Genomic DNA, 124956 nt, shown 5'->3' on the forward strand with positions numbered 1-124956 from the left:
TAGTATTTCTTCGGAAGAATATGAGTCTTTTATAAATGTTGAGATACCTCCGCTGGCTCTGATTGCGTTAGTTCTTATTTTGGTATAATTTGTATATCCTTTTAGTGTGTTTTTTTTATAGTTTGTAAAATTTGTTTCTTGTAGACAAATGATTTCAGGGCAGTATTTTTTTATTATAATTTGTAGATTACTGATTCTTTTGTAGAAACCATTTAGGTTCCATTGTAGTATGTTATATTTTGTATTGTTGTGCTGCATTGTAGGTTTTATTTTTATAATGTTAGATTTGCGGTCTTGTGAAGGATTGATATGTGTCATTGATTATGTATTGAAATATGAATTAAGATTCTGATTCGTTAGAATCATAGGGTTCTGCTTTTAACGTTTTTGTGAAGCGGGTTAATCTGTTTTTGATGCTACCATTTTGTAGGGTTGGTTTGATAGACATAATAATGTCCAATAAATCTTCTTTTGATATATTATTGTATTCATTATAAATTGTAGGTGGTTCGAAGTGGCCTTGATTATTTTCAAAAATGTGTTTAAAGGTAATAAAATCGATTTTAAAATTGTTTTGATCGGTGAAGAGTTTTTTTGCCGGTTCTAGATATGCATCGATATTTTCTAAAAATGTTATTAGTGCTGCTGATTTTGATTTTTTGTTCTTTTTCTTTTTTTTTTCGATGATTTCGTTTTGGGGGGTCACTGGGTTTTGTGGAGCAGGCATTGCTTTTGAATTTACATTTGGTTCTAATGGAGATGGAGGTGGAGAGTGAGTTAGAAATGAGTCGGGGAGAGATCTTTTATTGCGTGTTGGTTGATCAATTTCCATTAGAATAACGTCAGAGTTTGGAATCGCATCTAAATTTTGAAGTGTTGGTTTTGATGTGATCGATGATGTTGGTGGAAGATTTGATGGTGGTGTAGGCTCAGAAGTGATATTGGGTGTTTCAAGGGGTGATGTGTTGGTGTTCGATGTGGAAGTAGGTACTATAGGGGTATTATATGTGTTTGACGAGGCGTCTAATTTAGACGGTGTGTTTGCAATGGGTTGATCGTTATTTACCTGTGACATTATGTTGTGTGAATTAATCTGGTTTGAGCAATGAGACGCAATGTGACCTTGGGCCTTACACAAGTAGCAGGTTAGAGAGTCATCTGATAAAAAGATCCTGTAGTTGGTGTCTTCGTAATTTATAAGTATGGAAGGTGGGAGTTTGATAAGATCGTCATGTTGGATAAAAGTTTGTCGACGAAAACTTAAAATATGCGTGAAGTCTTCAACTTGAATTCCGGCCCTTAGCGGTGTTATAGTGCTATAAAGAGGTATATTTAATTTGATAAATTCGTTTGCGATTATGTCAGGCGGTATATTAGGATATACGTTAGATAATATTATTCTTTTATTCAGATTGAAAAATTTTCGTAATTTGAATTGTTGGTGTAGTATTGTGATAAATGGGTTATTATCAATTAGATTATTTACTAATGAGCTGCTTGATAGGAATATGCATAAGCGACCTTTAGATATACGGGACGCAAATAGAATATTAGATTTGCCGATTGCAATGATTTAATCTTTGTGTGGGATGTTGTCGTCTATATCGATTAATAAAGCTTGGTCTTTTTTGGGTATTAAGCTGTTTGCTACAGTTGAGGCGAATGATTGTTTGTTGATATCCGTGTTGATAGAACTGGTTGAAGTATTGATGTTGGGTGAATTTTTTGGTGACATTTTATGTAGTGGTTTAGGATTTGATGTGCTTTTTAATGAATTTGATATGGGTAAGCTTTTGGGTGTGGTTGGTGACGTTTCATTTTTTTGATTTTGTGCATCTTTTGGATAAGGTGGTTGACGAATGGAGGGGCTTTTTAAAGCTGGTAGTTTTGTAAACATTTTATAGTGTTGTGGGCTTGCGCCCGCTGGGTGTATTGTATCTTAGCTATTAGTATTAATAACGAGCATATTACCTGCGATATGGTGCGTGTATAGTATACTGCTATCGGAAGCTATTAAAATCGGTACTGGTGAAACGCGATAAGCAACGTGTTGACTGTATGGAGTCTAACGACGAACTGATAAATTACTTTATTCACAATAATATCATCAAATATACTTAGTAAAATCATAGGCTGACTGACCGTTTTCGCTCAGAATCGTTTTTCTTATACAATGATATTATATCATTGAATTCAAATTTAACACCATCCATTACAGTGACCCACTTGTAACCTACTGTACAGCAGAGCGAAATTCACTTACCCACCTTTTTTTTATTTTTTATTACAGATGGCATAGGTACGTAATCAGTTTTTTCGTTAATCATGTTTGTCTTATAGTGGTGTATATTAATCCAAATGTGTCCATTATGAGAAGCATAGGTGAAAATACATTAACATTTTAGGAAGGGCTATTATTTTTAACAACAATGTGTCAACATTTTAAATATTTAAAACTAATAATATTATGTATTTTATTCCAGATTTTATGAGTACGTAATCACTAATCAGTTTTACTTTGTAAAATATATTTGTCTGATACATTCGTACAAAGTTTTCTATTATAAGAAGCATTTGTGGAAATCAATTACAATTTTAGGGAGGACTTGACATTTTAAATATCAATTTTTGTAGAAGGAGTGTTGGTACGATATCAGACAAATTCCCGGAAATATTCCCGAGTCCAGGAAATATTCGGGAAGATTATAATTTTGTAAATATTTTCCATATGTTTTGATGTTTAATTAAACTTTAAGTTGTAAATGATCCAAATCACAAATTATATTCTGAAATGTCAGTGCAAAGATAGAATTTCCAATAATTTCTTTTTTATAATAATCGTTTAAGCTGCCTAGTGTACATTTTAGTTTTACTCGTACTTGAATATAACAATATTTTTCTTGTGAGAATCAATAGGTAGAGAAATATACCGGGAATATTCCTTGTTCTCGAGAATATTCTTTGGTGACTATTCCTAGGAACACATCATTAATTGGGAATAACCTCATAGTTTTTCCAGCTCAAATTAATTACGACAAATGGCCGTAATAATTATTATACCCGGGGACATTATGCGTATCTTGGTATCAAAATATTGTGTTTTTTTATCATATATTTTTATTTATTTTTCGATTTTTAAATTTATTTTGTTAAAAATGTACTGTCTTGGAAAAAAATATTGGTTCGTTATAAAAATAATTAAGATCGCTTTGTGTTTAATAATGTGTTGCCTGGTTCGTGGCAAAAATTTATCTTTATAATATATGTTAATAATCGACCTCTACGAGTTTGTGGTAGCCCAATCTAATGCACACAATCATAAACTAATCGCTAATACCAATTTATTTTCCAGATGACGTACAAGAATTTCCAGTTACTGACTTCTGTGTTGCTGCTATTCATGAAAATAATTACCGTTCTTTTTTTACAAGATTAATAGTTCCAAGCTGAATTACATTTATTAATAATCATTTTCACTTGATTCAAATTATATTGTTAGGTTTTTGTTAACTCTCATCATATTATGTATTGACAATTTCGTGTTAGGTAAGATTAAATGAATTTACTATTTTACGGGTCCAATAATATTTTGAATGTTTTAATGATATATCATAAATAAAACTATGGATTTTTTTTTTTTGTTCACAATGATTCACAAAAATAAAAAATGCATTTAGGATGGGGGCAAATAAAAAAATATTTGTTTTTCATTTTTTAACCTGAAAATTATCATTTGTGTACTGCCGTACTGGTATTAAGCTATGTTTATATTAGGCTGTGTAATATTTTCAACAGTCTCCACCGTCTGCAGTATTATAAAATAACAATAAATAGGTACCTATAATAAATAAAATTATTTTAATACATTTATTAATGGGTACATGACCAAACCTGCGTATAGGTACAAAAATAAATATTATTACATAATACATTTATAGCATTAAGTAATAATAAAAATATCTTGATAATAATATAAAATTTAAAAAAAAAAACGTTGTAGAAATAAATTTTACTTGTACCTACGACAATTTTCTTTGTTTACAACTTTACACACTATGATAACATAATAGGTACCTTATGAAAATCATGCAATTTTTTAATAAACTCAAGAATGGTTCTGTTGTACAATTTTTTTCAATATAATACCTTCTCTATATACTTAATATATTAATAAATATATACAAAAAATTACTTTAATATTCTTTTAAAAATGTAAATAATTGTGAAATAATTTATTTTAAAGAAATATTCATCCTTAAAACCGGTGAAAACTTATTTCTCTAATTACGAAGCACCAATATTAAACAATACTTTTAAGTACAAAATTTAACCATATAAGGATAGTCAATGTAGGGTAATCGATGATTGCGATGGACCATTCGATAGATTGAAATTTTTGTGATTGTATCTACCGAAAAGATTGAAGGAGTCACGGATAGTCAACCAAAATTGCATGCACGATTAACGTTTCAGAAGCGACAGTATGACAACGTCTGCTTCCAATATATAGGCAATTCAACACACAGCCCAATTATGTGATGGAGGGTAGCAATGACGCGACGATGAACAACAAGAAATCAAAATACACCGAAACGCGAGGGTGTGAAGGATACAAATTATATAATGGGAAAGAGAATTATGCAGTTTAAATTTATGGAAGGGGATCTCTCTGTGATTGATTTTTATGGTGCAATGACCACAGAGCTCACAACAATTGGATTAAACCTTACAACTAACTTATGCTACGGAAGTATGTCCAGTTGTCACGATATCCATTGAACGATCCAGAGTGTCCACGCAACAGTGACTGAGGTGGAGGTATAATATATGGTTGGCCGATCCACAGCGTATTTCACTTGAACGACTTGGGCGGCCACTCACACAACGCACAATGGCTGCTGGTGGACTTACGCTAATAAAGAATGATACCAATAATGACGCAGATGATATTGCAATGATCACCGTACGTTCAATTCTTATTGACTATAGTCAGTCCGGACTATCTAACAGAGATGATAGGTATTATAAATGGAACCAAATACATAAATACTCATCGAATTGTAAACAATATATGATTTATTGGTAGTCGTTGTATAATTAATGATCTGCAGATTAAGTATCCACGAAACCAGAGAAAATTACAATAATTGTTGGGTCATCTTACTGATGACGACAATGATAAAAAAAAATGTAACGTGTATATAAAAATGAATACGAACGAAACTTGGAAGCTGCCTTAATAGCGAGCGTCTCCCGTACACACACCACAACAACACGTAGTAGTATAATACGAACTCTTATTGATTATGTTGACACAACGTAAAAGGAATCAAAATAAAAAATATATTAACTATGGCGGTGTTTACATTGATTTAGCAAATACATTAGAAATACGTTTGTATAGAGTGGTTCATGTGTGTAATTCGTTGGAAGAGACGGTGAAGAGCGGGGAGAAAAGAGTTGTCCATTGTGCGTGCTGTACGTTGTCACCTTTACAGATGTAGTGACGGAAATGCTGACGACACAGCAGCATGGACAGTCAATATAATTAACTTATCATTAACATCGTTGATTTCATCTTTCATAAATGTTTCTTGTGCCTATCACGAATACATTTCAGTCCGATATATTACAATATTTTTACAATAAGGTATTATGACGTATTAATACCACACGGCGTAATAGATAGACTATATTTAGCTACGCCAGTGGTTTGGGTTATTTTATCAGTATATCTCATTTTATTTATTAATACTTAACTAAATGTTGCACTGCCAACTATATACTCAAACGCTATAACTTTAAAATATAATTTTATATTACTTATAATTACAACCTAAATTGATTTATTATAATAAATCCATTCATATTGTATTATCTAATGCAGTGGTTCCCAACTGGTGGTCCGTGGACTCATATCAATCTATAAATAAATAACCTTACATAATACTATATTATACTGGATGTTAATATTTGAAACAGCCAATCAGCGATCGCGCCGACGAAAACCATCGGCTATCCACGTCTAACCACTCCTATACTGCTTATTGATCGACAATATCCAATACACGCCATCGATCGTCGACAACTCTACAGTCGTCGGCTAGGACAATTATTCACCGAACACGTTTACCACGACGATACCGACCAGAGTAACAGAACAAAACCCGTCAAGATTACTGGTGTACACCAAAACCTTGGTGGTTCAACGAAAACCGTCCTTTACTGGGAAATCGCCTTTTTGCCACTTCTTAGTCTAACCGTCCCAAACGCTGTTCATCGCCTAGTAGCTGCTTACATAATTTATGTGCTAGCGATTGTTCGCTCCATTCAAAATGAATATACCAAATCATTAAATAATCACTGCTGTATTAAATTAGGATCACGCACCTGCCTAAGCACCATATCCTAAACCGACCCACTTATATAAGCTGTGCCGGCACTGTGCCAACTTTTTACTCAGTCTCCTAAATCTTATAATATACATGTACATTGTACATATAAAACACTCAATACAGAACATACGTGATACTGAAAACATCAAGTGTTTTATTTATTAAAGTAGACAGTCTGCAAAACACATGGCATGCCATTTCAAACATTGCTCAATGGAAAATCGCTCGCGAGAATATCCAAAGTAATAATAACATAAACCAATTAAAAATTAAGACAATTTTCCTTTTCCCTGACAAACCCTAAAACCATAAGGATATGCCTTGTGATATCCAATATCACAATTCTCAATAACAGTAGCGTAACGATTAATTAATGTCCCGTGAAATAATATTTCATTAGAACCTTCTTTAGAATATATTATAACTCCTTCAGCAGTTGTTAAAACGCATGAATTCACTGTGACCTGTAAAAAACTGAAATGTTAAAAATATATATATTATTTCTAAGATTTTATTAGTTTTGAAGCAGAAGTTGTCATTAAAAAAACTTAGCTAAGACAATTAATTGACAATTTAAATTGATACCTATAAAGAAAGATACGTAAATGTTTGTTTAAAATTCAACGTATCTATGGTACCTGGTATTTTATGTTTGTATAAACTATGGTTTCGACAACATTTTTATCGGTTTGAGTCCAGACAGTCAATACCCCGGTTAAAAAATAAGTAGAAGAGTATAAAATACCTAAGCCTGACCTTCTTAAAGTTTGTTCGGAAACAAGAGATATTTTATACATAAGACAATTAATCATTAAATTGTATTCTGGTAGTGGTGAGGACTGATTGGGATAACATTTCTGAGCGGAGATATGAATGTATTGGTTATACAATGATGTGTTTATTTTGTTTTGTCAGTCACTACCTTTTGAGACAGTAAAAATGCATCGACATTCTTCAACAATATAGGAAAAAGCTCGTTCATAAGATCTTAGTTCTTATTTGGCAACAAAAAACACATCAACGGTTTAAAAACATTATTAGACAGTCCATGAATGCAAAAAACTTGTAGAAAAGGGTTAGGACAACTGTAAAATGTTTCATCAGCTGTGACTTTTGAGCATTCACTCAATTTTTTTATATTTGTATCGGTTGAAAAACAGACAATATTATTATCGACATCGTTATGAAGTAAAAACGTCTCATTTTGGTTTGTCTGTAATGTCATATCGTTCAGTGCATTATGAAATTCTGAAAAAAATTGTCGGTAGTTTTGGTAAATGAGCAAGTCTAGCGTATCAAACGTGTTTTCTTATCAATGTAACATCTTGAATTGTGAGGTTAAGAGAATCGAGTTCTCTTAACCTTAGTCTGGAGAAGTTTTGAAGGCTGGACAGAGGGACCATCAACTGCTTTACGTTTTATTGAATCACTTACTTTTTGTCTATCTAATTTCTGGATATTATATTTTTCATGGTTATGGATCAATAAAGAATCGCTCAAGCACGTGCCATTTTCGTCAATTTTTAAAAAAACACTTACATGTTTTATGAGTACTGCATACCCACCTAACCACATTATTTTCTAACGGTTTCTGTCGATGGAATTTCACGCCTTCAACGATTATTATAGGTTTTCCTTTTTTACCAACCACTGTTTCATAATATGCAATACCGGTCACACTGCAATAAATAAAAGAATGGACGAATAAAATACGAATAAATAAAAATAAAACTGCTGAAGAACAACCGATGCACTCTCGTGAATTACTGAAGAATAACTGCCGTATCATATATCGTATCGATATTAAAATGAGTTGACGATTAATACGATTTACCACACTCCTTCTTGATTACATCGAAAATTGATTTAGATATATTGTATATTGTATGGTTATTGTACGGCCGTACGGTTCCATGGAATATCTACTATTAAGCTATTATTAGAATGCCGATTAGGCGATAAAGCCATGAGCCCATGAAGCCTTAAAGGTATATTGAATATTGTCATATACTTATATTGATCATTATTCACTATCATTTCTTCATAGACCGTTGCACGATATTTATTTTTTACTAATATGATTTACACTCATTATTAAACTGTCCTGTTTAATACTTGACCGGGACGGAATTCGGGTCTAGCCGCTCCACCCACGGGACGGAATTCAGACATTCTCAGTAGCCCGGGACGGAATTCAGCAATTGTAATTTTAACACGATCCCACTATAATGCTGAAATCATCTTCTATATAAAAAAAATATTTCTATATATTATATTACTATTATAATTAAAAAACTACGCCGTTACATTTTTTTACACATTTTTTTATTTAATTTTTAATCAGATAATTTCATGTAAGGCAGCTAGTATTGTAAACATTTAAATACTTTTTATTTATCAGTAAGGTCTTAATATGTCGATTTGTGTAACGATTATTTTTCGAATTTTTTGTATGAAACTTGTGAAGGGAATTGTAATAAATGCTCATTATTTTTAACTCATAAAAAAAAAAACGACAACTAAGAAAAATCGATCACCTGAGTAAATAGTTAGTATGTAAATTATTCACGCCTAGCCATTTTAAACAGATGTACCTGTAAACAACATTTATATATAATAACAACAAATACGTGGCCTAGAAGAATATGGCATAGACATAACCTGTTTTCGACAAAATCGTTTTTGTTTTTCTTATGGAATTAAAAAGCGAATAACCCGGAGATAATTGAAATGTTCTCCTAATGTTTATATTAGGTAGTATTTCTATAGGTAGGTACATACATGATAAATACTTTTTAAAATATTATTTTCCTTTTTGAGATAAATGAAAGTTCCTCCTATGTTGCTTAAATTGGTACGAATTAACGACACAATAAAAGATATCCTTCCGGAATTTAATGGTAATGCTCCATACAGTTTTTCGAGAAACTCACACTACTATCTAACTACTAACCTAACTAACCAACACGATTCATATCTTTCGATTTTACACTGTGGATAAGTTAATTCACGAAACCAGTTGTTATGAGTATACACCGAACACGTCAAATAATTATCAAAATAATCATAATGTTGATAATTTACTTTAATATAATGATAACTCAAACTATAACTTTTGATAATATTAATGTTGAAATTTAAATTATACTTATCAATGTGACAACCATAATTATATTAAAAATATCCATTGGTGTTTTCATTATCAAAACTCAAATCACAAAGAGAACGTAATAACTGTAATGCCGCTCTTGGGATTTAACCAGATCTGCAAAGTTTTTCAAGGTTGTTTACTTGTTTATAATATATTATTTGACAATTTCTTTTTTTCATTTCACTTCTTATTGATAACTAGGGCCCGGATTTTTATGCGAAAATTATTGTTAAATATGCACATATTTATGCGCTCAAAAATTTAAAAATATGCAAAAAAAATTCTTTATTGTGTGTTAAAAACAAATAACATCTTAAAACAATTAAAAAATATATTATGTGAAAAAAATAGAATTTAAATATCAATTATTGTTCTTACAAATATGTACAAACCACACATTTATACCTATATTGCTCAATTAAATAAATGCAAAATAAATAAAATAATAACAAAAAATCTAATATTAAATTTGTAACGAGTACCAACAGGAGGTTACGAAATGTCTTTTTATATTTTCAAATTCGAAATTTCTACGGTTGTCACGTAACATAGATTTGTATTTTTAAAAACTTCTTTCTACGTCGCAAGACACGATAGGTGCATACTAGGGTGATGCTTATATGGGCAAATAAATTTTTTTCTTCAGTTTGTTTGAGGGCAACTCGTAATTATTTTATACCTACCTCGGAGATACTATTACATGTAAAATTTTTTTTTTTAAATTCTTTTTAAAGGTCGTTACCAGGAATTGAAAATTGATATATTTCGAAAAAAATTAATTGTTTGTATATTTTGTTATCTAGTATAATTTTTACATATAAGGTAGGTATTATTATTTTGATTAGCTATGTTATAATTACATTCTACAAGTATTTACATTATTATAATATTATAGTTGATTTTTTTCTGTCCGGATATTTTTGCCTAAACTGTTTTATTAGTAACAAAAGGAACTGTTTTTGTTCTTCATTTGTGGTGTGTAATTTGTTATATTCCTCCATCAAAGCCACTCCTCTCTCTGCAATATCGTTGACAACTCTCATTGACTGAACGATTGCTTTACTTTTTTTATAATCTTCGTCTTCATCCCAATGGTCGAGATCTTTATTAAAAAACTGAGAAGAAATTCCTAATATGTCAAAGAATTTGCCAGTGTTGTCGGTTACAAAATCTTCTAAGTTTTTTCTTAAAACAATATCGGGCACTGTATACTTAAAACAAGAAATGTCTTCAGGTGTCAACTCTTCAATGCCTTCATAGTCATTTCTTATTTCTCCTCTTAATATTCCACAAATTTATTTTTGATTCTTCGATAATACTTGCATTAGTTTAAGTTTAGCGAGTTCTATGCCTATTCCTCCTTCACTTAACCTAATTTCAACATTTTTACCCAACAAGATAGTTTTTCGTAGGTTAGCGCCCGATTTTTCTATTTTGTAAGATGGTTTCTGTGATGCATTGAAAATTGGCTAATATAACTGCAAGTTCATTTTTTATTGAATTGTCTTTAAATACATCTTGAACTTTTTGAATAGACATTGCGTCGTTGTCATTAAATGTATTGATAACTTCTTTTACCTTATCAAAGTTCTTACCATAGTAAAAAGCTGCATTAAGCCACGTACCTCAACGTGTAATAACAGGCTGTGGTGGTAAACTTAAATTTGGGCACATTTCTTTAAAAGTATTTAAAGGGGTTTTTAAAAATAGTTTTTTTGTGTAAGAAATTAACACGTTAACTTTTGGGAACTTATCTCTAATGGCTTCCGATACCCTATGACGGCCATGGGTCATACATGTAATGTGAGTTAGTTTAGGATAAAACACTTTTAACGCTTTTCCAGATTTTATCATGTATGGTGCAGCGTCTGTGACATAAAGTAATACTTTATTATGTAATACTTTTTCAGGCCACAGCTAGTATACTGATGGAGTCATTGAACAATTTTGAAATCGTTTGAAAGTTAGCCTTTTCTAAGTTTTAAATTAAGTAACAATGAACTTTCTTTACTTTTGGCATTTTCTTACAGAAAAATAAAAATATTATTTTATACGAACACAAAAACTGTGTGGTTACACAAACAATAATTACCGTCACTAACTAATTGAAATACACAAGCCGTGCATATTGCGTGTGCGTATACCTAATAGGTGCAGATAAGTTATCTGAGATAAATACACAAACACGCAGACTGTCGATAAAAATCGGCGACGGCAATTTCTCAATTACTTAAAATAACTTGTATGTCGGCAGCAAACTCGCCTTGCTTTGCAAAAAATCAAAAAAATCATCAACTATTAATAAAAATGCAACTTTTATGCAATTATATAGAAATATGCAATTAATATGCATTTTCATTCAAATATGCAAAAATATGAAAAATTAATATTGATAGCAAAATCTACGTATTACGAAACGTCAATATATTTAATCAGAATTTTTATAAGTCAAATGTAGAAGAACATGCATTTGCATAAAAATCCGGACCCTATTGATAACAGTTGCATTTGTGTCCTTCAGTTATTGCCATTTATTGCACTATAAGTTTTTTTTATGGTTTTTCTGGCTTTTCTTTTGAGGTCATATTTGGACCCAACCAAATATAACATTAACTTGAGATAGAAAACAGATGATGAATTTCTAGTTAGGTACACCAAACGATACTTTATTCTGCAAAATTAGCATAAAATATAAAAACCGGTTTAGGTGATCTATAAAGTACTTACTTTTTTTAAGTATTTCTGATAATTGTACTTGAATACATTTTTTACTGAGTATTCAGAAATATGTATTTAATATGTATATTTTTCAAAATATATTTTTCTGTACCCACTTGAATAATTTTAATAAGTAACTTTTAGGCCACTGTAATAAATTTGAATTTAAGATAAATTATTGCAAACATAAAAGCGTATTACACTGGACTTGACTTGTTCTTGTTCTTAATTAAAGGTTTGTTTGCCATTGGTCTGCTGTCGACGTGGTCATGAATGATGCTGATGGGAAGAGGGCCCAGTTATAGGCTATTTTAAATATATCCATTCTTAAATCCACCTATTAAAAAAATTATGCGTGTCTGTATTGATTTTATAAACTAATCCCCCCCCCCCCCCCAAATAAGTTGTCCAAATTGAGTCTATGGGTACAGTGAAGACGTTGTGTGGAAGCTTGTACCTAGATTAATGTACCTAGTGTATTGCAATAGTTACACACTGCGGTTTCTACGACTCCGATATCTCGATAACTATAAACATGTGTATTGATGATTATACTAAATGTAGAATAATTGTTTTTAGTGAAAAGCGAATGTAATAAGAGTTTAACATTGTTATGGGCTTAAGATCTATAGTGACGTTACATACGGTATCTCATTTTTAGAGGAAAATGGTCTCTCCCAATAACCCGTATTGGAAAAAACAGTTCAAACAAGGTTTCCATACCACTAAGGAGATACAAAATAAATTCGAGATACTAAACGGGAAAATCAATAGCAGTCAGACAGTTTTTACCCAAACAAACATTAATTATCTGACCATAAGAGTGACATCACGCGGAACCAGAACCACAATGGCGATGACGAGATATTCCAACCACCCTACAACGCAGGGAATATAATATGGTAATCCGAAATTATGTAATTTTGAAGAATAAGTTATGCATTACAATATTATATTTTAGACAGTATTTTACAACCGATAAAGGCTGATTTTCACTGTTAGCCGTAGTGAGATTAATAAATAAATCTATGCATAAGACGCATGTGCATTCATATTATTGAAGCGTAACCTTTTCCTGTCTACCACAAACTATTGTGGCACGCATTGAATTTTATGTGAAATACGCGTTATTTATACAGTCATTAAAAAAAAATTAATAAATATGGCGTTCACCAACAAATATAGAATAATATCATTATTTTGTATAGTAAATAAATAAACAACTTGTTGTGAACATTATTTATTTTGTGATGAGGGGGTATGGAACAGGTAAAGCTTATAAAAAGAATCGAGAAACATTATTTTATTTCATTTATTGTCCAACGTTCACATTATTATTATTCTCTTATATTACATCAAAATGATTTTTATGAAGGATAGTTTAATAACAATTTCAATTCTAGTTATTGCAATTTTAGTTATGCCAACTACTTCAGAGACTGAAGTGGAATACGGACGACGTATGGGTTAATTTATATAAAAAATAAAACAGACATTTCTTTTATTTTAGAGAAAACATTAAATATTATTTTATACATCACATTTCTATTGACTAATTTCAGTACCTATACTCCACAGGTTTAGAAGAAAATGTATATAGTTGTTTTTTAAAATAAAATAACGTGTACAAAATAACCGCACATACGGTTGAATTTTAGGGTCTAATATTATGTGACGATTATTATATCGTGTTTTTTTGTAAATAAACAAGATGAACTAATACTATTAATGTAATGTTTTATTTTTAGGTTATTGTAATGGTAAGCTTTTTACTTAATAATTAATAATGGTGTTGGGATATTTTGTTCCGTGGGATAATTTGTTCTCTTTTGAGACATTTTGTTCCATTTTTGGATTTTTTGTTATTCTATGGAGACATTTTAATCCTTTTTAATATTTTAACAAAAATAAAGTAGGATTTTTTGTTCCTTTATTTAAAAAACAAAAACGAAACTAAAAATCCTAAAACGGAACAAAATGTTCTAGTGTGACATTTTGTTCCTCGGGGATATTCTGTTCCCCTCGTACGACTTTTTATTCAGTTTTGTGAATAATTTAATCCTTTTATATAATTTAATAATAGAAAAAATATCCTATATTACAGTGGAGGTCAGAGGCATACTCAGGAATATTCAATAGAAGAAAGAGGGTTGAAAAAAAAATATTTCATGTCGTGCTCAATTATTGGTTTATATATTTTATTTTGATAAATATATAGTAGGACTAAGTACGTACATAAGCGTAACTAGTGTTACAATTCTGTGGGGGATACAGCCTACCTAGAAAAACTATATATTTAAAATAACCCATAGGCTCATATGATATTATCTAAATCAATAAAAGACATTGTTTTTTTTTTTGGTGGGGTAGGGGGGGGGGGGGTTACTAAATCATAGTCGGAGGGCTAAGCATCCCATTGTTACACCACTGACTAAGGACTTGATATTTTTGCCAGATAAATGTGGTACTATTAAGACAGACATAAACCTTATTTTAACAAAACATAATATATTGTTATACAAGGACGACACAATGTCTGGAGTTGTAAGTGAATAATAATTAAATAAACCAAAATAAATGTTGTATTAATATATTAATGTTTGTGTTTAAGCTTCTATACTACTATAATAGTAAGCTAAAAATCTAAAATATGTTGTTTATTTGTATTGAAATACAAAATCGGTAAAATGTAATATATTGAAGAGCTGCTAATAAACAAACAACTCTACCTAAACATATGGTTTTTTTAAATTGGACTAAAGGCAACTAGTACCTATGCGGACGCAATAGCTGAAGGTTTCTAATGAAGTGCAGAAATACATAGTCTTAAATTTAATTCATTTCTTGAAAATATGTTTTTAAATTGTACATTAAATAAACACATAAAAAGAACAACAGTCAATAATACTAGAACTATAAATATTAAATACCTATATTACTGGTATGCATATAGGTACAAACATAGACGCAACCAGGAACATTTTTTAGCGGTGTTGAAATTGTATCAGCAGCATAACACCTAATAATTAATATTTTAAACCCATAATCACTATTTATTTTAGGTTCTCGACGCACCAATCAAATCATTCGTGATGCGCGAAAAGTGATTATTCACTCAGCTGTCAATTGTCATGTGTTCTAAATCGGTTCTCATTACTCCACACCGCGTGCATGAGTAAAGTACATCACAATTGTCGAAACTGGTTATTTTTCGCAATGGTGTGGCGCACGGTTTATAAATATACAACATTTCCGTACGAAAATAATAATATTGACATTTTATGTCTTTGCTTTGGCACATAGAATCAAAATCGAAAAACGTTAAGTTACAAAACAACGTTAATTTACGAAAAAATTGCAAAATATCATTTTTATCATACGAGATTCGAACTTCGTAACTACCGTTACCATAGCAACTAATGTTGCCATAGAAACCCCAGTTACCATAGCAACAGAAGTTACTATAGCAACCAAAGTTGGTGATCGTTGCCGGCTGGCTTACTAATTGTATACCAATAGCAGTCGAGTCTTTTTTTTTATCAATTACCATATGAATATTACCTAGGTATGTGCTACTTATGATAGCAAGGACAACAAAGACATAAAATGTTGTACTAATTGTTTGTATATGATTGGTATAGTATTCGAATTTAAAATTATTTAGTTTTTTGAATACTTTCATAGTATATTATGACTTTCATATAACATATTTTTTTCAACCCCCTTCTCTCCATTATATATTCATGAGAATGCCTCTGACCTCCACTGTTATATTTTGTTTCGCTATTAAATTTTATAAAATGATTAAATTATTCACAAAACGGGAGAAAAAGTACACTGAGAGGAACAAAATATCCCCGCAGAACAAAATGTCACACTAGGACATTTTGTTCCGTTTTTAATTTTTTTGAATGGATCAAATTTCTCACAAAACGGAACAAAAAAATGTCCACCGAGAGGAACAAAATGTCCGCGGAAGAAAATATCACCTTACCATTAATAACAGCTTGCATGATATTCCGCATGATTAAAACAATTATTAAAAGTTTGATATATTATACAGTGTATTCTTTATATTCATAATATTCTTAATATTTTCAATTACGGTTTAATACTGGATCGTATAAATAATATAAACAATCACTATAAAATATAATATAAAGTGTGTTCAACGATAAAGGTAACACGGAATATTTTGAACGCATGACCTTGTATGCAATTCGGGTTTTTTGTAATGCGTAAAGGACATAAAATTACATTTATTTTTGATAAATCCTAATTTTTTTTTGCGCAACAAAATAATTTTTTTTTAATTGGCACCTCCCATTTTTTAGTTCAGATTTAAACTATGTGCATTTTTCAAGCAACTTTGACCTTTAAAGTTTTGCTCTATCTTCAAAATTGACTGATTGAGAATGAGTAACCAAAATTATACCATTTACAAGAAATTTGAGTTAAAATTTCTGTAGAAGTAATGTAAATTACTTGTCCTTATGACAGTACACTGATTTTTTAAGAAAAATGTATACGAAGTCACTTATAAATCTAAGTAAACTATTGAAAAATACGATAAATACAAATGTTATAAATCAACTCATTTTCAATCAGTCAATTTTGAAGATAGAGCAAAACTTTAAAGTTAAAAGTTGCTTGAAAAAAAGCACATAATTAAAATGTGAATTCAAAAATGGGAGGTGCCATTTAAAAAAAAAAATATGTTGCGCATGCGCAGAATTTTTTTTAAAAAATTAATATTTATCAAAAATAAATGTAATTCTATGTCCTTTACGCATTACAAAAAACCCGAATTGCATACAAGGTCATGCATTCAAAATATTCCGTGTTACCTTTATCGTTGAACACACTGTATAATAAATATATTTAATATGTTTTAATAAGTCAATTGTAATTTAGTCTTGTACTTCAAACAAGATTTAGTGGCTCATGTGGTTAGTTCATTAGAGATTAGTGAATCATTAAATGAATTAATTGTATGTGTTATACAAGCATAGCTTTATAATAATATATAACTAAATGGATAATATTATATTAAAATGTTATAGATATTCTTCTACGTTATTGTGGATTTACAGGTTAGTTAATCGTAATTAACAGATAAGTAATTTTATTTATATTACATTCATTTTTGAAGCCTTTTAGACATAATAATAATCATTATCCATTGGTTTTATGATCTTGGAGATAAATTATTTAATTTTTCAAAAAATTTGGAAATTTATTTATTATTAGAATTTTAACAACAAAATATATAAAAATCACGAACATTAGCAAACTATTTTGAGTTAGAACTTCATTGAACCTTCAAATTTTACAACTTTGGATTGAAAATTTAAAACAAGGATCCTCATAAATATTTTATATTGTATAAAAAAATAAAAAAATCATATATATAAACAATTTTATCGCTATTTCGACCACGCGTTGGTGTTAAAACTTGAAATGTAAACCTAACATAGGAAATACCTATTTAATTTATTATTGTATTTTATATAAAATAAAGATGTTTTTTTATCTAATAAATTATTTTTTATTTTTATTCAATAAAAAAATTGATTTAAAAAATAATTATTTAAAATAAATGAAAAGTTTAAAAAAATATTTAATTTTAAAAAGGAAAAAAATTAATTAATATTTTATTATTATTTATTTTTAAGTCCTTTACTATTTATATTGATATAAATACTATTTATTTATTTATGTGATAAAAATCATAATAAATAAAGATAAGATCTTTATTTTTTTTCAAACCATGGAAAATTTTTTCTCCAAAAATAATTTCTTTCCAATAGTTTATGTAGTGGTGCCTTAACGTAACTCACTAATCAAGTGCTACTAAAGAATATTTTATTTTAATGAAACAAGTTAAGTTAGTTCTAATTTTCACAATTTAATAAAATACATTATTTTATCTTAATTTATTTTTTACTTAAACAAAAGGTAAAAACTCATTTTTTATTGTTATTTATATTTTAACAGTGGCACAGTGTAGACTTATTATGATTTTTTATTTCATATAGATAACTTACAAATAAAGGTATTTATTATATGGCTTGGTTAATACTTGATTTTAGAACAAAAGTTTTCCTATAGTAATTACTATAAGATCTTATAAAAATAACAACTAGGTATCTAAGTAAAACAAAAACTATATTAACAAATATATTTTAAATTTAAAGCAAAGCAACGAATGATTTTGTTTTTAATACGAAATAGATAATTTTGTTATTTATTTGATACATTTTTAGTTGATAGTACAAAAAGTGTATAGGACTATTATGTCTTTTTAAAAAAATCGTTAAAAAGTAAAAAGTAAATAGAAAAATCAAAAAATTATTAGCATACTACATTACTTAAGTATATTTTTGACACACATAAACTTGTATTGTACTAAAACAAATAACTTGTTTCATTAAAATAAAATATTCTTTAACAGCACTAATCAAGTGCGTTACGCTAAGGCACCACCACATAAACTATTGGAAAAGGAATTTAATTTCCGTGGTTTGAAACAAAATAAAGATCTTATCTTTATTTATTATAATTTTTAATACTTAACAACATTTATTTATATATTTTTGTTTTATATTCAGTAAGAAAATTAAAATATAAAAAAAAAATATATATATATATAAATATACTAATTTAAAATTATGAAAAAAATAGAGCTAAAAAATAAAAAAATATTTTATATTTTCATGTTAAAAAAACTATCCAAAATACTTTTGATCAAGAATATGCTTTGTATATACTTTATAAAAATATATTCAAAGAGTATATTAAGGATTATAATATCAGCACCCGGTTGGGAAAAACGGTTTTCCTGGTACTTGGTTTAGGTTACGAATTCCAAATTTTCGGTTTCGAATGGTTACTAATCGGTTACTAAAGTATGGAACCAAATTCGAAGAAAATAGTTTAGGTTGTGGTGCTAGTGTATTGTACTTGAGTCGGGAGACTGTATGTGTTTTACATTTTGCATATATTTTGCTTAAAGTGAAGTGTATTTGAATGTATTTGATAATATTAGTAGAAATCGTACTTACCAACGTATACAGTTAGCTATAAAAGCGTATAAAGTTTCAATACCAAAATTCATTTATTATAAAAAGTAAAATAACCAATATAAAACTATATCTATACATCCCTAATTGGAAGGTACAAATTGTTTCCTCCAGAGCGCGTTTTGTTAATCTGTTTCTCCAATAATTAATGATTTGTATGATAGCAAGTCTTGTACAATTGTTATCTTATGGAAATGTTTTACGAAATATTGGATACGAATAAAACCAATCCTTATTATGCCATTGTTATGTTTCATTGTATAATGCATATTAAGTACCTCTTTTACTAGTGCATTGGATAATGCTGTCTATATAGTAGGTATTATACTAATAAATAAAATACTAGAATAATACAATTTCAGATTCCAAGTATGATTACTTAACAGTTCGTTATAATGGTATGTATCAGAAACTAAATATTTAATATAATTTTAAATATGATATATCGTGGCTGTATACATTTATATAGGTAGTCAATGTGTACCAACATATTTATCATAAATTGTATACTGTTTTAAACTTTTCTAATAAAAGAGCAACTATAAATGTCTACGACTCTTAAGTTTAATTTAAACATTTAAATTGAAAACTTAGATTGGTATGCAATAAAACGTGAAAAGATGTGAAGTTTCCTTGGCATCATCAACTTTTACTTTCTTGTTTTGTTTTAAATAGTTTTTTTGTAATTTATTTTACAATATTTTCATTTGGAAATACGCAATAGTACCTATATTAATTGTATTCCGAAGAATGTACAGTAAAAATATTTAATGTTGTGGATCACAATATTTGGACGGGAAATTAACATTAAACTCACGGTTACCTTGATAGTTGTACCTTTGGAATAGACTAGACGTGTATTGATCGTCAATTGGATACTGGATCAATAATGTCTGTGAAAATTAATCGGGCGTCGCCCGAGTGCGTCCCGAAATGACCCTTTTTTAATGTTCCTAGTGCGTCCAGAATAAGGTATCATCCGAGTGCGTCCCGAGAAAAAAGGTCATATTTTTCACATAGCCCGAATGCGTCCCAGTTCATTTAGAGTTACCCAGGGTGCACCACGAGGAGGTGAACTGGCTTACACCCCAAAAATATTTGGTTATTTGGTTATTTATTTATTATATTATATTATTATTATAAAATTAAAAGTTTATTATTATATAAATGTATTTAATTATTTAGGCTTACATACAATTTTAAAATGCTGGGTTAATATTTAAACTATTTTTTTGGTTGACTTTTTAATGCCATGATTTTCACATAATCATATCTAGAGATATCTAGAGTTTTGTATTTTTGTATATTTTCTTCAATGAATTTAATATTTTTTTCGTTGACTGATCTATTTTTTTTAGGTATTTGATTAGAAGTTTGTAATACAATTTTTGTGTCTATTTGAATTTTTTTAATATTTCTAAGAAGGAATATATGTCCGGATGTGGGGTGTAAAAGCATGAATTAAATTTAGAATGAAAGCTTTCACACGCATTTGTTGTTCGTTCACTGCTACTGCTCATTTCTGCCCATGTGTGAGGAGGGAAATCTGACTGTGGATCAATATAGTTTTCTACGAGATAATCCATAAACTGATTTAGTTTTTCATCATCAGGCTTGATAGACATAAAATCTTCAGTAAAACTTATTTCAATATCGTGTTCATTCAGCATGGATAATCCAAATATATTCTTTAAAAATTGTCCTATTTCTGATGAAATAATGTTAGCAATAATATCGCGGACGCACACGGGGATATACCAATATAATTTGTGATAATATCGCGGACGCACACGGGATATACCAATATAATTTGTGATATTATCGCGGACGCAGTTGGGCTATTAAAAAGGTACGATATGATAAACGGGACGCACTCGGGAGTTGCCCAATTAATCACAGTCGCATTCAATATGATAGTCACCAGCCAAGTAGCCAACATAGCGCAGTGATGCAGCCAGTTTAGCATAAATATATAGCATGCATATTTAGTTATACTTTTTACCGTATCAGAGTAACTCACTACCTGAAAAGCGCCACCTATCGTGACTAGGTGGAAGCATGAAGTGGGCCGGTCTATAATATTAGTAAAAGGTTTTGGCGAGAGGCACAAAAGTTTTGACTACCGGCGTCTATGAGGACATTCACTCTGGTGTTAGGGTCTTGTTATATATACCACGGTGATATGAGGTTGTCGAGACTGGGTAGACTGTAGCGGTGCATTTCGCGGTTTAGTCGTTGGTACCCGGAGCCAGTTGAGGTGAACAACCAGACTACCAGAGTGTACTCGTGCGTGGGTGCTTTATGTGCGTCGCTACAAGGTGTATGATAATAATATTTATTATTCCCAAAGATATTCCAAAATGAATTATTTTCGTCAGTAATGGTAAATTATGTAACGAATTTTTTTTTGCTCGTCCTGAACGATTATTGATAAAAATAGAGTTGCCTGGTTCTTGCACGGATTCCTTCAATTTTAATCGGTGTGTTTTCTAATTCTTTACTTCCTGATATTTTTAATAATGTTTACGATTGTTTAACGCAAGAATAATATAATACGAATATCACGATATATCACAAAAATATATTATTGTATTTGAAAATGTAATTAAATTGTGTTGGGTGGTGGACAGACATCAATACGACGACGCGGTGCGCGCGATACAAACCTACTAAATTAGTGTCCGATATTTGCGTGATAAGCCATGATGATGTGGAAACTAGGCACACGATTACACGACCCCGCTAGACGAATAGCGTTGTGCATTGTCCAGTTACAAAAATTATAATATTCGTCAAAAATCTGTTTTCAGTGAAAATCATTTTATTATTATAAAAACTAGTTAACTTTTTTATTATTGTATTAAATTGGTTTAATTTATTTATTAGTGGATCGATGTAAGTATTTTTATTGTTTTTTGTTGGTTAAGTTATATCAAACCAATTGTAGAATTCTATAGTTCTGTAACAGCTTACAGATAACTGTATTGTAATTTGTCTATAAGATGTGTTAAGTAACCTAGTATAATAAACGATAGTAAATTGCATTAAAATTATTATTATATTGTGTTGTTGTGTGTTATGTCGACCTTATGTCTAAGAGTGAACTAAATGTCAATAAAAAAATATTTAAGAATCTAGGTAGAATTTAAATCGGTAAAAATGTCTGAAGGAAAATGTTCCAGCCAAAATTTTCCAAAATCAAAAATGGCCAGTTTAAAATATTCCAAAATTTAAAATATATTCGTGGTGAAATTTTTTATGATCAAAAATCATTTAATTTAATATAATAAAACATAGCGTCTTAAATAAAGAACACAACAACTATTTTTTTTAAGTAATGCAAAATGAACTTGCTGTGAAACAGTAATGTAAGAAGACATCAATTACATTACAGCATAAGATTGTCCTAAAAAAGTTAACGCACCAGACTATCGACTCGATACACAATGGTGGTCAATGACATTCGGCGTAACGCCAAACATAACATACATATTATATGAATTCATATTACAATTGACTATATCAGTATGTCACACAACAGTTTAGCCAACCTGAAAGTTATCACAATAATGTAATCGTAATAAAATATAATATCGTTAATTGTATACTGCACACAGACCTAAAAATGTAATAGTAAGAGCTTAGGTACATGTTTCTTTTCTTGCTTTCTGTCACTAATTCCTTTTTGTAATAGGTAGTCGAGATTTCTATTCGAATAATCGCATTAATACAAACTGTTATATATTTATACTAGATGCTTCCATGCACTTCGTTGCCCGTTAAAATCGCTAACTCTATACATATACTTTTATAAATTTATTTTAAAACAATTAATTATAATAATATTGTAATCTGTAACCAATAACAACCATTTATTAACAAAAATTTCAATCGTAAATCTCAAAATCTTTTCTTAAATGTTCAATAAAAAAAATAAAGGGCAACTTATCTAGGTAACAACTATATTCTATATTTTAAGTTGGACCAAATCACACAAATAGAGCATAATCTTATCAAAATCGATTGAGCAGTTTTAGAGAGCTTTGCACGTAAACTCGTTGTATGTGAGATTTTTATATAAAATAGATGGATAGACAGATGGATAGATTATATAATATATACAATAATATAATATAAATTAAAAGTATCTAAAATATTCGTGTTTAGTGTTATTAAGTAGATATAAGTCTAGTAGGTATATAGGAATGAAATGTTGATAGTATTGTAGTACCGACCTATAATAAAATATATCCCTAAAAAATAACTCTGAACTTTATGTTACTAACAATTTAATTGTAGAACGTGAACATAGTTACAAAGATGTAGATGTATCTAAATAAAATCATAATCCAATATAAGTACCTACTTGTAGTTATGAATTGTAAAAGGTTATTAATTATTAATATTATGTTGTCAACTAAATATTATTTCTAACTTTTTATAGACGCGAAGGTTAATAATACTATACTAAGTACGTAATTGTTGTTATTTTTTTATTGTATTACGTATTTGTGTGCTAGGTATGGATTTTTTTTTTTATTTTTATAATTTTTGAAAAAAATATTGTTATTATTATTCATTTTAAAATAAAAGTCCACTGTTGAAATTGTTGAATACAGTTTTCTATAGTTATTTGTTTTTATTATATTTTTTTTCCAGCTCAGCTTAGTACGTACATTATTGATTCTTTTTTAGTATTATTAAAATGTAATATTTTATTCTGTGTAAGATTTCAAGATTGTATTAGAGTATATATTATTTCACTCATTGGCTTCAATGTCAATTTATAGATAAAAAAATTGAATAACAAAAGGTATCAGGTCAATTTATCGCATTAATAGCAGCTTTTTAACAATAGTTTTTGACATTTGCATATAAATTTAAATTTGGTTTTAATGATTTTAAAGCATCAGTTATTAGACGATAGGTTTCTTCTTTTTTATCTGATAGTAATACACAAACACTGGGAACCACATTTGAATATCATATAATATCTATTGTTCTTCATAAAGTTTTTTTTTTAAGTCTGGGGAGTTATTTTCCAAAAATATCACGTCAACCTCCAAAAGTACAAACCTACCCAAAATGTGAAGCATATGAAATATTAACGGTATTTTAACAATACTCTCAAATATGCATATATTATAGCAATATAATATAATATATTATACCTGTTATTAAGAATATTCACACATCAGAATTAATATTTCATACATTTACATTAGCAGTAAAGAAAACTAAAGGGGTCCATCGCATTGAACATTACTATAAATTTGAAATTGTATAATATAATTGTACACATTATTAATGACTATCGTATATTATATATTTTTGTTGCAGAAAACATTTGTAAGTATTTTATGTTTATTGTCATAGTTTTACTTTCTCCTCTTCTGGAGTGATGGTAAAACAAATCCAAAATTAGTTATAACGTAGGCACACTGTTTGTAATTGGTTCATGTTCTTATTTATTCCAATCACTGCAGTTCAGATGATTAAATGTCAAATCTTATTCAATAAAAATGCAAACATATTATGATTAAACTAAACATGGACTAAATGTATATCATAGTTAAGTATTTACTAACGCTTTTATTGATTACAGACATTCTATTCTATTCATTATTTTTAGTTACCCACCCAACATTATACTTCAAAATAAGATATTTGATCAATGTACATGGTATATTTTTGAATAGTTTGGTGTTATAAATAGGTACCGTCTTAAATCAATTAATATCATTAATATCTTAAAATTTTAGGATAACCATTCAATTGATGATTTTTTAATTACGCATGTTAATACCTACTGGTTACTTCAATAGCTTAGTGTAATTATATAAAAAGCATAATATATCAATATAATTACTATTTTATATTGACTTGTTTTGTTAACTCTCTATCAGGCCATGTACCTATTGTGAAATTCAAAATTCAAAATCCAATGTTTAGAAAAAGCAAATGGTTATTTAGTGCTTATGATCTTTTTTCATCTGAGAGTTGTACCAACAACTGTTTCTATCATATGAGTCTCAATTCTTTGAACACTCCGCATTGGTACTTTTGTAATCTGATTGGACTATTAGAACATTAATCTCAGATATGCTTAAAATTAATTTTTAATTTTTAAAACTCGTAAAATAAAAAAATATTCACTCATCACCACCTCGACAAAGCAAGAAATGAATGACACGTTCACAGCCTCATGTTTTTAGTATAATATTAAATATAGATCCATAACATATTATAATGTGTGAATGTCTTTCTTAAAAAAATATATTTTCATTATTGTGTTTAACGATTTGGTATTTATAGTTTACTAGCTAACCTAACCAAACCTACATACTTCTAAACAATATTATCAATATTATATCTTGTCTTAACAAGAGTGGAGGCATAATATAGTTTAGGTATTATTCGCGATTTTGTCCACAATTGTCAATTACTGTTATACGTGTCCACATATCGTTGTGACTTTTTCAGAAAGCTAGTTTTTATTTATTTGATTTAACTGTAACATAATATTTAATATGATAAATTAATTGATAAAGATTAGACAACATTTTATAACAATCTGAAAAACATTTACCCAAAATCTAGAATTCTTATTTTAATCCTAATGTAAACATAATATGCCTCTAATCTATTTATGGAAAATATGATGTAGGTACCTACTTAGTTATAAATGAATTTAACATTATCGTTTACAGACAAACACCGTACGTATTATTATAATTTTTTTTTAAGTTTATATAACAGGGAGATTGTAATTTTTTTGCGTAAAACGTATCTTTCAAAATGTTAGATTCTAACAGGAGTGAGGAAAGTGGACAAATGTAAACCGGGCCCGCGGTTACCTTTTTTGTTGTAAACTCGGTCCGGAAGTTTTAAATAATAAAAAAGGACAGTTGTCAACTCGGCCCGATAATTATTTTGTTCAATAAAATTTAATAAGCACGATTTAATTTAATATGCAAATAATAAGTAACGTATCTATATTCTATATCTTATCGGAACAATTTGTTGTCAACGAATGTTATACATCAGTGTGTATATCGATGAGTGAATACATCAAACACATGGCTTTTTACTTAAAAAAATAGATTAATATTATAACCTTACATTATTAATTATTATTTATTACACTACAGTTTTACTAATATTTTTACACTTTAATAGTTTTATATACACTTATAATTTTACATGGATACATTTTACTTGTATTTTTTATTACTGAAATATATTACTTAAATATTTACACAATTTTAGTGAATTTTACATTTATATAAGAAAATTCATACTATGAATAAAAATATGGAAATGAAGATAATTTTTGGAGGATAATGATAATCGCCTCCTCATGGTGTCCTCTGGGTAATGCTAAATGGTTCTCAAAAATATTATACATACATTTTTATTCTTTACTGACAACTGGGAAATATAACTCTCAAAATGTTCGATGACATGTTATAAGCATATCTTTTTGATGGAATGGTACGTTTCGGCGCGTGACCGTTTCGGCGATATGGCGATTTACTTATCTGTAACATTGTCTCGCCGTATGGCGTGTGGTATAGAAATGTTATCTTTATTACTATAAGTTATTGTTATTATTACTACATGATAAGGTGGTCACGATTATCGATATGGATGATCAGATAATTTAAAAAAAAACCTTCATTGCGAATCTCAAAAAAATTCATGCCGTGCGTGACACGTACTATGAAAATCTTGTGTCGGGAAAAAGTCCTCCAAGGAAGTTGAAAAAATTTCAAGACACAGTAAACAATATTTTGTGTTTTTATGACTTATACTCTTATTATAGTTATTATGACGAAATAACTATTAAATAATTATTTCGTCATGGTTATTATTATTCATTGTTAGGCGTGTTAAGAGTAGCTATTTTTATTACTATCAGCTTAGTAGTGAACGGTGGTATATATTATTATACTAGTGTTTGTCCAGAAATAATTTAGATTTGACCGATTTGGGACTATTATGTGTGTAGTACAGAAATTTGGATATTTTAGGGACTGCTAAGAGGTATGGCAAATAATATTCCTTTAAAATAAAATTGTAAATAATTTTGTTTTATATATTCGCTAAATAATAATGTTCTATTTATATGTTTAACTGTATTAACTGGGTATAAATAATTATAATTATTTTGTTTTATTTATTTACGATTTAAAGGGACTGTGGTATACATATTTATATTATATACATTTTACTATATTCAATTATATATAACTATAAAGATTTGTATTTATTTATTTATTTATTTATGATTTTAAGTGACTGTGGTATTAATACATTTTTAACTGTATTACATATAAATAATTATTATTATTTTGACTTATTTATGATTTAAAATTACTTTATTTAAAATTACTTATTATATTATATAATACGTTTTGTACATTATATTACATTTTTTTTTACTATTAATTTTCGCCGAAATGGTCACTCGCTGAAACGGACATCGTCGAATTGACATATCGCCGAAACGTCTGCGCCGAATCGCCCGTGCCGAAACCTCCTAGATCACTTTTTGATACCAGTTATTGTATATTATTATGTATCCATTATTATTCAAAAGCAATGATTTTCCAAATAATAAAAACAATCTCCTAATACCTACTAAATATTTTTAAATCATGCAATCTATAATATTCATAATATACCATAACTTATAATATTTTATAAATTATTTTTAACAACACCATAAAAATAATTTGTTTACAGTAAAAGAATGTAAGTAATTCTTATGTTATTTAACTGAATTAGTAGTATCATATTTATATTTGTGTGGAATTTAAAATTTACATTAATACTTAATAACGTTATACAGTTTAATGTTTAATGTAATTGTAGGTACGTCCATAAGTTATTTGTGTCATGTGTGTGTCACCATTTCCGAATGTTAAGTACCTAATTATTAGGTCAGCTACATTATGTGTATATATTCCTGACATGATTATTTCTTGCAATCCCAGTAAAAATTTGAATGTGTTTTCTAGTGCAAACATTTTATGTACTCTACTACCTATATTCAAAATGCTTTTTTTTTAGAAGGTCATAGTCGACTATAATATATTTCTTAGATTGTAAATTATAATGTATACTATAATATTTATTAAATAGTATGTTTATTATTTTATTTCTAGTGGATGATGCAAGTAAGTGAATATTGTATTTTCGTTTATGTGTTTAGTTTTGCAATTCAGTTTATGTGATTTGTAATAGAATACAGAGTTTAACCAGAGACAAATTAAAGTCTAAAGATCGGTACCTTTACAGAATTGGATATAGTGGGTGGTGTTCCTAAAAATCAATATTAGCTAATCCTATATATAGCTAATGAGAAAAACTAGAAGTTAATAAACTACCTGTTGGTATTTACCAGTTTTAAAATGAATATAACAAATGCACGTCATATTGCTTAATTCCTTCTCAATTATATCGGTTTTTTTTTTTACTGATTTAAATCATGTCCTATGCTAACCTAACATTTTTCATCTTAAATAAAAAAAAAAAAAACGTTTTAGATATTTCACTTTCAGAAATCAATAAAATGACAATGACTTGTCTACGAAATGATTGTTAATGGATTGAATAGTTTAATTGTTTACACACAAGTATAAAGAAATACTTGAAAGATGTATGAAAAATGCATATTATTTGAACAAGTATAAATATGTAATCGTACAAGCTTTAAAATCTAGAGATGGTCATAGTTCGAAATAATGCATAATTAAAAAAAAAAACGCTTGCCAAGTCAGGGATCGTAATGTAAACTTTCTAGATTTTTAATTTTTAGAAGTTTATGAACTGATATCACACCCAAGCAGTATAACAATTTGAATACAAAAAAATGTTGGTGTGTACAGCCCCACAAAAATCATTTTCATTTTGTGAGACAGATCTCCGAAACCAGAGAGTGGATTTCTTTGTTTGGGGTCTTGTTAGATTCAAATTAGTTAGGAGAAGTGCAGTGAAAGTTTTCAGAACTTTATCTTATGTTATAGTTAATTCACTACAGAACATTAAAAAAAATTAAACCAAGGCATTTTATAAGGCATTTTTTGATGTTTTTCAGTTTTACAGCTTTGTAGTGAATTAACGATTGGAGATAAAGTTCTGAAAATTTTACAGCTAATGTGAATCTAACAAGACCCCAAACAACAAAATCCGTTCTCCAGTTTCGGAAATCTACCTTGCTAAATGAAAATCAAGCGAAAAATAACTGTTTTTTTATCTGTGAAAAATTAAATATTTTTTTAAAAAAAATTTTAGTTCCATATTTAGTATATTTTACTTAATAATCCCTTTTAAATGAGTTATCAACCAACTTTCTAGCTATCATAGTTTAGGAGAAAAGTTAAAAAAATATAATTTTCGGGACAGTTCACGCCGAAGTTTTTATGGATTCATATGGTTATACCACTTGGGTGTGATATTAAATCTCTTTCATTAACATTTTATATTAAAGCTAGCTAAATTACCCGCCTACTCATCATTACTGAGTTACATTTTTATTATTTTCCTATTTAACACACATTTTTGAAGTTCTCAAAATTCAGACTTTTTTCATTTCAATTGCCATACTTACTTGATTAAAAATCAAGAAAGTAAAACGCCAAAAAATCTCTAAACTATGCAGTTAAAGTAGCAACCTTCACGTACGCAGCACAGGATGTGGTTGTTTAATCGTGATCAATTTTTTTTTGCTGGTGGCCGTACGAGTTTGCTATTCTTATTTCAGTCCCTATGGGTAAAGCCAATAAGTTCTATCGTCGTTGTAAAAAAAATTAGAGATTTGACTTTAATTAAAATCACAGTTTACGAAAATATATAAATATATAATACAGATTTATACAAGTTTTAAATTGTTTCTGGAAGAATTTTATATTTTTAGATAGCATATCTTTTGACTTTTGTTCCATGACCACAACATTTTAAATACTCTGATTACATTAAATACCTACTATCCTTATTATAATATAAAATTGTTGACTATTTTAGTCGATACTATTATTGTTTCATTAGTTTATTATTAAACTATATGATGATTACGTATTACGTATTAACTTTACAATAAGTCTATTATAACAATTCTGTTAATATTTGACAGTCCTTTATTTTTCTTGGACCTTTGATTAAACACTTTTGGAAAAATAATAAGAATATAATAATTTTTTTTTAATTTTTTTCAGAAAAAGGTATGCAACATTTTTTTTTTTATTTCATCGATCTTTATAATTAATTTTTTGAAGTAAAACTCTTAACAGAGAGTGCGAAAATAACTGTCAAAGCCTGGCGTCACGACACGACTGATAGCGTAATGGTTAATACCATGAGCTATCTACCACGTCGTTGCAGGTTCGATTCCATTCAGAGAAAACAACTTTTTTACTTGTAAAATGATTTTTTTTATAACTTTTATTTAATTTTTAATATAAAACAAACCATAGAAACGTGTGTGTCGAATCGTTTTTTTCTCGTACTCTATGTAAAGAAGGTTCACATCATCTTCGGTTACTCGCAACCATGAACTAAGAAGTTATTATCATTAGTTATCTTCTTAGTTCATGCTCGCAACATTTAAAGTTTCGTAATACAATTACATAGACAATTTTTTTTTATCTTGTTTTTTTATCAATTTAAAATCATAAAAATAAACTTTCCAAAAGCAATAAATTCTGGATGAGTGGGACCTTGTCCAAATGTTTAATAATTAATAATAAGTTCAGCTACATTGCTGTGTATGTATTATAATATATTCCTGACTTGGTTATTCCTTACAATTACGGTAATGTTTTCAATGTGATTAAGTGCAAACATTTGAGTATGTAATTATTAAAAATGCTTTTATTTTAAATATGTTCCTTAAAAATGTTTTGATTCTTCATATTTTTGACACATTTGGTCATAGTTGTTATATATGTTACTTTTAAGTAGGGAAGGGTGTCAGCACTGTATTAAGGAATGGTGGGCTAGGGTAGTCTACACCAGTCAAAGTGACAGTGAGTGTGAGTTCACCCATGATGAGTGCGACGTGTTGTGTTGACCGATGTCTTTTATGTTAACTAAGAAGTAATAACTATGTGAAATGTGTTTAATAAACTGTATCAACTAAATGCGAATGATTTAAATGTGTAACGTTATTCTATAATAACCCTATGGGTATTAGTTTATATTACATAGTGGACGGGGACTAAAATTATTATAACTTTTATCTTTATAAATATTGCGAAGTGAAACAAGTTGTATATTACAAAAAGTACAAATAAACTATAAATAATTTAATTATAAACTAAAAAAAAATATCTATGCTAATTAACATCAAATTTAAAATTGTTCTTTATTTTCACTAAAGCCTATTATAATTAAAAATTGATCTTCTACTGAAAAACTATAAATTAATTGAACACTATTCAAATAAATCACTGGTTTTTCCTCTTTAATTATAACAATATACGAATATTTTATAATTATAACTACAATTTCTTATTTATTACAGCTACAGATGGTATGTAATCAATTTCATTTTTTTTTCATTTTTTTATTATGGTCTTTATTCTTACAACGTTTTCCATTACAATAAGTACAGTTGGAAATCTATTAAAATTTCAGGGGGAGGGGCTGACGGTTTTGATATCAATGAGTTAGCTCCCTCCCTGATATTTTTATTTATTTAGTATGGCCCAGCAACAAACACATATTGTATACCAGTAGTCAATATCACAATTACAATTACCTTAATAAGTGTCACAATAATAGTTTAAATTAAAAGTAAAATTTATTGGTAGATCATAAGTCAATGTCTAATAATTTGAACCATTCTATAGCATCATTAAATGCATCTGCTTCACATCCAGTTCCAGGTAGTCTTCTTATTATAATATTTACTTGTGATTTCACTTAATTTATTTCTTAGATTGTGAATCATAAGGTATATTATAATTTATTAAATAGTATGTTTATTATTATATTTCTAGAGAATGATGCAAGTACGTGCATAATCTATTTTTTCTTATGTATTTAATTTTGCAATTAAGGTTAGGTATGTGATTTGTGTCTTTTGTAATTATCACTGTCCTAAAATCATTAATTAATCATCGAGTACCGTTGTAGGTATCAATCCGTTAAGGTAGGGCTCGTCATCCCAATAGGTATCAAGTTTAACTATTATTACATATTCCCCTTCCATAACAATATTTTAGTCAAGACACAAAAATTATAAAAAAAAAAATGTAACAAACCATCATTTTTAAATTTATTATTCATCAATATTTTGATTGATTTCAAATTATTCTTTTTGACCAAATATCTCTAAAGCGTTTGTATTTTTTATTTTTATGTACCTTAGATTTGATGGTAGGTCCATATCATATAAAGAACTAATTATGATTATTTTATTTTTTTTAGAGATTATAATCTTCAGTACGTATAATATATTCATTTTAGTTCTATGTTTAATTTATTTATAGAGATTAAGATGAATTTATTATCCACCATACAAATCATTAAAACATGCTTTTAAAAATCTATATAGTACCTATAATTTATTTAAACATTTAAAATTTTTGAAAACTAATAAAAAATATATAATAAAATTAAAATTAAAATAAATCAACTTTTTAATATTTTGATTCATGTAAGGAACACAAAATACAAGCAATATTGCTTAAATTATAAAAATAAATAAATAATTGCATGTAAATAATAATGCATAATATATGTAGGTATAATAACATTTAATGTTATTCCCTGCTATAGTAAATCTAGTCCCTATACTTGCATGGCTTACTATTTTTCTTATATTTTCCCTTTTGTCTTGGATTTTGCAACGATAAAAAGACAAAATCAGATTTAATGAATTAAAGAATATTGTTGAAATCCATGCGAATGATGGCCTAAATATTGAGAATGCTAAATTTATAATGGATTTGGTGACAGACAAATGAATACTAATCGATTCAAAAACGATTTACCCGACAATGTTAAAAATCAAAAGTAATTAGTTTATTGATGAAATAATTTTTTTTAAATTAAAATATTATCTATAAGGAAGAACACGTATATAGCCACATAAAGAAATTAAGCTCTGTAAGATTCGAATAGATGTGAAGATTGAAAGATTCTAATTTATTATGAGTAATAGTGGAAAAATTGTATTATGAACTAGGTATTTTATTTTTTTATTGCTGTAATAATATAATAACTTTTGAATAACCTCATATTAAATTGTTTATATCTATAATTATTATTATATCTTCAACATATATTTAAATCATGCATACGCTAGACACCTTTCGGTAGATTGTTGTAATAGCTAAATGTTTTGTAGAAGGGTATAGTAGGTCATCCTCATCCATATTATAGTTATATAGTTTATAGCTTAGACTATGAATCATTTGATACGTTATAATTTATTTAATACCTAGTATGTTTATTGTTTTTTTTTTTCTAGAGAATAATTCACGTACGTGAATATTGTATTTTTTTGTTATGTAATTAATTTTTCAATTCAGTGTAGGTGATTTGTTATAGAATACAGGTTCAACCACAGCCCAATATATGTCTAAAGATTGGTACATTTACAGAATTGGATTTAGCTGGTAGTTTTCCTAAAAACCAACATTAGCTAAAATACTATACATAGCTAATGAACAAAACTATAAGTTAATATACTGTAGGTATTTACTATTTACCAGTCCAAAAATAGATTGAACAAATGCATTAATTTTTTTTTTATTATTATTATTATGATTTATTATGTCATGCGCTATGTTATCATTTTTCATCTTAAATAAAAACAAACGTTATAACTATTACACTTTCGGAAACTGATAAAATGACAATGACTTGTCTACGAAATTAATCACACGATTAAACAGCCACAGCTACAGCACACGCTAGGTAGGGTGGCTACTTTAACCCACGAAAATATAGGGATTATCAACGTTTTTGTGTGTTTTGGAAAATATATATGCATTATCTTGAACTATGACCTTCTTTAGATTTTATAGCTTATACAATTACGCATTCATACGTCTTCATGCGTGTAGGTAAGTATCATAAACAATCAACTTGCTTAAGAAACAACTTTCAGTGTAACGATACATATCGGTATAAAACGATCGTTCATTAAAACATATTATGTGTATGGTGTATCGTACAGTATCGGCCTGAGTCATATAGGTATAAATTAGCTAGATTTAAGTAGTGTATATAGATTGAATAATTTAATAATTTACACAAAATATAATATAATATATTTATGGCAGATGCATATATGCACATATATAAATGCGTAATCGTACAAACTTTTCAATCTAAAGAGAGTCATAGTTCGAAAGAAGGCATATATTTTCCAAAAAACACATGAATACTATACCTATACTATGGGGGTTATAATAGCAACCTTAGAGCAGCCTGTGGCCGTTTTTTCATGCGAGGGTTACGAGTTTGGTACTTTGGTCTCCTTATTCCAGTTCTCATGGGTAAAAGTAATCAGTTCTATACTTCTATCTACGTTGAAAAAAAAAATAAGATTTGACTACCATAAAAAATCATAATTTACGAAAAAATATAATACAGATATCATACATTTTTTAAATTGTTCCTAGAAGAATTTGGTATTTTTACATAGTATATCTTTTGATTTGCCATGTTTTATGGCTTGGGTCATTCTATAATTTGACGGCATCTGCCCGATTACACGTTACATTTTTTATGACAACCAAACGATATCAAAGATTAAATTAATGTTATAACGTCTCTAGATTACCCCTAGAAACCGATGATTAATATATATTTAGGTTACCATAGCAACCTAACCATACGTTTTTAGATTCCAAGCGTAGCTATGAATGTATTACATTGCAAAACAAAGATTAAATTAATGTTATAACGTTTCTATGTTACTCCTAGCAAACGATGATTAATATATTTAGGTTACCATAGCAGTGTAAATACTCGTTTTTTGTTCCAAGACCACGACATTTTAAATACTCTGATGACTTTAAATCTTTATTATATTATAAAATTGTTTATTATTTTAGTAGATACTATTTTTGTTTTATTAGTTTATTATCATACTATGATGATTACATATTATTTATAATTAACTTTACAATAAGTCTATTATAACAATATTCTGATAATATTTGACAGTCCTTTTTCTTCCTGGGCCTTTGGTTAAACATTTTTAGAAAAATAATAAGAAAATTATGATTAATTTTTTTAAAAATATTTTTCAGAAAAAGGTATGCAACATTTTTTTTTTATTTTATCTATCTTTATAATTAATTTTTTGAAGTGAAACTTCTTTACAGAGGGTTCGAAAATAACTATTAAAGCTGAGCGTCACAACACTACAAATAACGTAATTGTCAATACCACGTAATTGCGGGTTTGATTCCAGTCGGGGAAACCAATTTTTTTCTCTTATATATTAATGTTTTATAACTTTTATTTTATTTTTAATATACATCAAACTATAGAAATGTGTGTGACATGACGGCTGAAAGTTTTTTTTTCGTACTCTCTGTAATACAATTACATAGACAATTTTTTTCTTATCTTGTTTTTTTATCAAATTAAAATCATAAAAAATAAACTTTCCAAAAGCAATAAATTATGGATGAGTGGGACCTTTCCCGAATATTTAATAATTAATAATAAGTTCTGCTACATTGCTGTGTAGGTATTATAAGATATTCCTGACTTGGTTATTCCTTACAATTACGGTAATGTTTTCAATGTGATTGATAAGTGCAAACATTTGAGTATGTACTTAACAACTAAAAATGCTCTTTTTAACTATGATCCTTAAACATGTTTTGATTTTTCAAATTTTTGACACATTCGGTAATAGTGGGTGGGGACTAAAATTATTATAACTTTTATTTTTATAAATATTGCGAAATGAAACAATAGTTGTATATTACAAAAAGTTAAAATAAACTATAAATAATTTAATTATAAACTAAGAAATTACTATGCTAATTAAGATCAAATTTAAAATTGTTCTTTATTTCTACCAAAATCTATTATATATCAAAATTGGTATTCTTATGCAAAAAATGTAAAGTCATTGAACAACCTATTCAAATAAATCACTTGATTTTCTTCATTAAATATAACAATATATTATGAATATTATATACTTATACTAATAAATTATTACCGGGTATTTTCTTTCTAGATGCTCGTAAGTTGATTTTATTTTAGTAATCATTTTATTTTATACGATAATATATTAGATGAACCACAAATGTGTACACAGTTTAATAAAGTGTTTTTTTTTTTTTTTTATTGATCTTCAAAAAACAACTTGGCAGCATAGGCCATTAGTTCACGAGTCTTAATTACTAATTAAAATATATACAATAAGATCTTATATTAACAATAAAGTTACATTTTGTGGATTAAATTAGTTATATTTAGATATTTTATAATTTTTTTGTTCTGATCTGGGTTTGGACCGAGGATTGAGTCGAGGGTATCAGTCATTTTGAGGTCCGTTCGCTCCTGGTTGTAGATGTGGCATTCTGTCAGGATATGTTTGACAGTGAGGCGTTGGCCACAGGCTTCGCAGTTGGGAGGTTCATCTTTTGATATGAGATAACCATGGTTAATCTAGTGTGACCGATTCATAAACAATTTAGAGTGGTTTCTTTTCGATTGAGGTTGGGATTATCCCATCTGAAGGTTGTTGACTTGATCTGGTTAAGTTTTGTGGTCTGGCTATTCCAAGATATGTGCTATTTTTTTCTTATGTATGTTTAGAATGAGTTTTTAAATTCATCGTATGTAAGGGAGACTAGTATTGCTGTGTCCTTGTTGCAGATGGCCATTTTTGCATATGTGTCCGCAGTTTAATGCCGGTATGCCCTGGAATCCATATCAGTATAATTTGTTTTTTTTTTTGCTTCGTCGAGTTTATTTTGGTTGAGGATGGTAATGTCACTAGGGTTGGTTTTGTTTTTAATACTATTTATGGCGCTGAGAAAGTCGCTAAGAATTAAAAACTTGGTGTGCACTAAGTTGTTTATTATTTCTATAGCTTTTAAAATTGCCAGAGCTTCAGCAGAAAATATTGAACAATCGTTTGGGAGTTTGAATGTTAAGTTTTGGTTTTCGAATATGATTGCGATTCCAACCCCATTATATGACTTTGAGGCATCGGTATATATTTTTTGAAAGTTTTTGAAGTCATCGAGGATTTCATGCACGTGTCTTTTAAATATCTCAGGGGCAGTATTCTGTTTGGGTAGGGCGTTTAGCTCAGTGTTAATTTGATAATTGTTTTCCCAAGGGAGAGTTGAGTTGAATTCACGAGGGATAATTCTGACTGAGGGGAATTCGTTTTCGTTGGTCAGCTTAGCAATTACGTTGTTTATGTTACTGTATTTTGCTCCGTTGCGGCTGGCAAGTCTTGCGATGTTTTTAATGGATAGCTCTTATCTTCTCATTGAAGGAGGGGGTATGCCGGCTATGTTATAGATACTGAGTGTTGGGCTGCTTCGGAAGGCTCCTAATGCTAGTCTTAATCCGCTATTGTTTACTGTATCTATCAGTTTTAGGGTTGATTTGGCTGCTGTTCTATATAGTATTGATCCGTAGTTGATTTTGGATTGCATGGTTGCGTTGAATATTTTTATTAAAGAATTGGAATCACCGCCCCATGAGGTATGAGATAATATTTTGATTATTTTTAGTGAGCTGCTTGTGGGTTTTTTTAGGTGTTTAATGTAGGGAAACCAAGTTTGAGGTTTGTCAAATAATACACCTAACATTTTAACCGTTTTTTTGTTGGCAATTGGGGTATAATTTAGTTTGATATCTAGCTCATTGGCTCTTTTTTTGTAAAAGTTGAACAAAAGGACTTCCCAGAGGAGAAGTTGAATCCGGTATTGTTTGCCCATTTTTCTAGGTTATTGGTGGTTATTTATAAAAAAATTTGAACAGTTTTGACGTTGTAACTCCTGCACCAGTAGTTGAAGTCGTCGGCAAATAAGTTGCATTTTACCGGGGGGTTACAGTTCAGGGTGATGTCATTAATTGCAATAAAGAAAAGTGTTACTGAAAGAGCTGAACCATGAGGTACTCCATTTTCTTGCGTGAATTTCCGAGATAAATGATTATTGGCTTTTACTTGGAATTTTCGGTTTGCAGTAAAATTGGTTATAATGTTAAGCAGTCTACCTTGGCATAATATTGAGTTTAATTTAATTATAATATTATGTCTCCAAGTTGTGTCATAAGCTTTGGCTATATCTAAGTTAATTACGCCCATGAGTTGCTTGTTTTCTAATGTTTGTTTGATTTCTTCATTAATTTCGTTTAGGCTATCCATTGTGCATCTATTTTTCCTGAACCCATTTTGTTTTGGGGAAAAAAAGGATATTTTTTCTAAATACCATGAAAGTCAGTAATTTATTATTTTTTCAAATAGCTTGCACATAGTGTTGAGAAGAGTTATTGGTCTGTATCCATCAGTTTTAAATTGGTTTTTTTTTGTTTGAGAATGGGTATTATGGTCCTGATTTCCATTTTTTGGCCAGTATCCCTCATTCCATATTCGATTATATATATCGAGGAGAAATTCGAGAGTTTTAATGCTGAAGTTTTGGATAAACGAGTAAGGAATAGAATCAGGTCCTGGACTGTAGCTTTTAAATTTTTTGAGCATGAGCGTTATTTCGTGTAGGTTCATTGCTTTGTTGATGTGAGTTTTGTCTGCGTGGTTTTGATTGGCAGTGTTAATTATATCTTCTTTCTCGCATTTATTTTTGTGTGCTAGAAAATGAGGTTTATAGTTGTAATTGTAGAAATAATTGCCTAGGTTGTTAGATATTTGGTCGGTGTTGTTAACTAGTTGATTTGTATTCATGTCAATTAGATTAATCGTTCGGTGTCGTCAGAGTCCTTTTAGTGATTGGATTTTGTTCCAAACTAAATTGGTGTCAGTTTTTTCATTGATGCTACTAGTGAACTTTTCCATTACCAATTTTTTGCTTGATCAGGTATTCTGATTTAGCTCTTAAATGTTTTAGTTGTATGAAGTCATCCTGGTGGGTTTTTTTGAAAATTTTGAGTGCATCATTTTTGTCCTTAATTGCTTTTTTATGTTTTGATTCCACCAAGGAACTTTTGGTTTTGGAGTTTTGGAATTTGTTTTTCCTATAATTAAATTAGCAGCTGAGATTATTGTTTCTGTGAATTCATCAACCAACTTTTCGGTGTTTTTGAACTCAGATAAATTTATTTTATTTACTTTGTCTTCGAGCCATTCGGAGAATAGTTGCCAATTTGATTTTCAAGTTCCATCTCTCGAGTTTGGGGATGCTATCATTGAGGCGGGTAACGAGTTGTATGACTATAGGGAAGTGATCACTGCTAGTAGTATTGTTTGAGACCGACCAGTCAAGTCTTTGTGCGAGGGATGCATTTGAAAATGACAGGTCAATATTTGAAAGGTTACTATTAGTTGGATTTATGCGCGGTGGTTCCATATTGTTGAGTAGTACCAAGTTGTCGCTTTCTAGGATTTTCTCGATTTCTTTTCCTCTATTATCAGTATTTTGAGAGCCCATCTGACATTGTGACTGTTGAAGTCGCCTGTTATAATGAAGGGCTTGGGTAATTGCTTTATTATATTTTTGAGGTCTTTTTCCGAAAAGGTGTGTTGGTTGGGTAGATATATATTGCATAAACTAACTTCGATATTGTTGAGTTTTACTGATGCTGCTATTACTTCGAGATGTGTTGATATAAAGAACTGTTTAGATGGGTATAGGGAACTAATGTATATTGTTACTCCACCGCTGGCCCTGAGTCCGGTGGTTCTGAATTTGCTAAAACCATTGAAGTTGGGAAGTTTTGCGGCATTCAAATTTGTGAAGTTGGTTTATTGAAGACAAATTATATCTGGTAGGATTTCAGATATTAGAATCTTGAGTTCATCTAGCTTTTTGTAGAAGCTATTCATGTTTCATTGCATTATTTCATTACTTTTTTAGTTTTATTGTATTAAGATTATGTTTAAATTTTGATTGTTCATTATGATGTTTTGAGTGGGTATATTGAGTAAGAGTTGCTTTGTGATAATTTAGTTTATTTAGTAAGGAGGGAGGGATTTAAACAATAAGTTGGATAATATTGTTAGTTTGGACTTCATTGCACGATCTATGATTAGTAGGCGTATTTTTTCCGTTAATTCAAACATGTCTGAAATGTTGGAATTAATTTCATCGCATCATGTGTGGATATTGACATTAAGGTTTCTAATATTTTCCAAAAAGTATTTAAACTGGTCCAGGGTGATTGAGGTATTCTCACTATCACTAGAGATGGCGACTGGGGGCTGAGGCGAGGAGTTGATTTTGTTGTCGTCGGTGGAAGCGCAAGAGCTGGATCTAGAACGGCTGGTTTTGGCTTTTTTTTGTCAGGTTGAAAGAAAAGCGTAGGACTGAATGGTGCTGTTGGGGAGGAGGGAGATGTCAGTGTGTTTGTGTCCGATAAAGGTCTTTTGGCTTGTGTAGTGTTCGGTGTTTCCGTTGTTGCATGGGTTGTTTTAGTGTTTGGTATGGGTTGGGATAAAATTTTTTCGTGGTTTTCCTGACTCCAGTCCATGGTGTTTTGTGGTTTGGGTGTCTATTGGAGGTAATTCAGGAATCTGAATATCTTCTAATTGTTCTGTGGTATGATAATCATTGGTTGCAATTGGGCTGAGTGTAGTTTGAGGATTGTTAGGGATCTGTGTATTTGACATGCTGCTATGAAGAGTTTGTTTTATACATGACGCAGACGTGTGACCCACTGCTTTACATAGGAAACACGTAATTCTGTCATCAGTAAAAAAAATTCTGAACGAGATTTGATTAAAGTTGATAACTAACGACCCGAGTAATTTAATGATGTCTTCTTGGTTTATAAACATTTGACAGCGGAAGCTTAGGATATGTTCGTATCCCTCAATGTTGATACCAGCTTTTATGTAGTTTAGATGTGAGACTGGGGTTATATTGATGTTTTTTAATGCGTTAAGAATTGTTATATTAGGTATGGATGGACATACATTTGATATCGTGATTTTTTTGGCTGAATTAATCAATCTGTGAATAGGAATAATGTGTTCGTTTATTAATATAGTTTTGGAGTTTTCGAGACGTGTGTCGAGAACTTCTTTGCTTGAAAGAAAAATACAGAAACGATTGTTAGATATCCATGACGTGAATATTATGTCCCTTGGGGAGATTAGTTTTCCTATTGCGAGTATATATTCTAATTGTCTGATACCATATATAGAGTTGAAACCAATTGCTTGTTCCCTTGATGGAGTTTTTTCGTTTGTCGTAATCGTAGCGAAACTGTTAGGTTGTTTTGAGCTGCTTATTGAGTGTGGTTGGATGTTGTCGTCGTTGGAAGCGATTACGTTCAGAAATGAAGAGGTTATTGTGTAGAATAGCTACGGCGGTAATCTGGAGAGCATCGGTGGAGGCATAGGTAGCAGTATATAGTGGACGGGACGGTAATGTATCATTCTTATCTACGGAGACATTTGAGATTGACTTATTAACGCTTGGATTTGCGTTTGAATTGCTTGATTTGGTGTAAGTGGGAATTTGTTTGATAGTGCTTGTGGGTATGTTCTTTTACAGTAGGTGTCCTTGGTGAAGTGTAAGTGTTATTTCTGTTTGAGGTTTTTGTAATAGGCGGTTTGCCTATTTTATTTTTGTCGCCCATTACGTCGTATTTTCCACGTCAGATAATAAAAATAATGGTCATATTACCTGTACGCTGGTCACCGGCATAATTAACGGAGTGCTATCGGAAGCTATAGAAGCACACAGTCGCGAAAGATATACACGTGTTGTTCGGTCGGAGGTCGAACACGTACTAATCAAGTGTTTATATTATATTAAATACAATGTAGATGAGTGATGTGAATTATTTTTTTTATATGCATTCAGTTTTCAGGACTCTAAAAAATCTTTTAGAAATTACTCATTAAAATTAAATATTATTTTTAATCCCTGTAATTATTATGTTTAAATCAACCCATGATCTTATATCAGAACAATATTATGAATATTTTATTATTATAATTACAATTTCTAATTTATTACAGCTGAAGATGGTACGTAATCAATCAAATTCTTTTTTTAATTTTCCCTTAATGGTCTTTATTCTAACAACGTCTTTTATTAGAATAAGTACAGTTGGAAATCTATTAAAATTTCATGGAGAGGCGGTGATAGTCTTAACTTGATAACCCACCCCCCTCCCCCCCCCCCCCGATTCCAACCTATGATGAGAAGTAATATGAATGCATGTATTTTCTAACGTTATTTGTTTGTTTATACTATGATTATTATCATATCATCAACAAACCTGTAAATCATGCATAGGATGCCCGAATCCCATCGGTAGATCGTTGTGATATTATACGTTATTTTATAGTTTAACGTAAAATATTTACGTAATTTGTAGAAGGGCATAGTAGATTATCTTCAATCTTCATCCATAAAATTTATTTCTTAGATTTATTATAATTTATTAAATAGTATGTTTATTATTTTATATATAGTGAATGACGCAAGTACGTGAATATTGTATTTTTCTTGTGTATTTAATACCTCAATTTATTAAGGTTATGTATGTGATTTGTGTCCCTTAACTTTTGTAGTGATCACCGGTCCTGAAATCATTAATTATTCATCGAGTACAGTTGTAGGTTTGAATCCCTTCAGTTAGGGCTTGTTATCCCAATATTAGGTATAACTTTTTTATCTATTCACCTTCTATAACAATATTTCGAATCTAGATATATAAACGATAAAAAAAAAATTAACAAACCATAATTTTCAAATTTATTATTCATAAATATTTCGATCGATTTCAAATAATTCTATTTTACTGAAAATATTAAAAGAGTGTGAATATTTTTATTATTCTGTATCTATTATATTATTATAGTAGGCCAATCAATTGTATTAGATAAATAATAAATTATGATTATTATTATTCTATTTTTTTTAGAGAACATAATATCCAGTACGTATAATATATTCAATTTAGTTCTATGTATAATTTATTTATAGAGATTAAGATGAATTTTATAATCTAATATTCTACAAAGTGAATATTTCTAATTTTATATTTATATGATACTGATAAATATAAAATAACACTTTTCGTCCATTCATACCGAGCAGAATATATGTATATATGTTCGGCCGTATTTCACTAATTTTTCTTTTACATTCCTAAAGTACCAACTAAATTACATTTGCTACCAAAATCTAAAATGTTTAAGTTGTTGAAATCGAAGCTAATGATGGGTTATTTATTAAGATTGCTGAATAATGGATAGTTACACAAAAATAAATACTACTAAATTCAAAAACGAATTGTCTGACAACGTCAAAAAACAAAAACTTTTAGTTTATTGATGTAATACTGAAACACCTATTTTTTAAAATTAAAATTTTATTTATAAGTTGTTACAACTAAAGAATAACACGTACAACTACATAAGTAAATTAAGCTTTTTAGGATTCGAATAAATGTGAAGGTTGAAAGATTTAATTAAAATTGATGAACACTTGATGAATTGATTGTTGGATCTTTTAAATATTTAACCTAAAGAGTTACTAAATTATGTGATGTAGGATGCAGATGCATCAAAAACAATTGGAATATGGAAATTGTCACAATGTCGTTTATTCTTACAGATCTAGCAGTTGTTTTCTTAACAAGTATAATAGGTGAGTGTGTATTAAAAATTATTATAAAATAAACCGTAATATTAACTATGCAGTGTGCTATTATATTCAATGTCGAACAGAGAACGTAACTAAGAACATGGTTTTAGAATGCTGTTTCAATTTTTGCTATCTATATGCGATAGTTAAATACAAAACAATAGTTTGGATAATGTAATTATTTGGATGTTAGTTCATGCTTAAGTTATCGACAGAGTAAGTCAGCGATCCAGTAAAATTGTTCTGTGGTCGGCCATACCTACCGTTGATTGAGCATCAAAGTTTCTACATAAAAAACAATGCAATGAATGAGATTGTGAGGAATCTTAATAGTTTTTCAAATTTAATAAAATAGCGTAAAAAAAACAAGGTTATCCCATGATATAAATACAAGGTTCCATGGACTTAGTCCAAATCTGAACTTTTGCGATGATACCATGTTGTTTATACCATGGATTATCTCATGGGACACAAGTATTGATTGACAAATTCAAAGTGTCGTACTAAGTTGTACATTATTATGTATGTTTGTATGTTTATATTTTATTTTTAAAAATTCTTTTCGATAACATTTTTTTGTCTTGGTAAAAAGTATTGGTAATATTTATAAATTCGGGAAATTTAAAAATATTTTATAAATAATAACTAAATTTTTTTTTCAGATGATCTTAGTAAGTTTACATTTTTATTTTTTATTTTGTAAAATATATTTCTCTTACGATCATTAGGAGTTTTTCATTATGAGAAGTATAGGCGTAATTATCTATTAAAATGACCAAGGAGCTAATATTATTAACATCAATGTGAGGGGGGGGGGGGGTTTGATCCCGTACAACTAAAAAGGTGTTTCTATTTTCTTTTTGGTGGGTGGGGGGACTTATGGAATATTTTGAGAAATTTCTGGGCCAATTGCAGGGAATACTCCCAAGTCCAGGAATTCAACGGGATTATTAAAATTTTATTAAATATTATTCATATTTTTTAATGTTTAATTATTCCAGAAGTTGGAAAATCTCTAAAATGTAATTAATTAATTGTATTTTATTTGTTTTGATCTAATTTAAACAGCATACTTAAATATCAGTTGTCGGCGTAAAGATGGGATATCAAATTATTTATTTATTACAATGATAATTTAAACTGCCTAATATAAAATGTCCTTCTTCTCAAACTTGTATGATTAACTTTTTTTCGAGGAATTTCCGTGAAAAATATTAGAATATTTTGGGGATTTTGATTGTTCTCGAAAACTTTTTGTGGAGAATATCTTAGTACATATTCCATTTGGTGCATCATTAGGTGAGAATAACCTCATAGTTTTTCCAGCTCAAGTACCTAAACAGGTTATCCCAGGGGACATATTATATTAATTGGCGAGACAAGTGTGTCATGTGTTGGACATCATACATTTTAGTATGTTATGTGGTTTATTTTTAACTTGATTCTATCTCGGTAAAAATAATTAGTTAGATTTATCAAATCACAAATTTTAAATATATTGTGTTACCAATAAATTTTTTTATTTTTTCCAGTTAGAAATACAAGTAAGTACGTAATCAGTTTTATTTTGTTAAAGGTGTTTTTCTTGTGGTATCTATTCTTACACAGTTTTCCATTTTGAGAAGTAGAGGTAAAAATCCTTTAAAATTTCAGGAAGGGACAACATTTTTAAAATCTATGTGTGGGGGTTACGATCTACCACAACTAAGATGGTGTCTGTTTTCGGGAGGCAAAAAGAAAGTTTTCTTAATAAATTCTCGAGAATATTCATAAGTCAAGACGTTTATCAGATATATTAAAAATGTTTGAAAACGTTTGAAAATGTTTCTGCGCGGGCCGGGAGCGTACAATAATAATACGCGCGCCCAGACACCAACTTAGGGTCTTTACACCACTAACATCTAAATAATAGCAGTACAAAATATATAATCAAACTCATCGTAACACAAATGTATAAAAAATATAATAATAATAAATGACCGGCCCTTATGGCCAACCGAAATAAATTAGGTATAATATATTGACGCAGCTATTTGAGCTGAAGCTCGTATAAAATAATATGCTGCCCTTCTGGCCCAACAAAATAACAATAATAAATAATATAGAAAAGCTATTTGAGCTGCTGCCGCGTATAAAAAATGTAACACTTCTGGTCCAACAATATGTAATAATAAAGATAATAATTAAAATATATTATATAAATGTCCGACCCTTACGGTCGAACAGAATAAAATATATATTGACAGAGCTGTTTAAGCTGTTAGCTCGTATTTATAAAATATAAAGATGCTAATAATGTACGGCCCTTCTGGCACGACAAATAATAATTATAAAATATCTACAACCCTATTGGCCCAATAATTGAATAAGTATAATAAATCTTACTGCACACCACACGTTGGTGTTCGCACAACACAAAATATAATATAAAAGGGTGTTCGTGCCCACAATTTTACTTAATAATGAATATAATATCGATATGCCCTTTAGGCGCTCACAATTATAAAAAACAATAATACATTTTACTGATTGAATAAATAAACACTTAATAAATTATAATGACATCGATACGGCCGCTACAACATACAGTGCGAGACAGAAATCACGGAGGCCGTGTTAAAATATTATCCGGCAGCCGACGAGGCGGCGTACGATCATGCTCTGGCTTTATCTACATAATATTATATAACTCACAAGACACATTCAACGATAATAATAAAACAATACAAATAGTGATATGTGAGTGTGTGTGTGTCCAGGTGTTCCCCGTGACCGATGTCCTATATTCTATACTTTTTTTTATGTTGCGGCGGCAACAGTTTCATACATTTTAATATTTAATTAAAACGTGTAGTTATTAATGATCCGAATCACAAATATATTATTCACTAATATAATAAAATAATATTAATATGTAAAAGTTTGTGTGTATAAATGCCAATAATAATGCCCAACATTATTTTGATTTTTTTAATTTTTTTTTTAATCTTTTTGATAAATTGTCTCTCTTTCTAAAACATATTGGTAAAATTCATCATAATCGGGAAATTTAAAAATATTTTATCATTAATATCAAAATATTTTAATTTTATTCCAGATAACGGTACGTAACACATTTATTTTTTTTAATATGTTTGTCTCACAGTAACCAGTGGTCTTTATTCTTACAAAGTTTTCGGTTATAAGAAGCATAAGCGGAAATCCATTAAAATTTTAGAGGAGCTAAAAAAATATCACATGATATCTACCTAATTAATAAATAGATCAGTAGTCGAAAATTGATTTATACAAATCCACAATTTTCGAAAGATTTTTATAAAATATTCGTGAATAGATTCAGTTAAATCCGTAGTATCATAGGCTACTTTTCATTAATTACTTTTTTTAATTTTAAACACATAGTATGTGTAAATATAATGGATTCGTGGAAAATCTATCTCATCGAAATTATCAATTTGAAAAAGAAGAAAATGTTAAATGTTTTAAGTGTTTTTACCAACAATAAATAATCAACTTTAGATTTTTAAACGTTTATGGGTAATAGGTTTGTAACTACTTAGTTGGTCTTATTTAAAAAGAATTTTTTAACCTATAAAGTGGTTGACATAATATAATATGATGTAGAATGCATATAATATACTACAAATAAATTGTAAATTGTCACAATGTTATTTATTTTTATAGTCAAAAAAGATATATACAATAAAACATTGCCAAGTATGTATAGTTTAATACTAATTAGTGTGTATTAAAAATTAAAATTAATTTAAAATACTTTAACAGTACCGATTCATAGTTCCATAGCTAAAAAGGTATTCAATGAGCGATGATAAACAGAACATAAAATGATTGAATCAAAAATTGATCAAATATATGAATATGGTGTTAGAATTCTGTTGAGATTTTTGTTTTTTTTTTTATATTGAATACATCATAATTAATTATAAAAGAATAATTTGGGTAAGCGGTGTTGTCACGCTTAAGTTATCGTGGGATTAAAGCAGCATTCAGTAAATGGTGTGCTGCAGGGATCGGCCGTAACGTTGATGAAATACCAATGGATGGAATTCCTACATAAAAAACAATGTGTTGGGTGAGAGTGTGGGATTATAAAAAAACTTAAAAGTTTTTTTAGCCGAGTAAATGGCATTAAAAAAATAGTTTATCCCAGGGAACATAATATTATATTAATTAACAATTTCGAATAGTGTCATGTGTTGGGCATTATATATTTTGCATTTTTTTTTAAATTCCTTATGATAAAATTGTTCTGTCTCAATAAAAATTATTGATACGATTTATCAAAATCGGGAAATTTCAAAATATTTTGAGATTTTATATCTTTGCTTTGGCACATAGAATCGAAATCGAAAAACGTTACGTTACGAAAAAAAATTCAAAATATCGAGATATACGCGCTTATCACATGATAGTTAGATGCGACTGCACCGACGATGGATGTGTTTGATACTTCGACCATTTGAACATATAGCGAATGTCGCGAAAATGTCGTATGTGCTACATTTGATAGCAAGGACAACAAAGACATAAAATGTGGTACTTAATTGCAGACTCGTATGCAATATGTTTATAATAACCACTAAACACTATTTTTACAACATTTGCAAAGAAGTTATTTAGTTCATTACCAATATCAACATTTTTAAATTAATATACACCTCATATTTTATTTCAGATGATAAAGGTACGTTACTAGTTTAATTTTTTGAAATATGGTTATCTAACAGTTTTTTTTTTTTTAATGCCCTTGGGCTTTGTATTATTTATACGACCCAAAGGTCTTTATAAATATGTTTGACAATTATACATATTTTACACACTAGGTATAAATTATATATATATGTTACACGTTGATGGAGTCACTTCCAATGAAGACCTCCTGCCCTAATCTAAAATTTTAATTTAAGTCGTATGGTTTCAGACGCTTAAGACGTCTGATATCCTTGGAGTTATCTAATAGTTGGATGGCCAATAGATTGACATGGTGATCTAGCCTCGTTTTGTGTTTACGAGCAAAGTTTTGGATTTCGTCTGCTATTGTAGGGAGCATTATATCACGGTGAATTGCGTTGTTTCTTTCGAACCGATAGGCTGCAGTGATGTTTTCACAGATTTGTATTACATCGATGTTAGACTTACTTGCACAACCCCACAATTGAATGCCATATATACAGATCGGTTTTATAATTGCTACCTACTGTAAACGTTTGTTTTCGATGGTTAACACGGAGTAATGTCCGACTAACCAATAAAGTATTCACATTTTTTCTTTAATCTGAATTTTTTTCTGACGGACGTGGATTTCCAGTTTAGACGAGAGTCAAGGTGCATTCCAAAATATTTTTCTGAATCTTTTTGTGGGATTAGTGATTGATTCAGTACTATTTGGATGTTTTCGGTTTTGCGTAACGTATAGTTAACGTGCACCGATTTATCGTCATTGATCTTAATTTTCCAACGTCTTGTCCAGGCAAAGATATTGTCAATTGACCTCTGTAAGTTATCAGTTGCAGTGAGCTGACTATTACGTGTTGAAAAAATTGCCGTATCATCGTCAAACATAGGTAATGTTATGTTATCATCGTTCGGTATATCAGCCGAATAGAGTAAGTACAGGATGGGTCCTAAAACACTACCTTCGGTACTCCAGATGATATATCTTTCCATTCGGTTATCGCATCTTCGTGTATGACTCGAAATTGACGGTCGGTCAAGTATGATTCAAGAAGCTCACACCAGGTATGTAGCAGCTGATCACGCAGTTTGATGAGGAATCCTTTGTGCCAGACTTTGTCAAAATACTGGGCTATATCAAGGAATACTTCACAGCAGTACTTTTTTTTCAAGAGCTTTCCTAACCACATTAATAAATCGATGTACTTGATCGGTTGTTGAATGTTTGTTGCGAAATCCAAACTAATGTTCTGGTATAAGATTTTTTTCTCTATAATCAGTTTTAGGTGTTTAAGCAGAAGTTTCTCTAAAAGTTTGGATAAACTTGGAAGGAGTGATATCGGTCTGTATGATGTGACATTTTCAGGTGGTTTTTAGAAATTTTTTTTTGTTTCATTAACACATCAAAGCTTAGTGAGAGAAGCACAGGAATGTGACGTAAGTTTTAATAGTCTTTCAACTTCCGTATAATTTGATGAAATTCCTTTCATTACGTAGAAGTCGATAAGATCAGGTAATTTATTTGGGTCAATATGTTGGGTTTCTAGTTGAAATGAATTGTGCTTTAATTGTATTTGCTGATTTGAACAATTCCCGCCCTTTGGTGGTAATCAATCTCGATCCCCTAAAGGTGTGTTTGGAATTATAATCTCCTCCAGCAATGAATCTGCTACCGAGTGTCTGGAAGAATTTAATAAACTTTTTGTCATCTACTTTATGTCTTGGTGGACAATAAATAGCAAAGATAGTTAGACCGTTGTTGCCGTCATTAATATGAACATTAGTTGCCTGTAAATGTTCTTGAGGATGTTTATCAAGTTCATAATGTTTAATTGTTTATTTTATTATTACTGCAGTTCCTCCATGAGCGCGATTGCTTGGATCTTCTGTTGTATATATTCGATAGCCACATAATTTTAGAGTGGTCCACGTTGTGAAATGGGTTTATGAAATTAAAGCTATGTCAATTTTTTCGCTATTCATTAGATGTTCAAGTTCTTATTTTCGTTGTACAAACCCGTTAGCGTTCCATTTTACGATTCAAAGCGTTCTACTTATTTCTTTTTCTTTTGTGCTTTGGTTTTCGGCTGGCTATTTTCAAGCCTGTCCAATCTCTCATTTAATTTTGTCAATGCTGCCATAACGTTAGATATCGAAGGTACATTTTTTTATGTTGTATATGGATTTGATTCATTGGGCCCTTTTGATTTTCATTGGAAGAACTAGCCAAAAGAAACTTCTTGAGTGACTGGTTTCACAGGCTTTTGTTGTATTCTTTGTACTTATGTAGTTTTTTTAGGGTGAGCTTTTTCTAATGGATTTTGATAAGTGATACATCCTTTCCAATTTCCAGTATGTCCTTCACCACAGTTTGCGCATTTCGCTTTTGATTTCTTAGACTTATGGCAATTTAGTGAAGTATGTCCTTCACCACATTTTACACAATTTGGTGTTTTGAAACAGTAGTTTTGAGTGTGACCAAATATTTGGCAATTTTTTGCATTGTGGAACTTCTATTTTTTTTCTTGGAGGTTCCAATTTTATTGTATGATAGCACAAGTTTTTAATATCTAAATGTCTTTGTTGTTATTGCTTATGGCTCCAAATCCACGAAAAATAATGGAAGCCTACAATAGTTTGATCACTAAGTTTGTGGTTAGGGTCGAGTTTTTTTTTTAATTCGAATGTTCGTAACATTATGTACAAAATGTCCTAGCTCGAATAATTCGATTTTAATGTCACAGGGGTCAGTTTCATAGTGTAATCCATGAATTACCACCAGAAACTTTTTTTCTGTTTTAAGTTGGTATCTGTGTTACTCAACTTTTTGGTCTTCTAATGTTTTTATAGTTCGTCGAAACTGCTGTTCGTCGCCTGTTAGTATCTTATTTTGACCATTAGCCAAAAATTTTTTTGTTGCTTGTGTCCTTCAGTTTCTTCGAGTTTTAAATTAATTATTATTGTTTAAAATCATTTACACCACATACTGTTATTGGAGGCGGTTTATGGATTTTTACAGAAGTTTTTTTACTTTGATTGGTTTTTCGGCGAGCTCAAAATGTCTTTGGAGCTCCCATCGTTCATTTCAGAAATCTGAAGTTGTAATTTCTCATTGTTTAATAACAATTCCGTTACCATATGTTTCAAGGTTGAATTGTCGTTTTGTATTTGTGTCCAAATACTAGCATCAACCGTTACATTATGCGGCGGATTTGAACCGACGTCCATATTTGCATGCATTGTGTAATTCAGTCAGTTTGAGCGTGACCCACTAAAAATATATTTGTTTATAGAAAACTTACCATCCGTCTGACAGGCCGTGGTTTGCATTGTAAACATTAACAAAAAAATTGTAATAACTTAGTAAGCACTATTTCACGAACTGCGAAAGCGAAACATACGTGTTGCTTGTTTGGTGTGCAAAACGCAACTAATCTAACAGTGATGTTTATTTTAAACGCCAATGTCTATATGTATAAAAGCAATCCACAGCTAAAGCACTCATGGACCATGGTTCTAAAATAATGTATAAAGATACCTTTAATACCAAAGGATTTGCGCATTAAAGAAAAATTTTTAAATTTTGAATTTTAAATAGGGTCTTCAGAAAATAAATACTTTTTGATTGTATCAGGTTGCCATATTGGTTACAGAAATACAATTGTATTACTGTGTAGTCTACATTTAATGGAGTTTGCATCATGTTAAATCTTTGGGTATCTAATTTGTCAGGGAAAAGCCGTACATGATAATCTATACCTTTTTTTATAGTTAGAATTTTATTTGTACGTGATTACTAAGCAAACATTCGTACAGTAACATATGTAAGATACACTTTGTAGTTTAATAATAAATGAGGAGATTCAATTACAATGATTCACCGGATGAATGAAGTAAAAAATCTATAGAATATTTATCCTAAAGTGTTACTGACTTATATAAAGTAGAACAATGTTGATGTACTGGAAACATTTTGAAATTGTCACAATGTTGATTATTTTTACAGATGTAGCAAAACGGTTCTCAATAACTGCATATAGTATGTATAATATATTATATACTAAATATGTTATTAGCAACTATGTTGTGTCTATATATAATATATATTAATTGTCAAACAGAAAATAAGCTGATTGTAAAATAATAATATGGTGTTAAAATGCTGTTACAGTTTTCGTTCTTTATACTGAATACATATTAATACAAAATAAATACAAAATATAAAATACAAAATACAAAACAAAGACAAAAAAATAATATGAGTAAGTGGTGTTGAAACAGGCTTAGATTAACGACACATTAGGGTAGTTATCCAGTTAATGCTGTGTCGGGATTAGTGTTGGGGATGGATTACGAAACTTATGATACATTTAATATTTTATAAATTTATCTAGATATTCTAGAACATTCTATTCCATTTAAGAATGAACCACTTTCACGCACGGATACTGAACAGCCGATCACTGTCTGACCCCCAAGGTGAAGGCTATGCGTCTTGTTATTGACCAATAGTCATCGACGGCCGTCGTTGGTCTTCGGCGACGGTCCTGCCGCCGTCCATACAGAATATAATTAACAACATCCCATCCCATTAAGATAAAAACAGACGAACCATTTTGATAAAAATTAGTCTCTATCGTCAAATTCACTGTTTAATATTATGATAATTTTTGACATTGATTTACGAAAAACATTCACTGAAGTGCTTTATTTTCGATAAGCCATCAAAATATAAATTATATAATATTAAATATGCATTTAAAACTTAAAATATGCTCTTATAATCAAAAATATGCACTAAAAACGTTGAGTTTTTGATGACAAACGTTGTGAAATGTATTGTGTACTTGATAAGAATACGTTAAAGTTAACCAAAAAAAAAAATATGCAAATACATAAAAGTTGTAGCCTAATAATAATCTTTTAAGCTGCTAAGTATAAATTGTCCTTCTCTTTGTATTTGTGTGATAAATATTTATTTGAAGGAATTTCTGCGATTGCTATAGGACTATTTTTCTGTTCATTGTTCGCGGGAACGTTCTTTAGAGTGTTATAAACTAGCAATTGGGTTAACTGCTTAGCTTATAGTTTGCAGGTAGCAAGACCGTTGGTAAAGGATTTCTTAGGTAATTTGACTAAATAGACTTCGTTGAAAAGTTAAGTTGTATATTAAAATTCTTCTTCATAAAATACTCTAAGACCAAATTGACAAAAATTGTTATGTTGTCTCTCGTGAAAGTGCTCGTATGTACTATGGTGAAACACGTCTAATCTACAGGCCGTTTCGGGTCTGGTTTTATAGGGTCTCCTGCTCTCCTACTTCCCCCTAGTCTATCGATATATCCGTGGACTTCACAGGATGTTGTTTAATTTATTATCGATACATTCTCACGCCTGGTTATTCCAAGAATTGTATCCCATTATCATATTTTCAATATATGCTATACGCCACCCGTTACTATTTAGATACTGTGCATAATTTATGTATATAATATGTTATAAGTAATAACCATATATCTTATCATATTCATATAATTACGATTATATTTCTTCTGTAGGCTTTTTCTAATGATTGTTCCGAAAGTCAGAAATAAGTACTACGTTTTGATTTCTGTATTTAAATATTAATTCTGAGTATTTGGCCCTCTGATTACTATTTCCTTATCCTGTTCAGGAGAGATTGCAGGACCTATTGGAATGTGGTTTCTAAGATCCCAATGCCCTCTCGTTATTTTCCCACAGCGTATTATAATAGAATGTATGACATTGATTTATATATCTAAATTACTATATGCTATCCCTTAAGGTGAAACGATCACAATAATATGGTATGTATATTATTGGGTTCGTTACAAGAGAATAATCGTAATGTCGCATCATGAATAACCACATAGCTTTTAAAGCTAGAACAGCAAGAACAGAATATCCACCAGGGGACATAATAATATATTAATTGTCGAAGTCAGAGTGTCACGTGTTGGACATTATTTATTTTAGTATTTTTTAAATTTATTTTTGATGACGTCTCAGCTGTCGGTAAAAATTACATACGTAAATTTTACAATTTATTTATATTACAATAACAATTTTTATTTTTATTCCAGAATATTTAGGTACGTTATTCAATTTATACTTATTGTAAAAGATTTTATCTTACTGTGGTATATATTCATAGAATGTTTTCCATTTTGAGAAGCATAATGGAAAACTATAACTAACATAACTAAAATTTTTATTTTATTCCAGCTAAAGACCGTACGTAATCAGTTTCATTTTGTAAAATATTTTTGTCTTATAGTGGTGCATATTCTTCTTATGAAGTTTTGCATTATGAGAATCATAAGTAGAAATTCATTAAAATTTCAGGAAAGGCCATTAATATTAAAATCAGTGTGTTCAAGGGGGGGAAGGGGGGAGGGGGCAAATGATATCATGAAACTAAAAATCTGTCTGTTTTTTGGGAGCCTAATAGAATACATAGGGATATGTTTCTTAAGAAATTCCTGACAATTAATTTATAGGTAGTAAATAATAAAGGTTTTTGAATATTGTTCATATGTCTTAATGTTTTTTCTGTTTTTATGTTCTTACTTGTTGTTGTACATTATCAAAATCACAAAAATATTATGTCCCAAAATACTACAAAGCAACAGAATGACTTTTGGATAGTTCCAAAAATGAATTAAATTTGTATAATTTTATATATATGTAGATGAAATTCAAGATATACTATTAAAATTTAAAAGACAGTTGGCAGTCTAATGATTGGATTTTGAATAATTAATCTACTATAATAATTATTTAAGCTGCCTAATATAACTATTGTTCAACTCGTGCTGGAATGATTGAATTTTTTTTGAAGGGATTTCCTTATTAGTTATAGTTTGGAAATGTTCCTTATTCCCGGAAACATTCATGGAGTATGTTCTTAGTGGCACATGTTTCAGAGTAACCTCATAGTTTTTTATAGCACAAGTAAATGCCATAAAAAGAACAGGTCATCCCAGGAGACGTATAATAATATATTAATTGGCGAGGTTAATAGTGCAATTTAAAAATATTTTAATCAATATCAATTTTATTTTTTTCCAGATGATGATTTAGGTAAATGTGTATTGAGTTTTATTTTGTAAAAGGTGCTTGTCTAAGAACATATCGTTAATTTAACATCAGTGGTTACTATTATAACATAAAAAAAAAACAATGCCTCGGGTAAGGTTAAAACCGGAAGGACGCAATATATACTAACTTATTATCAATATTGGCAATTAATATTAGTCTCAAGTAGTATAATGGTAAGAAATCAAAATTAAATATGTAAATATATTCAGTCACTAACTAAAGTAGACGAATTATTAGTTCAGATAATAATAACTAAGAGTATTAGTGCATTATAACTTAATACTACTTATGATCAAGTGCCAATGTAAATGTTGAAATAAAGAATAATTAGGCAACAATAATATTGTATTAATATAAAGGTTAAAGATTATTAAGGAAGTAAAGCCCACCCGGTTTTTATTTGAGCACACTTCTACAATGAAAGTACTATCATATTCACTATACCAGGTAAAAGGACATTATAATTTATTTTCTACTTTTTAGTTCACTTATAAAGTTATAAGTTAAATAAAAATCTTTTTTAGTTTTTTTAAAACTACAATTTATTTAACACTTTTTAGTAAATGAAAACGAAAACCGGCAAGAGGCGTTGAAGCTATACGGTAAATTTATTAAACCCCCCCTCCCCCACCTCCCTAGATAATACGGTTAGGTATGAGGATATGGTATGATAATAGGTTGTGATACGACATCAATAATATTGTGCAGTGGGTAGCTATGTTTACCGTAACGCACTGATAAATGTGCTTCAAGATTTTAAATACCATCTCTCTTCAGTATGTATTATTTAAGCGTTTAATTGGACGTGTGCCGCCGTAGAAGAGAATAATAATAATTTTCTAATTATAGATATATATAATTCAATCTCCGTATAATATTATATTAAGATAATTTTGAAGCCGCGGTCCATTTGCAGGTGGCTCAAAAACGATAGTGAAATAATCGATGGTTACTTTAGATATTATAATATATTTACTGAAATTTTAGAAAAACTTTTTCGTCATGCACAACTAGAGCTCGTTCTGATTCAGATTATACCAAGTTTATCCATGTACATTTAGCCGCTGTTGAGAAATCGTGGGAACAAATATTCTTACAAACAGACAAGATTCGAAGTAAAATTAAAACCTTTAATTAATAATTAATTAAAAACAATGCGTTGGGTGAGGTTATGAGAAAACCTCATATTTTATTCAGCTCAAGTAAATAGCATCGAAATAACAGATTATCCCATAAGCAGGGACTGGAACCAAACCTAAAAGAACCGGTTCTGGAACTGGAACCGTTAAAATATTAAGAACCGGAACTTTCATTTTAATATATTATAAAGTACCGGAACCGAATCGGAATTTTAAATTAAAAATGTACTTTTAGGTTCAAAAACAAAATAATTGTATCATAATTTAAAGGTATTACTGTTTTGTGTATAATCTATGTATGATCATATTATGAGTTTTCTAATATTTCTCATAATACTAATTAGTAATTAAGCCCGCATTCTGGATAGGTATTTAAAATTATTATACTTTTTGGTACCGAAATTATCTGGAACTAGAACCAAAGTTATTTGGAACCAGTACCTTTATTTTTTTTTATCAAAGAACCAGAACCGAACCGGAACCGTTATTTTATTTTTGAAGAATCGGTACCGGAACCGATACCGATACATTCAAAAGGTTCCAGTCCCTGCCCATAAGACATAATAATATAATATAGTAATTGGAAAGTCTAGAGTGACATGTGGCAGGCATTATATATTTTTGTATTATTTTTTCAACTTACCATATTGGTTGCCATTAGTTACAAAAAAAAAATTAATATGTAAAAATGTGTGTAGATACATTTAATGGAGATAAAATCGTGTTTGTAAATAATACGTCGGTGAATTAGTACGGCTGTTCCCCCGCTCGTTGCCGACCGGGCGCATTATTATCCTTAACACCAAATCTTTCGGTTTTTTAGATTTAAAAATATTTACCAGAAGTTATTTTAATAATGTACAGTAGTGATATCAATCACTAGGTTGGATCTTTGGTCTTGTTGAGGTAACTTCAGCGTAGCTGGCTGCCAGTGTTTTATCATGATGTTTGGTTATTGCATTGGTTTGAAGCAGGGACTGGAACCTTTTGAATATATCGGTATCGGTTCCGGTACCAATTCTCCAAAAATAAAATAACGGTTCCGGTTCGGTTCTGTTTCTTTGATAAAAAAAAATAAAGGTACAGGTTCCAAATAATTTCGGTTCCGGTTCCAGATAATTTCGGTACCAAAAAGTATAATAATTTTAAATACCTATCCAGAATGCGGCTTAATTAGTAGTATGAGAAATATTAGAAAACTCACGGTTACGTAATATGATCATACATAGATTATACACAAAACAGTTATACCTTTAAATTATGATAAATAAAAATATTTTATTTTTAACCTAAAAGTACCTTTTTAATTTAAAAATTCTGGTTCGGTTCCGGTACTTTATATATTAAAATGAAGGTTCCGGTTCCGGTTCTTAATATTTTAATGGTTCCGGTTCCAGAACCGGTTCTTTTAGGTTCGGTTCCAGTCTCTGGTTTGAAGTGTTGTCACATTTTTGGAAGTGGGTTTTTTAGACGGTTGAGAGGTATCCAGTACATCTTTGTACCACCGCCAGCCTCGCAAATTTACGGTATCAACGTTTAGGTTTGTAGTCCGACTTTTTATCGTAGTATTTAGTGCCAGCACTACCAGCACATTTAATACATCTTGGTGGATTGCCGCCGTTAACGGTACCGTGGGGCGTGGACAAACCTTTGGTATATAAAACAAAGCATTGCAACCAAAAACTAGTCATATCGGAAAGGGTCTTTCAATGGGACCAACAAATTTGACTGTGATGACGCTGAAACCACGGTTTGTAAAATACTACGGAGAACAAGTTTCAGGGTGCGGTCTTTGGGGAGCCTGCGGATTATAAATATTATGTTCAGATGGAGAAACGAGCGTTGAACTGACCTGAAGTCTTCTGATTTTGTTGTTTGGATGATCATCTTTCCATCAGCATGCATTTGAGCTAATAAGTTGTCAGAATTTAAATATTAGTCTTAGAAGAAAAGTGTAACAGCGTTTCACTAGTCAAGGGAAGGTAGGATAATTGGTGGAGTTTTGTCGTAGCTCCTAGATTCAGTGCTAACGGAAGATATGGTTTAGGAGAAAAAAGACTGGAGTTTGTTTGAGTGGATTTTTGGGCAGTGACTGGTGGATATCTTGATGCAGATTGAACTTGGGTGAAAGTGTAGGGTACGTTTTGTAAATACACTTCAGAAAACGTCATGTCAGAATCAGAAGTCATTGAATCAGAAACTGATGAAGCAATAAATTTATTTATTTTTTATCTGCTCTTTTACTGTAATTTGTAGTGGAGGAGTCAATGATGTTTGATGTTTGGTTGTTACCTACTAGTGGTAAAAAACAAAACATGTTTACATAGTTTGTTGATAAAATTCAGAAATAAATATTTATTTTTTTTTAAATTTAAAATTGTATTTGTGAGTGATAACAAAAAAAATGAACATGTCGTGACATACCTAAGTAAGATAAGCTTTGTAGTTTTCATATAAATGTGTAGATCTTATAGAATATTTATCCTAAAGTGTTCTGACTTATATGAAGTAAAATGCAGATGTACCAAAACCAATTGGAAATTGTGTCAATGTTTTTTATTTTTATAGACATAGTAGAAAGTTACACAACATTTAGAGGAGGTATGTATACAATTACTAGTTAGTGTGTATTAAAAATAAAAATTGATTATAAATACTTTAAGAGTAACTATGTAGTTTCTATAATAGATATTAAATGTCAAATAGAACAATGTCTTACGTAAAATAAAAATATGGTGTTTGAATGCTGTTTTGGTTTTAGATATTTGAAGAATATTTAAATTCCTGTTCGGGTTAGGTTCCGTTTCCCTGCTTATTTTATTGACAGAAGATTTAAGAAAATCTTATAGCTCATCCAACTAAATCAAAAGAACAAGTTGTCCGAGTGGATATAGTATGAGTTATATCCCGACATGTCGTATATTTTAGCTGTAGGTTAGTTGCGTTCCGAGTTATTATTGGTCTGTGACCTTCCCGTCAATGAAGTGGGCGTATTACATACCATAAATTGGGTATAGTGATACCCGCGTAGTCATTTTCTCATTGCGCTGTGCTCGGACAAAAATACGAAAATATCCTTCGACTTTCTATATATCATCTAAAATAGGCATCGGGTTGGAGCTGAGACAGCCACCTTCAAGTGGAAGAAAGTAGCTGATGCGGATATACATATACATTATTATTGTGGGCCGCAAATCGTATCTCTCATAAACCCGGGCCATAATAATTCGTCCGTACTTCTCATAAAACCGGGCCGCAATTCATACGTTCCTCTAAAAAACCAGAAATGAAAGTCTTATAAAAATTCTCTATTTCAATCAAAATTATTGGTAAGATTTATCAAGATCAAGAAATTTCAAAATATTTTATAATTTTATTGATATTATCATTATTTTATTTTATTCCAGATAAGCCAGGTACGTAACTAGTTTTACTATTAAAATATATATTTTTTTTTTCTTTCTTATTGATCTTGAATACGACAACTATGTTCATTAGCCATAGTAGTGATTACGGTTGGTAGATTGGTACGATAAATTTGTTACGGTTGAAACGGTAGGTTAGAGATACGTGTATGCGTGGCAAGGTTTTTGCCACTACAAACTCAATCGAGAATCTGTATAAATGATTCTCAAATAATATACAAAGATAACATTACCAAGGACGTGCGCCTCAAAGACAAATTTTTAAATTTTAAATTTTAAAGAGGGTCTCCTGAGAACGAATATATTTTTGATTGAATAAGGTTGCCATAGGTTGCAGAAAAAAAATAATATTAATATGTCAAAAATGTGTGTCGTGTTACGTACCTATCAACTATGTACAGCGTAACGCACGTTTCTAGTAGTATTTGACGATATAACTAATAAGGCAGTTAGTATATTATAGCATGATAAGGCTATTGTAAAAGCGTGAAGCAGAATACCAAATACGATACCCGAACTCTGCCTCATGACCGAATTAAGCCACTACTACGACCACCCACTCCAAAGGACTCGATCCCATATAGTACCAACCACGTATATACAAGCCCAGGACAAGAGCTCGTCAGACGGTTAGGGACACTTAGAGTCAGGTCGTAACACTACTAACAGTCTTAAATTCTATATTAGAGCCAAAACACCACTCTCTTCTCCACCATAGATTATAATATTGTAATTTTGTACTTTGTTAAATAAACACTCATCATAACCTAGTACATGACGTATTCATTTCTGCGCTGAAGTATATATCGACGTCGGTTGGGGACGTAACAGTAGTTACATTTAATGGAGATAAAATTATTGTAAACCAGTACCTTTTTTTTAATTAAAATTGTATTTGTAAGTTATAACTAAGTACATGCATTGACATAAGTAAGATACGCTTGGCGTTTTTCAAATAAAATAGAATGTAGATAAGGAAAAACAATTAGAAATTGTCACAATGTTATTTATTTTTACAGATTCTGACGATCAAATTGCAGAATTTATGTACCGTATGTATAATAAAATTTCTGTGAATAAAAATTAACATTGTATATAATATATTAATTGTAGCTATAAAGTGTCTAAATAATAATAATATTATAATCAACGTCAAACAGAGCATGGTCGATTGTAAAATAAAAATATAGTGATAGAAGGCCGTTACAAATTTTGTTGTTTATATTGAATTCATGGTACAAAAATAAATACAAAAATAAAAATAAAAAATAACTATGGCAGGTACGCACTTGGTGTGTGACCCAGGATTAAGTTATCGACAGATTTAAGGTAGCGATCCAGTAACTCCTATGCTGGGATTAGCCGTAGCGTTAATTTGAACATCAGTGTGTTATATTCCTACATACAAATCAATGCATTTAGTGAAATTGTGAGATAATTTCTTTAATTAATTTAGATAATTTAGATAATTTCTTTTTAATAATCATTTAAACAGCCTTAGTATACAATGGGCGTTCTACTTGTACTTGTATAATTAACTTTTTTGTTGAAGCGTGAGAGATATAGGAATATTTCTGGAATACTTATCTGCTCACATGAACATTATTTAGATATTATTCCTAGTGGCGCATTATAAAGTGAGAATAACTCAATAACCTCATAGGATTTCCACCTCAAGTAAATGGCGTAACAATAACAGGTTTTCCCAGGGGACATAATAAATGCCAGAGTGTTGGGCATTATATATTTCAGTATTTTATGAATGTGTTGATAACATTCTGTGTCTCAGTAAAATGTATCCGTAAGATTTATTAAAATCGGGAAATTTCAAAGTATTTTAAAATTAATAAAAAATTGTATTTTATTCCAGATAATCCAGGTACGATACCAGTTTTATTTTTAAGTATATTTGTCTAACAGTGGTAATTATTATTACTAAATTGTCCATTATTAGAAGTATAGATGGAAAATCATAAGAATTTCATAGGAGTTTTTAAAACGATGTGTTTTATTGCGGATTTTGTAATTCACGATAGAAATTGTAATTTTTGTTGTTTATAAATAGTTGCCAATGGTTACAGATTATATTTGTAAATTGTAATTGCAGAAATTAGTATTATTTTTTTTTATATAAATGGTTGCTATTGGTTACTTAGGTCGATGTGATAAAATCATCCATCAATTTGTCACGCTTATTGTCTCGACATTATATCTTAAAACAATTATTAGTACCTATGCGAGCTTATTTATAAAAAGATTCTTGAATTTTAAATAGTGATTTAAACTGCCAAGTATAATAAATTAACGTTATACTTGAACTTGAATGATTATGTCTGTTTTGAAGGGATTTTTCTGAGAGGTACATTAATTGTGGAGGCTAGGGGTCATAATATATGTTGGGCATTATAATATTATGTATTTTGGTATTTTAAAATTATTTTTGATGACATATTTTATTGACTTGGTAAAATGTAGGTATTGGTAAGATTTATTAAAATCGGGAAATTAAAAAATATTTAAAACTTATAACAATTTTTATTTTATTCCAGGACCTATAAGTACGTAATCAGCAATCACTAACCAGTTTTAGTTTGTAAAAGATGTTTTTCTTATAGTATTGTATATTCGTATAAAGTTAACCATTATGCGAAGCATAGGTGGAAATCGAATAAGGGCTAACCTTTTTTAACATCAATGTTCCCTGTGAGGGAGTGTGGGAAAGATAGCACACAACCAAATACTTGACTCTGTTTATAGGGGCTAATGGAATGCTTCTGTAAATTTCTTAGGAAATTTCCGGGAATATTCCTAATTCCTTGAACTTTTCAGGAACATAATAATTTTTTCAATAATATTCATATGTTTTAATGTTTAATTAAACTTGCAGTTGCATATGATCTGAATCACAAATATTTTATATCCTAAGCCAGAGAAACAGTAAATGCTGTGCTAGGATCAGATGTAGCGTTTATTGAAGAATAGTGGTATTTATATGTATAGTGCGTGTTGTGTGTGATGAAGTGAAACTTCATTCAACCTTTACAGAAGGTACGAATAAAAAAACCACCAAGGTCGGTCGTCACGATACTCGTGTTTCTATCGTATTCTGAGAAAAAAAATAAAAATTGCAAAAAAGTGCAAAAATTAGTTTTAAAATAGCTTCCTCGATCCGCTCAGAATCTAAAAACTAAAAAATATTATTTAATTTATCTATTTTTATAAATTTTATTTTATTTCAATTTATTTAATTTACATTAATCATAGTCACTCGGTTCCTACGTTTTCCTCGTTATATATTATATATATTATACGATTACCGCAGTTGTCTTTTGAAGCTCAAATTAAAATAATATAATGAATACGACGTGCATTTGCAGGTGGTGCAAAACGATGATGAAATAATCGATAGTTACCATCGATATATATGTTTTATCGATTATTATAACTTATATAGGCTTCGATGAGCGGCTGTCTTTGGAAGGTCAACCGAATACAATTTCAGAAAAAGCTCTTCGTCATTCAAAACTAGAGATAAACCGGATTCAGAATATACCAAGTTTATCCCTGTACGTTTAGCCATTGTCAGGTAATTGCGCCGATGAACAGGATAATACCTCGTGGTCAACCATAACGGTTTATATCGTGTTGTGACGGCCCAAGATATATAAAGAAAAGGTTTGCCATTAGTTATTGAAAAAGAACCGTAAAAGTAAGTAGTCCGGTGTAATTCGGTACATAAAACATATTAGTAACTAGTTAACTCCCAAAATATATGAATTGCCTACCATTATTATCTTAAATAAAAAGGTTAATATACACTAGTTACCTCCGATGAACAGATAGTTTATAATTATATGTATATGAGTTGCCTCCCAAGAATTTTCAAACCTGTCGTATAAACTAAGTAGTGGTTCATAAACTTTAACTATTATAACCGGGGTCTTGAAACGAGCATAAAAGAACCGGTTCTGGAACCGAATTTTTTTAATTAATAAGAACCGGAACCGGAACCAAAACCAAATTTTGAAATTAAATAGGTTCTTTTAATTTTAAAAATAAAATTTTTTTATTTATCATAATTAATTTATTACTAGGTACCTACGCTGTTTTGTATATGAACTATGTATGATCATATTATGAGTTTTCTAATATTTCTCATACTATTAATGAAACCCGAATTCCGGAATCCGGATAGGTATTTAAAATTGTTACACTTGTCGGTACCTAAGTTATCTGGAACCAGTACCAAAATAATTTGGAACTGATACCTTTTTATCAAAAAACCAGAACCGAACCAGAACAGTTATTTTATTTTTGAACAACCTGTACCGAAACCGTCGAACCGATACCGATATATTCAAATAGTTCCAGTCTCTGACAATAATATTATAACACACCATGTATGTACACTGTACAGACATGTCTAATTATATCTAACCAGTTATTAATAATAATCTATATAAATGTATATATATATATTTATATACATAAAAGAGAAAGAATGTCTGTACCTATGTCGTTCATGCCAGTGTTTCCCAAACTTTTTAAAATGGTCGGTGTGTACTAGTTGCGGTCATAATCAAAAATTACATACTAGTTGCGGTCACCCCTCAAAAAGGTTACATACTAGTTGCGGTCACCCATCAAAAAGGTGTCAAAATATAGTATATAATAGTAAACTTGTGTCAAAATATAATATATAATAGTATAATAATAATAATAATTTTAAATTTTAAAATTTTGTAGGTATAAATTTAAAGGAAATTGACTTTAGATATTCAAGCCGATTTATTTTACCTTCTTCATAATATTGTATTTGTTGCGCTAAGAAATGCTCTTTTTCTATTGAAATTTTATTAACACGACTGGTTTTTGTACAATTCATTTTTAAATAGCTATTCGTTTGAATTTCATTTAAAGCGTCAATAAATATAAAAATATTAGGGTGAGAGTGGTAAAACATGCTATTGAGCTTTGAATGAAAACTTTCGCATGCATTGATTGTTCGTGTTATGGAAGACGAACATTCAGCCCATAATAACGGTGGATATCTCGAAACTTCTCTTACATACACTTCTAAAATATAGTCTGTAAATGCAGTCAATTTTGAATTATGGAAGGTGGAAGAAGAGCCATAATGTCTGTGATAAAACAATCGTCAACTTCATCTGGTCGTAGAAACGGAAGTCCGAAAAAAAGTTTCAAATATTCGGACATTTCACCGGGTTTCATATATGGTTTTGCTAGACCTAATGACTGCATTTTGCGAAATCATGCTTGCCCTAGGTGAAAACGGCATGCTTTCAAATTTATCTATTCTAACTATCGGAGTATACAATTTAATCTATTTTATTTATAAACTTTACAGATAAGTAGTGGTGTTCCCACATAAATACGCTGTGTGCATTATATACAGCTATTATAAGCTATGACCGCAACTAAGATATTACCTAAATTGGCGTGACGCAACTGTTATATCTGTTTATCTCAAAAATCGTCATGACCGCAACTAGTATGCAGCCAAAATGGTGACCCGTAATTTTAATCTTTATTGGGTTAGGTACGCGACCCCCTGCTAAAAAAAATCAAGTATGCCATAAATAAATAATATTTTTACTATTATTAATTTTATCATTGGATTTTTATAAAATACAATACTTGATAATAAATACATGATAAATAAATTATAAGAAAATATAAAAATACTGAAATAAGCGTAATCGTAACCACGAGTCACGACCCATAAAAAAAATGTCGCAACCCACTATTGGGTCGCGACCCATGATTTGGGAAACGCTAGTTTATACTTACTAAATGGTTCATCCGATTGTGATGAAATTTGGTACAGAGATAGATTGAACCTCGGTAAAAGAAGATAGGCTACATTTTGTCACGAAAAAAGGTAAATAAGAGGTCCAACCCGATGAGGTTCTCAAACAGAGATTCAAACCAGGGTCTCGAGTTCGAACCACGGTTTTGGTGGACAAATTGTTTGCATTACTCATGGCCTTAGTTGTCGAAAAAGAAATTTATAAATTCATGAACAATAAAAAATATATATAATTTTAATTTAAATAAAAATAATTAGGAATAAGAATTACAAAGGTAAGAACTAAATTATAAGTATTTTATTAGCGATGTCGAATAGTCTTTTCCTATAAAATCACATTTTTATATTTGTATTTTATGAATACCGCTCTATTAAGAAGGTCTAGCGTATACGTCACTCACACACAGCCAATCAAAAAAGTTCATGATCACTGGCTATATAAACTCTTATTTATAGATCTTGGTGACGGCCGACCTTGATACCGACCATGACGGTTTTTTTTCATACCCTTTATAGAGAAGTTACTTGAAAACCTATGCATTGGGTAAGATTGTGAGAAAATCTCATAGTTTTTTAAGCTCGAGTAAATGGCGTCAAGAGAACAGATTATCCCAGGTGCCATAATATGTTAATTAACAAGTCTGGAATGTCATGTGTTGGGCATTAGGTATTCATTATTTTCTAAAATTATTTTTGATGACATTTTTCTGTCTCGACGAATAGTATTGGTAAAGTTTATTAAAATCAAGAAAATTATAAATATTTTAAAATTAATATTAATTTCTTTTGTATTACAGAAGACCTAGGTACGTAATCAGTTTATTTGTGACCATATTTGTCTTACAGTGGTGCATATTCATCCAAATTTATCTATTATGAGAAGCATAGGTGAAAGTCCATTAAAATTTTAGGGAGGGCTAACATCTTTAACAACAATGTGTCAGGGAGAATGTTCCCAAGTCTAGTAATTCATAATAAATATTTAAAATTAATAACAATTTTTATTTTATTCCAGATTTTATACGTACGTAATTACTAATCAGTTTTACTTTGTAAAAGAAATATATATATATATTTGTCTTATACTGTTGTATATTTGTACACATTTTTCCATTATGAGAAGCATAGATGTAAATCCATTAACATTTTAGGGAGGACTAACATTTTTAACATACATTTTCGTAGGGGGTTGGTATGGGTATGTACGGTAGCACAAAAAACACAACTAAATACCTTACTATTTATAAGAGGCCAATGTAATACTTCGAAATGTTTCTTAGGAAATTCCCAGGAATATTCCCAAGTCCGGGACATTTTCTGGATGATTATAATTTTGTAAATATTTTCCATATGTTTTGATGTTTAATATAACTTGTAGTTGTAAATGATCCAAATCACAAAAAATGTATATCCTAAAATATTACAGGAGAATAGAAAGACTTTTGGATAATTTGCAAAATGTAATAATATTATAATTCGAATTCAAGTTATATTCTGAAATTTCAGTGCAAAGATAGAATTTCCAATAATTTCTTTATTATAATAACTGTTTAAGCTGTCTATAGTGTACATTTTGAATATAACAATCTTTTTTTTGAAATCTAATTCTCAATCAATTTTTGTTTTTTTTTGTTGATTTTTAAATTTTTTTTGATAAAAGTATTGATTCAGTATAAAAATAATTAAGATCAATTTGTGTTTAATAATGTATTACCTGATTAGTGACAAACAATCTTTATATACGTTAATAATCGACCTCTACGACTTTCTGGTAGCGCAATGTAATGCACACAATAATAATTTAATCTAATACCAATTTATTTTTCAGGTGAAGTACGAACATTTCCAGTCGCTGACTTTTGTAATGCTGCTATTCATGAAAATACTTTTCGTTCTTTTTTTACAAGCTTAATAGTTCCAAGCTAAATTACATTTTTTAATAAACATTTTAACTTGATTCAAATTATATTGTTAGGTTTTTCTTAACTCTCATCATGAATTTATTGAAAATGTCAGATAAAACGAATTCACTATTTTACTGGTCCAGTAATATTTTGAATGTTTTAATGATATATCATAAATAAAACTATGGATATTTTTGTTCACAACGATTTAGAAAAAAAAATGCATTTGTGATAGAGGGAAATAAAAACTTATTTTTTTTTCCTTTTTTAATCTAATATTTAACATTTATGTACTGGTATTAAGCTATGTTTATATTAATCTATATTATATTTTTAACAGTCTCCTCTGACTGACTGTATCATAAAATAACAATAAATAGCTAACCTATAAAGAATAAAATTGTTTTAGTACATTTATTAATGGGTACATGACCAAGCCTGCGTATTCTAGGTACAAAAATAAATATTATAACATTATAACACATTTATGTCAATAAGTAATAATAAAATATCATGATAATGATATAACATAAAAAAAAACGTTGTAGAAACAAATTTGACTTGTATGACATTAAAGTTTTCTTCGTTGATTACTTTACGCACTATAACAACAATATTATAGAAGTCAAGCAATTCATAAATTAACTCTATGGTTCTGTTGTATAACTTTTTTCAATAATATACCTACGTTTTCTATAAATTAAATATATTATTATATATTATTGGCTTTGCTGATTTCAAGTGTACACAGTATCATAATTTATTAGGTCAATTATGTAACTGATGTGATCAATTGGAATTCAATGATAAATATTCAGCGGAGACACACCATCACCTCTATTTCTAATAACATTTTATGTGTAATAATTTATTTATACTATTATTAGTAATAATATGTAATATTGGTATTACAATAAGACGAATATAGGCCAAATTAGGGTTTATCAGATCATTGCATACTATAATAATATAATAATATAATATACTAAATTAAGTTGTATTGTAAAAGAATACAGAATACATATTCTGTAAAAGTACCACGCATAAATAATTATAATACAAATAGATACTTAATCTATTTCTGTAAAACTACGTGTTTTTTTACTATTTATAACATAACTCCTATCTTTTCTACTGGTTATGGCCTCAAAAAACAAAGAATTTGGGTTATTTTTGATACATAGATATTTCAGATAATGTGTTTTATTGATACTAATGTTAATATCAATATTTTCACCCACTATCTAAAAAAAATGTTAAGTTCATTAGCTATGTCTTGATTTTTAACTACACCATTATTTCAATTGTTAATAAGTACTGAATTACCTATAACATTAATTTATTTATTATTTTCATTCTTATCTAATGATTCATTAATCACCTCCAAATATGTGTCTCTGTGAACTTGTTAAATTTTATTGAAGTAATCCACATTTTTTTAGCTTGTAAAATAAGTTAAATTGATAGGTAGTTGGCAAGATGTTAAGGGTATCATTAAAGTAGGTACAACATTTTTTTGGGGTATATTTCAACACTTTTGAAGCCTCCATGTTTAAATATCCCAAAAAATCTTTGTACCAACTTTAATGATACCAATATAGTCACAGCGGCACCTTAATATTTTTGTCATTATTCATTTGGTATGTATGAAATCATTAAAATATAAAATTAAAAAGCATAGTTTTCCTCTCATAAATGTTATGTCTGAAGCATAAGTTCTCATTCACAAAACCATGTCGTAGTTGATAAAAAATAATAAGAATACGAGAAATTATTTCAAATTAAATCCACAATACCTAGGAATAATTATCAAACAATTAATGTTCAATGCAAAATTGGTATATCCTAAAAACTGTTTGAATTTAATACATGTCAATTACAATATTTATAATGCTTTGGTACTAGGTACATAATATTATGTATTATAAAATACGTACATTATAATTACTTTATAATAGAATGAAATATGAAAAATTGTTACACACAATACTATTTATACAAATATTGATTACAATTGAATTAAATTATTTTAATAACATTATCATAATTATATTGGACTTAGTTATATTTGTTATACACACTACGAATCCATTTAATATGGTGCTTGATTTCTGTAAAAACTGCGACTGAATCATTTGATTCTTGATCCTTGATACTCGCTACTCCGGTTAAATAATAAGAATTAGAGTATAAAAAACTTAAACCTGCACCGCTATCCCCTTGAAGAACTCCTCCTCCTGAAACAAAACATATTTTATTCATAATTGGTACTTACTTAATTAATTTGTATAACTGTTATAGGGTCAGTGGTGTCATTTGGGGTGGGGCAACTTGGGCATGTGCCCCAGCCTAGTATTTACATCAATCATAAGTCGGCACATTTACTACGCCTCCCCCACCCTTAACCACTATGCTATGAGAATCTGAGTGAAAAAAATGTTGAGTCGGAAAAGCCATGAAAAGTTGCCCTAGTCTAATAAAAATTGAAATGACGCCACTGTATAGACTATTATGTACAATATAGATTTACTTAATTAATTACAAATAATATACAAGTACAATATACCGGCGTAATATATATTACATGATATAACACCTATAATATGTGGCAGATGTGTTTCGAAACTATAATATTTAGAGGTGATTTGTACACACATCCACACTGAGCACACTCAATCAATGCAATTCGTGATAAAAGTAACTTTTAGCCGTTAACTCAATGAATTTTATATTATTGGTAGATAGGTAACATAATTTTGAATTAAAATTATATATTGTGATTATAAAATATTCAATGAATCATTAAACAATCTACCTGTTTCAAAAAAAGTTGTACGTTACAACTTCATCAGCCACTCGCTATTGTCGTATACTGTAGAAGACCATTATCATTAAAATATAATAAATACGTAGATAAAGTCTTACAAGCAACGGCACTTAAACGGAAATCTTATGCTGTTATACCTAACCATAATTCAACAGAGCCAGCAAGATTACCTTTTGGATAATATGGGTCTTCAACTTGTAAATTAGGAAGTCACTAGTCAGTAAGTTAAAACTATAATGACGAGTGTCAATTAAAACAATCAATAAGTGGCCAACGTACGCTCTATATGTGTATAGTTTGTTGAATAAATGTATAGAAAAATTTTTTTTTTATTCATATAAAAATAAGTATAATATTACTATCGTATTACCCATTGCAGAACCGGCACAAAACTTATCAACAGTCACAAATCTTTCAAATCCATTCGTATACATTTTCCGGCAAGAACTATGGTCAATGTACAGTAAAGATGCCTCCTGTAAAATAGGACTTTCAATGCCTTTTTCCGTTTTTCCCCAACCAACGATCTGTAAAAGTATTAAACGGTTGTACAATGTGCTTTTATAATATTAAAAGTATCATATTAATCACTTTTTTGCGACTGTTGGGAATGTGTATAATTATGAATACATTTTGACTGATCAAAGTTTTTTAATTTTGGAATTTGATAAAATATGAAATAAGAATAATGTATGTCATAAGCATAATTTTGTTTTATAAACATTTGAAAATTAAAAATTAATAAAATTGGTCAAAATATGTTTGTAACTAAAAATGTATAAAATTTTCTGTTTTTAAATCTTAGGATTGAAAATTTAAAACAAGGTTTTTAAGAAAATCGATTTTGGGTTTTGGTTGAACCTTAAAACAAATGACCCTAAATGCATATCATTTTCTCTGAGTGTTAACATTATCATTTTCTTTACACTATAAAATTTGTTATGAGCTGTTATGGAGATTTTTAGTTTCCAAATTTTTTAATTTTTTTTTATATATGCCATTAAAATTGTATTCTTTGAATCAAAAACTTGAAAATTTAATACAAGGCTTCTAATATATTGTTACAATGGTAATTGTTTTTATTATAAGCATTTAAAGTTCAAATTTTGACAAAATACGTTAAATCATGAAAATTTGAAAATTATTTGAGTTAAAAATTCATAAAAATTTTTTAGTTATAAATTTGTCTATGTTTATAAAAAAAAACTCTATAAAAAAATAAATTAAATTTGTATGAGCTTTTTCCAATTTCTTTTTTTATCATTTTCTATAATTGATAACATTTTCAAAATATTTTGATTTGTTTTGAGCTGTTTACGGACATTTTCAGAATTTAATTTTTTTTTATAAAAAATATCAATAAAATTGTATTTGTTAAGTCAAAAAGCTTGAAATGTATTACAAAGCTCCTAATATATTGTTACAATTGCAGTTGAAAAATATTAAAAATAAATAGGAAAAACTTTTTTTTATAATCATTTAAAGTTGAAATTTGAAAATTTGACAAAATGTATCAAATTTAAAAATTAAAAATGATTTTGTAATCAAAAGTATATAAAATGTTCAACTTTTATAGCTAAGGATAAAAATATTAAAACAAGGTTAAACGTGATGAGTAGGTTATTGTGTGACCAAAAAATCTATAGTATAAAAACCCAGTTTTTTATATTTTTTTTATGTTCAAATTTCAAATTTTTAAATAAAAATCGTACTATTTTAAATATTACTATACAAACAAACCTTTCCTTCATCTCCATTTGTTATAGTATTTATACCACTCCAATTGACACAAACAGGTGTAACGCCAATACTGAAAGAAATTCGGGTTTTTAACATAATAATAGCTATATCATCAGCATAATACCCGGAAGCTCCATAATAATGTTCATTCAGATAAACAATTTCCACCTATACAATAGTTTTAATTCATATTAAATAAGTCATTCCAATTATTTTTAGACTTTGAATTATTAATAACTTACATTCATTATTTTAGTAAATTCATTATCAATAATTGTGAAGTTTCTAGAATATTTTCCAACAGCAATTTTGTACAGACCATCGTTCACTGATATTTTATTAGATGATATACCTTTTTTCCAAAAACAATGAGCCGCTAAAAATTATATTTATTTAATTATAATTTTTTTACATTTAATTACAATTCGTTGTACAAATATTATACCAGAAACGACTAAATTTGGTGAAATAATAGATCCTCCACAAATCAAGTCATAATTGGACTTTCGTATATTAAATCGATAAACTCCAACATTCCAAGGAGCCATTCCATTAAGTGCTGTTTCACCATCGTTAATCATTCCATTGTTTATGTTATACATTTTACCGCAATCTAAAATAATATTTGAATATACATACCTATGAATGATAATAGTTAACAAGTAATAATGCCTATTGAATAAACATACTGTTGATTATGGTATAAAAATGTACAACATTATGGTATAAACATTAACCCAAACCTAACGATTAATTATTCTTCCTTTATTTTACTCATTTTATACAAACAAAAGCATCTGTTTACAGTAATATTATTATATATAAAATAGTAACTTATGTTTATATGAAAAAAAATGCAATTACATTAATTGCATCTATATAGTCGGTTATTCCAAATTCCATTGGACTGACAAACTAATTTTAGTGGAGTCTCTTTTTGTCCGTTTGGTAGAGCATAAGCAGGCTTACATGATGGTGTTGCTATTGTGTCAGGTATCGATAGATTTGAACAAATTTCATACTTACCATTATAACTACATTTAATATTTAAACCATCTGATAGTAGAGGCAATTAGTAAATAAGTTATAATCAAACATAACCATATCTTGGACTTATAATATTATATTATAAATTACTATTCGTTACGACATTTAAATAAATTACCATAAAAAACTTACTGAAACACAGTTTACGAGAAGTTGAAAACCATTTTCCTTTTCCCATACAAATTCTAAAACCAATGGGATGAGCCTTACGGTATCCAACATCACAATTCTCAATAACATAAAGGTGACGATCAATTAATGTCCCATGAGATAATATTTCATTAGAAGCTTCATAAGAATATAAAACTCCTTCACTAGTCGGTAAAACGCAAGAATTTACTGTGACCTGTAAAAAAATCTAAAGTTAAAAATATACATTATTTCTAAAATATTATTAGTTGTAAGCAGAAGTTGTCATTAAAAATACCTAGCTAATACAATTAATTAACAATTTAAATTGATACATATAAAGAAAAGTATTTACGTACATGTTTGTTTAAAATTCCACGTATCCATGGTATATAGTATTGTATGTCTGTAAAAATTATGGTTTCTAAAACCTTTTTATCGGTTTGAGTCCATACAGTCAATACCCCGGTTAAAAAATAAGTAGAAGAGTATAAAATACCTAAGCCTGCTCCTGGTAGTCCATCATTTATACCTAGTTCTGAAACAAGAGATATTTTATACATCAGTTGATTATTCAATTTTATTGCAGTAGAGATTTGTGGGGGGGGAGGTAAAATTTTTGATTTTTGTTTATTTTTTAATAAATTACAAGTACGTAACATAGCAAATTTTACGCTCGGAAGAACACGTGTAGCTCAGTTAATTTAAAAATTAGAGTGAATTGACCTCTTATAAAATCTAAAGGTAAGATTATCATCTTAGGAGGCCCCTTAAGATTTTGATAAAATGTATCAAAATTTGTAAATTAATTTGAGTTTACTAAAAAACACATCTTTTTGAAAAACGCAAAAAATATTCTTTAGCTATCTTTTAGCTTTTATATATTCTTTTTATCTTTGAAAATTGAATAAAAGATTCCTCATAAGTTTTGCTACCATTATCACTAAAAACAAAGAAGAATTTCTATAAAATAATTACATTAATCGGAAACTACATCTGTACACTCTACATACGGTGTAACAGAAAAAACTGACAAAAAAAAAAAAAATTGATGCTACTTAAAATTATATGATTAGTAAATAGGTAGTTTAAGAAATAAACCCATGTTAGCAAATTTCTAAAAATAATATTTTTAAAAAAGTTATTACGTACCAAATAAATTTAATTAAAAAAATATTGATATTTTAAAAAATTCTAAAAAAAAAACTTCTTGACTTAGATAAATATTTTCGTCCAAATCGTTCTGTTATTCAGATTCACAAATTAGCTATTTTGAATTTATTTAAAACAATTTAAATCAAATTTAAAATTTTTTATTTTTAGTATTAAAAAATAAAAATATTTTTTTTTTATTACATGTGTAGCGCATATGGCTAAGGTACATTATGTATATAAAAAAAAAATTAATTAGAACAAAAGTTATTCCAAAAGTCAGTTCTATCTGTTGACTGTTACACTCTGTATTAATACCTATAGTATATATAATACTATTATAACTATTTAATTGTATAGCATTGAAAACCGAAAAAAGCGTATTTCACTACTTATAAGGAACTTTTTAATAAATTAGATCTTTAAAAGCCTTACAAATTCAAAATGACATTTTTAAATACAAAATTATTAGAATACCTACTAATTATCAATGCTATAAATAGGGTTTGTGTAAAATAAAACTAAAAAAGGTGGGTAAGTGGATGTCGCTTTGCTGTACAGTAGGCTACAAATGGGTCACTGTAATGGATGGTGTTAAATTTTAATTCAATGATATAATATCATTGCATAAGAAAAACGATTCTGAGTGAAAACGGTCAGTCAGCCTATGGCATTAGTAATATATTTGATGATATTATCGTGAATAAAGTAATTTATATATAACCTATTTACGTAGAACCTTGTTTTAAATTTTCAATCCTTAGCTATACATTTTGAACATTTTATAAATTTTTAACTACAAAATAATTATTAAATTTTAAATTTGATACATTTTGTCAACATTTTAACTTTAAATGCTTATAAAAAAATTGTGCCTATGTATTTTTAATATTTATCAACTGCTAATGTAAAAATATATCAGGAACCTGGCATTAAGTTTTCACGCTTTTTAACCAAACAAATAAAACGTTATTGATATTTATAAAAAAAAAAACAAAAAAAATTGAAAACTGACCATATTGGTAAACAGCTCAAACAGAGTCAAAATATTTTTAAAATTTTATGGTGTATAGAAAATGAAAATATAAACATTCAGTGAAATTTTCATGTATCTTCAATTATTCGTTTTTGAGTGACAAGAAAATAACAAAACGCTACATGAGAAATCGAGTGAATATTTAATATTGTGAAAATATGAACTTCAAACGCTCGTAAAAATTTAATTTGACTTAGTTATAGATATTATAAAGGTAGATAATCTTATAAGGAATCTTGTATTACATTTTAAAATCTTAGATTTAAAAAGAAAAATTTTTATGAATTCTTAACTCAAAATAATTTTGTAATTTTCGTGATTTTTCCATATTTTGTCTATTTTTGAACTTTAAATGCATATAAAAAAAAACTGTGACAAAGGATTTTTAATATTTTTCAAATGTCATTGAAACAATATAGTAGGAGCCTTTTATTAAATTTTCAAACTTTTTTACCCAACAAATAAAGTTTTATTGACATCCTTAAAAAAAAAGACTAATAAAATTGGAAACTGAAAATGTTCCTAATTAGTTCAAAACAAATCAAAATATTTTGAAAATTGTATCGTGTACAGAATATGCTAATGTAAATGACCAGTGAAAATGTCATGTGTATACGTGTGTATTCACTTTCCCATCGAACAAGATACTGAAGTTAAAAATCCAATAATAATTTCGACTACTTATCGTGTAAACAGATACAAAAATAAAAATAAAAACAACACACATCATTGTAAAATCAATACATTCATCGTTTCACTCAGAATCTAAAATTAAAGTTAATATTTAAAAAGATCAGAGCAATTGTATGGTATATAGAAAATGCGAATATAAGAATTTGGAAAAAATGTCATGTATCTATGGTTATTCGTTTTTAAGTAAGTCTAAAAAAAAACAATTGTGAAATTGTGAAAAACTGGCTTTGCATAATAATTTCCTATCTATCTTCATTTTTTTGACTTTTTAAGCTATTTAGAAAAATACTAGAATATTTGATTCTTAACCCCCAAAGTACCAACCAGATTCAATCTTCTATTAAAAAACTCCAGTAAACATCGAATTTAATTATCAAAATCTAAAATTGTATTACCCTTATCCAATCTGATACAAATCTTATCATAAATCACCATCGTATTTGATAAATGATCAACACTTCCTATACAAGAACTGTTATCAGTGTATGGAAAAAATCCTTGTATCACTATAATTTTCTGGTCTTTTCTACCAATAGTCTGTAAACATATTAACAGTTTTATAATATGCAATGTGTCTGTATTGAGTTAATTTTTATATGTTAAATAAAATACGACTAAACTAAATATAATAATATAATAAAACTACAAACTAGTTAATTATATAGTTAAGCAACTATACCCTCATTTGAGCTTTCTTTCGTAGATCATATTTACTAAACCAATCGATACAAATCGGTGCAAATCCATTAATAAAAGAAACTTTGTTGGCCAACACAAAAACTATTATATTTACATTTTTGAACCCATCACTTTCAGCACTAGGATTAAAATCTCTAGTCAAATAAATCATTGTTACCTGCACACATGTTTTGATATAAAATATAATACATATTATCGTACATATTACTTGTAGACTTTAATTTATTAATAACTTACATTGATTAAATGTGTATGCTCGTCAAAATACTTTATTTTCTTACCAATTTTGTATCGACCATCGTTTATTGGTGTTTGCTTGGATGTTATACCTAGATACCAAAACTTAGAACCCTCTAAACACAATATTTAATTAATTTTCATTCCTCCTTAAATACATTGTGCGAGGATTTTACCAGAAATTACTATATTTGGAGCAATAATAGATCCATCACAAATATGTTCAATCATGGATTCTGTACTCAATCGATGTATAGAAACTGTCCAAGGTGCTAGTGCAATTAATGATTCTTCGGATATGTTTTGACTTTTTATATTTACTCTACCACAATCTAAAACGATATTTTATACATATATTTTTAGATGTCTAATATTAGAAGCCAAATTTATAGATTAATATGCGTAACTCTGACATCTATTAGTAATTACACAAGTATATAAATATTATTGTGTGTCAAGAAGCAATTATTTTTTACCCATGGTCATATTTGTTCCAAACTCGTATATAGCACACAACTCTTTGGTCTCATCTGAACCATCTGAACAATCCTTGTGACCATCACAAACCAACAGCCATTCGATACACCGTCCATTTGAACAATTGAAATTATCATCAGTGTTTCTATAATAATTGTATTAAAATGAGCAACAAATTATTATTTAATACTAATCATACAAATATAATCAAATATGAAAACCTTACGAATATAAATAATTAGTATAAAATATATTCAAGATAATGACAATTAATTCGATTGCAGATTATATAATCAAATGTTATATTTCAAGTCGGAATCTGATATACTATGCGTAGCCAAAAGTCCAACAGTGGAAAAAAATGAGAGGATAGTAGAGAAAATTAATTTTATACATAATACAAATGTAAAAAAGAAGGGGTTTTGATCTTCCTGATCGCATAATGATAATGTAGTCCTAAGAATACTTAATACTAAATATTGATCATTTATTAATTGAAGGTGCTTATTAAGACTTTAGGGATCTAACCCTCCGAGTCCCCAACCACCACTCATAATAACATAACATTTATATTTTATACTACAGTCACCAACTCTGAGCAAGATGATACAGCTGGTCTTCTTTCGAGTTTTCTGTCACACTGAACGCCTGTTCCTGAAATAATGTATTTTAAATTATAAAATATATTATAGTACCGTTTTGCACCAAACAACTTGTGTATCGGGTTACTTTTATAAACATATTTACAAGAAAAATCAGTTTGAAAAATATTGTTAACTGATAACAAAATATCGATTATTGATTTGATTAAATTAGTGATGCATATATTGTAATATTTTATTGAAACCTTTTCACTTTAAATATATATATTTATATAACTTTCTGGGTAGATTTTAAATTTAAATATAATGAATGATATTATACTAACATATAATGTCTTAAAAATATAATTTATCTATTCATTACCATATTGTTTACGTACCGAAAATCAACCATGAATATATTATCCAGGAATACATCACCTCCATTGTCAATGATGATCTTAGACTAAAGCAAATATATTTAGAAGATATAATCAAATAAATGTTTAAAATAAGTTATGTCAAATCCTAGCCTCTATTATACTAAACAATATTTTACTATAAATTGTCTAACATGTATGTATAGCAAAATGTACTATAATAATAAAATGTACTTTTATCAAGCCACTGACAATAACTGTGGAGAACTTAATTTATTTATTACTTAATCATAAATCATGTAACACTATGTATAAGAGACGAGGCCTACCAATACAACTTTACAACACTAGAGTTCTAAACCCATAATGTCGGGTTTTCTACAAATCTTAGCTACTATCACATGATGCTAATATAATATATTATAGTGGGTTTGTTATTATGTACCTTAAACTGTTGCGATCACATGATTGATCAATGATCAAAGTTCGTAGATAGGTGGCAAAGTAAAATTGATGATTAACTACTTATTTTTAAACTTAATTATATGAGCTACAAATATAATTAATGTATTATAATATAATGTTAAAACAAATTGTAAACATCCATTAATTAAGTTACTTAAGACGGTTTTAGATAAATTAAACCCTTACTAATCTATTTCCTAATCATCTAAAATACCATTGTATCAATTTATTTTAAACATTTAATTATATGTCATTACTATCTAATCAGTTCTTTTCACCATCGCTACTTTATTTAGCAGTTCGTTATTTATTTATTTATTTATTTATTTATTTGTTAACGGTTATCTGTTAGACCTTAATATTAAATGTGATTTAAGGCTGTTTTATTATACAACTTGTAATAATTTCCTGTGCATACACATAACTTGATTATATTATAGGCTACACGTCATATAAATAATATATTTTTTTTTGGGGGGTAACCAACATAGGCCATTGGGTATGGGGGAGGGCACTGTAGGCTTTTAAATTGGGTAGGTTGGTACACGTGTGTGTTGTATTTTGGAAGAATTTCTAATGGGGCACCCGTAGGTTTCTGCAGTGCCCCGGATGGGAGGATGGCGGCACTTGTTCTCCGGACACAGTGACTTGCCCGAAGAAAAATGCCGCCCGCGGCCAAGGTATCAAACTCGGGTAGGCTGCGTCGCAGCCGACGCCTTAGTCCACTCGGCCCCTCCATCCCCCAATTAATATATTATAATATAATGTTACAACAAATTGCATATTATTTACCTTTTACCTGTTGTTATTGTAATTACAGTATAACATTTTTTTTTACATAAAAAATAAAAATACTGTAGTCATTAATAATTATTAAATTATATTATGTTGGTAACAAATGCATATTCTAAGTACAAAAATAAATATTATAACATACCTAATACATTCATAGCAATAAGTAATAATAAAAATATCATGATGATGATGTAACATTAAAAAAATTACTGTAGAAACAAATTACACTTTTACGACAATTTTCATCGTCTACGACTTTACGCTCTATGATAACATACTATAGAAATTAAGCAATTTATAAATCAACTCAAGAATGGTTCTGCTGTACAACTTCGTCGTGTGATACAAAAAATGTCTTTAATATTATTTGTAAAAATATATATCAAAATATTATGAAAAAATAAAAATCGGGGAATTAGCTCTGCTGATTTCGAGTGTACACTGTACATAATATTATCATAATTTAGTAGGTCAATGTAACCGATGTGATTGATGTGATTGAATATACTAACAAAATTCTCAGCGAAGACACACCATCACCTCTACTTCTAATAATATTTTATATGTAATAGTTTATTTATACTATTATTAATAATAATGTTTCTATTGGTAATACAATAAGGCATATTATGTTGAATTATTGTCTATCAGATTATCGTGTAATATCTACTAAATTAGGTTGTATTGTAAAAGAATACAGAATATACATTATGTAGAATTACCACGCATAAAATATGTGTCTTTATGAGGCAATTGGAATGCAAAAGAATAAAATGGGCATAATTTACAAAGAGCGCAAATAGTAGCGGTGGAAAAACTGCACCCTAAGGAACATTAGAGGTGGGTGAAAAACTGAGGGAGAGAACAACATAAATGGAGACATAATGATGGTGTTCATCTAGGAAGGAACATAGCCAATAAAAGAGGATCACAAATTCTCAAGAGATCGAGAGTTTTTACCAGACAGACATGATCAACTCGGTCATTAGAGTAATCCGTGTACATCACATTCACTTGAAAATTAAATCGAAACGACTGAAAAATATAAGTGGTGAAAAAATATTGCAAGTAGTAGTTCCGGGCCGGAAGCCGTGTTGCTCTTCAACTAGAATGTGGTTGAGGGTATAACATATCCCAGAAGTGGAGGCGTGGAAACGTAGGAGAGGATTGTGGTGGGACGGTAGTTAAAAACATTGTGAGGATCGCCAGACTTAAGTATGGGCATAATAGCTCCTAGTTTTAGACAAGGTTGAGAAAGAGCCATTGTGGGAAATTTAACTATAAATTGATGGAAGAAATCTGGTGTATCGGCTCTGCAGAGCTCGACCGACTATTTTTCAGCTCTCCTTTCCTCTTTAGACCCTCAGCACTGTTATTCATGCCATACAGTACGTATATGAATAGTCCGATCGTCAACCAAATACTGAAACGGATCCAGGTGATTATGTCAAGTTTCATCATCAAGTAAACGTTCACCAAGATGCTAATGCACGGAATGAGTGGAACTAGTGGGACCTACGAAAAAAAAAACATAAGTTTATTTAAAATGTTGTATTTATAAAACAAAATAAATGCCTACTACCTAGTGAATACTATTGTTTATAGTAGGTGCTATAATATTATATTAAATACATATAGTACAAAATTTTTTTTGCATTCCATTAATGCAATCTTAACAAACCGATTAATGATAAATTTTTTTTTTTTTGGTACCTATCTGTTGTATTTTTTCTTTTGAAGAATTAAAAATGGTTTAAGCTTCAACTTTGTTGGGGACTTCTGTCAATGTTGAGTCCAGATAAATAGTTTTTCATCTAGATAAAGATAAAGACCAAAAAACTATTCAGATAAAGATAAAAATAAATTTATCTAGATAAGTCTCAACACCGCTTTTGGTTAAGGGATGAGATTGAAATACAAAGCTAAAAAAATCTCAGTAATTAAAAAAATAAAACAAAAGGTAGCCAATAAGTGAATACCAATCTGCTGTATAGTAGGTGTCAAGTAGGTTACTGTAGTAATGGATGTGTTAAATTTGAATTCAATGATTAAAAACACTGTATACGAATAAAAACGATTTTGAAAGACAACTGTCTGTCAGCCTATACCTATAATTACTAAGTACATTTTATAATTATATTGATACTAAAATAATTTAATTTATTACTAGTAATATAGTAAGTTGAATTAATTTTTGCCGAAAACGTTGACATTGCATATGGCATTGCGCGTATAAAAGAAATAAAATATACTTATATACTTTTCAAGTTTCAAATACCCACGAATAATATTTTTAAATTACAACAAAATAACTTAAATTGTTGTTATTTGTTTAAACATATATTTTTTCCAAATTTAAACTAAAATATCTATCAAAAAAAAAACTGTGTTTATATTAGATTATTAGATTTTTAGTTTACAGTATGAATTACTTATGAGAGACCTTATTTTAAATTTTCGATCCGTAGCTATAAAAATATATCATTTTATAAATTTTTAACTACAAAATATTTTTTTTTTTTTGTTTATTTGTTTATGAAAATGTCTGGACATTTTTGATTCTGACCTCTCGAAAGTATTAACTAGATCCAATTTTTCACCAGGTACCACCCGTAAAGTTAAAAATCGAAGAATATTTTGGCTAATTTTCGTGTAAGTACAAGAACACGAAAAATCAATAAAAAAAAATCATTTGAATACGACTTATGTTGAAATATCTTTTTTAAGACCTATGATCTATGACATTCTCGGTTAAAATTTAAAACAAAATTTCATTTAATTTATTTAAGTTTCATCACTGTTTGGTATATTAATTTATTATTAACATTATCAACTAACATAATGTGATATTAAATATTTTTACACCAATTATAAATTCTAATCGCGGGCCGCATAAAATTGGTACACGGGCCGTGGGTTGCCAACCCCTGCTCTAAACCATGTCTGTATTTGAACTATCGTATACGTTTTATTATGACATACATCATAGTTATCTATGATGATTCATACCTTAAACGAAAGTTTTTTGTTCGATTGGGGTTGTCTGGTCAGTAACAGCAACAGAAGCAACAGCCCGATGGCCAAAATAGCACTCGCGTACGTCGCGATGCTGTTTTCGATGCACCCATGTTTGAAAAACGTTGTGGCGTTGTTGGTGTTTAAGACGCAACCTGGTTGAAAGGCCGATGAGTTGCTGTCGTTATCGTCGCACCATTGATGGTTGGTCGCCACACACTCGTGTTGTACGGTTACGAAGCTGAACAGCGCCGATGTGCAAACTGCAAAAGACAAAACAACGCATTTAATCGATGTATTTTAAAAATTTAAAAAATTATAAATTATTGCTCTTCGGCGGGTTATTCCGCTTCGACACGTACTGTACAACACAGTGATAGTCGTGGCCACGCGCTCAGTCTCTTTGTTGGCGTTATCGACGTTTGACAGGTTAAAGTACTTGTCCACCACCTTGAAGAAACCACTGCTGGTCTCCGGTTCGTCGATGACCTGATTCTTCACGAACTCATCGCTATCCGGATCGTTTTTGTACCGTAATATCAGCACGCAAATGCACACGATCGTGTACGCCAACAATGTGCCGATCGACATCATATTCATCAGTTGTTCTAGGTTCAAAAGCGCCGTGATAATGCCTGAATGTGGTCATTTATTAATCGCAAAGGGTCAATATATATTATTATTGGCTATTGCACATGCCAATTATAAATCGTCTAATCGCATTAAAATACTTACCCGCCAATAGACCCGACATCAATGTGGCCAACAGCGGTGTCTTAAACTTCGGGTGAATGATCGAAAACATGCTGAACATGAGACCGTCTTCGGCCATGGTCATCAGAATCCTCGGCATCGAGAACATACTCGCTAAAAGACTGTAAAGTTTGTGGTAAGTTCACGATTAAGACGTCATCACTGTGATTCTTGACGAACGTGTTCTTACCTGGCAAACATAGCAAATATAGCGCCCGATGAAACGATCATTTTCAACGTCGTCCAACCAAGTTTATCGTAGACGTACGGGAACGGTGCGTCGATGTCCTATAACGTATGATAAGTGAAAGGATTTATAGCTCAAAGCTAAATATTAGAAATTCGTCGGTAATGTTGTTAGAAATTAGAATTAAAAAGATAAAAATAATATTATGGGCTGTCCTTAAATATGCGGTTTAACAAAATTGTTCTAAAAGTATTTGTACATTTATTCTTATAGGTCACCTCTACTTGATAAATTTCGTATGATAAAATACATACGTTATAAAATATTTTGGAAAACGCTATTTAAATAAAAGCAGAGGTCATTGAGTAGAAATAGAAATCAGTATGGACTTTGGTATTAGAATGACAAAAGACAAAAATATATGTCAGGCGTGATAATGTAAAATCAATGATGAATAAGGAAGTAGGAATATAATTTTATGATAAATAGGTAAATAAATAAAAATCTACAATATCTAATAACTTTGAAAATATTGAGAAAACTATTATATTAATTATTATGTATATATTATAACTGATTGTCATTTATTATACATTCTACCTATCTAATTTACGGTATATAAGGCAATAATATCGATATAATATGGGTATACATTATAGGTACCTATAGTAAACCTGAGTAATATTCAATTTTACCACCTACAAGTAAGTATATAAGTAATACTGATTGTTTTTAAGAGTATTTACATCAAAGAAAAAAAAATGTTTATTACATACCAAAATCCTAATACTTTTTTAGGTAAACTGCATAATATAATATTGTCCCTACTATAAACGAAGGGGGGAGGGAATTTTATTTTGAAATTGATCAAATACCTGATCATAATATGGCCACATCAGAGTTAAAACCGAACTGATACAGCAATATGCAAACGTTATGATGGTCAACGACAGTATGATGGCCAATGGGATGTCACGTTTTGGTTTTTTCGCTTCTTCTCCTGTGCACGGAAAATATAATTTAATTTATGTTATGGGTAAGTATTGCTTGGAGCATAAAATATGCCATTGATTATATTTTGTTCTGTTTGACGGTCACCTGTAGTAGCTACGGAGTCGAAACCGATGAACCCGTAAAAACATTTGGCAGCCCCCGCGGTCACTCCGGCCCACCCGAAAGGCATGAAACCGCCTTCGCCGCCTTTCGCACTCTTCGGAATGTCTTGTTTGGGTATACTCCAATTGTACAAATTAACTATAATAACGATAACCAAATATTATTATTTTTTTTTTTTTATTGTGGGGGAGGGTACCGTAGTTTTTTGGTACACACGAGTGTTTGGTTTTGGCAGAACTTCAAATTGGGCACCTGTAGGTTTCTGTCATGTCCAATCGGGGGATGGCGGCCTCACTCTCTAAACAGTTGCCTACCCAGAGAGAGGAGCCACCCATGGTCGAGATTCGAACCGGCGACGGTACGCGTCGGAACCGTCGCCGTAGTCCGCTCGGCCACTCCGCCCCCCAACCAAATATTATATTTTAATGTTCGGTGTTATTATAATTTATCAACACCGATGACGTGCGGCTTACATCAAAATATATTTATATAATATTTTACCTTTAAATAATCCGGATACAATGACCGTGAACACGGTCAATAAATTAACGACTGTAAACACGTTGTTGATCATTGTAGATTCGCGGACTCCCCATGACAGTATAACTGCAAAGGTTTAATATCAATTTAATAGTAATTTATCGTAAATGCTTAAAGGTATAACGTTTGTTGTGTTTAGTGTTTGGAACAATTGTCTACTCACTCGATAATAGTATCACGAGACTGAACGACAAAACGTCTGGGTAGTCGGCCAAAAAACTGACATTCATGGGGAAAAGATAGGTCATGGTGGTTTTCACGGGGTAGTCCAACAACGCGTCGATGTAATTACTGAAAGCTTTGGCGACACTTGCAGTACCTGAAACGTGCAGTGACAACACTTTAATAATCAATTTTAACACATTTAAATAGGTACTTAAGTTTAAAATTGTTTAACTAAACCTAAACTTTTCATTAAAATAGAAGGATAAAATTTTTTTTTTATTTTTTAATTTCAGACGTACCCGCTTAGTATTTAGAGTACAAAATATATTATGATAAAATAATTTTATTAAACTTTTAAATCGTATTCTTTACTGGAGTCTACAGTTGTCTTAAATGTGGTTCATAGACCAATTTGTGGTCAAATTGGATGGGTCGCGGTATACTTTAAATTATTTGAAAAAGGTGTGTATACATAAATATTTATTGCATTCAGTTGAATGAAGAAAACTTCTTAAAAAATAAAATGAACATATCAATATTATTATATTACAAATTACTAATTAGTCCATTTGCACGCATTCGAGTACCTCTATAAACCAATATCAATGAACAGTCAGCTTTTTTATTTTTATTATGGGTCACAAAAAATAAGAAATAACAAAAATGGGTCTCGAGTTCAACAAGAATGAAGACCACTCTTCTCTATTGTACGAATTTATGGCCGCCGCGTAGGTACGTCTGTAGTCACGCTGTTGGAGTGCAGTGGGCTCCGGACTTTGGCAATAAGAAAGATTCTATTCTGCCAGAGTTGTGCACACCAAAACATAACTTTTTTAACGATAAAATAACCTTCCTGTGTAACCTCGGTGGGCCTTATTAAGTCTTAAATATATCACTCACCAATGACATATTCGAGTATCAGATTCCATCCAATGACGAACGCGACGAATTCACCCACGCCGACGTAACTGTAAACGTAAGCCGACCCGGCTCTTGGCACTCTCGCTGCGAATTCTGCGTAACACAGGCCTGCAAATATAATAATATAAATATTATTATAATCTATTGAGCCGTTAATAATGATTATGGTATTTTATTTCCGGTTCGGCATTATCTATAGGGTGCTCGGTCGTCTCGTAGGCAGTTCTTCGCGAACTGGATTTTTATTTTATTTTCACAGTTCTTTGAGTTCGGTTTTTAGAACAGTGTCAAAGATCCGATGTCTATTTATAGAAAATATACCGATTTAAACGAAGTATAGTGATGGATCAGTGAAATTTTTAATTTGTTTCTAAGGAACCGCACTTAGCCGTATAATAAATGTGTTTCGTTTATATTTTGTGTTTCTTTCATATTCGGGAGGAAGTATGCCTAGACCAGGTATACCGTTTAGTTAGCATTGCACTCGCTTATACTAAAATACACCGTAAGCATTAAGCACCATACATTTGAGTATTTACTGTAAAACGATCGATACGCATGGTGGCGATGTAATTCATTTTTATAAGTTTCCAGTATTTTTGTACTTTTTTTGGAAAACGGACCAATGAGTCTAATTTGAACATGGACCGGAAACAGATGTCCTATATATGAATTAGATTTTCGTTTAACATTTATTTTTATCTTGTTTCACCTGCGAGAGCCGACGCGAACGCAGCCAAAACGAAGGACAGCACGACGGCCGGGCCAGCTTCTATTCTGGCAACGTTTCCGGCAAGCACGTAGACGCCCACGCCCAACGTGGACCCAACGCCAAGTGCGGTCAGGTCCACCAGATTGAGGACCCTGGCCAATTTCTCTTTGTCCGGGTCATCTATGTCATCCTCGTTTTTCCGCCTGAACAGTACCTGGTACAGGGTTTCTCGCTAGAAAAAAATCATCCGTCTCGTTATTTTTATAATATAAATTATTGTCGTTCCAGGTAACCTAATTATTTTGATAACAGATGAAACCGTGGTGAGTCAATAATATTTTGAATCGAGTTGCCGGAATTCACCATATTATTATAATAATTTACTAATCTGCATTAGATATTGACATATTAAATCAATTAAATTATTCACTATATTAATCAGTATTCACGTTATGACGTTATGTATTCTAATACAGTAGAACTTCCATATAGTCCTACAGAGGTAGGATAACACTAGGATAACACTCGACGGGACCAAAAAAATTGAAAGTTACAAAGAGGTGACCGTTAACGGAAGTTTTACACTAATTATATGCATTCTGTCCAACGAGAGAACACACCGATTCTGAGCATCCCCACGTACAGAGCCGTCCTTAGGATTTGCAAGGCTCAGGGCAAAAACCAATTTTACCACTTTTTTCAAACGCGAGGCCTCCAAATGTAGGCAAAGACGTGAGGCCCAGGTCATGCGCCCTGCTCGCCCTCCCCCCCCCCCCCCAAGGACGGCCCTGCCCACGTGACACTCAGTCATCGAGACCAGCTCCATTATGGCAGGTCGGATCGAGTGTAGATGCACAGCAGAACCGTTTCAAACAATCACGTGATTATAGCGCATAACAATCAAACTACAATATCATATGAGTTTACGTGGTTTCTAGTCGTTAAAAACAACATTTTTGAAATATCTAATATACATTTTTGAAATAATGTGTTTATTAAGTTAAATCAATCACCCGGTATATCATCAGCACTAATTATTAACGATACTGACATAGATTTAGATGTAGGTATGGTGAATTTAAACTCTACTTAAAAATGATACAAATTTTACAAATTTTTAACTAAAAAATAGGAAGTTTGGACAACCTAAGCATTCGTGATTCATCTCTTTGCTCAAACTTAATTTTAAAAAAACTATACATTTTTTGAAATGTATTGTCTTGTAAACTATAATTATTATACAATACACGTAAAAATTAGTTTTCGATTTATAGTTTTCATTTTTGATCATATAAAGCACTATATTCAATTCGCTACCAGTAACAACCTTCGATATTGAAAATTGAAGTATTTGTTCGGAAATAAAAATTATAGTGTCTCCGGACACAAAAAAAACATAATTCTTTACCTAATACATTAATTTCACCACCTAGAACAAATATACACAGAAAAATGGTAATATTTAAACAACACACCAGTAGACATAATCGAATTTATTACATAATTCTAACGATAATAATTAATAACCATTGATACTTGAAATTTTCACTTAACAAATAAATATTAAATATTCTTTATAGTTATATTTCATGATATATCAGTTGACAGTTATTCATCATGATATTATTAATTCCAATACTTAAATCTTTAACATTCAGTACATTATTACGCATAAGATTTTTCTTCTGGGATAATAAAACAGTATGGCATAAAACTATATTCATTTATTTATTAGCATTTGAAGTTCAATTTTTAACGAAGTTTGATTTAAAAGTAAAATAAATAATGATATTAAAAATGTTTAATAAAATCGAAAAAAATTTTAATCTATAAGTAATTTGTATTGAAATAACAGTCATTTTTAATTACATTTTGATATACAAATCGATTTAAAATTTAAAATTGGACAATATTCAACTCAGGTCTAGCCTATAATATTATAATTTTCATCGGTAAGTAAATAATAATAAGTAATATATTGATTTCTTAGACCCATTTCGCAATCGTTAGTGACGATGCATATGGAACGCGTGAATGACCATCATGTACGTAGACCTATATACGTAGACCTATATATGCGTATGGCTCATACGTGGAAGTCAAAATTAAAATCTCAAAAAAGTGGGTAAGTGGATTTCGCTCTGCTGTACAGTAGATTACAAGTGGGTCACTGTAATGGATAATGTTAAATTTGAATTCAATGATATAATATCATTGTATAAGAAAAACGATTCTGAGCGAAAATGGTCAGTCAGCCTATGATATTTCCAAGTATATTTGATGATATTATTGTGAATAAAATAATTTATATATTTACCTCTTTACGTAGACCCCTATAAATTTTTAACTACAAAATAATAATTAAATTTTAAATTTGATAAATGTTGTCAAAATTATATAGCTTATAAAGTTTATAAAAAAAAATTATGCCCATATATTTTTAATATTTTTTAACTGCTATTGTAACAATATATCAGGAGCATTGCATTAAATTTTCACGCTTTTTATCCCAACAAATAAAATTGTATTGATATTTATAGAAAAAAAACTAAGAAAATTGAAAATTGACAATGTCCGTAAACAGCTCAAAAAGAGTCAAATTATTTTCAAGATTGTATGATGTATAGAAAATTCCAATATAAATAATTAGTGAAATTTTCAAGTATCTACAGTCATTCGTTTTTTAATTACAATAAAATAAGAAAATTGCTACATGAGAAATTGAGTGAATATCTAATGTTGTAAAAATTTTAATTTCAAACGCTCATAAAAATTTAATTTTACTTTCTTATAGACATTTTTTTTTGATAAAGGTAGATAATCTTATAATGAATCTTGTATTACATTTTAAAATCTTAGATTTAAAAAGAAAAATTTTTATGAATTCAAAATAATTCAAAACTCAAAATTATTTTCTAATTTTCGTGATTTTTCAATATTTTGTCAATTTTTGAACTTTAAATGCTTATCAAAAAACTGCGACTAAGGATTTTTAATATTCTTTAAAAGTCACTATAACAATAAAGTATCCTACTTGTATTAAATGTTGAAGCTTTTTTACCCAAAAAACAAAGTTTTATTGACATTCGTAGAGAAAAATACTAATCAAATTGGAAACTGAAAATGTTCCAAAACAGTTCAAAACAAATCAAAATATTTTGAAAATTTTATCATGTATATAAAATTATAATATAAACGATCAGTGAAAATTTTATGTATATACGTTCATTTGTTTTAGAGTTACACAAAAAACCAAAATCGATTTTGTGGAAAAAACCTATTTTGCGTAAAAATTCTCGTTTTTCCTTAATTTATATGTTTGTTTTCCAGGCGCTTTTGAAAACTATTAGGCATTTTATAATTTGGCCCGAATGCACCAACTAGATTCACTTTCTCATCGAACAAAATACTGTTGAAGAAAATCGAAGCAGTTTTACGGTCCCAAACCGTGATGACAGACACAAAAATTTAAAAATATAAAAAGATTTCATTGTAAAATAATTACATTCATCATTCCACTCAGAATCTAAAATGTTAAAGTGATATTTTTAATCAAAATATAGCCAAAAATATTTAAAATTAAATTACAAAGTATAAAACAATGAAATAACAAATAACAATTGACCAACAAAAAAAAAATCATAAATTTATTACATCGATATTCAATAAATAACATGTTATTGATAATATATCATAATACATTATACCTTCTATTTAAAATTAAAATTAAAAATTAAACTAATTATCGAAAATTAAATAAAAATCAAAAAATTTAATTTCGATTTTCACACCGTCTCCGCTCATAACCGTTTTTCGCTGAATAATCAATGAATTCAAATGGTTCATAACATATTTATTAACCAACTCATTGACGAGATATACCTACTCCAAATGATCAAACGTATAGGTATAATCGTAAACGTATAGGTAAAACTATATGTAAGTACCTACTATACACCAAAGTGACTTCCTCGGGTTTTTTTTTTAAATTTCTATGGTAGTCTGGTAATCTGGTCTAATTGTAAAAACATACGTATATTACGTATTACATATTATTATTATGATAGTTATTCTATACACCTATTTTTGTCCGGTTTGGGTTCAACGACAGTTGTTAGAACAAGGGCAAACAAAAACGTTTCTTAACGCAAACAACGACGTATTATTATTTTTTTAATATATTAATAAAATATAATGTCGACGACGAACAATATTGTTATAAACTTTCATCGAGTTTTCTGATGAATGACAATATGCCGTGCACACAATAATATAGCGACAGTCGATAGTAATATTCGCACTCATCGTTAGGGATAGAATGTTGAGTCCAAAATAAGTCCAAAATATTATATAGCTGCCTACGTGAAATATAAATCAGTTTAACTTACTGGAGATTAAAAAATTGCTATTTTTATTTTGCAAATTTTAGAGATTTTAAGATTACCGCATGTTTTAAAATTTTTTTAAGTCATAATTTATATGTTAGTTTATTTGTAAGATTTCCTAATAGGTAAATCAATTTTTTCGCACAACACAATATATTTTTAAGGGCTTATAAATCCTAACCAGTTTGGTCCTATAACCCTACGAGTGATCAAAACAAATGTGGTCGCGTACAATATATAGGTAATACGTACCAACTTCATAACGACTCCGTCGTCGATCCGGATCGCGATCTATATGTAGGTCGTACCGTTTCTACGATGGATCACGATCTCTCGGGGCCCGGCCGAGCGATTCGCGGCAGACCGGCCGACGCAAAAGTCCAGCAGGTTGTTGCCGGGTGTTCCGCGATTCACTCGACGTGGACACCACGTGGTAAAATTTTTTATTATTATTTTAGTACACGACCGTTCGCGTACGGAGTTTTATGTCTTCTGTCCGTTATCGTCGTCGTCGTCGTTGTCGTTGTCGTCGTCGTCAAGTTCCACCGCGCGTGCGTCCGTCTACGAATAATATTGAGCTGCGTACACGCGGCGCTCGTCGTTTTATTCGCGTCCCTCCCCGCGGTAGTCAGTCCAGCGCTCCTGGTGATCGAAGGGGGTTATTCGCCTAGATTTTTGCCGCCGAATCGCATGCCCATTCCACTATACTATATTGCATACACGTCATGAAATTCCGATATCATTTCAGTATTATTAATTTAAGTGGCGGTGTCATTAAAAAATATTTATAAAGAACGAACCGTTTAGTGAGTATCGAACTCTCGCACGTTGGGTATGTTTTTAAAAATTTTTTTTTTGTACGTAACACGATATTCTCATGTTATATTTCACAAATTGGGCCAACGCTGCAAACATTATTTATTGTCGTTGCACCGATATTACTTTTACAGTGATCCAAATAATATATTATTCATTATACCTCTTTACGATTTTTATTACAAAAAACAAAACAATATTATTATTACATTATTATTATGTATACCTACCATGCCAATATGTCAACTTCATATCAATTTTATTGTTATTTATCTACTGCATGCTGGCAGATTTGAACAAAACTTAATGAGTTGTTACTTGTTAACCAGATTTTCCATACTATGATTCAACAATTGCGCGGTTGGTGTTTAAGTGTTGGTATAATATAATTAATACATTTTTATTTATTTGACAATGAAACATTTTTTTACATGAAAAAATAATTGATTAAATAAATGCCTGGAAACTATATGAAATTAAAGAATGTATAACAAAGATGTTTGAAAAAAAAATTCCTTTACGCATTGATTTCAATAGTACAATGTTTCGTAATATATATAATATACCTATAATATGTCATACACTCATAACCAATATTTAGGAGCAGACACACATAAAGGTTTTTAACTGTCCAATGAACGGTTTACTAAAAACTTCCGAAAAAAATCAAAAGTTATTATTGTAAAATCACTGCGTTTTATAATCCAACAATACATTTCATAAAGTCACAGACAAGTCGCAGAATTTGTATATTATTATATCGTTTTATTTGTTTTTAATAGGTATTATTATAATAAAGTATACAAAAAGTAATTCGTAAAACAACATCATGATTACTATTGTATAATGATTAATATTATGATAATAGTACATTAAGTTATAACTCGTAATTATAAGATAAAATCGATCTTCATAAACTCAGTGAAGTTATCAATTATCTATCATGTCAATTGACTCCCCAAAAATGTATAGACATTTGAATTTTTTATAAATATTTATATAACATTTTAATTTTAAATTGTTTTAAAGAAAAATAATATTAATTTTACAACCACTATCACAATTTGAAAATTTCATTCATATTAATATATTATTTTGAATTATTATGGTGCATTTAAAATAGATTTTATATTACAACTATTTAAGTAGGTATTATCGAATAATATGAAAGGCTTCCGTTTATACCTTGAAAACTATATGTAGTTTACGTTTACCATAGTTAAGAATTTTAAACATAAAAAAAAAATGAATAAATAATTCAAATATCGTAATAATAATATATAGGTCTCTGAGATATATATTGATTTAAATGTTTTCCTCAAAGCTGAACATTAACACATCAAACAAAATAATAATATTTTTAGAACGGTCACTTAGGGCTGTTCTTACCATATCCGGTTAAAGTTAACGGACACTTAACTTTAACCAGTTAGCGACGCTTAACCAAACATTGTAAGGACGGCCCTTAATATAGTATAGATAAACATTAAAAAATATTTATATAATATGCCTACATATCAACATATTTTAAAATAGTATTCACTATTTTTTTTTTTAAATTGCTTTGGCAACCAAAAAAAAAAAATTCAGTTATGAATATTTAATAAATATTAATGTTATAAATAATCATTTTAGGTCAAACATCGGGGGGGAGTTTTTTGGCTTTTTATAACATAAAAAAATCTTTAAAAAATCACAAAACAAGAAAGCACTAAAAATCCTAAAACTGAGTAAAGTACCTATACAATATAGATCACTAAATATAACTAGATAAGTATACATATTTTTCAAAATAGATGAGAAATCAAATCGAATCGATTCCAACCTATGCGTAATTTTACAAATATCCAAATAATTAACTGGATAGCTTCGGTTTGATTTGAATTGTGTTTAGCTGAATTTTTTGCTTGTTGCCTTCCAAACTGTGACCGATGCCGTAGAACAAATATATCAATAACCCTATAAAGAGAATATAACATTTTAAGTAAATATTTAGAATAAAGAAGAATAATATAATAATGCGTTTTTGAAAAATCATAAATCAATTATTATAATCATTATATCGATTATAATATCTAAAACTACGAAACAAATACCGGTTATAAGGTTATCCGTTTTATGCCAATTATATAATTTATAACTATTATTATTATTATAATAACTATGTAATTTACTGTAATTTTATAAATGCAGATATTTCCAATATTTAACGAGTTATAGGCATAGGTTTTTATATATTATTTCTATTTCAGATTTAATACGTGACATGCACATCGATAAAGTGTCCACATGCCATAAACATGTGTATTGATCACTATAATATTATAATAACGTAAACTGTTACGTAAAACCAAATATTTTGGTAGACATTTTTGAGAAAAACTTTAACTCTATTGGTGTAATAATCGTGTATAAAATCATCACTTAACATTTCAAATTTAAAAATTCTTAGGTCACTGAAATGGATTTGTTGAACTTGAATCTTTTCAATGATAAATCATTGCATACGAAAAACGGTTCTAATTGGATATGGTCTGTCTGCCTATATAACTAAGCATATTTTATTATTTATTTAGGAATAACCTTGCTATATCACAGTAGTTCATTTTACTATTATAAAATATAGGGTTTGTTAAATTAATATTTGACAAAAACATTGCATTTATAATAGGTAGTATATATTAATTATTTTATATATTATTGCTATTAACTTTTGAATCAATACTGATTTGCCGTAAAACAGTACCAGTATGTTTATGGTATATGTAAATAAGCAATACTTAAAATTAATCTTAATACATATTTATTTTAAAATTGCATTGTTTATCATAAACATAGATATAAGTAGATATACTTACCACATATGAGCCACACGATGAACCTAATCCAAGTCTTGTACTCGAGTTCCATCATCAGGTAAACATTTAGTACAATGCTCAAGCACGGTATGATGGGAACCAAAGGTACCTAAAAATATAGATCGAATTATATAAATCATTTTTAGTATTTTCTCGCTCAAAAACTTTCAATTGGTTATAGTTTATATTATAATATGTGTTAAGAGCACGATTTTTTGAAAGAAAAGAAATATTTTTAAAACCCACGATGTAGAGTTGTTTATATTTTCTTTATAAAACATACTCATACCTTGAACGATAGATCTTCCACGGCTGTCGGAAGTCTTCCCAGCATGAACAACGTCACCAACAACACCAAAAGTGATATAACATTTATTACCATGAGTATATTCCTCGTGTTTCCATGATGTGATTCCATATTCGCCAAGCTTATTGCAAAGACAAACGTACATACACCTATGTTAAAATACAGTTTTGAATTATAAATTTAGTGTGAACATAATATACCTGTCCTCAAAATAGGAGTATACTTTTTAAAAATGATTAAGAATTACCAATACATAATGACGTATACAATAATTGTATAAGATCTATAATTATTATAGAACGCTATTACTACTTAATTGCTATGCTAATTAATTTTACTTTTGTATAATACTAGTATTTAAATAACATTTTCATATTGCATTTTATAAAAAAAAAAAACAAAATATTTATGTGTTTAAAATATAATTATTATAATTTAAAATTGATGATTGAACACTGAAAGTGGTCAATGTTTTAATTGTGTCAATTTTACAACCACAATCATGGACGATGCTGCTACAAAATTTGCGATTATACAGTTAAAGCTGGTTCTATATTTCCGTAGGAATAATCAATAAACTACTTACTTTAAAGAGGTACAATGTTTCCAGTAAATTTGTTACGTATTTACTTAAATATATTCATAATGTTATTAGACATCCTAAACTATAATAACTAATAAGTAATATGAATGTATATATCGATAACTATTTCTGGTTTTATTTACAATACACATAGGTACCTATAATATCAAACTCTCTATATTATCAGTGTCAGAACTATATTTTCATCTAAAAAATTAATTTGTAGGTACATATATATATAGGTTATTGACTTTTCAAAATAATTTTAGAACTCATACATATTTTAATTACTGATAAATCGGTTTTAACTTTTAAGATATTGTAACTATTATATTCGTAATTTAAGATATATTTTACAATTAAATTATTACAATCGGACATTCTTTCGTAGCATATGCGAGCTGTTAATTGTTAGTAATACGACGTGACATTTTTAGCAGTGATTTAATTACATTGAAAGAGAAGAGAAATATTAAAAATTAAATAACTTTTTAAAAAGGTTCTTAGCTCATATTTTACTTGTAGGTACCTATTGTAAATATACATTAAATACCAGTAGTAAAGAAAAAAACCATTGTAGTTTATATTGCCATAGCCGAACTGGGAAATTATATTGGTAATACAGTACGGGGAACGTACGTAGAATTTCGTCTACACTGCAAATCAAAAAAATAAAACTATAAAAAGTAGAAATCGAAAAAAAAGCATTTTGTTGGAACAAAAATTATCCGTTCTACCGCCACCGTCATCAACGGAAAAAATTGCATCACCCCTCTTCGGTCGGTCGATACGTTTATGAATGAGATGATGCAATCGTAACGGTTCGTATCGTCAGACAAGCAGTACTTAGGGGCGTAGCCATAGTGCGTATCCAACTACATAACTTTTCAACTACCTATAATTATATACCTGTGCACATACAATTTACGATACCTGTACGAAATCGGTGGGGACTATTTTTGACTTGTCATATACGTGGTTAAATATTCGAAAAATATCTTGTTCTTTATGATAGCTAAATAAACACTAGTTTCACTGTTTTGTTGTTAATAATGTAAATAATTGAAGTTTTTTCACTGCAGGGCTTCAAACCGTTATTTTTATAACGTTATAATTTACAACGATATAACGGAAAATAAAATAAACGAAAAACGAAAATAATCTAATATCATTAAAGATTAAACATAATGATAATATTATATCATTAATCATAATTAATGATTAAAAATAAACAATAAACGGAAATAAACGGAACATAAAAAAATTGCAAATTGCAAAAAATATTTTAGTAATTTAAACACTTTGTCAAAGATTATTTAAGTTATATAACTTAGTACCTACCATATAGTTATTTTATATCATGCGTGGGGGGAGTTAATAAAAGCGTGTTGCTATACATTGTTAGTAATAATATCATTGTTTCCAAGACTAGATCTACTTTGCTGCCTAAAACCACCCACATAGTTGAATATTTATAGATTTTTAGTTTTAAAAATAGCTCCTAAAGAATACACCAGTAAAAAAAAAATAATAACAATAAAGCACACTTAATTTAAGACTAACATCGCTCAGATCAAAGTTTTAAAAAAAGTATTTGTTACAGACAAAATTATTAGAATTTATAGGGTTCAATTAGAATTAAATGATAATACATTTAATACGACCATCTTGATCTTTTACTCAGTATTTGTCGCAAGATTATTCAGTTATATTATAATGCTATAAACTACACATAATTATAATTCACAATAAAAATAGCATAAATTAATTTATTATGTTAAACGATGATTAGGTGTCAGTGTGTAACTATACTCTATTGACACAGATAAAATATTATTTTACGATATAAATGAAATAAAAAGTATATTTAAAGAATATATTTGAACGTTAAGTCCCCTCCCCCCCCGACTGAGAAAAAGACAGGCAAAAAAACGTGTAAAATTCACCAAACTTAAAATGTGTCATAGAAACATACATTTTAACATCAACTACTACAGATTAGCGATGTGCCACTAAGAAGAAGGAATGTTCCCGGGAACAATGAATATTCCCTAAATATTTCTCATTGGGAAAATTCCTTAAAAAAATGATTTATACACGTGCGAGTAGAACGACAGTACTAGGTGGTTTAAATAATATTATTATAATAGATTAATTTAATACTATCTCATTTTTACACTGACAGTGCGTTGTCATTTAAGTGTATAACTTGAAAAATGAGATTTATATATTTAGATACAAATTTAAAACGTTTTTGGAACTATCCTGCAAAAGTCTTCCTATTCACTTGTGATACTTTAGGGTATAAAATATTAACTATCATTCAGATTATTTACAGCTCAGAGCTTAATATTAAACAATGAAACATAATATTATCATGAACAATTTTTACAAAAATTATAATACTCCCGATAAATTTCTAGGAATTCGCACATCACTTCTATACAGACGCTTCCGGCATTATTAACACACCCGTCAATCTACATATTATATTTTCTTGTAAATCAAAACATTTTTTGTAAAAAAAAGTGTCAAGGTGGGATCGCCTCCCCCAGTCTCCCATCGAAGATACACCACTGATAGATAATAAATAATGGATAGGTCACTGCGATTCTGTAAACACTATTACGCCTTGTCTAGCCTATATATCTGTACGTATGAAAATAAAGTCTGATGAGGTCAAGCTGCTCGTATTAAATGTATTATAATTTAATTATAATTGAACCCCATAAATTATAATAGTTTGTCTGTAACCAATACTTTTTTTTAAATTGCGTTCCTATCCGTTACATTGTATTATCTACGAGTTTATTACATATACTAATCAATCTACAGTATTCAATACAGCCAATGACAATACACACACGAAAGCTGGTAAATAGTTACGGGAATAGGTTTAATTATTTTGATAAGATTAAATCATAATATCACAATAATATTATTATACATACTAAATATAAATATCAACGCCCTTGAAACGTATTGAGTGTCGGAGTTCGGTACTTTTGCGTTCGACAAGTTCAACCATGTGAAAACTGTGATACCTTTCGACTTCGTTATGTTGTCTTGGATGGATGGACTGTTGTCGGTGTACCTGTTTAACAATAATGCAATAATACATTATTTTCGTTTCACCCTTAAAAAACAGCACTCGGACTAACCGCAATATCAACACGCAAATGCAAACGATCGTGTAGGCCTGGAGTGTGCCGATGGACGCCATATCGATGAGCTGCTCGAGATTAAATACGGCGGACAAAGAACCTGCAGACAACAATACGAATATAGGTGTTTATTGGTTATATAAAAATATAAGTAGGCTAAAAAAAAGTTCACGGAAAAAAAGCCCAGAAATATAAATATAAATATAACTGTGAACAAGTCATATATACCCTACTCCTAATTAGTAGTTACCATGTACCTATAACAAAATAATATAATGATATAGATATTATAATAAAAATAATAATTAATTGTTAGTTGTATAAAATATAGATTGTAAATAAAATAAAAATATAAATATCTAAATACCTATATTATACTACCACCTGTTTGTATTAACTTATTTTAATATTATTTATATAGTTGTGTAATTTTTGTATACAATTAAGTATGTCTGTCCCCATAAGACTTATAACTTAAAGTGGTATGTATATAACTATGTTTTTTGACTTATAACTTATAACACAATATTATATATATACCCGTATACATAATAATATTGTGTTCATATTTATATTTATATTTCTGGGCTTTTATCCGTTAGGTTTTTTTTCTGCGATTCATAAAAATACGATTATTGGCAGGTCAATTGACCACGACGACGACGAGTGTTCGGGACTTGGGTATATTACCGGCAAAAACTCCGCAAATGATCGTGGATATCAGAGGGGTCTTGGTCGTGGCGTTGATATTCGACAAGAACTTGAAAAGCAGACCGTCGCTAGCCATAGCGTACAAGATACGAGGCAGAGGAAATATTGCACCCAAAAGACTGTATAATGATAACGTAATGGTACAAATTAATAAAAAAATATATATATTAGCTAATAGCGACAACGACGTGATAAGTCTTTGCGAGGGTGGACGTACCTCGTGCACAATGCAAATATCGCACCACCCGAGACTATAATTTTTATCGTCGGCATATCCAAATTTTCATAGAGGGCCGGAAGTGGTGCATCCGGATCCTGAAAAACGGTATGCCTATATTAATATAAAACAACAAGGTGTACAACAGTACATACACGTTTTCCCTCACCATCGACTTTTCACAAATATTTTTTATCGATTATATAGATATTTTAGTACGTAATTAATTTGAATTCGTTTGAAATCGGTTCGGCCGGAAATTTGATTTTCTATGTGGGGGCTAAAGAACCGTTTCCTCAGCCACCCTCCACACACACACACACACACACACACACACACACACACACACACACACACACACACACACACACACACACACACACACACACACACACACACACACACATGGCAAATTATAGTAGACTTTTCGCAATTATTTTTTTTTATATTGAACCAATGTCAAACAAATGTTGAGTATAAGGACAAAAAAATTCAAATCAATTACGCACGTACCAAATGTTAGCCAAAAAAATTTGTGAATAGTCGTTGGTGGGGTTGTGGGGAGGGGCGCACAAACCGTTCGTAGACAATACATAATTTACATCGCTAAACGAAAATGTGTCGAAAGTGTACCTGCGAATAGTAAGGCCACATGAGTGTTAAAACGGTGGCCACGCCGCAATAAGCGATGGTGCTCAGGAACAGAGACGCAACAATCGCCATCGGTATGTCTCTTTTGGGATTTTTTGTTTCTTCGCCTGTCGGTAGGAATAAAATAAAAAATTACAACGTATCCGAATTACGTTAGCTGTGATGGAATATAAAATATAATAATATGATACTCACCAGTCGTGGCGATCGAATCAAAACCGATGAATCCGTAGAAACATTTCGCAGCTCCCGCTGCAACGCCGACCCATCCGAATGGTAAGAATCCGCCTTCGCCGCCTTTTGCTTCGGGTGGTATTTCGCTTTTCGGAATAGACCAGTTTGAGTAGTTGGCTGAAATTTTGCGTTTCATCATAATTAGTCGTTATAAAATATTACCGATCCACGATCGTGTCAGCATTTTGATTACAACACTCACCTTTGTAAAACCCTGTGACAATCACGGTGCAAACGGTTATCAGATTTAGTGCGGTAAATATGTTGTTGGTAAACGACGATTCACGAACACCCCAAGCCACCAATACTACGAAAATAACGTAAAACAATATAATTAGCTATAGGTAGGTATTATTCGGATTAATATTTTACTAAAAATAATAATAAATAATAAAACTAATCACTATATATATCAATGGATATTAGAAAAGTATCGACTTTCATTATAAAAACGAATATATTGTGGACATCCCAAACGTACAAAAACAAACAAATATTTTGAAATCATTTTGTCTGTTATGATACAGAGACGAAAACGACCAATGGTTACTAAAACTATGACTTTTCCAACCATAATAATACTATTATCTATTAAAATAACGTTATACTCTGTTGTAAAAATGGGTAACAATGGATTTATGGTAATAAATAATAATATTGGTATATTGACCTGTTGTAATTATAGTGTAATATAAAATATATTATTAAATACTGGTTAGGTAAAAATAATCTCATCGGTAAAAATTATTTTAATTTCGATTTTAAGTGGCTATAATTAATAGAAAACTAAATTGGTTATAGATTATTTATGTTCTACATAATTATTAGTGCACTCGGAATAACAATTTATTGTTTGGATAATCATAGATAAATAGGTAGTATTTAAATGTTTTTATGTAGAAGGTGTATCAGAAAGACCTAACAAATTAAATAACTTTAGTTCTAATCAATATTTTAAAAGAAAAATGTATAAACGCTTGCACTACAAGTACTACTGTAGTACTGTATGATATTTTTATTTTTATTTTTTAATAATAAAAATTAAAAATTTTACTATATTTTTTTAAATAATTCAAATTTGTAAATTTAACTTCAAGACAAACTTTTATGGTAAAAACGTTTATTTCAGTAAATAGTTCATTTTTAAAATACATTTTAAATGTCAATATTTTTTTGAAGTTTATTAATTTGAAACGTAATAACTTTTTTCCAATCATTCTTTTTGGTAATCTACTGACATGAGTATATTTCTCAAATTATTTACTATCTATATAATTTTCATAATTGTTGTCATGCGTTAAGCTAATATACATTTTTTATTTGTACGGTCTTTCTGTTACACTCTATTACAATATTATTTATAATAATATGTAGTTTATCCACTGTATCCTTAAGAGAAAAATGTCATTATTTAAACTTAAAAGCTAAAAGACTTTAATTATTTTAAGACAATACATTTCAGGATTTAACTACAAAATTATATTTTGTTATCTTTGATTTTGAGTGATATATACAATATACATATATAATATTATGTATATTGTCAAGCACACAAATCGAAAATAATTTTAGCGGTTTCTCGACGGTCGATCTGTTATAACAGGCATCAGCTGTGCACATTAAAAAGTTATCCTCATAAATTATTCAAACCATTTCTACTAATCTATCATTACGATAATAGTGCGTACTACTCACGAAACATTTTCACGCTTTAAGTATGTATATTATAATAGAATATCGTGAGTGGTATCTCCCAATTATACGTCAATATTAGACAATTATTATTAACTGCCGTTGAATGTGAACAGATTACATTCGGGCATTTAACTCATCATAATATTACAACCATGCCATTCAATTAAAGACGATTTAATTGTTTTAATAGTTATTATAATATGCGCGATAATAATCCAGACGCATTTCAACAGACGAATAAATTGATAATATTATGTCGTCCCCGTTCGAATGAGACCGTTGCGCTAAATAAAAAAACGCGTCCCCGCCAGCAATGTCTCATTGTCGCAGACCATCGAACCTCTGTAATAACTGATTTTAAGCATTGTTTCCACAATAATATTAAACCTATATTATACCCGGACTGTACGATTCCTCCTCCGATAAACGCACTCGATTAAGGGGCCTCGGCTGTACCATTGATTTGAGGAGCAACATTTAGGCAATTTCTAAGCTCGTCGTCGCCACCCGAGATCTATGTGTTAGTCGTAAATGATTATTAGTGTGTATGGCGTCATTGCGGGTCAATTGTCGCGGTACGGAGGAGGACTCTCGCAAGCACTCGCACGCACATTTCAGCATGTAATACTGTGATCATGAAAACATTTTTACTTTTCATTTAAACAGACAACTTTAATTCCAACAATACGTCGCAACGATTACCTCGATTTGCATTCTGACAAAATATTCTAATTTTTCACAACATGTACGAGATATCGATCGAGGCAATTTTTATAATTATATTTAGTTGATTAAATATTTACAAATTCGTAAGTTCGACATTTTGCAATTTTAAAAAATTTTAACAACATTTATTGCAATCTAAATTATTAAAATCAAAATTGTGGGTCAATCAATCCCTCGTACATATTACGGATAATCAGAATATTTTTTCAGAATTAAAATCGTAATAGAAATTGACACGTGTTATTGGAATTAGAAACAGTGTGTAGTTTTTGAAAAATAAAACGTGCATTCATGAGACCCCTTGAATTATCATTCACCTCACAAGGTTTTACCAAGTACAATGGATATGAGATCTGGAAAAACAGCAACCGGCATACCATCCAATGATACAGTGACCCACTTGTAACCTACTGTACAACGGAAAGACATCCACTTATCTACTTTTTTAATGTTTTTATACAAAATTAATGGGTACCTAACTGAAAAAAATATTTTGATTAATTTTTACCATGTTGAAGTTTACGTGTGTTTACTGTGGTAACTTTTTATTTATTAAAAAAAAAATTTCGATAAAAGTGAAATTGTTCCTAAAAAGTTGGAAAATTCACTTTTTAAGATCGATATATCGATGTCTTGAAGGTGACGATATATTGTTATCGAATTTTGACTGATGAAATATTGATATTTCTACTCGCCCCCGTATAATAATTTTTCATTTACCTAGCGCCCACGCAAACATGGTCGTGGTAAATACATAATATAGTTCGCCCTCGACGCGCCGACCGAATATCTAATCGAACACCATAATATAGCATTATTGCCCAAATAGAAATTGTCACGTCAATCACATTCTCTCAGTGAACAACACAATGTCCTGTGGGCATATCGATTCCACCGAAATGACCTTTTACCAGTAAGAAATTACTATGGATTGTGCCGGCTATACATCGTGTAAAAATGAATTTTAAAATAATTATTAGCGAACGGAAAAATCAGTTAATTGTATATTTTACCAATATACAAACTGTACATTTTATATTAATTCGTATGTGAAATACTTAGACACCTATAAATAGGAATGTGTCAATAGAAAGTATATCACAATAATTGATTGTGACGTCATGACGATAATCGTAAAAGATGAAAGTACAGGTACATGACATACCTACCTAGGTACATACCATATTATTATATTATATTTATGCTTAAAATAATTTCCCGTAGTGGATGAAAATGTTTGACTATTATTTGAATGAAAAATAAAAAAATTAATATAATATGTACCTAGGTAGGTATGTTATGTACCTGTACTTTCATCTTTTACGATTATCGTCATGACGTCACGATCAATTATTGTGATATATTTTCTATTGACACATTCCTATTTATAGGTGTCTAAGTATTTCACATACGAATTAATATAAAATGTACAGTTTGTATATTGGTAAAATATACAATTAATTGATTTTTCCGTTGCGCTTTGACTTATGACTAATGGTTCTTTTGGATATGTATAATATTTTTATAATTTAATCTGACGGAATCAAAATATACAAAATTGAAAATAGTATGTCCGGTGGAATCGATACAAAAACAACGGAATCCATAACAACTACCAATTAACGTTCTTTTTAGTTTCTATAGCAACTCGATCTCGATGGAAAATATACAATTTCATTGTGCGGAGGGTAGGCAAAACGTCATTGTAAAAATGTGTTGTCTCTTTCGTCACCAAGGTAGATTTCGAAACTATATACCAACTATCTAGCAACTAGTTAATTTTACCTACTTTTTTTTCACTTAAAATATACATTTTTCATTTCATTTAATTTTTTTTTTTTGCGTAATATTAATTTTGAACTGTAATAATATCGTACACACTTACAATATCGCTGTAGTTATATAAACACTTACCGATACGTATATACTACAGTAATATTATTATGCAAACACGTTAACACTTACGTGCGATGACGACGATCACGACGAACGATGCAAGGTCGGGATAATCGGCCAAGAAGCCGATATGTATGGGAAAATATTCGGTCATGTATCTCCTCTGCGGGTTTCCCAGCAGAGAATCGCAGTAGTTGCTCATGGCCTTGGCCACGGACGCGGTTCCTGAAAATGACCAATAAAAACCGATAACGAACGAACAGGGACTCGCTCAAAAACCGATATAATAATTATAGTGTTAGTATTAAAACGCCAAAGTTCAATCGCCGAGAGTAATAATAATATTGTTTTAATCGACGACGGATCGTGACGTTATTATAAATATTGTAGTAAGTTGTTGTCTATCGCGAAATTCGGGTGAATCGCGAGACGGTCAGTAATATTATTATAATATTCTTGTGAGCACAGCACGCTCGGGTGTCGTATGAGTTACATAACAGTTACCCCGTGCCAAACGCGCTATGATTATCAACAATATACTATAATAGTAGTATTAGTTATGCACTTAGTTCTGACTATCTACAACCGTGTTGCAAACAGACAATTATTAAGGAGTTCGATATAGGTAGGAATTTTTCTTAATGCGTCCATGCGGGTCTTGTAAATTCGTGTGTAGTAAATTATGATTATTGTGTGTGATTGCACTATTAATAATAATTTTAGAGTAAAAGAATTTATGAAGCACCATGCACGTCATGAACGATAAAGAATATTATAGTAATATGATCGATGTATGTACTTTTTGTCAATTATTCCGATGCACCTAATCGTGCGATAATTATTAGTTATTATCGCACATAATAAGACTTCTGAAAACTGATTTAAATGCGTTAACTAGAATATTTGAGTTAGGTCGAGTAACATTTTAGACTTTTAATTTAAATTTCGAATGATTAGCATTTCAAATGTCATAAATTTAAAATATTCAAATCAAATTTATAGGAGTTATGGAGCAAAATGTAATGAATTGGCCTGATGAATCTAATTAAGACATTGTAAACAACTCAAATCAGTTTTCATAAGTTTAATCGGATTATTAGGTCCATCGGATTGACAACATTGATTGATATAAGACAAAGGACTTATTGAACACATTCACACCTTCCTTTTAATAATTTATAATAGATAAATGTGGTCGCCGTTAATTGTTATTATTTTACTCTCCGTTGATCAGCGGTGCAGTGAGTGCAAGATAATATAAGCTAAAGAAACGATCGATATTATTACCAATGAGATGTTCGATGAGTAGATTCCAACCGATGACGAAGGCGGTGAATTCGCCGACTGCCACGTAACTGTAGATGTACGCAGAGCCAGCTTTGGGTACTCGGCCGGCGAACTCGGCATAACACAGCCCTGCAGGAAATGTTCATGTCAGTATTATAATATTGTTCGTTTATGTGTGTTTTTGAAAAAAAAAAATGTTATTTAGTTTGAAGTCAAAATTATTTTTATAATATATTAACTAGTAACACGGAAATCTGTAAAATAAAAATTAAATGCTATCCGTTGGCAGCAGCACCACTCAAGAATGGCTGGACCGATTTGGCTCGTTAGTTTTAGAAACATTTATCAGAGTTGAAAAGAGAGTGTATGTTTAGCTTATATAAGTAGGTACTCAAAAACTACCTACTTAACCGATTTTATGAAAAATTAAAATATTGTTCTAAAAGATATCAGGAAAATTTGAAAAGATGTTTGAACCCCGTCTGATTTATACAAAGCGCTACAACCAATCCACCACAGGTGCATTATATCGGTCAAATTAATTCACAAACCAAGATAGGTTGGTACATTTAAATATAGCACTATAGTGCTGAAGTTGGGTGGGTTATACAGCTAAAAATGGATGTCAGTCTACCCCAATTTAATAGACTCAAACACTTTTGGCCCGTTTGAAATAAAATTTATATCAATATTCTTTAAAATTTGGAGGGTGTTTATAGTTTATTTTGTGAAACCCTATAGTGATTAAAGGGTAGCTCACACATAGATTTTTTTTCCAACCACAAAAAAAGAAAATTGTTTTGTTTATTTAAATGGTTACTATTGGTTACATAATATTATATTACTATTTAAATTAGTAGAAATATGGCATCTACATTTTTTTCATAATTAATACATTTATAAAAAAAAATCTTTGGCACAGGCAACGCCCGATTATTTTAGATTGGCAAAATAGCTATTCAAATCATGTTTGTTTATTTCTTCTAGCAATTGGTTACTCATAAGAAAAAAAAGTCACTTATTAATATCCACTGATTTAAAATTCAATTTTTTTTAAAGTTTTGATCACCATTGTATCGATTATTAAATAACGAATCAAAGAAAGTTTAAATCATATAAGAGCTGGAATTTTATACGATCAAACGAATAGTACCAGGGTCGACTAATTTTTAATAATATTATATTTGTACCGTTATCATTTTTTTTACTTTTTTACGACAACAATAAAATGCAATTTTGTTTTAATAGTTTGGTAAATGACTTCTTCAAATTATATATTATACTACATACTAAAAGATAAATATTTTCAAAAACATACAATAGGTATATTAAATATACCATTAAATGAAACCAGTATCATTGTGATAATTGATAACTGATAAGATAATCATCTTGTCTAGTGGTGCAACAATTTCACGTGCATCTGACAATTTCAACTTTTAATGTAGAATAAAGTTTAACGCAGTCTCACTTTATTTTTATCAGTGGGATAATGTAGACTTTCACGTAGGTAATATAAGTTGTGCAATAAATATTGCGGCCAATGCAAAACCAAATAAAATTCCTGCATCTATGTAAGGTGTGAAATCTTTGATTGTTAGGATCCCACTGATATTCAGCTTATTACAATATACCAAGTGATCCATTTAATCTAAGATACTCATTATTTCGATTTAACTATAAGCGTTTTTGAAAATAATTTAGAGTCGTTAAAAAATCAAATTGTGCTACAAAAAAAATGGGTTTTTACAATTTTTTATTTATACATTTTATAATTGTATAACAAAACTTGTATGCAATTATCTAGAAGTATGTAGCTCTCATATAGGTGTATATTTTGAATCTATACGCAATACAAAACGTCCACATATTTAATCTGCAAAATTATTATTCTAAGTTAAGACGCATGTAAAATAAATGCATTTAGTATTTACATACACATTCCGACCTTGGTCATTAATAAATCTAAATATTATATGGGTAGCAGATAATATGACTATATGAGTTCCGTCATTCAGGTGTAACGCAATTAATATGCCTAAAAACATACTAGATGGTAACACTCTAACCCGGTATAGTGTGCCTATACTTATATTATACCAGGAGGTGAGTAAATATCCCGGAAGAACCTATCACACTCGGTCTTCAAAATCGTCCGATATCGGAATAATATTTTGACTCTGCGTCGTCGTCGGTTTCAAAATCAATTCCATATTATAGTTATCGGGCACGTCCTTACCGGAAAATGCAGACACCACGGCGGCGATGGCGAAGGACAGGACTACGGCTGGTCCGGCGATCGATTTGGCCACTGCTCCAGCCAACACGTACACACCGCATCCCAATGTGGAGCCGGTGCCCAGTGCGGTCAAGTCGAAGAACGTCAACACCCTGTTGAGTTTTTCTTTGCTCGGTTCATCCGAATCGGTCTTTTTCCTCGTCAACGCCCACGTCAGCGAATCCGTCTGTTGAACACATAGTAAAATATCATCATCAAAACGGTATCGGACACGACATCATAGGTAACGTTCCCTATATCGCTATGATGTGTACATTTTATCAGGTGATTTGATTTTTAAGCGATTAAAACGCGATGATAAATCATCGACATCATTACGCATGTTATTAATTAATACAATAGACTACAAAATGGTGGTTTTGAAGGGGGGGGGGGGGGGGGGTTGTGATGGATCGTCTTTTGAAGTTTAACCTTGGATATGCTGTAATTTATTACTGTAGTAACATTGTCAAATCGACGTTAAATAAAATAAATGAAACATATTACAGTTCAACAAAAACAAAAATTAAAATATTGAATGTGAGAATGATCCAAGAGCAAGTAGTTGTATTATGCAATTTTAATCTCTCTTAATTCAATTCAGTACTTACCTACTTATCCAGTACTTTTGTTTAAGACATCGTTTTATAATTATCACTATTTGAATATTAGGTAGATAATATGTCATACATAATATTATACCTAATATTAATCACAAATCACAATACTTCTTTTAATTTATAATTAACTACTGGTTATATATATTATTTGCGTGTTTTATCGCGTGTACCTATATGTATTTCGCTTGTGAGTTATAATTATTAATACGTACATAAAAACTAGATATTATTTTCAGTAGGAATTCATACATAATATTGCAGTATAATAATGGCTTGTAATTTTTTTACATAACAGAATAGCTGATTTTGAGCTCGATTTCAATTACCTATATAGTAATAATGAAAAAAAATAACACATACAATGGTAGACGCATCGAGGACACAGCGATCATTAAGTACCGGACTGGTTGTAATGATAGAATTGTGAAGTTAAGCGTAAATAATATAATATTATGGTAAAAACTAATGTAAATGTGATTAGGTACTGATTAGTGATTATATACGCATCGTTGATAAGCGTAAGGAAGACGGAATTCTAAAGAAATCACATATGATTATTTTATATTATATTATTGTTATAACAATATTATTATATCTTTAAACTTACAATAGTCGTAGTGAAAACGAGTACATTAATTTATCAAAAATGACTAAAAAGCCACTAAACGTCAATGTCTGTGATTTTTGCAATTAGCAATTTTCCAGTAATTGAAACACACATCAAACATAATATTTAAAATTTATGACATTTTTACCGGCTACGAATTCTTAGAAACTATATTATTAAATAGTGCCAGGGCTATTGCTAAAACAGCAACTTCATAAATCAACCAGATGGGTGTAATAAAGATCGTAAATCTAAATAATAATTCTCTAAAATCCGCTTTAATTGTTAAAGAATAGCTCTTAAAAGTATCACCAGAAACACATAGTTCTTTTGAACTAAGCCGATACTAATTTGTAATTAATAATAATCATAATCGTTAACCTAGCTATTCGAATTTTACGAAAATAACAAATATCCATGACAACACCTACAAGGACATTGGCCAATTTTCGTGGTCTGAGACAGTTATAGTAGTATAGGACGTACTCCATTTATAAGGGAGCCCACAGATTCGATTAGGTTAAAAACAGCGTATTTATATTATGTACCATAGCTGAGTCCTGAGCCATTTCAAGCCACTTACACACACGACTTGTACAACGTATTATTACTTGTGTTTTACTTGATATAAACAACCATTTACTATTACATTTGGTATTACTTTTTGTCTTCAACTAATTATTTAAAAACATCACCGTCTGTATCTCTGGCAGAGCGCACGCAACGACATTTTTAAAACGTTCATCATTAAACATAAATCATGTACCTGGGTATTATTTATGTCCATTTGACATCAAATAAATAAAAAAAAATAGTTTTTACGATTTTTGAGACAGCTGTTATGTTAATAATAAATAATTTTATTACTCTAGTTATTATATTATACGATAATGCTTAATAACATGCGTAAACATTAACAATTTATGTAGAAAATAAAAATTGAAAGGTACGCAGATGGGAATAATATTGTAAGTTTCTTTAAATATGCGTTTAAATACATTGATGTGATACAATTTAAATTTGTCATATTTATTCATGGCTTTTGCACCCATATACTAATGTATAGACTATAAGTGGGACAAATGATAATTTTACAGAAACAACAATATAGGTAGGTAGGTGAAAATTAAACTAATTGTATTTATATTTTATTATTATTGGTTGATTACAAACTTTATATAAATATAGTGGCACGGCTAATTGGATAATATATTTAGTGCTTTACTGCTTTAATTCCCATATTTGTAAATTCCTAAAGCTTATCTAACACCGTAGAGTTGTTTAGTATTATTGCTATTATATAGCGTGTGATCATTTACGATATTTAACAACGTACTGTAACACGTGATATAAGTATTTTTTATTAAATTTATACTACAATCTTACGCGCATATAACACGATTTTCCGGTAATTTTCAATAACATTTAGTAGATAAAAACAATAAATCTAAAAATTATAATCACTTTTTGTCTTAAGTATCGAATTTTAGAGCGAATGTGATAGTTTAACAATATTGCTAACTGAAAAAAGCCCACATCGTAGTAAAACCATGTAAGTACTTTTGAATCTAAAAAACTTACTGAAAAGCATATAAAATTATTTTACCATATAGGAATATAAGTATATATATAACGCTATCAAAATCGATTAAAAAACCAAGCTCGACTTGATATGCTCATTAAAGTGTAACTTATTAACAGAATTATAGTATAGGTTAGGTTATACTACAACTACTTAATTATATTATGTATATAATAAATAGTCTTGACTCTGAGGTGTACCTACCTACAATGTATAATATGTACAGGTTTATGGTTTTATTATTCAAATGTATGTGTCTATCCATCACAGTTCATAATGAAAGTGCTACCTATATATTGCTATAGTAAAAAAAAAATGATATCAATATTATTATTATTCCAATGTAACTCCAAAGTCTATAAAAATATAAATAATATTTCTGTAATATTTTAGGGGCTATAAAAACTGTCTAATACTTTACACGCAAAAATAATTATGGTTAAATTCTAGTTTCACGTGTGACATAAGAGCACAATATAATAATTACACCAAAGAAAAAAAACAATAAATATGGTAATAAATAAATATTTATACGAGTCTATGGTAATATGGGTGTGTTGTCGCCGATGAGAATTATTATTGAGTCCAATTATTAGGTCGAGTAAAATGTGTATCACATGCATATTATAATAATATATCTGGTGGCTAGGCCGTTACTGGGGAGGGGCAAACCCCACTCCCCCAATTTTTTTGAACGTAGAAGAAGAGTTTTTATATTTTGAACGTAAAAATGATGATAGTCAGTGGTGCCAAAATGTCCAAAATTTTACCTATGACATTAGACACCTCCACATAAAATGTTGATATCCACCTATTTCTTATAGTTACCTTACCATACACCAAGTATAGTTTTTATGTTGTCCACTAAACAAACTTTCATAAAATAATTATAGAATGACTAAGGTGACCCCTTACCTACTAAAATCACCTATGACAATTGTCATAGGTAAATATATATTTTGGCGCCACTGATAATAGTGTCCAGTATCCTATTTAAAAAATGTTGAACCCCCGACATTTTTTTTTTCAGTTACTGCCTTTTCTGGTGGTGTAAAATGTATGATCGTTCAGCAGTGCCAGAAAATCTAAAATATACGCGTACTTATGTCTGCAGTGCTACTCATGAAATTTAAAGGGTCCATAGCCGATCGCCGCCGTGTCGTGTTTATACCACGAATATGATGTATATAGTTTGTCACATTTATATTTTAATAAATAACAATATTTTTGTTGTGACCATAATATTATTATCATTTAAATGGACAATTTTGAATACATTGAAGATACCACCTACGACCAGTAACAACTGAAATCAACTCGCAAGTGTATCAACGATAATTTTAATTAACAATAATTATTGTGTAATCACTTGATCAGACATCAGTAGTTATCACTTATTAATTAATTAGTAATAAACGATAACTAATGTCTGAAATGCATTGATCAAATCCACCTTTTTCCCCTTCATGCACTGAATGTTATAGTGTTATTATTTATTTTTATCATCTGCATTAGTGCATAATTCTTATAAATAAAATTAGTGTACCTTATTTTTATCATATACCTACTACAGATTACAGAAATATGAATATATGAATAAGAAAAACGAATTTAAAAAAGCCAAATGTCATTATATTATAGTTTCATGTTAAAATTTGACTAAAACTTGTATTGTTCTTGGGACGATCGCAGATTGTATTAAAAAGAAAAGAAAGTTATGTAAACATCGTTCCTCCACATCACCACAAATTAAGGCCAATTCACGCCACTGGGCATATAACAACAGCAGAAAAGCTCGAAGAAAAATCATACCCCGCAGCGTCGTAATAATATAATATTTATTGTGATATAATGAGAATCAGCAGTTTGCTATTTTAAAGCCTATTTGTTGTCTGCTAAAAGTGACAGGCGAGTTTGATTAATAATAATAATATAATATTATGGATTTACGTATGTTATGTGGCTGGTCCTTTTTTCTCAACACTACGGCAGCTCTTATGTAAAGGTATACCTATATACTTAAATATTTAATTATTACGAGTGAATCGTGTCTGACCATCGGTTACGAACGTAAACAGTGCTGCCGAGTTCCCGTATTCGGTACCCATATAATGAACGCGACGAAACAAAATAATACAACACATTATCGTGCATAATGATTTGCTGCAGTCTTTCAGAAAGCGAACTGAGATCGACGATTATATTATTATTATATTATAATAATTATCATTAAAACGATTTAGAGATTATTGTAACGTAATCGCCGAGCGGCCTAAATTACGTTGCGTAACTGCACGCCATTATCAATTATTTCCGATAGGCACATACAAAGTAATATTATAATAAAGTTTTATTGTGTCGCGTGCGCTATAGGTATTGTTCTCGCGCCGTGTCCCGCGTAGTGCAATCCTATTCATTATTGTTATTATTTTGTGAAACATACGACAGAACGGCTGCAGCAGCCATCGACGAATTCGTTTTTTTCACGCAGTCTCCTCGACTTTTACTTTTCCGTAGGACGCGAGTTTTTAAAACTTATATCTCAAAAATAAAAGATATCATAACAAAAAAATATTGGCCGAGAATTGACTCGATTCTGGTATGATTGTAGCTGTCCAAACGCTTGTCAGAGGTTTGTTTTGTATTATTTGCACTTTTCTGCTAGATTATCGTTTGGATTTGTGATACCTTTTTTTTTAAATGATCGATTAAAAAACGTAAGGAGTAAAATCACCACTAAATCTAGGTATCATCAATAAATAAACAGTTTTGTATTACGGGTCCCTCAATGTGACCCCTCAAATAAAGTTTTATTTAATCTGTGGTGTTAGAATATTATACATGTACCAATGTATTGATAAAGATTACAGTGAGAAAAAGTATTTAATCGTGCAACACGCTGTACGTTTAAGGTCAAGAGATATTTTTGTTGTCATTTTTAGTATGCTGCATGTTCAACTATACGTAACTATAGGTAAATATTTGAAATATATTTTTTGCCATGTGTAAACACTGTAACCAACAAACATAATAATATACCAGTAGGGTAATTTGACTGTGTTTAACCAATCCACACAGACCAAAAAGTATTAACGTAACATAACAATTAAAAATAAATTAAAGCTGAGTAGTATTTTATTGAAAAAAATAATCATACACAATAAATTGAAGGTGTTTGATTACCAATAACAATTATAATATTTAAATATGTATTGTTTATTTTATTTATGTAAATATAATATAAAATTAATATTATATAATTATACTTATTTTATAATAGGTATTATCATATATTTATATTCGTTCAATTCCAAAAGTACGAATTGTATAAAATATGATGTATAATATGGGTAGATACATGTAACAAGTACATAATTAAATATTAAAATATATAAGATACTAATGGACTAATTAATAGTAATTGAATAAAGTAATAATGTCTAAATTTTTATAAAATAGTATCATTTTCAGCACCTACATAAAAATAAAAATATTTTTGAGTACCTAATGAACATGGTATTAATATTATTTCTTCTTAATAACAAGTAAAGTTATATACATATAAAAATTTATTTTTTTTGAAACTAAATGTGTTAGGTTTTGGGTAAGTTGGGAAAGTAATATTTCACTCATACATATAAATAACATATTATTATACGCCGCCATGCTGAGCTGCATAAATAATTACTAAACATTTAATGAAACGAAAATGAGCTAATTGTCCATTAAACATTATTTAACTGCCCAGATTGGTCAATTCAATTTTAGTTAACTATTAAATTAATCAATTTATATAAGTAACCCTGCATTAAACTTTTAACCATAATAACGACTCCCTTAATACATTTATATGTTGATATTTTAGTTGATTTTTTTAATTATTATTTCAATTTGTAGTTTTTACAGCACAATCTATTTAAATATGTAGAACAATAAGTGAACATGTTGTATACCTATGGGATAAAATAAATAATAATAAATAAAAGACATGGTTTACAGATTGAAGAAACCATTCTCTCATCTCCCTATTGGAGTAATTTTGAAAATAAATAGGCATAAATGTTTTAAATTATATGAACCACAATAAATTGGAATCTATTTTTATATTAAATAACAAACTATTATGGTTAATTTTTACATTTTGATGACGTAAAAAAATTTATTTCTTACTCAAAAAAATTTAAAAACTTAATTTACGATGTACTAATCTACCATTCAACCTATATGTTTACATGATAAACATAACTATAGCTGTTGTAGAAAATGTGTATGTATTCATAATTATCATACATAGGCGCAATTTGGACAACTGATTTGGGGGGGCTAAATTTATAAAATCAATACAGACCCGCATAATTTTTTTATTATGTGGGTTTAAGAATGAATATATTTAAATACCTAGACACCCCAAATTGCGTCAATGTTATCATAAAAAACTTATGATTTATCAAATTAGGGCGTAGGTCGTTTGAGCATCACTATTGTAATAAAAAAAATTTAAAAAATATTAAAATAAAATGTAACTATCTTAATTTGATTACCTATATTTAGTAATTGGTCATTATTTACATTTATAAAATAATTACAAAACTATTAACAATATTATTTTTAAAATCTACTTATTTTTGAATTCAATATATATTATACACATTAAAATGTTGTGTTATCTATATTATCAGTCTATTATCCTGATGTTTAGACGTAGCTTGTAGGTACTACCTGTTTAACTGTTAAACAAGTGATGTGCAAACAACCAAACAAATGTTTTACCTGTGGGATTAATCATGTGCAAACCACAAATTTCAAAAAAATTTAATTTCATCGTAGTGTATAAAGGTAAAATTATTAAAAATGTTGAACAGTTTTCTTTATTCTTTCATAGACAAACAATATTCCGTGAACTTGAAGTTCCGCATTTGTAAAAATTACAAAATAATTTAAATAACAAATTTAGCAAATACGCATATTGTCTTTGAATACATTGTTTGTGTATATAGGTACTGTTATACTATATAGGTATAGTAAGTTAAACATAATATATTACAATATAATATGTTGCTAGTTCTCAAAATTATTTGTTTTCAAACTTAAAACTCTAGTCATTATTAGCGTCACTTGTCGCAAATTTAAATCAATTATTTTCGGATGACATATTGTCACGGAAAACTAATGACTTACCGATTTGTACCAAGGATCGTCCATCATATTATAGTGTTATAATATCAGTATGACACGTGAGGTGATCGTCGTGTGCGGTAACGGCCGAGACGAGAAATCAGGTAAAGCCGATTGAAATTTTATCGCGTACGTACGCCTATATATTAGACGTCGACTTATAGAATATTATAATAAATGTATTAAAATATGGAAAAAAAAACGAAAAAAATTACACAATTTGGTCCGTATACGCCGCAGTACAATTATTATACGTGTCGATCGCGTAGGTACCTATATTATATACGCTGTATTATGTGGAAGCTCAGTAATAAATTTAAAAACGTCGGCGGCAGTAGCGACGCGTCAAAATAATTTATTACTACGACGATATTATCACATGCGGATTATACGATATTTCAATAACAATATAATATGATCGTTGTGATACGCGAACTGTTGTAAATAATTAATAATAATATTATTATATTATTTGGTGCGGCGAACGGACTCGCGGTGGTGTGCTGCCGACGAAACTCGAGCACTGTCTGCGAGCGTTCTTCGGCCGGACAGTACTCTTTAAGCGGCGCACCGGCAAAAGAGGGAAAATAATACTGCAATTATAATAATAATAATAACCGTGCAGGTATAGATGGTAATAGTTATGGAAGAAGGTATCGTCGCCGATTCGGCGAAGAACGTTCGGTAATTTTCGTATATTGTTCAGCTGTAGGTACCGCCGCCGCCTATGGCCTCGAAAACTTCCGTTTTTTTTTTGTTGTTTTTTACACACCTAATACGTATATGCGATAATATTATATATGACATGTGTGCAGTTTAGTTCGCGGATACGGCGTGTCTGATCTGATAGATTAACCAGAAAAAAAAACAAAACATAAATTACAATAACGAACTAAAAAACCTTACAAATCAATAAAGTTAATTTTTTTTTTCGCTCGAAATTGAAGACTTGCGGTGGTTTATTTATTATAACATCGCATTATTGTTATAGTACATCATTATTATTGCATTTTTTAAGGTGGTAGGTAACATTCAGTAAGATTTTCTTTTTATTAAGATAATATTTTATTGTAAAATCGTGTTTGCTGCTGGTGAACAATTTATAAAAACAAACATAGTACAGATCATAATATACAGAGAATAGATATTATATTGTATGTAAAGTTTGAATACATATTATTTTATAAAATTAGAAATTAGAAAATATAAACTAAAAATATAGAAAACAAACATTTAATATTTATATGAAAAAGATACGAGAAAATATATATTATTATCGTACAATAATTATGTACGTAGGTAGAGGTGTAGGAAGGTTGCGCGCATCATTATTGTTATACAAAAAGTTAAAAATAATGTAATTATCTTAGTTTGACTAGAATTGTACATCAGTAATTATATTATATTTTACATTCATAATAAAATTACGAAATAATTTGAATATTAATATTTATATATTAACGTATACGTATTTGAGGTGCAATAACGACTAACTAAATTTTTACCTAGGGCATTAATGATGAACAAACCACAAACTCCTATAACTTTAGTTACACATAAGACTAAGAAATGCAGGGTCCTCGTTGGTTTGGTTAGGTAGTACTATAATAGTAGTACGCGCTAGTTTTATCATTCTAACTACATATTATGGCGATTTATAGTGTAGTAACCAATACTTCTAAATTTTAATCAAATACAGATATTAATTAATTAATTTCGAAAGTATTTAAAATACATTTCAAATATTAAAAAAAAAAGTTTTTAAGTACAAATAGTACAATTACTTGGCATGAATTTAAATGCGTTTTTAAATACTTTTTTCATTTTATTTTAATTAAACAAGTAGGTAGCCAGGTAGGTAAGAAAATTAATGTTGTTATAAGCAACTATATGAACCACAAAAATTGTAATGTCATATTTAAGCACCATTAAAACACCTATTAGAATCGCAACCTATTAATTTTATACCGAAATACCAAAATATTAAAATAAATACAAATATATTGTATTTTAATTTTGTATAGTACATACTTTATTATTGATTAAACAATAAACGGCTGTTAATGACGTATGAAATAAATATAATGCTTAGGAATTTGATTTTAATAATAAATAAATTACTAACATAATGCATAACGAAAAATAATCTGAAATGTGATGTATAACATTTTTGAATTTGGAAAAGTAATTGATTTTCAAATACAAATCCATCCAATATATAAAACACTAACTATAAAACAAGTATTTTAAGTATTCCAGATACTATAAAATTACGAAGTTCATTTACATTTTACTCAAATAATTTACAAGACTAGCGCAATTGTTCAAATAATATTACAATTACCTACTACATTAAGGACACAGAACTGGAAAATGTTTCCGGAACAGAAAGCTGCAACCCCATAAACAGTTCTAATTTTAGATGTTACGATACCATAATATTTGGTATACCACCGATACCGATTTACCGTGTCCAAACTCTAAACACGTTACAGGCTACAGCGTATAGATTAGGTAGGTAAATTATATAATGTGCCAAACGATGCTTATCAACATTTTTAGGTTCCCAAAAACCCAAACGACTCCGGTCGAAAAAAGTTTCGCAAATATTATGTAAATATGCGAAAGGCTCCGGTATTCAACAAATCTTTGTAATTTACTTTGCATTGTTAACGTTCAAAAGACCGCAACACATTTTCAATTTATGATGACGTGTATAGCTAATATGGGTATATATAGTTAGGTAGGTATATGATTTTTTTTATAATATTATTATTTTGCATATAAAATGAATACCAACACATTTTTAACCATCCCTTTTTTGAGACAGCCCTAAGCCTGTATATTATGAAGTGTTGTCAAAAACGAGAGGTGTTTGGCCGTTTGGAAAACGAGAGCCAAACGGGCCAAAGCTAAATCCGCATATGCGTGTGCCTACGCCCTACATCGTCGAAAACATAATTTATCGTCTATATAGGGCTATTGTCTATGTAAGTACTATCTGTGCAAATAAACTTGATTCGACCGTTGACTATATTATCTAATTACCTACACGCATTAAAGTCGTAGATAATATAAGATTAATTAATTAATTTTTATTGACATGTTATTATAGGTAAATTAATCTATAATAAATCAGAAAAATACTTAGCCCTGTTTATAATATGGAAACGAGAATGAAAGAAGACACAATAATGACTTACAAAATGTGTATGGAAGACCAAATATCCTGTCATATAGCAGATTCAGGAGGATGCAGTGGGCTGTACATGTTTGGAGGGCAGTGGGAAAGACTATAAAACGAGTTACAGAAGGAAAAATTGTGGGGAAAAGACCTTAAGGAAGATTTCGCGAACAAGATGGAAAGACATAATAGAAAAAGATGTAAGAATGATCCATGAAAACATGAAAATGGAGGATGCGAATGATAGGGACCGATGGAAGGAAATAGTGGTGGCAGCGATGGATCTAAATGGTCCGCTAAGCTGTTAAAAAAAAAAAAATTAATCTGCACATGTTATTGTTTTGTTCGGTATTATACCTATTATATACCTACACGAATGCTACCACGGGTCGATATTATGACCTATACTAGGTATTTTATGAGACTCGATTATTTGATATTATACCTATATTAATTTGATAATTACCTAACACCTTAGTCGTTTGCAGTGACAATGATTTACGTGAGTAATAAATAATGTAATAATAGAATGAATTAAACGTTGGCGTTCACAATAGACCACTCGACGTCGTACGTGTTGTTATAACATTATGGGTTTTGATTATATTATAATATACTATTGTACTATGTGATTACTCATTTTTTTTTCAAACTAATTTCTTTTTTTCAATGTTATTTTAAACGTTTTATTAACACTGTTATGTACAAATACGTTTTATGTGTAATTATGTAATACTGCCTTAAAAATTGTAATTCGGCAGTTTTAATAAAAATAAATGACTGTTGATTGTGATGTGTAATATTGTATATTACATTTTTTGTATTTAATGTTTAGGACATTTTCTTATTTCTGTCAACACTTAATAATATGATTGTTGTACTTGTACATATTGTTACATGGTTCCCAAACAATATTAAACGGAAACGTCCTTCACAGAAATATATTTTGCCGGAAATAAGAGTTAACATATTTTTACAAAGTACGGAAACTGTCTATGTGTAAAGTATACGACGGGATACCAGGATTTTTGCAAGTTGAAAATATATTATTTTGATCTGCGATTAAAGTTCATGTTTTTCCTTCCACCACGTAAACAAAATAATTTGTTTTCGATAGTCATATTCTATGTCTATAATAAAAATTAAAAATTACCAGTATTTTAATAAATAACTACTATGATAATGTTACGGATCGTGATCAAATAATAAATTGAAAACAATTTTCACCGATCTGTTTTGTCATTGTTATTTATTCCGCCTTCTCTGCAGAGTTTAAATCTAACCAGATTCTCCTTTTTTATAATACAATTTGATGGAAAAAAGTGATTATAATTGATAATATAGGTACTTAACTAAGGACCTAGTGTTTAATTTAATTTTATTTGGTTTAGTTGAAAACTATAAAATACATTTTTCCTAATAGTTGTGTTAAATTATTATGCATTTCGATTACACAACTTAAGGGACTTCTATTTAAATGGTATATTAAAGTCATTACCTGTGTGAGTATGTAACTACTTACTAGTCTAGCTAATTTACCGATATTTTGTTTATTTTAAACATTTAAATATTTTTTCCCTTATGTTACTTATTATAAAAGATTAATGGAAGTATATTTAGAATTAATTGTATATTTATTATTTATTATGTAGGTATCCCACTAATTTTCTTATATTTAGTTTATTAGAAAAAATGTAATATTTAGTTCTAACTTAAATGTTAAATGGTTATTTCTAATTCTACTAGACTCTTATTTACAATCGGGTTTTAGTAGTCGTGTTGACTTATGACGAATTGCATTACCAATTGATTAATTTTTGATTCACTTTAATTTAATGGAGTAATTATGAGCCACTAAATCGAGTTCAAGGAACCATTAGCAGTAGGCATTATTGTTTCATATTAAATGTTTGATGATTATTTATGTAAACCCAGTATATTAGTTAATTTCCATTTATTAAGTTATTTAAAAAATAAAATAAAAATGGAAGTGTCTACCTATAATATCTATTCAACTATTGAATGGCTTTTTAAAATATTATAGATAAATGTAGTACCTGTATTTTAAACTCGTACAGCTATTCTTCATCAAGTGCATTGAAATACTTCAAATAGCTTGGTTGGTCAGGAGTGTTTCATTATCCATTCAGTATTGTGGAAATAACTTCTTCCTATCATCAGCCATGCGATGAGTTCTGATTTTGGATGTACCTAATAATATCTGTTTTAAAATAAGGTGGTTTTGTTGGTAAATTCGTCTAATCGAATGGAATCATGTTGATACCATGATCTAACTAACAGGTAAGTTATATTATGGTTATATCATGGTTGATACGTGATTGCTGCATTCGGATTGGAATAAATAATTATATTTTTTATTACAAGTTATACAATATCCTTATAATCAAAAGTATTTTGTCGAATCGGAAATTATTAAACATACATTGTAAGTATTTAATACAATAATACAATACGCTAAGTGTATAAATATATTTTATAATAAATCTAAATGAATTGTCACACGATGATAAAGACATACTAGGATTATAAAATTAATGATCTATTGTGTATGTATGTGGTTCTGTGAATTCAACATTCGATATACCTGCTTAAATAGTTAAATGTCAAGTTATGTACGGTAAGTACAACGACCAAGGTAATGAACCTAAGTACCCACTTCATTAAAAAGCATATGTACCTTTTGACTAGGACCACCTTAAATGATATTTACAGTTAATAGATCAAATTTAAAGCAATTGGGTTTCTTAAGGAGAGTATACAGCTGACTTACTCTGAACACTTAACATAATATAATGAGCGCTACCGTTCTGAGATCACGCACTAATGTAATCCACAGTTTCGAGCGTTCAATTCACCACGTGTTTCTCGCGTAGTGTATTACGTGCGTATTCCTGATTTCGCGACGCAGTTAGGTACCTAGATTTTTTTTTTATATTATATTTACAGTCGAAGAGGCTTAAATGGATGTCCTCGTTGTTAACCCAACACCCATCGCACAGCACTTTCACTGCTCAGTGTAAATAATTATTTTATAGATCATCGTGTTATAAAAATCAAAGTAAAAAAAAAATGTTTAAGTGGATATCACTCTGCTTTGTACAGTAGATTACAAGTGGGTGACTGTAATGGATGGTGTTAAATTTGAATTCAATGATATAATATCATTATATAAAAAACGATTCTGAGCGAAAACGGTCAGTCAGCCTATGATATTACCAAGTATATTTGATGATATTATTGTGAATAAAGTAATTTATATTAAACCTATTTACGTGGAACCTTGTTTTAAATTTTCAATCCTTAGCTATAAAATTTGAAAATTGTATGCATTTTTAACAACAAAATAATTATTAAATTTGAAATTTGATAAATTTTGTCAATATTTGAACTTTAAATGCTTATAAAAAAAAATTGTGCCTATGTATTTTTAATATTTTTAACTGCTATTGTAACAATATATCAGGAGCCTTGCATTCAATTGTCACGCTTTTTTACCCAACAAATACAATTTTATTGATATATATAGAAAAAAAAAGATGGGTAAGTGGATGTCGCTCTGCTATACAGTATGTTACAAGTGGGTCACTTTAATGGAGGGTATTAAATTTGAATTCAATTACATAATATCATTGTATAAGAAAAACGATTCTGACCGAAAACGGTCAGACAGGCTATTTACCATTTACTAATTATATTTGATGATATTATTGTGAATAAAGTAATTATTACTCATAAATACGTTTATTTGTTTTAGAGCTACACCAAAAACCAAAATCGATTTTGTGGAAAACATATTTTGCGTAAAAATTTCCGTTTTTCCTTAATTTTTATGCTGTTTTTCCTGGTGCTTTTGAAAATATCGGGAATTTAAATTTTGACCTCCCCAATGAATCAACAATATTCACTTTCCCATCGAACAAGATACTGAAGTTGAAAATCGAAGCGTTATTTCGACTACTTATCGTGTACACAGACACATAAAAAAATAAAAAAATAAAAATAATAAAAATAAAACACACACATCGTTGTAAAATCAATACATTTAT

General features: G+C 29.5%; 5 protein-coding genes across 7 annotated transcripts; all 5 read right to left on the reverse strand.

Annotated features, from left to right (window-relative positions):
- Nucleotides 1-38310: 38310 nt before the first annotated feature.
- Nucleotides 38311-38718, reverse strand: LOC132945693 (uncharacterized). Its single transcript, XM_061015457.1, has one exon. The coding sequence runs from the start codon at nucleotides 38716-38718 to the stop codon at nucleotides 38311-38313; it is 408 nt and encodes a 135-aa protein (XP_060871440.1).
- Nucleotides 38719-38790: 72 nt separating this feature from the next.
- On the reverse strand, nucleotides 38791-39255 carry LOC132945695 (uncharacterized). The gene has a single exon (XM_061015458.1). It carries the CDS (start codon nucleotides 39253-39255, stop codon nucleotides 38791-38793), a length of 465 nt encoding a protein of 154 aa, XP_060871441.1.
- A 30825-nt stretch (nucleotides 39256-70080) lies between these two features.
- LOC132945906 (uncharacterized) lies at nucleotides 70081-80465 on the reverse strand. 2 transcript variants are annotated; one of them, XM_061015719.1, is made up of 14 exons: nucleotides 79266-80465; nucleotides 78877-78937; nucleotides 78283-78428; nucleotides 77983-78138; nucleotides 77807-77922; nucleotides 77550-77726; nucleotides 77266-77407; nucleotides 74349-74527; nucleotides 73993-74206; nucleotides 73259-73426; nucleotides 73056-73189; nucleotides 72814-72981; nucleotides 71444-71600; nucleotides 70081-70483 (listed from the first exon to the last, which is right to left on the reverse strand). In XM_061015719.1, the coding sequence occupies exons 1-14, from the start codon at nucleotides 79309-79311 to the stop codon at nucleotides 70305-70307; spliced, it is 2043 nt and encodes a 680-aa protein (XP_060871702.1). In that variant the 5' UTR covers nucleotides 79312-80465; the 3' UTR covers nucleotides 70081-70304. The 2 variants fall into 2 exon arrangements, with proteins under 2 accessions (XP_060871702.1, XP_060871701.1); XM_061015718.1 differs by having other exon boundaries at nucleotides 73993-74218.
- Nucleotides 80466-80569: 104 nt separating this feature from the next.
- On the reverse strand, nucleotides 80570-92882 carry LOC132945908 (cationic amino acid transporter 2-like). Its single transcript, XM_061015721.1, has 12 exons — nucleotides 92551-92882; nucleotides 87914-88145; nucleotides 87181-87309; nucleotides 86279-86434; nucleotides 86077-86181; nucleotides 85558-85713; nucleotides 85335-85459; nucleotides 84463-84560; nucleotides 84255-84394; nucleotides 83882-84154; nucleotides 83514-83782; nucleotides 80570-82019 (listed from the first exon to the last, which is right to left on the reverse strand). Exons 1-12 carry the CDS (start codon nucleotides 92557-92559, stop codon nucleotides 81783-81785), a joined length of 1929 nt encoding a protein of 642 aa, XP_060871704.1. The 5' UTR covers nucleotides 92560-92882; the 3' UTR covers nucleotides 80570-81782.
- Nucleotides 92883-94393: 1511 nt separating this feature from the next.
- On the reverse strand, nucleotides 94394-118260 carry LOC132945909 (high affinity cationic amino acid transporter 1-like). Of its 2 annotated transcripts, XM_061015723.1 has the most exons (15): nucleotides 117921-118260; nucleotides 117709-117844; nucleotides 109683-109908; nucleotides 107444-107572; nucleotides 106226-106381; nucleotides 102042-102146; nucleotides 101801-101956; nucleotides 101588-101712; nucleotides 100955-101052; nucleotides 100717-100856; nucleotides 100024-100126; nucleotides 99814-99956; nucleotides 96262-96428; nucleotides 95973-96081; nucleotides 94394-95073 (listed from the first exon to the last, which is right to left on the reverse strand). In XM_061015723.1, exons 2-15 carry the CDS (start codon nucleotides 117733-117735, stop codon nucleotides 94970-94972), a joined length of 1788 nt encoding a protein of 595 aa, XP_060871706.1. In that variant the 5' UTR covers nucleotides 117736-117844; nucleotides 117921-118260; the 3' UTR covers nucleotides 94394-94969. The 2 variants fall into 2 exon arrangements, with proteins under 2 accessions (XP_060871706.1, XP_060871705.1); XM_061015722.1 differs by having other exon boundaries at nucleotides 117709-118260.
- Between the last annotated feature and the right edge of the window lie 6696 nt (nucleotides 118261-124956).

Source organism: Metopolophium dirhodum, chromosome 5, assembly GCF_019925205.1.
Source record: "Metopolophium dirhodum isolate CAU chromosome 5, ASM1992520v1, whole genome shotgun sequence".
NCBI classification, from domain to species: Eukaryota; Metazoa; Arthropoda; class Insecta; order Hemiptera; family Aphididae; genus Metopolophium; species Metopolophium dirhodum.

Bases quoted from the DNA above. Each gene is read 5' to 3' on its own strand.
- LOC132945695 (XM_061015458.1), bottom strand. From the start codon at position 39,255: ATGAATACAAATCAACTAGTTAACAACACCGACCAAATATCTAACAAC.
- LOC132945906 (XM_061015718.1), bottom strand. From the start codon at position 79,311: ATGGAGGTGATGTATTCCTGGATAATATATTCATGGTTGATTTTCG. The intron at 77,408-77,549 runs GTATAGTTGCTT...ATATGTTTACAG, and splicing joins GAAAGAAAGCTCAAATGAGG to ACTATTGGTAGAAAAGACCA. The intron at 73,190-73,258 runs GTATAATATTTG...TATAATTTTTAG, and splicing joins ACCAAATTTAGTCGTTTCTG to CGGCTCATTGTTTTTGGAAA.
- LOC132945909 (XM_061015723.1), bottom strand. From the start codon at position 117,735: ATGATGGACGATCCTTGGTACAAATCG. The intron at 100,857-100,954 runs GTACGTCCACCC...ATCATTATACAG, and splicing joins ATATTTGCATTGTGCACGAG to TCTTTTGGGTGCAATATTTC. The intron at 96,429-99,813 runs GTATGTATAATA...ATTTTAACATAG, and splicing joins GGCGTTGATATTTATATTTA to GTGTATGTACGTTTGTCTTT.
- LOC132945693 (XM_061015457.1), bottom strand. From the start codon at position 38,718: ATGGATAGCCTAAACGAAATTAATGAAGAAATCAAACAAACATTAGAA.
- LOC132945908 (XM_061015721.1), bottom strand. The intron at 85,460-85,557 runs GTGACCGTCAAA...TTCCGTGCACAG, and splicing joins CGACTCCGTAGCTACTACAG to GAGAAGAAGCGAAAAAACCA. The intron at 83,783-83,881 runs GTACGTGTCGAA...TGTCTTTTGCAG, and splicing joins GACTATCACTGTGTTGTACA to TTTGCACATCGGCGCTGTTC.